We start from the raw sequence: 144179 nt of genomic DNA, 5'->3' as shown, positions 1-144179 counted from the left end.
GAGGGTCCACTTCAGTTCATCCCACCCGGAGGCACAAGTCTGAGATGTACAGAGATCATTAGGAAGAAGGAAGAAGAGCAGGGACTACAAGGATCAGCCATGCAGTGGGCGTGACCATGGTTCCCCATGGCCTGCTCCACGGAGGCCCTCAGCCCCTTTTGCCACTGAAGAAACCAATAGCCAGTATAGCCACTATGGATCCCCTGCAGATCTCATCACTGAGGTATTTCCACTACAGGTTTTCTCATTTGCAGATGCCAGCCCCCTCAGACCTTCCCCACTTCTCCCTGCCTGTTAGAGCCAAGATCCACCCTGGCAACCAGCCCTGGCCTCTATGGCTACATGAGTACAAAACATTAGCTTAAACCCCTGAAGTTGAACCCCACTGCTGTGTGCATAGTCAGGATTAGTCCCTCCAGCTGTGCACCTACATGCCACCAGCCTGACTCCCATCACTGGCCTCCACGGCCATGCATGTGCCTAGGCAAGATCCTGTAGCCATAGGAGGGCATGCTGGCAGCTAGGGCCCCTGCAGCTGCTAGTATGCCCACTGCTGGCTCCAGCCTTTTCTCTGTGCTTGGCTTTCACCACTACATTTGTGTCTGAAACCAGCCTCTGCCACTACACAGGAACATGAAGCTGGCCCCTGCAACAAGAGTGTGCACACCACCAACTCTGGCCACCATGCTGCCTGCCCTGGTCCCTAGTTACTAGACCTGGAAGCACCACTGGGGACCCCAACAGCCCTTGTAAGCACTGAAGAACCCCTGCAGCCCCCTCTAAGGACCTGCAGTTGTCAATGTTGTACACATCAGTGTCCTGAGCCAACAAGACATCACACATCCCTGGACTCAGAGCCACCACATGCCCCTGCACTTGACACTCTGTACCACCAGACTCAGATCATGGCATGTTCCAGCATGCCCCATTCATAGCTGAAGTTCTTTGCTTACCAAAGTCAGTCCACAAAGTTTAAGAGAGGTGACTGTTTCTTCAAATGCATAGACACCTGTGCAAGGCTATTACAATGAATTAGGGAAACAGGACACCAACAAAGGAACACAGTACACTTTCACTAACTGACCCCAAAGAAATGGAGATACAGGTACTACCTGACAAAGAATTCAAAATGCTCTAAATATGTTCAGAGAGCTGCCAAAGAACATAGATAAGTTATTTAACAAAACCAGGAAAACAACACGGGAACAAAATTAGACATTAAACAGAGATAGAAAATATAAAACAAAACAAACAAAAATTTTGGACCTGAAGAATAAACTGATTGAACCAAGAATTCAATAGACAGCTTCAACAACAGACTAGACCAAGCAGGAGAAAAAAATCAGTGAACTTGAAGACAGATCATTTAAATATATCCAGTCAGAAGAGCAAAAGAAAATTAAAAAAGAAAAGGAATGAAAAGTCTATGGGACTTACAGCACACTATTAAAATAAACTATCTTACACATTACTGGAGTCCCAGAAGAAGAATGGGAGAAAAGAGCAAAAGTTTATTTAAGAAATAATGGCCAAGAACTTCTCAAAACTGGAGAGACATTTAGACATCCAGGTTCAAGAAGCTCATAGGACCCAAACAATTCAACTCAAAGAGATCTTGTACAAGACATACTGTATTAAAACTGCCAAAAATCAAAGACAAAGAGGGAATCTTGAAGGTGTCCAGAGAAAAGAAGCCTGTCCCTTAGAAGAGAATCCCCATAAGGCTATGAGTGGATTGCTTGAAAGAAAGAAACCCTGGTTCCTAGCTACTAGACCTGGAGGCAACAAAGAGTGGAATAATATATTCAAGGTGCCACTGTCAACTAAGAAAACTGGCAACCAAGAATAATTTATTGTCCCTCAGAAATTATTCTCCCAGGCAAAAAAATGCTAAGGGAGTTCATCACAACTAGACCTATGTTATAAGAAATGCTGAAAGGAGTTCTTCAAGCTGAAATGAAAGGACACTAATTAGAACATGAAAAAATGTGAAAATATAAAACATACTGGTAAAGATAAGCATATAGTCAATTCATAATACTCTAATATTGCAATATGGTGGTATGTTACTAACTTAACTGTAGTATAAAGGTTAAAAGAGAGAAGTATTAAAAATAGGTATAGGCATGATAAATTGTGAATGGATAAACATTATAAAAATATGTAAATTGTGATATAAAAAACATAAAATATTTTGGGGAAATAAAAGGATGCAATTGAAGTTAAATTGTTATCATCTTAAAATACACTGTTACATCTATAAGATGTTTCATCTAAGTATCAGGTTATCCACAAAGCAAAAACCTGTGGTAGATATACACAAGATAAAGAGAAGTAAGTAAAAGTATACCAGTACAGAAAATCATCAATTTCCAAAGGTAGCCAGTAAGAGAGAAATGCAGGAACTACAAAATGGCCTGTAAACAATGAACAAAATAGCATTAGTAAGTCTTTACCTATCAATAATTACTTTAAATGTAAATGGCTTAAATTCTCCAATGAAAACTCATAGAGTTGCTGAATGGATTTAAAAATAAGACCAATTATAAACAACTTGCTTCAGCTTTAAGAACACAAGCTTAAAGTGAAGGAATGGAAAGGGATATTTTGTGAAAAGGAACAGCAAAAGAGAGTGGGGAATAACTACATTTATATCAGATAATAGACTTTAAGCCAAAAACTGTGATGAGACAATGAAGGTCTTTATAATGATAAGGGGTTCAATTCATCAAGAAGATACTGCAATTTTAGGTATATATGCACACAACATCAGAGTATATAAATATATTAAGCAAATGCTAACAGATATGAAGGGAAAAATAGATAACAACACAATAGTAAGGGACTTCAGTACCTGATGTTCAACAATGGACAGATCATCCAAACAGAAAGTCAAAAAGATGCACTGGACTTGAACTGCACTTTAGACCAAATGGACCTAACAAGCATATACATAGGAATCCGTCCAATGAAGAATACATTCTCTTCTCAAGCATGTACAGAACATTCTCTAGGATAGATCATATGTTAGGTCACAAACAAATCTTAGCAAATTTAAAAAGATTGAAATCATACCAAATATCTTTTCTGACCATAATGTTATGAAACTAGAAATCAATAACTGGATGAAAATTGGTAAATTCACAAATACGTGGAAATTAAACAACACACTTTTGAACAACCAATGGATCAAAGAAGGAATAACAAGGAAAACTAAAAATATCTTGAAATATAGGAAAATAGAAACACCACTAAAAGCCTATGAAATGTGGCAAAAGCAGTTCTAAGAGGGAGGTTTATAATGAGAAAAAGAGATATATAATAAAAAAAGAAAGAAAGATATCAAATAGCAACCTAACTTTATACCTCAAGGAACTAGAAAAAAAAGAAGCTAAGCCCAAAGTTACCAGAAGGAAGGAAATAACAAGAGCAGAAGTAAATGAAATACAGAAATACAAAGGGTTATAAGATATTACTATGAACAATTATGTGCTAACAAGTTGGACATCCTAGAAGAAGTTAATAAATTCCTAGAAACATACAGCCCTACCAGAACAAAATCATGAAGAAATACAAAATCTGAATGACTAATAATGAGCAAGGAAATTGAATCAGTAATCAAAAACCTCCCAGCAAAGAAAAGTCCAAGACCAGATGGCTTTATGGGTTGAAATTCTACGAAACATTTAAAGAACAATTAATGCCAATGCTTCTCAAACTCTTCTAACAAACTGAAGAGGAGGAAGCATTACCCTGATATCAAAACTAGATAAGGACACTACAAGAAAATATCACTATAGGCCAATATCCCTGATGACTACAGATACAAAAATTCTCAACAAAATACTAACAAACTGAATTCTGTAACACATAAGAATCATATACTGTGATCAAGGATTTCTCCTGGAATGAAAATATGGTTTAATATACACAAATCAATAAATGTGATGCATCACATTAATAGAATCACATTAATAAAGTTCACTACATCTTTCCATGATAAAAACTCTCAACAAAGTGGGTATAGAAGGAACTTACTTCCACATAACAAAGGCTATATGTGACAAGTCCACAACTAACATCATACTCAATGGTAAAAAGCTGAATGCTTTCCTTCTAAAACCAGGAACAAGACAAGGGTTTCCCCTCTCACCACTCTTATTCAACACAGTACTAGAAATCATAGAACAATGGGAAAAATAATTTAAAAAAAAAAGAAAGAAAACCATCCAAATTGGAAAGGGAGAAGTAAAAGTGTCTCTGTTTGCAGATGACAATGATCTTATATATAGAAAATCCCAAATCACCACCAAAAGACCTCTTAGAACTAATGAACAAATTCAAAAGTTCCAAGACATAACATCAACATACAAAAATGAGTTGCATTTCTAAACACTGACAATGAACCATCTGAAAAACAAATAAAGAAAACATCCCCATTTAAAATAACATCAAAAAGAATAAAATACTTAGGAATGAATTTAACCAAGAAAGGTGAAAGATCTATATGCTCAAAAGTATAAGACACTGATGAAAGAAACTGAAGAAGATATAAATAAATGGAAAGATATCCTGTGTTCATGGATGGAAGAATTAATGTTAAAATGTCCATACTACCCAAAGCCATCTATGGATTCAATTTGATCCCTATCAAAATTCCAATGATATGTTTTACAGAAATAGGAAAAACAATCCTAAAATTCCTATGGAACCACAACAGATCCACAATAGCCAGAGCAATCTTGAGAAAGAAAAATAAAGCTAGAAGCATCACACTTCCTGATTTCAAATAATACTGCAGAGATATAGAAATCAAACAGTATGGTTTAGCATAAGACAGACACATCAATCAATGAAACAGAATAGAGAGCTCAGAAATAAAGCCACACATAAATGGTCAACTAATCCTCAACAAAAGCATCAAGAATACACAATGAGGAAAGGATAATCTTTTCAATAAATCGTTGCTTGGAAAACTGGATGTCCACATGCAAAAGAATGAAATTGGACCCTTATCTTATACCACTCACAAAAATTAACTCAAAATGGATTAGGGACTTAAAAATAAGACCAGAAACCATAAGTCTCCTAGAAGAAAATGCAGGTGAAAATCTCCTTGATACTGGTCTTGGAAAGGATTTTTTGGATAGGACATTCAAAGCATAAGCAACAAGAGCAAAATCAACAGTTGGGATAATATCAAGCTGCAAAGAAACAATCAACAAAATTAAAATGCAACCTATGGAATGGGAAAGAATATTTGCAAACCATCTATCAAATAAGTGGTTAATATCTAAAATATATAAGGAACTCATGCAATTGAGTAGCCAAAAACCAAGCAATCCAATTAAAAAATGGGCAAAGGACCCAAACAGACCTTTTCCAAAGAAAACACAAATGGTTAACAGATATATGAAAAGGTGCTCAAAATCGCTAATCATCAGGGAAATGCAAATCCAAACCATAATGAGATTTCACCTCAAATCTGTTAGGATGGCTATTACCAAAAAGGCAAGAGATAATATATGCTGGAGAGAGTGTGGAGAAAAGGGAGCCCTGAGGCACTATTGGTGGGAATGCAAACTGGTACAGCCACTATGGGAAAAAGTATGGAGGTTCCTCAAAAAATTAGAAATAGTAGTCCTATTTCTAGGTATATATCTAAAGGAAATGGAAACACTCTCTGCAAGAGATTTCTGCACTCTCATGCTCAGTGCATGATCTCCCATATTCACAATAACCAAGATGTGAAAACAACCAAGTGTCTATCAATGGATGAATAGATAAGGAAAATGTAGTATATATATATATATGGTGGAATATTACTCAGTCATAAAAAGGAAATTCTTCCTTTTCCAACAACATAAATAGACCTTGAATGCATTATGCTAAGTGAAATAAGAGAAAAGCAAACACTGTATGATATCACTTATACATAATCTAAAAAACTCAAACAAATGGAAGCAGAGAGGAGCACAGTGGTTGCCCTGGGTGTAGGTTGGGCAAAATATGAAGTTGTTGGGAAAAGGGTACAAACTTCTATTTATAACAGAGATAAGTTCCAAGGATCTAATGTACAGCATTGTGACCATAGTAATACTCTATTGTACAAGTTGCTATCAGAGTAGATTTTAAATGTTCTCATCATGACAACAAAAAATTGTAATTATGTACAGTGAAGGATGTGCAACTAACCTTATTGTGGTGAATGTATTACAGTATATACATACATCAAGTCATCATATTGTATACCTTAAACATACACAATTTTGTATGTCCCAATAAAGCTGGAAAAAAGAATAAAAGCATTCTCCACCACAGAAGAATTTCCCAGGTCCTGGATCTCTCTCCAATAAATATTATAATGGCTACCATTTCTTAAGTAACTTTTACCTTCCCAGCTAAGGATGTTACTTGCATAACTTCATTCAAACATCACAAAAATCTATAAGAGACATTTTTATTAATGTTTGTTTGCTAGATGATATATCTGAGACTCAAGAGAATTTAAATGACTTGTCTGAGGCATTTGGAAATAGAGCCGGGATCTGCACACAAATCTTTCTAAAGCCAGCACCCAGATTCTCTCCTGCTGTATTATATACCATAGAGTGGTAAGTGCTAAAATGGAGTGCTAGTGCTTTCATGGACAGTGTATTCATTTTCCATTACTGCTGTGGCAAATTACCATAAATTTAGTGGCTTAAACAATGCAAAGTTATCTGACATAGGTCTCAGGGTGTCAGAATCATAATGTTGGCAGAGCTGTGTTCCTTTCTTGAGGCTCTGGGGGAAAATCTGTTTCTTTGCTTTTCCAGTTTTGAGAAGCTTTCCACATTTCATCTTCCAAGCCTGTTATGTCACATCTCTGGCTTTCTTCTGTTGTCATCTCTCTCTCTGACTGTATGGAATGGTTCTCTGCTTTTAAGGATGCATGTGATCTGACTGGACCTACCTGGAAAACTCAGCATTTTACCCCATCTCAGGGTCTTTAACCTTAATTACATCTGTGAAGTCCCTTTGGTCACATAAGATAACATCTTCAAAGGCTCTAGGGATCAGGATGTGAACATCTTTAGGAGATCCCTCTTTTGCCTACCTCAGCCAAGTCCTGTTCTATCAGGGAAGGCTTACATGAAGGCATGAGCTGAATTTTGCAAAGATGAACAAGATGTAGAAGAGCAGACTAAATGTTGTAGAAAAACAAAGACTCTTTCCTGATTTGTAGCCAGTGCTGGACTGAGCCTATTGTGGACACGAAGAAGCCCTGGGAAGAAGATACTGAGACGACCAGGTGAAGAGCAATTCTAGACCAAGACATCAGTCTGAGACCTGGGGACTTGTGTGGGAACGCTTAGCCTCTTACCAGAGGGAGAGCTGATTGAAGGCCTCTTGTATCAGTATGGTGCCATTGCCTGTAGGTAACAGAATATCTGACCAAAGGAAGGCTAAATTTTAAAGGTGCTTCACTATCTCACATTTCAAGAAATCTAAAGGTGAACGTTTCGGAGCTGTTTGTTTTTCAGCAAGGCAATCAAGGACCCAAGGCTCTTGCCATCTTTAGCTGTGCCATCCTCAGTGTGTTAGGCTATGTTTTTCCTCATTGTTCCAGGAGGCTGCCTAAGTGCAAAGTATCACATCTTCATATTACATCAGCCTAGCAGGAAGGGAAGGAGGTTGGTTGTGGGAAAGGCACTTTCTCTTTATGGATGTCTTTCTTATCAGGGAGAAGGGTTTTCCTAGAAGTCCTCAGAGACCTTCTTTTTCATCTCATGTCTGGTCAGATGCCCACAATTAAGTCAATCACTGTTAAAGAGGAGGGAGATTGCCATGACTAGCTTAGATCAATGGTGATCATTCCCCGGGGCTCTATGCACTGCCATTTGAACAAAACCAGAGTTCTGTTGGCAAGGAAGAGGTGAGCAATGACTCTTGTTCCACAACCTAGGGAACCAGCAGTGTCTCCCAGGGCCTGGGAAAGACTAGTGGAGGCCTAGTCTAGCTAGGAATGCGCTACCTCTCAGGGCTTTTCCTTCACTCTGAGCAGAGAGCTCCACTCAACACAGACTCTCCAGTGCGTCCCCACAACCTGCTTCTCACCTTCTTTTCTTCCTTCTTCTCATTTACAACCTGTGTTACTTTGGGTAAGTTACTTAACCTTTATGAACATTGATGTTTTCATTGTAATATCTAGCTTCCAGGATTGTTTTAGGGATGAAGTAATACAACAAATGTGAAAGTTCCTGGTGCATGTGAAATGTGAACTAAATGATGGTTAAATCATGATGATAACAGGGGTTTGTATATGCTGGTGGCTGGGCTCTAAGCGCCCACGGGTAATTACACAATGGCAACATTGCAGGGGCCTTTGTGAAATCTGCATACTGAGCTGGCAATCAACCAACAGATATTTATTATGTGATTTCCCTTTGTCTTTGATACCAGTTAAAATCACTGGGCCAGTTAAGCAGAATCTGCTTGTACTGGCAAGTTTGAGCAGTTTGTTAAGGGAGATATAACTGTAGTTGTCTTTATTTAAAACAGGTCATCAGGGCTGGAAAGTGGCAGTAGGTCAGTCAGGGCTGACAAATGCCAGTGGGCAATGCAAGGGGAGGGGCTTTCTAACCATCTGGGGTGGATGTAAGTCACTACTCTTTCTCAGGGATAATTGGAACCACGACTCGAAGCTGGTCCATGTCAAGCTCACTGTCAGGGGCATCGTCCTGAGGGAGCTCACAGGTTACCCTTCACTTTACCCAGGCTCACTTGTCCATGAGACCACTGCATACCTGGAACCAGATGGCTCTTACTCTCTTTCAGACCTCAACCTCAGTCCTTACTGCTGAGCGGGAATTGGGTGGCTAAATCCAGCTGTAGGGAGGAGAAGGGCAAGAGCATGTCTGCTGGTTCACATGCACTACTGACAAGGGTGGCATTTCAATTCTCCATGCTCTGCCCCCTCCAAAATAACAATCTCACCACACACACACACACACACACACACACACACACACAACTAAACTCTTCACTCTCAGTTATCTCATCTAAATAACCTGTAAAGACCATTGGCTCCTGTCCTCAGTGCCTTCTGTGAGGTAAGCGGAAGCAGAGCTGAAGCAGCTATGTAGGGTCTTCCTACCCAAAGTGAGGCCCTAGCCCAGGAGCAGCAGCCTCAGCAGGAGCTTGTTACAAATGCAGAATTTCAGTTTCCTCTCCATCCACTGCATCTGAATCTGCAATTTCACAATATCCCCAGGTAACAAACATGCCCCTGAAAGTCTGAGAGGTTCTGGCCTCCCTGCCCTGCTGCCTACTTACCTTATCACCGATGATAGTAGAACATTAGAGAATTTTGCAGTTGAGAATGTGACTCCACTGGTAAGCTAGGGTTTTCCAATGTTCTCTCACTAGGTGCCTGCTTTACTTGACAGTTATTGGAATCCTGTGGTCCATAAAGAGCCACCAACACTCTTCGAGTGTTTATTCTACCAATTCTATACACATATATGTATGGCACACTACATTTAAGATCATTCACTATATGCTATTTTGGAATCTGTTATTTTCACTCAGCAATAAAATACAACTACCCATATCATTTTGCATCCTTTTATTATATCAGTTTTAAGCTGTGCATGGCACTCTACTCATATAGATGTACTGTGATTGGTTTAATCAGTTCTCAACTGCTGCACATCAGGATTGTTTACATTTTTATTGAAAATAATGTTACAATGTTGCAGTGAATGTCACCAACACTAAACCTTTGCTACCAGCTTGGAAACAGATCTCTGTACATGTGTCTTGCAATGGGTTTCAGTCCCGGGCAAGTTCACTATGGATTCAGTGAGACTGAGGAATGACAATGGAATGTTCTTGGGGTGAAAGGGTTTGTTACCTGGCTTATTCTCCCACTGATAGTTCGAGCACTAGAATTACATACATCTGCATCCAACAGTCTGCAGGTCTGTAATCCTCCTTTGTCTCTTCCTCCACCCAGAGCCCTGGGCAGAACTCTTTCTATAGTGACTCAGTCAATAATAGCTTATTGCCTACAGGTGTGGAAGCAGTAGCCTAGCCGTAGGCCAGTCATATCATCAAATAGTTCAGGATCAGGTGAGGATCCGGGCCATAGGCACTTCAATTTCTCCCCTTCCCAGTATGGCAACTTAGTATATGATGAAGTGGCAACACAAATTCATAAGAAAAGGAAGATTTGTTAGGTAGATGGTATTGGGAAAACTCAAAAAAAAAGAAAAAATCCTAAGACCTTTCCTATGATGCTCAATGGTAATCTCCAGATGATGTCATGACCTACATGTGACATGTAAAAATCATGCAATAAGATAAAAAGTAGCAGAATATCTTGTGCCTGGGATTGTAGATGGATTTTATGTGCAGAACTGGGAAAATATTTAAACCATGCAGTAAAAAATTGATGTACTTGATTACATCAATTTAAAGCATTTTTCTTTAACAAAAGATACCACAAACAAGGCATAAACTGGGAGAAGGTATTGGCAATGCCTAAAACTCATAAATGATCAATATCTAGATTCTAGAACATTTAGACCCTCCTGCAAATCAAGATAAAAATCAGCAACAGCACTGGGGAAAAGCGAAGGGTAGCAACAGACAGTTAACAAAAGAAAACCCAAAAACCTAGTAAGCATATATAGAAATGCTCAGAGAAACACAAGCTAAACAATAATGGGATATCCTTTTAGCAAGTAATAGACTAGACAAATTAGAAGGTGGTTAATGTCAGTTGTTGGGAAAGACGTGGGGATAACAATCATTCATAACTGTTTATATAGAATGAAGTCCTGGAAGTACGATTTCATCTCGTTCTCAAGTTCCGAGAAAGGTGGAGAAGTAACAGGGCTTCCCGGGGACTGGAAAGGGCTCTTGAACAGAGAATCTTCACCTACCACTTCTGAGCCTGGAGCCTGGGGCTGTTTCCTTTTCCTCTAGAGCAGTGAGGGTGGGGGGCCACCATCCTAGAGTGGATTTCAGCCTCCTGTTCCCTGGCTGGGCCAAGAGATAACAAGGGCAACTAGCAGCTGCTCTGAGATGTGGCTGCTGATAAATGTCAGGAGATTCAGATTATGTGCGTGCAGATTGTCTCATGACAGCATCAGATTAGCCTCCAACGTTAGCATCACAGGACCTTAAACTCAGAGTCAAAGGGGTCTCAGGGTTGACCTCCCACCTATTGCTGGAGCCTCTTTGATAACCTTTCACCCCTGCCTCACCAGGCAAAGAGCTCAGTAGTACTTGTGGCAATTCCCACTTTCCTTCACTTCCCAATCCTGCAGGTCCCTGCTTCCCCAGCCCTTTCTGTACACACAGGGGTCCTGGCCCCTCACCATCCCAATGGATTCCTTCTGGCATATTCAGCCACCCTCTTCTCTGTCATCAAAGCTGGTTACTGTGGAGGTAGCCTGTCTGGAATCTTCTTGTCCTGAAGACCACCCCTCATTGAAGCCCCAGACTGCAGCTCATATATGTTGACTGGAGCTGCTCCCCACCTGGGTGCTTGGGCATGGCCACCTCCCCATCCAGCTGCTGGCGGACAGGGAACAGTACACAGCTGCTCACACCAAATGCAGCCCACCAGCCAACAGCTAGGGATGGTGTTATATGTTAAAGGTTGTAAAAAAAATAAAACAAAAAGAAAAACAAGAACATGCAACAGACTGTATGTGGCCCACAACGCCTAAAATATTCCTGACTGGCTCTTTACAGAAAAGCTTGCTAAGGGCTACCCTAGATCCTTCACAGCTAGGGGCAGCACTGGCGTTGCTTGGCAGTTTCTTAGAAAGGCAAGATCTCTGACGGATCCCAGAGCTCCTGCATGGGAACATGCATTTTGGCAAGAGCCCCTGCTGATCTGTGAACACAGAGAAGTTTGAGCAACCTCTGCCCAGCTCTGCATAGACCTAGGTGTTTCCTGGGTCAGGCTGCTGAGAGGCAGTCCCTGGGGCTAGACTGCGCGGAGTCAAATCCTCGTTGCACCACATCCTTGCTGACTGATTGAGGTAGATGTCTCATCTTTATCATGCCCAGTCTCCTCATCTCTGAAATGGGATAGATAATCAGTTTTCCACCTTAAGGTATTTTCACAGGCTTAACTTAGAGGAACAAGCCGAAGAGTAAAGAGCTCAATAAATGTTAGATTTTCTTTCTGCTATATTGTTTCTAATGGCAGCCCTTGGTTCTCTCTGACTCAGAACAGTGAAACATACTTTGCATAGATTAGCCAGAACTTTTGCACAGATAGACTTGGGTGTTTCCTCAGAATCCCAGCTATGCAAATAGTCTGAGTCAGCAGGTGAGAAGGGCACAGGCAAGCCTCACCTTGTCAGGCTGTTTCTCTGCTACACAGGAGAGGGGAGTGACTGCTTTCTGATTGTGGACAAATTGGTTTGTGTTGTGCCAGAGTTCTAGGCTCTTGTTCCCCTGAGAAACAGTTAGTGCCTGGATCAAACTAAAGCAGGGTTAAAATTGAAACAAATGCTGCCCTCCACCTGGAGCTGCTACAAGCAGGCTGCCTGCCTTCCATGTGACTGTCTCCCCTTTGCCTTCTTGAGAACATAAAATGGCTATATCACTCTCTGATTTGCATTTAGGATCTGCTTTTCCTGCACAGGGTTCGAGATAAACTGGCTTGGCTGCATCCCAGGTGAGGGCAGGTGGGAGCAGAAGGTAGAGGGGGAAGTGGACAGCTATTTAAATGACAAGGGGCTTAGGGAAGCTGTGTGCTTCTAAGAGAGGGCATTGTTTCAATTTAAATTTGCCAACCGTTATTCCAGATGAGGAGTTAAGACAAAGTGAGAACTGTGCTCTGGGAGGGCCCTGTGAAGGACAAGTGTTATTTTACATAGCAACATGGGGCTTGCTTCCTGTTTGACTTCTTTTTGAGGGATGCTTGTTGGGATTAATAAACCCCATCCAGATATTTTCAAGGATACAGTTTCTAGAAAAGGCATTTGTCCCTAAGCACTGTTTACTCTAATAATACAAATGCAGTTCACACCAAGACACCTCAGCACAAAGCAATTCCCTTACTATGTAGACTTCTCAAGTATGAGCTGGATGATTTTTAACTCAGGATCACTTCCCCATGATGTAAATTTCACATAAATTTTATAGGAGATACAACCTTAAAATATATATGTATATGTAGAGAGTTAGATAGCTAGATAAATACAGTGAAAAATATATATGTATATATAGTGAAAAGCTAGCACAAAATTAGGCACATAGCCACTGAGCTTTAAGTCCATTTGGCAAACTGTAGGGAGACTTGGCACGGCAGAGCCCTCACTATGAACTTCTAGCACGGGCTCTCCCATTAACTAGAGGCTCAGCCCTACATAATCCCTTTTGTGCGTCCGTGGGCCCCATTCCCTCATCTGGAACAGTAAAATAGTGAGTATCACGTGTGGTGCACTGAGCTCCAAGACTCACTGCCTGAAGGGAGGGCCGCCACAGCATGTGGGTGGGACAGTAGTGAAGGGGTGACGTGTGTGTATTGGCAAGGGGTGGGGTTTAGCCACCATGGCTTCCTTCAGCCAGAACAGCTTCGTTTTTTTCTGTTTCATGCATCAAGCTTTGGGAGTATATATCTGAAGAGAAGGTCGCTCAGGCTATGTGAAAGCTTGAAAACTACTTTCGATGATCACTAATGCTTGGTGATCATATACAATGTATCATCTGCACCAGGCATTTTGAGTTCGGAGAGGAGGTGCTATTAATAATTACACAGGGGCAAGAGAGTTAAGTGAGAGCATCCCAGGCAAACAGAGATACATGATCATGTGACCAGTGCATCCTATTCCAGCTCAGAGGGCCTTTGCTTCTCTCCCCTAGAATTCTATGGCTTGATGGCTTTGCTCTTTCTCAGCATCAGGCTCAGCTCTGGAAGCCGCCCCAGGGACAGAAGAGATCAGGGTCAGCCTCAGAGAATGAAGTCATTAGAGGACAGCCTCAGGGACAGCAGCCATCAGAGATAGTTCCAGGGACAGAAGCCTGCTAAAGACAGCACCATGCTTAATTACTGGGGCACGCAGATGGAGGAATGCACAAGGCCACCTGCAAATGGCAGATGACACGGGTTCAGCCTGATTCTTGTTCAGAATCATGTGAGAATCACAAGGTTCATGGGGAAAACATCCGTGAATCAACCAGCAATTACCCAGTAAGGAAGCGCCCACAAAGAATTCAGCCCAGGAGGCGAGTACTGGTGGTGAAAAATTAAGCAAACAGCCTGAATCATGGGGCCTCCATGGAGGAAACAGTCAAGGCAGGAGAAGGTCATAAGGCAGAAAGGAGGTTTCATTTCCCAGGCAGGTTGTCAGATGGAGTATTGTGCCAAATTCAGAGAACTCCGGTAGGATTTCTGCAGAGGAAAAAAATGCAAAGGTGTAGAGATCTCTCCCCACACCTCACCAACACATGCATAGCACAGGGTCCGTGAGGGCACCTGATCCTGCCGGGCTTAGGCCTGATTGAGGCCGACTGCCCACTTGCCTCATGAGGTTTCCTGCCCTTCCTTGGCTCGCGCATCCAGCGTTTGCTGCCATGCTGTCCTAGCTAGCTTTTCCACTCGGCAACGTCCCTTGAATCAAAACGACTCTTCCCTCTCTTATGCTCCCAGTTGCACTGATGGTGAAGTTTATAGCAGAACAGCACAGTTTAGGAGAAGGCTGGTGATGAAATGAGTTATAACAAAGTATATAAAAGGTGCTCATTTCCCTTTGACTATTTTTTTCTGGTTGCTTCTTAGCTGGCAAATAATGGTCGGTAACTTTGAATAATGGTTAAGATTAGAGCCTGGTTTTACATTCTGATCTAGACTTCCCTATCTGCTAAGCATGTGACATTGGGCAAGAACCTGTCTGCTTCTTGGTTTTCTCATCTGTCCAATGGGGATATGCTACTGCTGCCCTGCCTTCCTCCCAGGGCTGAGGACTGCATCCCAAGGGCGGCCATTGCTCTGCCTTTCCGTCGCACGCCAAGGAGAGCTCTGTGCTTCCTCTGGGATTATGTTTTCAAGGAAACTGTGGCTTCATTCAAACTCTGTCCCCTCACACCTTGTTCCTAGGGTTGCTTTCCTCTTTTGCTTCCAGTTGTGAAACTCCTCTTTTTCCTTAATTTTTGTACAAAACAACTCACTTCATGAATATGTTAATAAGTCAGACCTCACCGACTTTGGGGTGTCAGAAGGGCTTCACATTATAGCACTGCAGACAACTAAAAGTGAAATATTGGACTTCATTTCTGTGAACCACTTTGGCCATTTCTGCCAACTTGGGCATCTGCCTCCTACCATAATTTATGCTTCGTGTCCCCTCCCTCTTCTGGGCTCTTAGCAAAATAGAAAAATTCATCAGGAATCATTTTGCAGAGCAATTCAGTTCTTGCAGCTTCAATCTCCAAAGCAACTCTGGCTTCTCTTGCCTTCTCCAAAGCCTCATTAATATGCATGGCTAAATAATGTGCCACACTCTATGGGCGGTTTGGGATAAGAACAAGTTTCTCTTCTTTTATGTTAAGAATGAAACCTTATCCAGTTTAGGAACTGAGCTGAGATCCATGAGCTGGGAGGGTCCCATGTACTGATCCCCAGGAGAGCCTCCTGGCCAATGGCAGGTCCCTCAGAGCTACTGGCAAACTGAGAAGGGTCCAGTGCAGGGGGAGAAAGACAGGACGTGAGGGCCAATAAGTCCCTGCTCTGTGCCCCCACGAGACAGGCTGCCGATCCCCAAAGAATAAATTTAAAGCCTCAACTACTGTGAAGCTACAGGACACCTCTTTGTAGGCGACCATTAGAAGCCACATCACCAGTGACACTGAGGCTCTTGCCTTCTGTTCTTCGATAAACTCTTTCCTGACACCAAAGGAGCTGGTGGGGAAGGGTTTTTCCCTCCTTCCACCATCACAACCCAGACCCAGGCCTGTCTGGAGTCTAGTCCAGTGCCCTGCTCTCCAGAAAAATGAGAGGAGCTCTGGATGTGCCATGAGCAGGGATGTATTTGATTTTTCACTGGTCTCCCATTGATTCATTATGCCACTGCAAACCAGGTAATGTGTTTGAAAGCTCTTCAAAAACTGAAAAATGGGATAGGAAGGAAGGTTTAATCAATCATTATCGCTCAGGTGGGCTTGATCCTGGCTTGAAGCTAGACCACAGGAGGGGCCCAGGGAGCTCCTGGCATTCTATCAGGTGTGAAGGGGAGAAATGAAGGCAGTTATTACAGCTTCACTGTAACTAATCAAAATGAGAATACCAGGCCAGTGAGGTGCTGTACATTGGTGCTCTAGCTGGAGGTCTTATATAAATGCTAACAAGGCAAGGATGGGATTTCAGCCTGCCAAGGCGGTGCTGAGCAGGAGCAGCAGCTCATTTCCTCAGACAGCAGTGAGGTCTCACTTTAATTTGCAGATGTGTTAAGCTCTAGATGCGGATTCCTGGAGAATAGAAGGGAAGCAGGTGCTTCCTAATGGATGTAACAGATTAGAGCTGAATCCACATGGATTCCTCGGTTTCAGAAAATACCATTGGCTGTTTTGTGCCCTCCTACTTGTTTCATTCACTCCTTATTTCTTCAGTCTTTGCTGGGAGAGTTTTTATGTCAGGAATGACAAAAGACATCTCAGCCAAATGTAGTATATTCAAGGGTTAGTGAGAATGGGCTTCAGAGCCAGACAGATCAGGTTCGAGTCCCCAGCTGTGTTGCATAAATATAGTTAGTTTCTCTGAGCCTCAGTTTCCTCATCTGTAAAATGGGGCTAATGAGCATGCCAAGGGTATCTTCTGAGATTAACTGAAATACATATGTAAATGTACAGCTGAGGGCTCAGCATATAAAAGGGGCCCAACAAGTTGTAGCTATTACTATAATCATAACTATTTCTTGGTTACCTATTCACATGGTCACATGAATTAGTGCCCTTGTACCAGCACTGAATTACCAGGGAACGTAAGTTATAGTCGGCTGCACCATCATATGTTTTACTTTCTTCTCCTAGGAAACAAAGCATCCTTTGAAAAAGGAATTGCTTTCATTTCCCATGGGAAGTAATTTCTACAACCCACGAGTAAATGCAGTCTAATGACTAGAATGTGACAGTAGCTATCAAGAATGAAATGTTCCATAAACAGTACTGCCTCCTAAAATCACTCAACCCCAGTGCTCTGTGTGAGTCCTCTGCTCACGCTTCTTTGCTGCTGCTTCTCATTCTCCCACCCACCCCCAAATCCCTAAGGAGTGTAGGGCTGTCCTGGGGTTCAAGATAAAGCTCAAAGGCCTAGTTGCCACTCTGCTTATTCCCAGTGGCCTGAGAGATGGGGAAGAGCGGGGAGGCTTGATGTAGCAAAAGGCGGTTTGCCAACAGGCAAGCAATGGACCATGCCTCATACATTTTCAGGGAGACATCATTTAATCTCAGAACATCTGCAACAGTCTGCAACATATTTTCCCCAGGGTTTTACTCTAAGCTGACAAGAGATACCGGGCACCCCCACAGATTCTGTGACATATCTTGGTATTATTGAGCAAACATCAGTTAGGTTCCCATCTTGGAGCAGTGTCAGTCTCAATAGGAAATATGCCAGCACTCTTATCATCACTGACAGACTCTGTAACTCACCTGCTGATAGTGGCAGAAACACAGCTCCCTGTCATGGGCTCTTCTCCTGCTTATTTGAAAGCATTGTTCTCAGGCAGGTAAAATAATTAAGGGGCTTTTGGAGTTTATGTTTACTTTTTCAGAATAAGCAAGAATTCCATGATCAATGCCGTGCACCTTGCAGACACACAATAAATGTCAATGAATTCAATACTTTTTGAAAAACACCCAGGGCTTGTTTTTCCATTGTTTAAACTTTCTGCCCCTTTATAATGGGAACTACAATTCTAAAAGAGCATCAGATTTAATGCCTTCATTTTACAGATACAGAGACTAAGATCTGGAGATGGCAAATTATTTTGTTGGAGCCACAGAGACAATTAGTAGCAAACAGAACCTGGAGCGCTGAATTTAGGACTTTGGTTAGAGCTTTGCCTACCATTTCTCACTTACTAATGCCGTTTATTTTAATATTTTCTCTGAAAATGGATCTTAATCTGTATTTCTCTGTTTTCTAAATTAGAAACCATATAGAGCATGAGACATCTTTTGTTTGATCCCTGAAATTTAAAAATATTTTCTGAATTAGTTAACTTTTTCTTAAAAGGGAGATTTCTCTCAAACATCTGCATCTCTAGCTCCTCTTAAAATGTGGGCTACCTGATAACATTGGGTTTGCATATGTCAAGGCACATATGGCCGGAGCTGGGTGGCAACTCTCCCATTGTGATGGAACCTGTGCTCTTGCCACAGTCCTCACCACTCCCTGCTGCTCACATCCAGCCTGCTGCACTCCTTAATCTGCCTGGCTGCTATATGTATTTCAACATGACCCTGAAGTGAAAACACAATGAACAGCTTTATAGACATTACTGCTACAATCTAGATATCAGCTGGGGCCTCGCTGCTTCTCAAGAGTTGCCTAAAATTGCCTTGAATCCCCAATTTCATGTCTGAGAAAGCTAAGACTTTCCCAGTCATTGTGTGAATGCTCATGGATTAATATTCTCATGGTCTGCTTTGCCTCTAGCAGCTATGATCTTGACTCATGACAACATAAAAGGATCTAGATTCTTCCTTGGTTCCTCCCACTGCCCCAGGCAGTTCAGGAATATAAACGGACTGTCATGATGGGATTTTTTTGGGGGGGGTGGAGAGTTGTATTATGGAGTAAAGATTTTAATAGCACCCCTCACAGCAGATACAATTTTAAAATTTATTTTCCATGGGGATTGTTCTTCATGGAGAGTTTTGTCATTCTGCCTCCTCCCCTAGTCTTCAGTGTCCCCAGCCTGGTTTGTATGTTCCCCCTCTCAGCAGCAGAGCAATTCAGCCTTCTCCCAAATGTGCTGTGGCAAACCCATCAAGCTTCTCCCAAAAGCAAGGCCTTTCCTCCGCTAACTGTCATGTCTCTGAAAGAGAAGTCAGGATTCTAGACAGCAAATGTTTTCCAGTTACACTGCTAAGACCATCCCCAACTGTGCCCTGGTCTCTGAGGAGGTATATTCCTAGGCTATTATTCCCAGTAGGAATCAGCCTGATTCCCTGACTTTAGACACATATAAAGCATTCAGTCCTAAATACCAAAATCCCAGAGGTTTATCTGTTCGCATGTCTGCCTCCCCTACTGGACTGTAAACTTTCTTGAAGTCAGGAGCACCGACTTATTTATCTTCAGATTTTCATTACTTACATGGTAGGGAGGGTAGAGGGCAGGACCAGGGAGCAGGGAACACAGGAGGTATCAATAAATGACAGATGAAGAAGAAAAGGACGGAGAAAAGGAAGGTTGGTTGCCTGATATGGTTGTACCTGTTGTTCACTGCACAAGGGGTGCCGACTGAATGGGACTAATGGGTGCTGAAAGCCAAGCCATGCTCCCACCAAGCCAGGGACCCTGTTCCTGGTGGTGGTCTTCCACTTGCCTATCTTGCCCTCATTCACTGCCCTGTTCCAGAAAAGGCACTTGCTCTAGTTCTCACAAAGGTGCCGTATGGGTTGGGGCCTAAATGTTAAAACATTTTGTCTAGGATATTGTTTTTACTGTTACCTCAATTTGTTCTGAACCCCAAGAAAGCTCCCAAGACTTTGTCAGTATTTGCCACAGTGGATTCTGCTAACAAAGCCAAGAACCCCCAGAAGCTGCCAAATAAGAACTAAGTGGAGCATCTGGGCCTGAAAATGCGTACAATCACTGCTCCCCCAGGGTGCATCAGTGGCCCCCTGTCCTGTGACTGCCCCCTCAAGAAGTGCAGGAGCACAACTCCACACCCTCACTGTCCTCGGGCCTTCTGGGGAGAAGCGTGTTCAGCTGGCAGACGCGCAGCCTCGCGCCCCGGGTGCCGGCGCTCAGCCCATCACCTCCCATTACTGGAGCTCCAGTTGGGAAGAGCATCTGGCCAGGAAATGTCTGCTGGCCCAAGGGGTGAATTTAGGTTGTATTTCAAGGGAAAGGCAGGCGCAGTGGCAATGTGTGAAATGAGCGCGCTGCTGAGTCAGGGAACGCAGGGCGGTGGAGGTGGCGCATAGGGCCGGTCGCTGAGCCCTTGGCCCACTTGCCTGCCCTGGCTCCGAGGTGCGTGGGGGCATCGCCAGGAGCAACTGAGCACAGGCGGCTGATTGGCCCAGATTAGCCTCTTGGTGAGCCGGCATCATCTCCCACCATGGATGCGACGCAGTTTGAGCTTCTGTTTAAGACTCAAGTGCCTTTCCCTTTTCAGCAAGCTAAGGTCAAGGCAGAGGCCTCTCAGAAAACATTACCACAGGAAAGTGTGGCTCAAAGCTACGCTCTTCCATGGAGTGGTGGAGAACTCAGGACCAGGGCTCAGATGCACCTGGGTTGGAAGGCTGGCTTCACCACATGCTGGCTGGTTACTTCCCCTCTCTGGGCCTCAGTTCCCTCCTGCTGTAAAATGAGAATTGTCTTCAGTAATAGCTATTTGGAGGGTTCTTTGAAAATTGAAAAGCTCTAAGTGGTCACATGGTAATGGTGATGTATAATGTTGACTCTCAATCAATGACATGTACCTAATCTCTTTCTCTAAAGACTTAGCTAGTCAAAATGTGGTCTGTGGATCAGCAGCACGGGCATCATTTGGGAGCCTAAGAACAGAATCTTAGGCCTTAATCCAAACTTTCTGAGTCAGAATCTGCATTTTAACAGAACACCCAGGTATTTGTATGCACACTGAATTTTGAGAAGCACTACTCTAGAACATTCCAAGGGCTTCAACCCATTATAATCAACAATCTGCTGGTGTCTGATGAGTCAGAGCGTCACTTCCAGGTGCAGTCAGGCACTGCAGCTCTCCTGGCAATGGCTGTGATGTTTTCTCCCTGCCACCCTCTAGCAGTAAAGCTTCTGTCTAGGGCTTTATCTCCTCCCTCTTCCTCTGGATGCCCTAAGAAGTACGTGTGGGGGAGCAGAGAAATGACCAGATGGGGCAGATGCAAGGAAGGAGAAGTGGAGAAGCTAGAAACCTGCATGATGCACAGTGTGGTTATCAGCCTCCCCGAAGCCTCGAGGTACTCCTTCCACCCCTGTGAAATTAATGGGAACCAACAGAGTAAGGCCCAGAGAGCCTGAGACCCGGAACTAACTTGATTTGTTTCTGCATTGCATGGAGACTCAACCTTAGGGATCCTGGACCCTGAACTACTCGACAGGCCCCTCAGGAGTCTCTGAGCCAGGCCCAAGGCTGACATCATTCATTCAACAAATAGTTACTGAAAGTTTACGGTGTACTAGGTACTGTGCTGGGTAAGACCCAGATCCCTGCTCCTTAGCTAACCTATCATTCCAGGGGGAGTAAGGTGTGATGGTAGCAGGTCCTCGGTAAAGGGCCCCTCATTGTCCAGCTGCTGGAAATGTGGCTGAGAGTTCTCAGCTCAGTCCCTCTCTGGGATGCCCTTGGCCAGTGCCACCCCCTACCTGGGGAGTCCCAGCTTATGTTTGTGGGTAGGGAGGGGGCACTTGCCTCAATTCAGAACAATTCTGAAGGGCCAGGGTGACCAGTGTGATTGACTGAGCCTACGTTGTGACTGGATGACAGAACGGCATTATAACTCCGCCACATCTTGCTTCTGTCGCCCTCACCGGTATTGTTCTTGGCTGAGCACACTCTCCATCAAACATGTGACAAAGAAACCTCAGAGTGTCAGAATTCATTTCCAGCGAATAGACCTACGACAATGATTTATTTCTAAGTACCCTCTGTGCCTAAGAGACTCTGGTTATGGCAACAAACTACAGGTAACCAATTGGCTCAAACTGACATATTTGCATTTTAGGGAAAACATTTTCTCAAAGCCTTTTCAAAACTTCCTAGAGAGGAGAGGTTCTCAGATATGTTTACTTAACAATTTTAATCCATAATATATGAAAACTGTCTCACTTTAAAAGAGGTAAACAATGCAGAAAAATACACAGTGAAAGTCGAAAGACAATTTTGATCTATGTCCTTTCTCCAATCTGGCTCTGTCCCTCAAAACAAACCACCATTGTGAGTATATGCTTCTAGATATACTTCTTTAGCTATGCATTTGCACACATGTAAATGTACACAGACATACTTATTTTTTCCACATAAGTGAGATCAAATTGTTTAAGGTATTTACAGAAGTTTGAATATCTTTTTTATTACTAAATATAAAATCCACCTGGTACTTTTTAATGGCTGTATAGTATTCTACTGTGTGGCTATGTCATTTAGATAATCCCTAGGTCTAAGACTTTTAGGGATCACCCATATCCAGTTCTTTTCTCCTCTGGACACATGAGAGGATTATATTTCCTGCTCCACTTCAGTGATTTAGAGCCACATGACTAGTTTTAGCCAGTGGGTTGAGTTATAAGTACCCTATGTCACTTCTGGGCTGAAGTATTTAATTGCAGTTGTGAGGTCCTCCAGCACTCTTTCCCCTGTCACAGTGCAGAGGGTGGCCTTCTGCTGAGATGGTGGAACCACGAAATCAAAAGAACTTGGGTTGCTGAATTGCAATGTGAAAAAAATTGCCATCAGAGTTGACTGCATCCAGAGCAAATCTGTTTGTTTTTTTAACCAGCACATAGCCTAGTATGCTCTGACTAATGCATTCCCCTATTGCACATTTAGGTTGCTCCTAATTTTTCACTACTAAATAAAATGCTACAGTGAGCATCCTTGATATACATCTCTGAGTACAGGTTGGGTATTTGTATAGAACAGGGGCCCAGAAGAAGCGCTGATGGTATCTTAGTCCATTGGGTGTCTATAACAAAAATACCATAGAGAGGGTGGCTTAGAACAATAGATATTTCTTTCTCGCAGTTCTAGAGGCTGAAAGTCCAGTATCATGGTGCCAGCAGATCCAGTGTCTGGGGAGAACGCACTTCCCCATAGAAAGCTGTCTTTGCTATAACCATATATGGTGGAAGCTAGATAGCTCTCTGGGATCTTCTTTTATGAGAGCATTAATCCCATTCATGAGGGTTAATCACTTCCTCCTAAAGTTAGGGGTTAACTTTCAACAACTGAATTTTGGGAACACAAGCATCAGACTAGAGGAGATTGACAAAAGGTATGAACATTCTTGAAAGAAATATCAAATTATCTTCTATAGTCTTTACCAATTTACATATTCATCAATAGCATCTCCCCATTTTTTTCTTTTTCTTGCTTTCCTAATTTGATAGAGAAAAATGGTATTCTGTTGTCGTAACCTCCAGATTACTGGAGTTTAAACAAATTTTCATATTCTCATTGGCCATTTGTATTCTACAGGATCTCATTTATCCATATTTTTCCATTTACTTTCTTAAGTTTAAAATTTTTTTTTAAAGGTATCTAGAATAGAGTGTCTTCAAGAAGGCTTTGAGTTCTTTATAATAAAAAAAATCTCCCCTCTTGATTTCCCAAAGTTGTCCCTGTACTCTTTTGTTCTTTCAAAAATATTCATTCATTCTTTCTTTACAAGTATTTATGGAATAGTTGTTAGGTGCTAAGCACTGGGGAAGTATTGGTGAGCAAAACAGAGTTACTATCCTTATGAAGCTTTAGATCTATCAAAGAAGAATAACACTGAACAAGTCCATTTTCTTTGTCTCTGGCCTTATGAACAGACAGTGAGGCAGCAGAAGGCCCCTGTGACATGCATGGATGCTAGCAAGAGGGGTGCTATGAAAATGGGGCATTGCTCCTTCCCTTGATTGGTAGCAGTGGTAACAAACATTTCCTGAGCTCCAGATAGGCTCTTGGAACCATGGAATGAATAAGAGATTGTTGGAATCCCCATTTTACGGAGGAAGAAACTGAGGCCTACAGAAGCAAAGTGACTTGTCCCAAGTCTCCTGACTCCTAAAGGTCTGCCATTGTCTGAAGCTGCCTGCCTATTAGGCCTTTTCAGCTGTCCCAAAAGCTCATAAACCCTTCCAGGCACAGAGTGAGGGAAGGGTAAGTACCTTTCCTGAGAGGTATAAAAAAGAATCTCCACCCTCAAAGGGTTTACAGTCTACTGAACTGCAAATTTCTCTCTAAAACGCTATCTGTATCATTTGGTTAAGAGCCTATTTTCCAAAAGACTAAAGGAAACCAACTTATGCTAGACCTTGATTGAACTTATCTAAAATTTGAAATTTTCATTAGGGAGATTATTTTCCAAAGGAAGTTGAAGCTCTCCAGACAGGAAGCAGTCACTGAATTTTAAAAAGTAAGATATGCTTCCCAGTAGCCCACCTTACCTTACTGTCTGCCCCCCTCAACCTTCTCCTTGCTTCTCATTTATTTTAAACACTGAATTCATTTTTTAAATTTAGGCTGGCTCATCTGTTCTAGCTCTGCGAAGAAGCAAAGATTCACAAAATGAACCTTTTTCTCAAGTCTTTGTGTGTAGAAATATAAAAATCCCCCCTGGTGCTCAGGAAGTCAAGAAGGGAGGAATGGGCAGCTAGCTGGTGGGGGGTCAGAAGATTCAGGTTTATTACTAGCTCTCTCATGGGCTCATACTGACCTTAATTTCTTTGGGCCAGTTTTCTCCTCTGGATACAGGACAGGTAGTGTTGACAAAGGATACCTGTTCCTGGTTGACCTTGTAAGGCTGTTGGCAGAATGAATGAGGCCATTGGAGTTTCTCAGAGAAGGGCCCTCTCTCAGTACAGGGCATGATTATGTATCACAGGAACTAGGAGAGCAGTTGTTCCAGCTCTCCAGAGCGCATCTCCTTCTGTCCAGTCATGGACACAGCGGAGACGCTTTGATAATGGAGGCAGAGCACTCACGGGTCTGGAGCTGCAGGTCACAGGCACGGGTTCTGTTTGAGGACCTGTGCAAGCTTTAATAACAGCCTGGGGGCAGGGAGAAAAGCAGAAGCCAGAAATCCTTCTCTCAGCTTTAAGGACTCCCTTCTCCAATCCCCAGCCCTCACCACCATCTGCCCCTAGGGGTAGTAATCCTGAACAGGCCATGGCAAGCATTCACTGAATGCTCACAGTATTGAATGTAAGTGAAATATTGATGAAGTTATCTTCCTCAGAGGATCAGAGGCCATGCTTTTGTCGGTGTCAAATGTTTACTGGCACTTGAAGTGGTTGTAGATTAAGGGGCATCCCCTAACATATTGGGAAGAGGGAAGGGTGGCAGGTGTGAGGCCTCTTGGTCTATGCTTCTTTGCTGTCACTCCTGAGTGAGGTCGTAGGAGGAGAGGACGGACCATCAAGTGGGCACAGTGTATGGCATTGCTGGGAGACGGAATTGTGAAGAGTTGAAGGTGGGAGTGGGTACATCCTTAGAGTAACCTGCTTCTCTAGAGTAACCTGCTTCTCATGAGGGAGAGCAGCTGTGTCCTGGAGGCGTTGCTCACAAGAGGGGCCTGCAGTCAGTGGTCAGAGAATGAATGGATGAGAAGACAAGGATCTCTGGGTGGAGAACTGAGGAAGCTAAGCACTGCCTGATCGGCAGCCTCTTCAGCCCTTCTTTCTTGAAAATGGGCCATTTGACCTCCACCTGCACACAACGCTCCACCCGGGGACCCCCACACAAAACCCTCATATCTTTGGAGTTGAAAAGAATTGTATTTAGATCTCAACTCTGCTTTTTGGATAAATATTTACATTCTCTAAGCCTCCATCTTCATCTGTCAAACAGGGTTAATAATGCCTCCCCTTGAGATCTGGGGAGGACAATGGCTGTCACAGTAAGATTTCCACAAATGAGGATTAACAGCAGTGGTCAGAGGAGAGCGGCAGCAGTTTTTGACATCTGGTCTTACATACAGGGTCATTATGTTATCTGAGGTGTTGTGTACCTGCCTTGGTAACCTGCCTGGCACGCCACAAAGGCAGCGGTTCCATCTCTGACCCCTACTCCTTGCATGCATCTCTGTAGAGCCCACTTCTGTGCTTACTGGCATTCACCCATGCCAGTGAATAGTTTATATGCCAGTGGGAGGAGACAGACAATAAATAAAATAGATCTGTAAAGTATGTAGTATGGTAGATTGTATATAGTACTTATGGGGCGAGGAAATGTCAGGGTAGGTTGCAAATGTAGAGAAAATAGCCTGGAAAGGCCTCACTAAGAAGGGTTATTTGGGTAGAGACCCTAGCCTAGGGTGATTTTTCTAACACTATGTGCCCCACCCAGGACCTCCTGCTTCCTGGGGTTGCATGTCTGGACACACCTCTCACTCTGTATGAGAGCCTGGCCTCAGAGTAGACACACATGCTGCCAACGTGTCATGCACAGCCGATGGAAGGAGCCCCAGAACCGCACAAGAAAGAACTATTGTCTTTGATGGGCCTTCAGTGGGGAAGAAGGTGGAGATACAGCCTGGTTCAAAGGCCTGGAGGGACCTGCAGACTGACAGTCTGGATGCCAGGAGCTCTTCGAAGCCAGGTTTAGGACTCAGACCTTCCCTCCAGAGTGTGGCTGGCCCAGCATGGGCAGCACCGCTTGATAGAAATGCTGAATTTCAGGTCACAGCCCAGAGCCATGGACACAGACTCTGCATTTTAACAAGGCCCCTAGGTGATTTGTGTGCACATGGAATTCATCTTTGCCTCCAGCTTCCTGCCCCATCCCCTTGCTCAGTTTCATAATTGCATGCAAGCACCCAGGGATGAAAAAGAGATTTCCTTGTGGGGTCTCTAGATACATAGCAGGGGAGAAATGTGTGGATTATCAGAGATTACAAGCCTAAAATGCTAAGAACTGAAAAGCATGTGATTACTCAAGTGTAGTAGTTAGGATGTAGGTTTGGCTGGTCTGAAAAAGGCCAGCATAAGACACCAGGAACTGGCCTAGGAATCATTCAAGTAAATGTGCCCTTGAGCAGTGGCTCTGAGAAGGAGATTCAGTATCCTGGGGAACAGAGAATGGAGCCAATGACCATCCTCGTACCCAGAGCTTTTGGAAAATATTGGGTCTGAATAGGTCCTCCCACATTTGTAGATGAAACCTTAAGAGGGGGGTGGGCACATAGGCCTCTGAAAAAGTGTTGCCAAAGAAGAAAATTTTAAGTTGTCCTAAAGACTCAGAGGAATAGCAAACCTTTGAAAATGATTTACAAGAACCAGAGGAACATTTTAGAAACTCACTGAGCCTCCTCAACAGAATGCAAAGGAACTATGAATGGACAGAAAAGTGCTTGGGGAAAACGGGCTAAGAGAGAAGGTGACAACTGCAATGTTAAATAGGCACGACTTATGGAAAATAGTGATTGAGTAACTTTAGTTTCTCCCTATCATTTTCCCTCATTTTATTGTTCAACATGAAATTTTTCAGCTTGTAGAAGTAGACAGAATAGTGTAATAAACTCCTGTGTTCCCATAATCCAGCTTTAAGAATTTCCAGCTCCAGAGCAACCTGGCTCGTGTAAACTTTCACTCATTCTCCTACCCTCCATGGCAATTACTTCAGCCCCTACTGCCCTTGCATCCTCCTATCTAGAAAATATACCAGTATTTGGTCCCCTTCCCACAGATCCTCCCCCTCCACCCAGGTCAAGCCAGCCTTGTCTGTTCCCTGGATAATGTTTCCAGCTAACCTTTGTTTTCACTATTGTTTTCAACTCTTCTATGATAAAAACACAAACACAGAACACTACACAAAACAGATGTAGAAGTTAGTAATTATAATGCAAACACTCTTGCAACTGCCCCGGAGAACAAGAAAGGGAGTTAGCCATCACCCCAGTGTGCCCCTCTGTGCCCCGTCCATCCCCAAGCCTGACACTCTCTGGGCACACTGCTAGGGCTCCACAGCCATAGGCAGACTGGGGCTTAAACAGCACAGATTTATCTGCTCATGGTTCTGGAAGCTAGAGGTACAAGATTAAGGTGTGGGCAGGGCTGGGCTCTTTAGACGCCTCTCTTCCAGGCTTGCAGTTGGCTGCCTGCTCACTTTGTCCTTGCCTGGCCTTGGGGCCCGTGCATGTCTGTGCCCTAATCTTGTTTTATACGGTTGGATTTGGGTCCATCCTAATGACCTCATTTAACCTTAATTATATCTTTAAAGGCGCTATCTCCAACACGGTCACATTCTGAGGTACTGGGGGTCACGACTTTGGCATATGAACATATCCTGATTGATAGTAATCACCCCTTAAGTTTCTTTATGGCCTCATCAACCAAGTCACCAGAGTTAAGTCTTCCCAATTTTTTAAAAAATATGAAATGTCATTACTAAATATCTTTTAATCTACAGACTTTCTTTTGTTATGATTTTTGTTCTCCTCAGTTATTGTCCCTACTGAAACAAAGAACTGAAAGGCAGAGACACAGGAACAAAGCAGAGCAAAAGTTTTATTTGAGTACATTCCAAGCAAGGAGTAGGTCAGAGTCAAGGTAGACAAAAGCCAGGAACTTTTAGGGAAGGGTCTGTTTATCTTGTTCTAGCTTCAGGGGTGGGGTGGGGGTGGGGTGCCTGTTTGATTGACAGGATTATGTCATTTGATTGGCAGTTCTGGTTATACACCCATTCTGCTTGGTGCATGCATCTTTTCCCAAAATGCAAACAGAAAAGCCCTTGGGTGGGGAGGGGAGGGGGACAGGGAGCAAAATCCCTTTTATTTTATTCTATTTTTTATTTTTTTGGCAATACTTTCATCATTTATTACATTCTGCTTGCACAGGGATGACCCCAATCCCCAGCCCTATTTTATTTTAATGAAATTATGATGAGGGGTGATTTGGGCAATTCTTAGTTTTGTTCAAGTGTGCCAGTGTTGTGATCTGGTTGGGACCGGTTTGGCCTGGTCCTCCCAATAAGCAAGGAAGTTATCTCCCTGCAAAGCCTTTGTTGTCTACAAGGGTGACCCCCTAACTGGATGTTTTTCCTTGAACCTTATCTATCTTCTCCTCCCCTGGCTGCTCATGTCTATCTTTCTACCTAACATTCTCCCCTCAAGCAGCTGGGACCCAGTTCTTCGGGCACTGCTCTGGCTCCTTCCTGCTGAGGGAGGGGCAGCGCACATGGACTGGGTCCCAGCGCTTGCTCTCTGTCCGCTGGAGTTGGGGTTTGTGACTGGTTGTTTAAGTCCTGTGGGGCTCAGAATCTGGGAGACCATGTCCAGGTGGTTGATCCAGAGGTGCTGTATAGATGGAGGGCAAGGGTGTCTGAACTGGCTGTTAGCCATCTTGAATCACCATTTGTAGATGCAGAGCCTGAAGCTTGGAAGAGAGAAATCGAATAAAGAGGTTGAGTAAAGGGGACCCAAGCAGCAAGGGCTACAACTAGTAAAACTAGGGGAAATGAAATGCCAAGGGTAGAAGGAGGGACATCAGTCATGGTTTCTGGCGTGAGGCTGCTGTGCCCAAAACCTGAATTTTCTCTGCGGAGTCTAGGATCTCACAGATGTCTTGGACTGACGGATTCACTCAGAACAGCACTCGCCCCTTAAACACAGCCAGGGTTCCCCCTCACTCTCAGTGAGGACGTCTGATGCTCTGCAGTTTTGAAGAGCCACCCCAACAAGTGAGTCTAGTTGGTTCTGAAGCCCTGTCAAGGCAGCAGCCGCTCACCAGAAATTCTCAGCTGCTTCCTGGGATGACTGGGATTGAATCCCTAGGGAAGAACCTCCAGTGGCTGCCCCCACAGTTCCCTGAGAGCCACGAGCCCCACTGCTAGTGGGACAAGGGGTCCTGCCTGTTTGGTGAACTCTGATTGGTGATACACTGGATAAAGGAAGGACGTATTGGCCATAGCCAAGGATATGACTGTTAGTGTAAAACCTAAGAGCAGCGTACAATCCATCTGGGAGGGAGCTTGTAATAGGTTCTATGTCCACGCCCCCAGTATAATGCCAAAGAAGGAGACAGGTGGGAGGTGAAAGGTAATAAGCAGGGGAGTTATGGTGCTGGCACTTCCCTATCCTTCTGGAAATTTCTGCCCTCCAAGTTGAGTAGTCTGGATAGCTAAATTGTCTGCTATGGGGGAAGAAACAGTTGGGTAATGGGTATGGTTTGATTAGGTTGGCCCATGGGTCTGGAAAAGAGGGCGAGTCAGGCTGGGTTCCAGTGTAGCTGGTGGCCTGCTCATGTGAGCAAGATGGAACAGTTAGTGGATGACTGATTTAAGAGCGGACTGACAAAATGTGTGGGCAGTGGGCCTCCCTTTACAAAAATCAGTCTGGTTGGTGGAAACTTAGTAGGATCCTTTAGTTCAGTTTTCACAGGGGAGGCTGTAGTGGCTCTTCTGGGGATGCCTTGGGCTCAGATGTTAGGATTGATAGCATTCTCCCAAGTCTCTGGGCTCTCTCCTGGGTTCTCCTTCTAATTCAGCACAAGCATTTGTAAGGGAGTCTGACGGGAGGGCCATTCACCCAGAGTAATTCAAGTTCCCAGTTTTTGTAGAATATCCTAGGCTAACAATGGGCTGGGACATACAGGTATGACCAGGAAGCAGTGGGAAAAGGTACAGCCTTCCCACAGAGGGCACAAAGGGGAGTAACTGGCAGGGAAGTAGACCTACCAGGAAGTCCTAAGACACTTCAGGCTCATGAGGTGAGGGGTGTGGAGAAGGAAGTCAGAACAGAGTAGGTGACTCCGGTATCCATAAGAAAGTTACTATCCTGCCTGCTATGTGCATTGGTACCAGGTCAGTGACAGTGATATCCTGTGGTGGGGCCAACAGGAGGGGGCTGTATCAGTCCTGGTTGAGGAGTTGCAGGCCCTGAGCTGCCTCAAACCCTAGATCTCTTCAGTTCAAGGGGCAGAGTGCAGTCCAATGCCCTGCTTTTCTGCATTTTAGGCAGGCAGTGACAGGTAGCCTGTCCCTTTGGGGACATCCTTTGGCCCAATGTCCTGCTTGGCAGTAGATGTAGCACCTCACAGAACCATCCTTGGGTGTGTTTTGGGTACCAATGGGCTGCCCTAGACCCTGTAGGGCCACCATCATTCGGGCATACATAGCCCCTCTTTCCTGTTCTTCCTCCTGGTGCCTCACCTTCTTCCTTTCCTTCTCCTGAGCCCTGGCCTCCACGACCCGCTCTTGGTTGTAAAAAACCAAGGGCACTGCAGTAAGCATGTCATCTATCATGGCCTCTGAATCCTGGACTACCTTTTGGAGGTTTCTCCTAATGTCTGGTGCTGACTGGGTCAGAAATCTATCTTTCAGGATGACCCTGCCCTCATATGAGTCTAGGTACAGATTGGTATGTTTAATGAGTGCCTCTTAAGCCTTTCTAGAAAGGTGGCTGGTTTCTCAGAGGGCTGTTGAGTCAAAGCCGACTTTCCTATACTTGATAACCATCTGTCTGCCAGCCTTAAGCCCAGCCTTTATGCAAATCAAATAATGGTTCTGGAAACCAGCATTGGTCAGACTTATTATATAGTTTCATCTGGGATCCAAAGAGGGGATAGCTGTGTCTCCTATGGGATAATTAGGATCTGTTAGGTGTAGGCCATTTGCAAATTTCTTTGCCTCTCAAGTCACTCTCTAGTTTTGTGTCTGTAAGAATCTGAGTCAGAATGACCCAGACATCTCTTCAAGGCAGATCATAGGCAACTGTTGCATGTTGGAAACTCCCTATATAACCATCCAGATTATCAGTGTAGCTTACCAGGTCTGTTTTAAGTTCAGTTCAGTGAGACAGAAGGGCATATGCACCAGCTGGGGGTTGAATTCCCCTTCTGTCTCCACAAAGGGGCAGCCCCTGCAGATTAGGGGGACATCTGGGGGCATCAGGAGGACTTGGAAATGAGAAGATTTGGAAGTAGCAGGGTGTTTGGAGCTGAAGGCCCCAGGTGGTTGCAGTTTGGTGGATGGGGCCCGGATATGGGGACAGAGGTTTCTCTGAGGGCTTGTTTGGACCCCTGCCCTCTGTAGAAGGCTTAGGTTAGAGGGTGTTGCTCCCCTGCCCCCCGTGGAGGGCACTGGCCTATTTGAACCTCTACCCTAGGTTCTGCGGTGTCTCGTGGGGTGTCTCTGGGGTGTCTTTGGATAGTAGATCTTCTCTCTCCCAGAGGAGAAAGAAGGCCTGGACGTAGGGAATCTCCAGCCATTTACCCTGCTGTTTGCAGAATAGATCTAATTGCAGGATGCTGTTATAATTTAGGCTCCCTTCTGGGGGCCAAGTTTCCTCACTGAGGAGTTTGTCTTAGGGCCAGACTGTCATGCAGAAAAATTTGAGCCTTGGTCTCTTCAGGGTCTGGGGATTGGAGCATTCTCAGTGTCAAAGGATGCAACCCAAGGGGCTATTACAGGGAATGGAGTGTTGGTTCCTAGAATGAATGGGAAGGACTAGTGAGTAAAGAGAGCCTGACCCTGAGGTGTCACCCAGGTGTCACTACCTGGTGACCTAGTGTATGGTCTAGCACCAAACAGTGCTCTGGAAGGATGTCTCAGTCCAGCGTGGTCATCACAGCCAGTGATGCTATCAGCTGTAATGGCTATACCTGGCGGCAGGTGCCCTAGCACTGGGTTAGGACAAGACCCGGTGATCAAAGATCGAAGAAGTGCCTCTTGGACATCGTGGGGATGCAGCTGTTAAAAGAATCTGGCATACCTTTCTCCTTGCAATCTGCTGGAGGGACAGCATCCTCAAGGGGCAACACTCCTGGCTCTAGGATTCCCTAGAGACCTCACACATTAAACAGGAGCATTGCATTGAGTGGGTGTTACCTGTGATTGTTTGCTTTTGTTGGGAGGGGCAGGGGTGGAGCCGTTCCAATCATGTGCAGAGGAAATGGGAGAATAGGATTCTAGGGGAGCAATCCTCAAGGTGACTTTGGTCTCAGTACCTACTGGGTCTCCACTGGTCAAGGTTTGACAGCAGCTACAGGTGCCAGGGTAAAGGAGAAAGGAGAGGAGGGAGGCAGCTCTTAGCTGAGCCCCTAGAGTCAGCAAAAGGTGTAAAAAGAGCGTTCTGGCCAGGTGAGCCTCCCAGAGATCCAAAAGCCTCATCGGGGGCTAAGAGGTAGAGCCCTGACTCAAAGTCTGGACACAGAGAGACTGCCAGATTTGTTGGAAAGGATTATCTTGGACTAAGGCATCCATGAATACGTTTCCGTGATGGGGAAGAGGTTTTGGCCATGGGCTGTGTTGCTCCTGCAGATTCCTGCATAGGCAGGGGAAGTGGGTTCATGATGGGAGGTCAGGGTTAAGTCAGACCTGCAGATCCCATCAAGAGTAACATCGCCATTCTCTACTAAATGGAAAATAGAGCAGACTAGACAATAAAAAGAACTCTGAGTGCGAAAGAGACAACAGGTCATAGAATCAAGGAGAATCAGAAGGCTCTTAGCTCCTGTGGTCAAGAAAATATTAAAGAGAGAAATCTTGGACTGCTCTGGGCAACATTCCCAAGGACCGGATCATGACCTGCCTCCTAGGGAGGGGTTCCCCACAAGATAAGCCCAAGTGAGTACTACCTCCGGTCAGATCTGGCAGACATCTCACAGCCAAGGGGATCATGAGATGAGGGTCTCTGGGGGATCACCCTAGGACAGGTCAAACCTGTCACAGAGTCTTAAGATTAGAAGCCATCCTATTGACTTTTAACTGGCCATCCTATGACCGAGCATTTGATAGTGATAATAAGGGTCTGATTAGCTGACCTACAGATAACAGGAAAAGTGAGGAGGAAGAGAAAAGTAGCCAGTAGGAGAAATTCAAGAACACAGAAAAGGAAGTCTCCTGTATGGACATATAAATACTGCTTGGGGATTTGCTGTGGGGTTGGAAGTGGGTGTTTTTACAGTGTACCTCTGTTGCATGGACATTGTCTTGCAGTTGGCAGGGTGCCTAATGCAATCTTCGCTGGATCAGTTTATCCTGTCACAGGAGTCTTCTTGTGGTGAGCACGCTATGAGCATTTAAGTGCTTGACCCATGCCTGCAGGTTACAGCTCTTTGTCCACGAGAGACAGAGAAGGAGGGAAAGGGCCCTGAGAGGATTGGTAAGTAGTGCCTCCAGCCAGGTGGCAAGGCACATGAGGCTTACCGATGTGCACAGGGATAGCAAACCGAGTCAGGGCACCAAATATGTTATTGGTTGGTGGATTATAGATTTCCTCAGTTCTTGTCTTCTTGAAAGAAAAAAATTCAGTCCAGAGACCCAACAGAGAGTTAAAGCTGCAGGGGGTTTTATTTAGCGCACCTTAATGGCTGGAGTAGCAATCCAAGTCAGGGCACTAGATATGTTATGGGTAGAGTTTATTCTTCTCAGTTCTTGTCACTGCAGAAACAAGGAATTGAAAGGCAGAGACACAACAGCAAAGCAGAGTGAAAATTTTATTTGAATACACTCCAAAGGAGGAGTGGGCCAGAGTCAAGGTAGAGGAAGGCAGTGAACTTTTAGGGGAGGGTCTATTTATCATGTCCTAGCTGGGGCAGGCGGCACCTGTTTGATTAACCAGGTGAGGTCATTTGATTGGCAGTTTTAGTTATACACCCATTCCCCTTGGTGTGCATGCCTTTTCCCAAAATGCACACAGAAAGCCCACAGGAGGCAGGGGAGAAGAGCAAAACCACCATTTTACTTTAATGAGGGGTGTTTGGGTGGTTCTTAGTTCTGTTGGATTGTGATCCGGTTGGACCAGTTTGGCCTGGTCCTCCCAGTAGGCAAGGAAGTTACCTCCCTGCAAAGCCTTTGTTGTCTACAAGTGGGTCCCGCTAACCGGTTGTTTTTCCTTGGACTTTTTCTTCCCCCTCCCCAGCTGCTCTTCTCTGTCTTTCTACATAACACTTTCATTACTGTCTTTTCCTTATAAATTACCTGCTGAAGAACCTGGGATGTGTGACCTGTCAAACCCCCAGTCTAGATTTTGCTGACTGCACACTCATGGTACAGCTCAGCCTCTTCTCTCCTCTGTTTCCTAAAAATTGGTAGCTGGTTTCAGAGACCTGAACAGACTTTCATTCGATCCCTCTGGGGAGACTACAAAGAGTAGTATGTCAGATCAGTTTCATTGAAGTACAATATACATACAACAAATTTTACCCTTTAAAAAAGTGTTCAGTTCAATGTACACAGTATACATCATGTTTATATATACAGCATTGCAGCATATATTGTACACAAATATATACATGCACACAGCACCACGATCAAGTTAGAGAACATTTCTATCACCCCAAACCCCCTCGTGCCTCATTGCAGTTACTAATTCCCTTCCTTTCTCTCCTGGCCCCAAACAACTACTGATCTGCTTTCTGTCATTATTGTTTTCCTCTTGTAGAATTTCTTATAAATATCATCATATTCATAGTCTTTTGTGTTCTGGCTTCTTTCACTTAGCAGAATGCTCTGAGATTCAGTCATGTTGTTATGTGTATCAAGTTTATACATTTTTATTTCCAAGCAGTTTGTCATACAGATATATCACAGTTTATTTTCTATTAATCTGATGATTGACATTTAGACGGTTTACAATGGGAACCATTAGGAATAAAGCTACTCTGATGATTTGCATACAAATCTCTCTGTGACATGATATGCTTTTTCATTTCTTTTGAGTAAATACCTCTGAGAGGAGTGGCTGGGTCATTTGGTAGGTGTGTGTTTGACTTTATAAGAAAAGGCCCATTTACTTCATGAAGTAGTTGTATTGTTTTGCATTCTGAGCAGCAATGTATGAGAGTTCCCACTGCTCCTCATCCTTGCCAAACTCAGTATTGCTCATCTTTTTAATTTTAGTCATTCTCTGGATGTGCAGTGTCATCTCATTGTGATTTTAAGTTTCACTTCCAAAAAATGAATGATGTTGAGCATTTTTATGTGTTTATTATATATGTATTTTCTTTAGTGAGGTGTCCAAGGTTTGTCCATTTTTTATTGTTTATTGTTGAGTTGTAAGAGTTCTTTATATATTTTAGATACATACCTTTATCAGATATATATTTTGCAAATAATTTCTCTCAGTCTATGGCCTGCATTTCCATCAGGAAATGTTTTAACTGTTTGGCTTTTTTCTTTTATGTTTTGTAATTTTTGTCTATTCTGTAAGAACTCTGCATGATCTGGGGTGATTTTCCAATTCTATCATTCCATCTGTATTTATTAGTAAGAATGTTTCTAGTAAATAAAATTTTCCCTCATTATCTATTTGTTTATATTAAATTACAGTTTGTATGGGAAAGGCAGTCCCATAGAAATTAGGATTCTTTTATGTCATCAATGTTCAGTATATTAACTCTGTTTTCAGATCAGTATATTTTGAGTGATCACAATCTTCTACACAAACACAAGGGAAATAAACTGTGAGGAACTACAGTGAAATACTGAAGTTTCTTTCTTTCAATATTGGAATTTTTGAGAGATGTTCTTTTTCCCTACTTCCCTGAAGGACATCTGTCAGGCTGTTAACTATAGTTACATGTGGCTGGTGGCACTGTGTCAGATTTGCTTCTCTTCCCATTTTTTCTGTGTGTTCTCAACTTTCTACAATAAATCCCATTATTAACAAAATGAGAAAATACATCTATATCATATACAGTACACATTTATTTATCTGCCTGTCTGTCCATCAATCAAGTCTTGGGTACTCCCTGTCCTTAAATTACTCCTTTCATAACTAAAAAGTCTATATTGTTGGAACGAAGTATTTCCTCTGAACAGTTTCACTCTCACAAAGTCATATTGGTAAATTGTGGCTTTTGTCACCAGAAGTGGTGAGCAAGTCTCTTGTCTGGGCGCCTCTGAGATCCCTCTTCTCTGGGCTGCTCCTGAGTTGTAGCATTAGTGTCACTGGGTGGACGGGGTACATACATGTCCAAGTCAGTAACTGCTAATATTAGTTTGCTGGGCTGCATGACAAAGTCTATGGCCTGCATTTCCATCAGCAAATGTTTTAACTGTTTGACTTTTTTCTTTTATGTTTTACGTACCACAGACTGGGTGGCTTCAACAACAGAAATGTATTTTCTCACAGTCCTGGATTTTCTCTAGTTTCCATGCCACGAAGTTGGTGGGAATGTGCCTGTCTTGGCCTGATGATGTCTGCAGCCAGATTGGTGGTTCTGCTGTGCTCTCCCAGGACATCCTTCCAGCCCTTACCCATCGTCAGCCCCGCCTCCTCACTGGGCCCTGATTCTGCGGCCTTCTTCGAGGCACTTTACCTGAAGAACCCCCCCAGGTCCTGATTCGCTGGCCTCAGAGCAGCGCTGATACTGCTTTCCAATCGTCCTTTTCTTTTCTCCCCTGTTTTCTCTCTGTGTCAAGGAAGACACTCCATTCACAATGGGTTTGCTCTCATGGTTACTTTTAAATTCTACTTTCGAATGATGGAGTCGTTCTTCTGCCATCCTAGGTTGAATGTGATCCCCTTTTATTTGCATGTAAGAAAAACCTGAAGCAATTGTGAAAGAAAATAGGCAAATGAGAAAAGGTTTGTTTCTAGTTGCTGCATGTCTCAATTTATTTTCTACAAAAGGCCAGAATGCAGTTTTTGCTTTTGTGTGTAGATGGTAATCAATGCACAGCTTCTTACATGGTAATCAGGAGGAAGGTTACACATTTAGGGTACCTTCTTTAAGAAAGAGATGTCAAAATATATTACTTCTGTGAACTTTACAAAAACATGTGAGTTTATGCATAAATTCTAGCCACCCCACATGCATAGCCCCTCCAGGATTTAGAAGGGGCCTCTGCAAACCAAAGACTCTGAAGCTTATGTTTCATTAACTTCCTAGTAAATATGCTTGTAATTACAATGAACCACTTAGGAGTTTACTTGTTTATTGTTTTTCTCCCCCAGCTAGGGCTGGAACCACCGTACTGCATGCTCACATGTATCTCACATTCCTAGCACGCTTTGCATTGGAGACCATCAATAAATATTTGCTAAATGAGATTGATGGCTGGAAGGTAGGAAAGAAGAATGAATGAATGATATGTGACAGGCTTAATTACAATTATGCTCTTACTACATAAAGAAAGCTAAGCAGGATTGAGACAGTGAACAAATATCCTTGGACATTACATTTCACGAGAACAAAGGTCATCTTGGCCCGTGACTAGGCTCCTCCCCACCCTACCTCCCAGGACCTTATTCCTTCTGAGACCCCTCCCTTTACCAAGACCTGCAGATGTCCTCCAGGGCACCAGGAGTCCTTGGCCCAAGGCCTACAGCTGTAGGAGCATCAGCTAGATCCGGAGTTGAGTGACCTTTGGAAAGAATTTCAAGGCTTATTCTCTCCTGGAGACTTGTCTGCAGAAGCCACGATAACGAGTGACCTTTTCTTGGACACTATGGAGCTGCCACTGGGAGAAAGTCTGCAGTATTGTGGAGAAAAACCTAACTTCTATCTGAGCTTAAACGGCCTCCTGACAGCCCCAACAGAGATGCTTGCAGGCAAGAGCAATGCAGGAATTTCACAGCAGTGATCTCTGCATAAATTCACAGTGAGAGCACAGCATTCCGTTTCCAAAGAAGGGTCATCAGCAGACCCCATTAGAGAACAGGGTGATGTCTTTGAATGCACCAAACAGCATTTAGTTCTTTGTGGGGGCTCCAAATATATTGCTGGAATGCTAATATTGCACTTTCATTTCTTTTTCTCTGCCTCGGGCAACTGTGTTTGATGCTTCCAGGATTTGAGCATGTGAGCTAGGGTTAGGACCTTAATCATGACATGATACTAGGCATATTTAGAAAAGCCAGAGTTGTATGCAGAAGGAATGCAATAATAGAGATCTGGAGATTAAAGCAATTTAAGAGGGAATGCAAAAAAGTAAGAGAAATAAAATTTGACATGGATCTTGATGAAATACTGTAGAGCAAAACTGCAAGAATACAAGAAGGAGATCCTCCACTGAACTGATAGGGCTGGGTTGGAATAACCCAGAGTTCAGAACAGGGCTTTTACAGTCTGAATCTCTGGTTTTGAACCCCACCTCCGGCTCTTACTAGTTGTGCCCTCTTGGGTCAGTTCTTTTCTTATCTGTGCCTTATTTAATACATTTGAAAAGAAGGGACTAATAAGAGTACCCACCTCACAGGGTCAGTGAGGATTCAATAAGATAATGCATGCACATTATTTAACAGCTCCTGGTCCTTAGCACTCAGCAAAGAGTAGTAGCTAACCATCACTAGGGAACCATGGCCTTCTTAGAAGAATCACTCGATATTACCCATTGAAAAGCAATGTGCTTTATATAGATGGTTTCTGAGCAGTCTGACTTCAATGTATGCTGCAGGCAGGGGTTAAGCGTGAGTGCCAAGTGCTAAATGTGCTTTTCAGATGCAGAGAAAAAGGCACTAGGTAACTGGTGACTTGAGGAAACAGCAAAGAAACCAGTTGTAGTATGGTTAGTAAGAAGAAAAGATGAAGAAAGGAAGGAAGGAAGGAAGAAAGAAAAAGACAGAAAGAAAGAAAGAACGAAAGAGAAAGAAAGAACGAAAGGAAGGAAGGAAGGAAGGAAGGAAGGAAGGAAGGAAGGAAGGAAGGAAGGAAGGAAGGAAGGAAGGAAGGAAGGAAGGAAGGAAGGAAGGAAGGAAGGAAGGAAGGAAGGAAGGAAGGAAGGAAGGAAGGAAGGAAGGAAGGAAGGAAGGAAGGAAGGAAGGAAGGAAGGAAGGAAGGAAGGAAGGAAGGAAGGAAGGAAGGAAGGAAGGAAGGAAGGAAGGAAGGAAGGAAGGAAGGAAGGAAGGAAGGAAGGAAGGAAGGAAGGAAGGAAGGAAGGAAGGAAGGAAGGAAGGAAGGAAGGAAGGAAGGAAGGAAGGAAGGAAGGAAGGAAGGAAGGAAGGAAGGAAGGAAGGAAGGAAGGAAGGAAGGAAGGAAGGAAGGAAGGAAGGAAGGGAAGAAAGAGGTGGGGAGGGAGAGAGCAGTAAACCTGGAAATATCTGCGCGGTAAAACAAGGGTCGACCGCTGGCAAGGGGCATGATGGAGATGAAGAGGAAGGTTCTGAGTGGACTAAGGACAGAGGGCTCAGCCCCCTGGCGCCGGGGCCCCTGACTGGCTGTTCGGCCCTAAGCCGAGTCCCCCTGGGGTGCGGAGGAGCGACGTAAGTGTGTCCAGCTGGGCACCGCCATCACGGCGCCTGTCTCAAACGAACTGTGACTAAAAATACAGGACACCGAGTTAGATTTCAATTTCAGATAAACAGGTAACTTTTTAGCATAAGTATGTCCTGTGAAATATTTGGGACATATTTATACCAAAAAATTATTCATCATTTCCTTGAAATTCAAGTTTAACTGGCTATCTTGCGTATGTTCTGTCAATCTTAATCTCAGGAAGTCTATTAATATCACTGAGAGTGTGATGTAAAATCAGTGTGATGCAAAAAGACAGTAAGAATTCCCTCTTCTTAAAGTCAATAGTAAGCAATGTTCTTGAGCTCCTGCTCTCTGCTGGTGTCTCCCACGGCCCCTCTCATTTGATCCTCACGAGACCCCTGGGGGCAGGTGCTATGGTTACCTCAGTGAAAGGTGAAAGGGGAGAAGACCACGGCTCAGAAAGTACTTTACAAAAGACTAAGAGCTCTGTAATGGCAGAGCAGGGGTCTGGACCAGAGGAGATAGATCCTGGAGTCCATGCCCTTGACAACATTTGGTCTTGCCATGTCAAGTACACCCAAGTTTCTGAGAGGCCCTCCCCCTTCCTGCTCTGTGGGTCCCTGGACGACAGACTCACTGGCCACCTCAGCCCTGGCCAGAACCACTCAGGCAGCAGACAGCAAGGGCACATGTATGGCACAGGCGACTCTTGCCCCTCCCCATAGGGATGTCCTGCTTCCCTCTGGGTCTCCTGTCCTGACGTGTAGGTCTCTCCACTGGCTGGTGGAGGCAGAGGGCTGCACCCATCAAACTCCACTCCAACTTCTGCTCACTTAGTGTCCCTGGAAGTGAGTTCTCTCCCTTCCCTCCTCCATCTTCTCCAGATGGAAGGCACAATGGCTTTGATGAAGTTTGAGCTGCTCTTGCTATTGAGCAGCCTGTCCCACACTATCTCTCTTATGGTACAGCCACCCTCCCCGAAGTTTCCCTCTCACTGTCCTTTGGGACATCCTACCCCTTTGTCTGGTCCTCTGCTTCTTCTGCCTTGCAAATTCTGGTGCTTCTGCCTACAGCCAGATATTAATGGATGTTTTCTACTGCCCAAACTTCTGCAGACTCCCACAGGAGAGCACTAGATTCTGGCACCATGACTGAGGGCAAGTGTGGGTAAAATTATAACATTTACAGAATATCTCACCTGGCTTTAGTACATCTGCATATCAATAGGTGTTCAGTGGTGGAAAGAGGTTTGGCTTTAGTGCATTTGCATCTTTCCTCAGGGGTGGAGAGAAGTTATCTCCATATCAGTGGGTAATTAGCTGGGCAAGGAGGGCTTATCTGTACCTGAGAGGTGAAGTGTGGGGGCCAGTTTTGCTTCTGCTGGAGCAGGAAAGAGAGAAGGGCCCGGACTGCAGTTTGTGAGCAATAAACGGATTTTAAACTTTATTTCTCCCTTTGACTGATTTCAGTTTTTAGAGGTATTTTGCTCTGGGTTATCTTCTCTCCAGACTAACAAGATAGGGATGATCTAATTCCACTCAACTCTACACCCATGAAGGCTGTGGCCCTCATCCCTTTCAGTTCCTTAAGGGCACATATTATTTGTTATAAACAGAGCACAGTTAGATCTCATACAAGGCAAGAATATTACTATCATGGTTTAGGCCCTACTTGTTGAGAGATAGTAACCATGACATTATTTTGCTAAAGCAGCATTTGTCTCCTTCCCACTTCTGCTTTCTGCTTCCTTTACAGGGGACAGTACACTGTTTATGGCTAGATCCTTCTTGCATGCATCTTAGCCCAACTGTTAAAATCTCAGAAAATGTTTCTCTGGTCATCCAATCTATGATAATATTGGACATCAGCAAGATAGGAGGTCCTGCACTCATATACTCCTTGACAACAATAATTTGATGGATGTGCCTTTGTGGGGGTTTCAGGGTACAGATCAGACCACAGATCAGACCACAGATCCTGAAATAGGCTGTAATTTGGCTGCAGCACCTTCTAACAACAGCCTGGGAACATTCCCACTACCCAGGGACCCACTGGGAGACATGCTCCCCTGTGTTCCTGAGGGCACTCTGAACTCAGTTCAGTTGAAGATCCTGAAACGGCCCAGTAACTCACCTGCAGCTCTTCTCAGCTGTAGGCTGGGAACACCCTTCCTACCCAAGGACCTGGAGGGAATTCATGCCTGTCTATGTCCATAGAGGCAGGCCTGCTGAGCTCAGTCCAATTTTAAATATTAAAACAGCCCTACAACTTGGCTCCAGACCCTCTCAGTCATGGTCCAGGAGTGGTCCTGTCCATCCAGGGATCTGGCAGAAGGCACACCTGTCTGTAGCTCTGGAGGCAGGCCTGCAGACCTCTGACCCAGCTGTGGGCCCTGAAGCAGCCCTGTGATTGATTCTAGCCCCCACAACCATGCTCTGGAGCTGATCCTGCCTGCCCAGGGACCTGCCCAGGAATCTGTTAGGAGCCCTCTTAGGGACCCACTAGGAACCATACCCACTTATGTGGTCTTCTGTCTTCTGTCTGTGGATCCTGAAACTGACCCTTGTCCCAGTGCCAGCCCTACTGACCAGGGTCTTTGAGGCAATCTCATCCACCCAGATGACAGAATCCATACCTGCCTGACACCCTGACAGACTCACCAGCTGCAGAGCCCACTGTGGACACAGAAGCAGCCACAGGACCCAGCTCCAATCCTGCTCAACAGCAACCCCAGAGACAGTCCCATTAGCCCAGGGATCTCACAGGAGAAGTACTTCACTTGTTTAAAAGACTGAAAGAGGTGTTTGCCCCTTTAAATGCATAGACACCAATGCAAGGCTACATGGATTATGAAGAATCTGGCAAATCTGACACTTCCAAGGGACACTAAGAAAACTATAATCGTTGACCCCAAAGAAATGGACACCTATGAGTTGCCTGATAAAGAGTTCAAAATAATCATCTTAAAGAAGTTCAATAAGATGGAAGAGAACACAGATAGATAACTAAACAAAATAAGGAAAACTATGCAAGAACAAAATGATAAATTTACTTGAAGAAATAGAAACAATAGAAAAGAACCAAACAAATATTTTGGAGTTAAAGACAGAACTGAAAAATTCAATAGAAAGCTTTAAAATCAGACTCAGTCATACAGAAGGACAAACTCAAAGACAGGTCATTTAAAATAATTGCTAGAGGAATACTAGATCTGACTGTCTACATACCCTCCAAATTCATATGTTGAAATCCTAATGCCCAGTGTAATGGTATTATCAGGTGGGGCCTCCCAGAGGTGATTAGCTCATGAGGGTAGAGCCTTCATGAATGGGATTAGAGCACTTAAGACCCCACAGAACTCCCAGGCACATTCTATCATGTGAGGTCACAAGGAGAAGAGGTCTGTGACCCAGAAGAGGACCCTCATCTGACCATGCTGGCTGGGACCCTGATCTCAGACTTCCAGGCTCCACAACTGTGAGAAATAAATTTTTGTTGTGAATAAGCCACCCAATCTTTGCTGTTTTGTTATAGCAGCCTGAGGGGACTAAGACAAAGAACAAAAAGAAAAAAGAATGAGTAGAGTTATGGGATACCAACAAGTGAACAAACATACATATTATGTGAGTCAGGAAGGAAAGGAGACAGAAAAGATGCTGAAAGCTCATTTTAAAGGAATAATAGCTGAAAACTTCCCAAATCCTTGGAGGGTTATGGCAATCCATATACATGAAACTCAAAGGACCCCAAGCAAGATCAACATAAAGACTACACCAAAACACAATATACTCCAGATGTCTAAAATCAAAGACAAAGGGAAAAATTTTGAAAGCAGCAGGTGGAATGAGACTAGTTGCTTGCAAGAGAATTCCCATAAGATTATCAGAGAATTTCTCAGCAGAAACCTTGCAGGCCAAGAGGGAGTGGCATGGTATAGTCAAAGTGCTGAAAGAAAAAAAAACTGACAAACAAGAATACTATGTGCAGGAAAGCTGTCCTTCAAAGGTGAAGAATAGACAAAGACATTCCTGGACAAACAAAAGCTGAGGAAGTTTATCACCAGTAGACATGCCTTACAAGATATACTAGAGGGAGTTCTTCAAATTGAAATGAAAGAATACTAAGTAATAACATGAAAATATTTGAGTATAAAACTCACCATTAAAGGTGTATATAGTTGTCAAATTTAGAATAATACCGTAATAGTGGTGTATAAATCACTAGTAAGTCCAGTAGGAAAGCTAAAAGACACAAGTTTTAAAAATAATTATAGCTACAATAATTTATTAATGAATACACAATAAAAAAGATATTAAATGTGACATCAATAGCATAAAATGTGGCCAGGGAAAAGTAAAAGTACACAGGGTTTATATGAGATTGCAGTTGAGTTGTTATTAGCTTAAAATAGACTAATATAACTATAAGATATTTTATTTAGATCTCATGGTAACCACAACAAAGAGACCTCTAGTAGACACAAAAGGATAAAGGATCAAAGCATACCACTAAAAAAAAATAAACAAATCACAAAGGAAGACAACAAAGAGAAAGGAACAAAGGTACTACAAAATGGTAAGAAAACAACAAAATGGTGAAAGTAAGTATTTGCCTATCAATACTTTAAATGTAAATGGATTAAATTCTCTAATCAAAAGACATAGAGTAGCTAAATGGATAAAAAAATATGATCCAACAATATGCTGCCTATAAGAGACTTGCTATATAACTTTAAGGACACAAATAGGTTGAAAGTGAGGGGTTGAAAAAGATATTCCATGTAAATGGTAACTAAAAGAAAGTAGGGAGGCTATACTTATTTCAGATAGAATAGATTTGAAGCCAAAATCTGTAACAAGAGACAAGGGTCATTGTACAACAATAGAGGGTTCAATTCATCAAGAAGATAGAACAATTGTAAATATATATGCACCCAACATCAGACCACCTAAATGTATAAAGCAAATATTAACAGAACTGAAAAGAGAAAAGAATAGCACTACAATAACAGTAAGCAACTTCAGTACCCCACTTTCAACAATGGATATATCATCCAGAAAAAATAAATATGGAAAAATTGGATTTGGATAGACCAAAGGAATCTAACAGACATATACAGAACATGCTATCCAACAGTGGCAAGATCCATTCTTCTCAAGCACCCACAGAACATTCTCCATGATAGATCATATGTTGGGCCATAAAACAAGTCTTTACCAATTTAAGAAGATTGAAATCATATCAAGTATCTCCTTCAACCATGATAGTATGAAATCAGAAATCAGTAACAGAAGGAAAATGGAAAATTCACAAATATGTAGAAACCAAACAACACATTCCTGAGCTATCAATGGGTCAAAGAAGTCACAAGGAAAATAAAAAAGTATCTTGGGATAAACAAAAATGAAAACACAGTATACTAAAACTTAGTATGAAAAGACTAAGGAATTAGTAGAAGTTAAGTTGGGAGATAGGAAAAGTAGTCCTAAGAGTGAAGTTTATAGTGATAATGCCTACATTAATAAAAGTGAAGGATCTTAAATAAAGTATTTAACTTCATACCTGAAGGAACTAGAAAAAGATGAACAAACTAAGCCAAAGTTACCAGAAGGAAGGAAATGATAAAGATTGGAGGACAAATGAATAGAGACTAGAAAGACAATAGAAAAGATCAATGAAATTAAGAGTTGCTTTTTTTGAAAAGATAAATCAAAATGAGTAAACCTTTAACTAGACTAAGAAAAAGAGTGAAGACTCCAAATCAGAAATGAAAGGGAAGACATTACAACTGATACCAAAGAAATGCAAAGAATCATAAGAGACTACTATGCACATGCCAAGAAATCTATAAGACATATGTGAATTCCTAGAAACATGCAGCCTACCAAGACTGAATTATGAAGAAATAGCAGATCTGAAGAGACAAATAATGAATAAGATCATTGAATCAGTAATTGGAAACTTCCCAAAAGAGAAAGTGTCACTACCATTTGCCTTCACAGGTAAATTCTACCAAACATTTAAACAAGAGTTAAATCCAATTCTTCTCAAATTCCTTAGAAATATTGAAGAGAGGGAACACATTCACTTATAGGGCCAACATTGCCCTTATACCAAAGACAGATAAGAACACTACAAGAAAAGAAAAATATAGGCTAATATCCCTCATGAATAGAGAAGCAAACTCCTCAACAAAATACTAGCGAACTGAATTCAGCAGCATATTAAAAGGATCACACACCAGAATCAGGTGGTATTTTATGCCTGGGAAGCAAAGATGATTCTTCATACACAATTCAATATATGTGATATATCACATGAACAGAATGAAGGATAAAAATCATATGACCATCTCAATAGATGCAGAAAATGCACTTGACAAAAGTCAACATTCTTTCATGTTAAAAAATGTCAGCAAATTGGGTATAAGAGAATATACCTCAATATAATAAAGCCCATATATGACAAACCCACTGCTAACGTCAGACTTAATGATGAAAAGCTGAAAGCTTTTCCTTTAAGACCAAGAATAAGACAAGAGTGCTCACTCTCACCACTTCTATTCAACATAATATATCAGATCTTAGCCAGTGCAATTAGGCAAAAAAGAAATAAAAATCAAACATAACAGAAAGGAAGAATTAAAATAGTTCCTGTTTGCAGACGACATGATCTTATACATAGAAACTCTAAAGACTATGCCATAAAATTGTAGAAGTAATAAAAGAAATCAGTAAGGATTCAAAATCATTATACAAAAATCAGTTGCATTTCTATAAACTAACAACAAACTTTCCAAAAAAAAAAGAAATTAAGAAAACAATCACGTTTACAATAGCATCAAAAAGAATAAAACATTTAGGAATAAATTTAACCAAGGAGGTTAGAGACCTGTACAATGAAAACTGTAAGGCAGTGATGAAAGAAATCAAAGAAGACACAAATAAATGGAAAGATATCCCTGCTTTCATGATTGGAAGAATTAGTTTTGTTAAAATGTCCATACTAGGCAAGAAGACCTACAGATTCCAATGTAGTTCCCTATCAAAATCCCACTGGCATTTTTCACAGAAATAGAGGGAAAAAATCCTAAAATTTCTAGGGAATCACAAGAACTCAACTAATCAAAGCAATCTTGAGAGAGATAAACAAAGCTGGAGGCATCATACTTCTTGATTTCAAATTATATTACAAAGCCATAGGAAAGAAACAGAATGGTCCTGGAATAAAAACAGACCAGTGGAACAGATTAGAGAGCCCAGAATTATGTCATACACATATGGTCAATTAATTTTCAATAAGGGCACCAAAAATACACAGTTAGGAACAAGATAGTCTCTTCAATAAATCATGCTGGGAAAATCAGATATCCACATACAAAAATGAAATTGGACCCTTGTCTTACACCACTCACAAAAATTAACCAAAAATGGATTAAAGATTTGAATGTAAGATATGAAACCATAAAACTCCTAGAAGAAAACAAGGGAAGTTTCTTAACTGGACTTAGCAAGGATTTTTTGGATATGATACAAAAAGCAGACAAAACAAAAGGAAACACAAATAAGTAAGACTGCATCAAACTAAAAATATTCTACATGGCACAGGAAACAATCAACAAGTGAAAAGGCAAGCCACCAAATGGGAGAAAATATTTGCAAGTCATGTATATGATAAGGAGTCAATATCTAAAATATATAAGAAACTCATACAACTCAATAGCCAAAAAACAGATAACCCAATTAAAAGCAGGCAAAAAATCTCAATAGACATTTTTCCAGGGAAGACATACAAGTGGTCAAAAGGTACATGAAAACATGTTCAACATCACTAATCATCAAATCGAATGCAAATCAAAACCACAATGAGAAATCACCTCATACCTGTTAGGGCAATTATTTTGTCTTTGTTATCAAAAAGACAAGAGAGAACAAGTGTGAGGGTTATGGAGAGAAGAAATTCTTGTACACTACTGATGAGAATGCAAATTGGTATCACCATTATAGAAAATAGTATGAAGTTTTCAAAAAGTTAAAAATAGAACTCCATATTATCCAGCAATTCCACTTCTGGGCATATATCCAAAAGGAATGAAAACGGTGTAGAAGAGGCATCTGCATTCCCATGTTTACTGTAGCATTTTTCACAATAGACAAGATATGGAAACAAGCTAAGTGTCCATCAATGGGTGAATGGATAAAGAAAATGTGTGGTATACATCAATGAAATATTATTGAGCCATAAAAAAGAAGGAAATCCTGCCTTTTGCAATAATATAGATGAACTTTGAGGACATGATGTTAAGTGGAATAAGCCAGACACAGAAAGACAAATAGTGTTAGATCTCACTTACATGTGGAATCTAAAAAATTGCAGTCAGATTCAGAGAGTAGAACAGTGGTTGCCAGGGGCCTGGGACAGTGAAGGGGTGGAAATGGGAAGATATTGGTCAAAGGCTACAAACTTCCTGTAACGGTGAATAATTTTTGGGATCTATTGTACAGCATGGTGATTATACTTAATAATACTATATTATATACTTGAAGTTTACAAAGAGAGTAGATCCTAAGTGTTGTCACTACACACAAAAGAAATAGAAACAAATATTTTTTTTTACTAATGTTCATTTAAGAGAAGAAGAAAACAATAATCCCCACTCCCTTATTATATTGATCTGTTTGGTTTTATTCATAGTGGTAATCATAATAAAACCTGAAATGTCTTTGTTCCCTTGTGTCCTTGTTCTTGACTGGCCCCGCAACATGACTGACCTTTATGACCTTGACCACTTGATTCTCTATTGTATTATATGGCTGGAACAATGTCTGGCACACAGCAGGCTCTCAGTAAATATTTGATAGATGAATGAATGAATGAGTTAGCCATGAACCACCTAAGCCAGATGTCACTTCTCCTAATGTATCTTTGATACACAATTTTATGCCATGTTACAAAGAGGGGGAGGGTTTCACAAACTGCCATGTGAATTTTGTTGAGCAAAACACAGGCAAACTGTAGATGATGGTTGGTTTGAATGACAGCTAAAATAAAGAAGCAATAACCAGGCTGGCAATTATCTCCAGGAGCAGAGGCTTGGGGGTTGGTGTTTTGGGAAGAAATGATCAGCTGTGGATTAGAGAATTAAGTGATGGGACATTTAACCAAGAATAAGAGTGCTTGGTGTGATTTGGTGTGTGTGTGTGTATAAGATGAAAAGATCGTTCAGTAGATTCTAGGTAGGTAGAGTCTTCATAGATTGGCTGTCCTCAGGATGAACACCAATAGGGAGGGGACACTGATCCCCATATTACAATCAAGAGGAGTGTCTGTGTATGGTGTTAAATGTTACACACCCTCCATTACTTAGTGTTCATGATGAGGTCCATACCTGGTTTTCCTCCCAGGCACCAATTTCATCATTCAGTAGTTGCTAAGCAGAGTCATAACACTTGGACTTTGCACTTCCAGTAGTCAGGTTCACTTTATGAGCCTGTGTGCAATCTGGAGACAGCAAAGAATCATTGTAAACACAAATACCATATGGCTCATTTTCTTGGAATGAAGTAGAAGAATAACTGAATACAAGTGGGGAGCCAGGTCTGTTTCAGAGAGCAATTTCACCAGGAGCAAAGACTCACAACAGGAACTACCCGCTCAGAGAGTGGCAGGGAGAGGAAGACATGGCGTGGCCGATGGCCCTCACCTCCACCCTGCACGCTCTCATCACTTCATGCTAGTCACAAGGCCAGAAACCTGGATCCAAGCACCTTGCCCTGCGGCCAGAGGTTCCACAAAAGGCAGAAAATGAAAAAGTAAAAGCAAGACCATTTCATTTAGCCAAAGAGTGACTTATTTCCAAGAGACTATTTTTGTTTTGATTTTTAATCAAAATTATTTTCAGTTTTTACATGTATTTTTTAAGTATCCAGAGGGCAGAAAGTAACAGAAATCTTCTAGAACTCCAAACTTTCTCATTATGAGTTGCTTTTCTGACAGTAGTTGTTAACCTTAGTTATATACGTCACATTTTCCAAAAGGAGCCAAACGAAAGAAATGTGTGCAGTTGGATTGGACATATTATGAAAGACAGGATGACTTGGATTTAAATTTAAGATCTGCAATTAAAATTTTGCATTTATACAAAAATGTATTTTCTTCTATGGATTGTGGATATTTAAATATTACTGAGAAATCAAATATTTAGTTACCCATATATCCTTCTCTTTCGATTTTGGTGGAATGAGTAGGTCTATAAGCCCCAAAGTGAGATGAACACGACAGAGGAATTGAATCTGAAGTGACTACAGGAGGAGTCAGGTCAAAGTCAAAAGATATTGTTGGGCTGAGGGTAACACAGACCAGCATGCTCTAGTCATCCTGTTCTATATTGTCTCAGCCAACCCCTTCCCATCTCATGAAAACAAGATTCAATTCAGTTAACATTAAATTAATGGAAAATAGTACAGCTATATTCACTTACTTAAGATTAAACACACTGGAAAGAAATCACTGTAATCTGGAAATTGTAACAGTGGAAAGAAACAGAGTGGAAGTTTAGGTGCGATTTGGATGGAAAATGCAGTAATCATATAAACAGAAGGCCCGAGTGGAATACTGAGGAAGAAAACATGGAGTGGTTTTAAAGTGATGTATGACCACATTCACCCAGCACTGAGAACGTGAAATACCCAGCTTACCTTGCTTTGCCAAGCAATGTGTACTGCAAGGGAGGGACAGGGCAAGGTGGAGCGACTGGGCTGCTCACAAGCTGCTCTAGGTTGGTGAACGTCTGACTGATGGCTTTGGCTGGCTGATGCACCTTGCGTAACGAAGGAACCCCAAGACCAGGAAGGGAATAGTCTTTCATGGACACAAATACATCAGTTTATGGGACCAGACTCTGTGTAAACTTTACACTTAAGTGTAAAGTTGAGTCTGTTCTTCTTGGCAGGTGATGTTTGGACACCACAAGAAGCTTACAGGAGAAGGACTGCTTTAACTGGGAGATGACCTGGTGGCATTTTCGGTAGTGGGGAGAGCTGAGCTAGACCGGAGCGTGAGCATAATAGAGTTCCAAGAGCAAAGGAGAGGACACAGGACCAGGGTAGACCCGTGACCTGCTCACAGATGCCTGAAAGGTTGAATACTGAAGGGAAAATGAGAGTGAAACCGGCCTTTATCGAATGCCAAGGACCTTGCCTATCTGGTCTCATCTGCTCCTGACAGCCACTCCATGATGTGATATGACTACCATCCCCTTTCACAAAAAGGAAAGTGAGACCCAGACAGAGTGTGATGGTTAATTTTATGCGTCAGCTTCACTGGACCAAGTGCCTAGATATTTGTTCAAACATTATTCTGGCTGTTTCTGTGCTTTTGGATGAGATTAACATTTAAATTGGTAAACTGAGTAAAGCAAGATTGCCTCATCCAATCAGTTAAAGGCCTGAATGAAGCAAAAAGGCTGACCCTTCCCCAAGAGAGGATTTTCTTGCCTGACTGCCTTTGAATATGAGATAGACTTTTTCTCCATTTGCACTCGAACTGAAACATTGGCTCTTCCTGGGTCTTGAGCCTGCTGACCTTGGACCAGAACCATGCCTTTGGCTGTCCTGAGCATGCAGCTTGCGGACTCATCCTGGTAGGTAGTCTCCACAGTTACATGAGCCAATTGCTTGTAATAAGTATCTACATCTATGTCTATACCTACACACACACCCAAGGGGTTCCCTTCCTCGAGAGAGCCCTGACTAATACACAGCATAAACACATGCCTGGAGTGACACAGGTGGTGAGCAGCAGGGTCAGAATCCCAACCCAGGTCTGTCGGCTCACCTTAAATTCATGTTGAAATATAAATTCATGACAGATAGCCAGAGCAATTCTAAACTCGCATGATCCTAGGTTGTGGCACAGCAAAGGTGGAAATATCAGAACCCTGAGATCTTAAGTGAACAAATGAGAACTGTGGAGGAGGCTAAAAGGTGCAACACCTCCCCAGATTTCACCCTTTCTTATATGAGATCTTGAACAATATTGCTAACTGTCACGTCTCAAGCCCCTCCTAAACTCAAACACTTTACACACATCCAATGTTTACACTAACCTTGCGGGATAGATATTTGTGTTGAATTTGTTTACAAGTTCACACAGGTGAAAGTGGCTGAGACGGAATTAAAACACAGGTCTTTCTGGTGCCAGAGGCCACACCCTTCCCACAGAGTCTGGCCTATATTTTTGGGGTCTGGTCCTGAAGGAAGGTGTTCACCAACATTGGCCCACCACCCTTAACATTTCATGGGCACTGATACTCCTTGTAGAATAATGAGTTACCAGACATATATAGAATGTGACATAAATATTATATAATTCCTAAACCAAATCCTGGATTAAATTAGACTTACTATCTAGGCAATCAATGGGTAAGGATTCTGGCTACAGAAAAGAAAGAAAACCAAGAAAGGGATGAAATTCTGTCAAGGCTGAGACATTCACAGAAACTCATGCTAAGCAGGGACTTGCTAATAATAACTTTTCATATGAGCTATAAAGTAAAGAGTCTGAAAATATAAGATGAAACTTATCTATTTAGAAGTACTGAGACTTAATAATCACAAAAGAACCACTGTCATGGAGCCAGTGAGTCAATTGTGTAAAATCTTTCTTTTTCATTGGGCCTTGCTGTATGCTTCATAAAGAACTGAGGGGTGGGGGAGAATGATCCCTGATGGGAAGAGAATAAAAAGTAAAACAATAAAATATATCTCATGTATACCTTATTTCACAGAATATAAGATGATATCAGCTGTGAGATTCAATATTTTTTATGTACTATAAACAAAGAAAAATGCTGACTAGTATAATTGGGAGATACCATTCATTATATAAGACATCTTGATTTCTGAAATGTTGAAATGCAAAAAAAGTGTGTCTTAGAATCAATTAAAAATCACACGCAGCAGAGACAGTGAGGGGGAGAGAAAGTGAGAGAGAGAGAGAGAGAGAGAGAAGGGGAAATTCATTTACATTCTCCTTCAAGGCCAAGACTCAGAACAAGTATGCAGTCTCTGATATTCAAACTTAGTCATGCTCTAATTTTTACACAATTCTTATTTCTTAGGAAAATATGGGCTATATTTTCCCCAAGAAGATATTTTCAACTGTGTGTCAAAAAGGAAGATGTTTCAAACACAAATTAGTTCAAAGTTTGTGTTCGTAGTTTGTATAAGATTTTATAAAGAATTAAAACCAATTTGTATGTGTCTTTTATCTGTCTTCTCTTTTTTAATTCATGATAAATGCATAGTTTAAAAGAAAAAGTCTTTATCCATTAAAAAAATATTTTTACTGCTTCAGAAAACTTCTTTCTCTAGGTCATTCATGTTCACAACCATCATTGTAACACAACTAAGAGTCTGGAAATGTCGACATTATACGTCAAGAACTTCAAAGGCATAGTTTTATTTATTTGACACTGCAGTTCTGTGACAGTGAAATGTGCTTTATGAAGAAATATACTGTATTATAACTCTTGTGCTATGGACATTTGTAACTCTTGTGCTATGGACACCTGTAACATTGAACTGCCTTCTGGGAATCTAACATACTATTCCTCACTCAAACCTCTTCTATGAAAGCTGGGAAATACCCTCCTGTTAAATAAGCTGCCCTCCTTATTTACTAGCATTTTAACAAGAAAATGTTAGAAAGAAGTTTAGTTAAGTTAGGCTGAGGGACAGGAAAACTAATGGCCAGTACTTTTTCAGCAGAAGATACGGTTACTGAATGTTCTCCAGTATGGCAGTTGCTCAAAGCCTTGTCAGGTGTGTTTCCCAAAGGCAACATCTTTCCACTGGGGATCCTCAGGGGTCTGCAGAGCCACACTCCCCCAGTGTGATGTGCTCACCTTCCTGACTGGCTGGGTCATCTGGCCAGCCTGAAGAGGTGATTGCTCCCACCATCCTCCATGTTCAGTGGTTCTCAGCATAATTTTTAGCTCACTACAGGGCAATTGTTGGAATGTTCCCATGAAAGATGTACCCTTCTGTGCATTCATTCAGCACATCACATTCGAGCACCTACTAAAGGTAAGGGGGCCTTTTGTCAGGCACTCTTCCAGGCACTGCGCTTACAGCGCAGCATGGGAAAATCCAAAGTCTCTGCCTTCAGGGAGCTTATTTTAGTAAGAAGAGACAGAAAAGAAGCAAATAAACATAGAGAAATAAGGCAGACAGTAATAAGTGCTATGGAAAAATGGAAAGCTGGGCAAAAGGGCAGGGTAAGCTAGGAGAGTGGCTTACTGTTGGAGGCTTTATTAGGAAGAAGATTTTTGAGCAGAGGCCTGAAGGAAGTGCTATTATGTAGAGGAAGAACATTCCAGACGCTATAGCAAGTACAAAGACACTATCATAACTTCAAGAGTTAGATAGAATGTAAGGGAGAATGGAGGGAATAGAGGCTGAAGTGTAGGGTTTGGACACAGTATTTATTAAAGCTTTTTTAGAAACAATTTAAAGGTATTAAAAATGTCTTTTTACAAGGGAAGATGAATTCAGATGTATGTCCTAAGCTTGGAAAGTTATACTTTAATAAAATGAGTCTTGATTTTTTAGGTCCACTCCTCCAAAAGTAGTATTAATATAGCAAACAGATACATACTATTGAAGAATAAGTAAAATTAAAGCTTATTTCTAGTCCATGCAGGTCTCTAACATGTAAAGAGGAATGGAATATTAGGAATTTCACCTACATCACCACCTCTTTGATATAGTCATGATAATTATATTTTTACTAACATGTTTATAGAAGAAATTGACAAACTATAGCTTGTGGGCCAAATCTGGTCTGCCATCTGTTTTTGTATGGCCTGCTAGCTAAAAATCGTTTTTACATTTTTAAATGGTTAGAGGGGAAAACAGTCAGAGGAAGAATAGTATTTCATAGCATGTGGAAATTATGTGAAATTAAAATTTTAGTGTCCATAAGTAAAGTTTTATTGGAATCCAGCCATACCCATTCACCTATTAACTATACCCACTTTAGTGCTACTAAGACAGAGTTGAGTAGTTGTGATAGAAACTGTATGGCCTGTGAAGCTAAGATATTTTCGATTTGGTTCTTTATGGAAAACATTTGCTGACCCCTAGTTCATAACATCCTTCTTCTGTTCAAACAGTAAAGATGGAGATGTCTTGTGTTTTGGAGACAGCTTATTGAGATAGAATTACATATGATAAAACATACCTGTTACAGATCTACAATTTGATGTTTTGACAAATGTGACAGTCATGTAACTACCAATAAAACAGACACAGAATGTTTCCATGACTCCAAACATTGACTTGTGGCAAATTTCTTCCCAACCCACTGATTTCTAGCAACAATTGATCTCCTTCTATTACTAGGATTTTGCTTTTTCTAGAACACTATATAAATAGAATCATACAACCTGTAGTCTTTTGTGCCTCTTTAATTTAGCATAATGCAATATTAGCAAAGTATCATTTGTTCAGTCCTTTTTACTGTGGAATACTATTTCCTTGGGTGGGTACACCCAATTTGTTTATCCATTCACCTGTTGGTGGACATTGAGATCATTTCCTTTTCAGGGATCTTCTTGATAAAGCCGAAAAGAACAACCACACATAAGTCTTTGTGTGGATAGGTGTTTTCATTTCTCTTGGGCAAATACCCAGGAAGGCATTTGTTAGGTCAGATGGTGATGATATAGTTTTGAGAAGCTGCCACCCTCTTTTTCCAAATGGCTGTATATTTTGCAACAATGAATGAGAGTTACAGTTATTTTACACTCTTGTCAACACTTGGTATTATCAGCCTTTTGAATTTTAGCCATTCTAGTGAGTATATAGATGGCTTGGTTTTGAGTTTTATTTCCCTAACAACTGATGATTTTGTGCATCTTTTCATGTATTGTTTGCCATCAATATATCTTCTTTGATGAAGTGTCTCTTCACATATTTTTGCCAGTTTTTCACTGGGTTGTCTTAAGCTTGTTGAGCTGAAAGAATTTTTTCAGATATTCTGAATACAAGTCCCAGATGTGATTTTGCAAATATTTTCTCCCAAGCTGTCTTGCCTTTTCATTTCTTGTGGTGTTTTTTTAAAGAGTAAACACCTTTCATTTAGTGAAATGCAGCTTACTAGTTTGTCATTTATGCTTTGTGCTTTTCAAGTCTTATTTTTAAGATTATTTGCCTTGCCCCAGATCACTAAGCTTTTTCTCCTATGATTTCTTTCTGGAATTTTATATTGTATGATTTACATGGAGATTTGTCATCTATTTGAGTTAATTTCTGTATATAATGTTAGATAACTACTGAGATTCCAGTTTGCTTTTTCACATATGGATATCCTAAGTTCCAGCACTATTTGTTGAAGATATTATTCTTTGTCCCTGAATTGTCTTGACACCTTTGTAAACAAATTAATTAGCCATATAGATTCAGGTATATTAACAGAATCTTTACTTTGTACCTTTGATCTATATTTCTCTCTTTATGTTAATACTACACAATCTTTATTAATGTAGGTTTATAACAGATCTTGAGTCAGGTGGTATAAGCACTCCAATTTTGTTCTTTTTTTGCAAAATTGTTTTGGCTATTATAGGTTTTTTGTGTGTCCATATAAATTTTAGAACTGGCTTGTCAAGTTCTATTTTACGAAGCCTGTTGGATTTTGATTAGGATGCCCAGCTATAGACAAACTTGGAGAGATTTGACATCTTGACAAATTTTAGTCTTCTGATCATTAATCTAGTATATTTCTTCTTTTATTTAGGTCTTTTTCAGATACAGGTCTTACTCATATTTTGTTAAATTTATCCCTAAGAATTTCATATTTTTGAAGCTATTTTAAATAGTACTACTTATAAATTACCATTTATGATTATTCATTGCTAGTATATAAACACATACCAAAATCTGTGTATTTTTATCCTGTTACCCTACTAAAGTTACTTATTAGTTCTACTAGGTTTTTTTCTTTGGTGGGTTTCTTTTAATTTTCTACCTAGAAGATTATATTGTCTGTCTTTATATACAGACAGTATAATCTTTATATACAGACAGTATAATCTTCTAGGCAGAAAATTAAAAGAAACCCACCAAAGAAAAATTTTTGTTTCCATGCTTTTTACTTGTAGTTTTTCCAACATGGCCCTGGCTAGGACCTACACAGTATAGTATTTAATAGAAGTGATAGTGGACGTTTCACCTTTTTCCCAGCCCCAGAAGGAGTAGGACTGGCTTAATGCACAGGAAAACAAAAAATTTAGGAACATAAAGAATGTCATTTGGTCTGAGGCTTGTCTTTCTTGGCTTTGCCTCCCTGTATACTGGCATCACCACTAGGCAAATTCTCTAGGCAAATGAAATTCCCTGGTGGTTCCAGGTGTACAGCTTACAGTTTCAGTCTCATGTAGAGGTTCTCAGTCATGGGCAATTTTGCTTCCTCTTGGCCCCAGAGACATGTGGTAGTGTTAGGGAAACATTTTGGGTTGTCACAACTATAGATGGGGGAGTTGCTACCAGAATTAGTGCACTAAGGCCAAGGATGCTGTTAGACATCTTATAATGTACAGGACATCCCCCCACAAGAAAGAATTGTCTGTACTAGGATGTCAGTGATGTCATGCTTGAGCAATGGCATAGAGGAGAATGGGAAATGGAAAGAGCTGCTATTAACCAGCAGTTTTAACTTAAGTCCCAAGATCGATTCTCATGGGATCAGCTTTTGTCATGTGCTCATCTCTGAGCCAATTACCACGGCCAAAGCATTAAATACAGCAATCAGCCAGAGCTGAGCCATGTGTTAACTGCTCAGGCTGGGCTGACCTAAACCACGTGAAGGAAGAACATGGCAATTAGCTTTCCAGAATTTAAATTAATGTCTGACACCACAGGAAGGAGCAGAGGATGCTGGGAAGGCAAGAAAATCAGATGTTCAAGAGATCACCCTTACCAGTGGGAGAGAACACGATAAGAACCTGAGTCAGGTGGATAGGGGTTAAGGTTCTACCAGGGACCGGAGTACCAGACAGGCCAGTTGGGGGGGCCTCTGGGGCATTCTGATATTCAGGAGGCACATAGGAGCACTCCAGCCACTGAACCTGTTCACAGCAGGAACTCATTCCCAGCCTCACTGCCAGAATTTGGAACTCTGGGAATTACTTCAGAAATTAGAATAGGTTGGGGTGGTCTGTGGAGGGCTTCAGGGACTCCATGTGTAAACATACAGGGAGAGAGAAGGGGGATACTGCACGGATCTGACCCACACCAACTGTCCTGGAGCATTTCTTGCTCATATTCTAAGGGAGGGAGAATGTTCACTGATGAACCAGATTATAACGGTTATTGTTCAGATAACTGCAAAAATGGTGGTGCTGCAATATGTGGTGAGTATGTTCCAAACTTCTTTTCTCTTTCTCCTCTAGAAAGAAAGCGGCAGAATTGCGATTCCCGACAGGCTCAATTTAAGCATAACACTTATTTAAACGACGGCTCCGTGGAAAGCTGCACTTTTCTCTCATTCGGTATTTTCCAACAAAGACATTCTTTGGGGGAAAGCTTGTCTCAAAGGCCCATAAGGTAATAATATCACCTCCATTCAACATGTCTCCATGCAAAAAATTAATAAACCTTTAGAAAACACTATAAAGAAGTGTCACCACAGGAGGGAAAAAGGTAATAAAATTCTTGGGTGCAGGAGGAGAAAGTGCTTTTTTCTTTTTTGTCATTAAGGGTTGGACAACTCCATGACTTTGGGATCTATCTAGATGAAAAATATGGCAGAAATGTGATATTAATACTGATTCAGAGTGAGTATCTCTGATTTAAAAGGCACCAAAGGACAAACACATTTGCGTAATGAAGGTTTTGATCTTAATACTAGTAAAATTGGCTTTTACCACTATTAATTTCCTTTCCAGTTTCCAAGGGGATTGGGTTTTTGAATAAGGGAGCAGTTTGGAATCAGTTTACAAGGTTCACGCGAGGATACAGCAAGGTGGGTACTGCCCAAGACTGTTATTGTACAAAAGAAATCTCAAAAGCAATTTTCCATTTACCTTTCTCTGTGATAGAAAATCAGAGGCTTTGGGAACATTCGAAGAGTTAAAATAGGGTAAGTGAAGTAGTAGTAATGCCCTGATGGTTTTTAAAGTTTTATGCAGAACAGTTTTTGAAAAGTATCTATTAGCAAACCTCAGAAACCTGGAAGCATCACAGTCTGAAGGCAGCTTTAGGTTCTATTGGGCTTTGTTTACCCACATTTTTATTTCTACAGCTCCCAAGAAGTGTGTCTTTACTTTTCAACCCATACCCACCCCACTCCACCCCCAGCAGCCAGGTTGTAGAAAAAGGGTCAGATTTGCATTGTCAACAGAAGGGAAGTCAGGCAAGAAAATCACACTGTTGTTCTTTTTTGCCTTTTCTTTGGGTCTGCTTGCTCTCCTCCATAACCTCTCCCCACCCCACCCCATCACCACCAGAGGTGTTTCAGTTTTCTTTTTCTTTAAGAAATTGGTTTCACTGTTAAAAAATAGCACAACTCTATGTTCTTGATAAAGTAACAGGCAAGCAAGCAGGGTTCACATGTCCTTGGTAGTGGAAGACAGTGGCTGCAAGCAGGGGCACCCGTCACTCCTGTGTACTGTCTTCATATCAGAGTGGGCTCAGAGGGAATAAACCTAGAGCAGAGGGAGAGATTCTGCCTGGGTACTTGCTCTCCTGGCATCTTTGAAAAGAAGATTCCTGCAGCAAGGAAAGAAAACCCACCCTAGGTTTAGCTTAGCAAAGGGGGGATTTACTGCACCCGGTCTCAGGGACAAATGCATTCAAAGAGCTTAACTCTGCTGACAGCCTCTTTCACCTCTGTCTCAGCTGCTTTTCCTAAGAGCAGCTTATTTGCTCCAACCAGATTTCTCTACCAGGCTGGCACGTTGGTGGCCCAGTGCCCTAGGACTCTCTCTGGCATGTAAGCGCCCAGCACAGTCCACTGCTCTCCCCAGCTAGTTTTCAGGCTCAAGTTCTATGGCCAAAGGAGCACAAAACATGATTGGCAACTCACAGTAGGACCAGAAGGTTGGAGGGAAGAAAGCAACACATCCTCAAACCTGTTTCTTGAAGAAAAGAGGGAGTTCTGAATCTGGCAGACAAATAATATACCATATTTTAGGGATTGTAAAATTTTTTCTTCACATTTAACATCTTTGGAGTCATGATCAATGTTGTGTCCTATTTAATTATCAGTATTTCTTCTTTTTTAGCACTACATATGACAGTAGTTCATCTTGTAACTGATGGGGTCTTAGGTTCAGTGAAACATGGTATGTCTGAAGGCATGTGATGGTCATGAGGAAGAGCCATAATAGCAGACAAAGGTAACAGTAGATGTGACTGCCTGCATCAAGGAAGAAAATACCAAGGATCTAAACCTCCATACTCAGGGCGGGATACAGAGGTTAAGGCTGCGCAGCACTGTCATATTTTTTGTAGGTGAAGAACCTGAGCTTCTGTCACTAACTCGGACAGGTAGCCTGAGGGAGACTGTTCAACTCCCGGAGCCTTTGTTTCTGGCTTAGGAACTGACAGCTCAGTAGCTTGCCTCCTTCCCAGACTGCTGTCAGGTAGACGGCTGACAAGCTGCTGACAACCTCTTACTCACCCTTCGGTAGTATTCAGCCCAGTTACTGAGGCAATAGAGATCTTTTCAACGCCCGTGGGTGCCCAAAGAAGCCCTTCTCAGGAGTGAAGGATTCCACATACAGAGGCTCTATAATGTTCAGGGGTTGCGTTAGGAACACTTTATCTCCTGGCATCCGTTTTAATTGATCAGAAAAGAGCAAAGGGGCACTGTGGAAACTCCAGCTCAAATGACTCATCAGGGCCTCCTGCTGTGCCTTCCCAGTCTGTTTTCAAGATTTATCTCCACTCAGAATTAACTATAAGGAGAAGGAGGGGAAGGAAATTCTAAACAGATGCATCACGTCACAACAAAATTAAGCTCAGTTTCTACAGTGGCAAAATACACTGGGTGCATATTAACCAGGCAGTTTATTGCAGCCTCTCTTCTGAGGGTTGTTTTTGTCTCTCAGAATGTTTCCACATTCAATGTCCTTACAGCCTTAGTTGGAGAAATCCAAGTTTGGCTAGACAAGTTGAGCACACTGTCCTTCTTATTAATGTAAAAAGTCCTGTTGTGCCAATGTGCCAGGGAAAATCAAATGGTGCTCATGAAAGTGGGAGTTAATTTTGGAAGGTTGAGGTACATGTTCTCCCCAAAATACACTTTGGGGCATTGGCTAGCCTGTTGATGAGAGAGGATGTGAGACCTAATTAACAGCAGTTGAGGAATTACTCTGGAATGGCACCTCCCAGGCTCCCACCACACCAGGGCCATGAATTGCAAGTGAGTGGGTATCACCATGCTGGTTTTCCACTTTGCAGTGGAGATGTGGCCAAGGCAGAATGCATGGGGCACATCTATCTTGTAGACTCAGGGGCACATTACCTTTCATTCCAGGAGGATTGTGAACAGTCCTTCCTGGGGGCTGGCATTGCAGGGCTCTATTTAACTCTGACTGGCGGGCAGTGAAAGGCCCCATTGCAATCATTCAATAACACATGACTCATCTAAAGGACAAGAGGATCTGCTCCCTACACTCTGCCCTAAGTCCCATGAGCCCCTCATCCCTTTCACGGCATCAGGGCCTCTAAGGGTATTCATTCATTCACTAAGTACTTATTGAGTGGGCCTACGGTGTGGTCAGCCCTGCTGGAAGCCCAGGGGTTACAGTGATAAACAAAGCAAATTAAAAATGAAATATAAATCAACCCCCTGTCCTCATGATCTACATTCTGGGGACTATCAGTGGATCTGCCTCTCTACCATCCCTTCCTATGGTGCCAACACCTCAGTGCTCCTCTGGGGGGCCATTCTCAGGCTCTGTGACAGAGACGAAGCTGACCAAATCCTGGGGTCAGAGGCAGGCATGAGCTCAGTGCCTCCACAAGCTGCAGCCCTTTGGTCGCAAGGTTCGTTCAGCGTCACAGCCATTGATGAAAAGGCCTGCTGTCCCCGCCGGCAGGGTGGGACCATTCGCTGGGGAGGTGTTAGTCTAGAATGGCTGCAGGCCCCCTCTGCCAGCATGCAGGACAGGCTGTGGGGGAATGAAGCGGACACAGAGAAGGCCACGCTGAGAGGCGGAGAGAGAGACTCAGAGCACTCCTGGCATGGTTTCCAGGCCCATGAACCAACAATCGCTATTTCCAGTTAGGCCAGTTTGAGTTGGGTTTCCATTATTTGCACAAAACATGCCTGACAAATCCAGGGTGCTAGCTGAAGTCATAAAACAGAAGCTGGTTTTCGGTGGCTTTCTCTCTACCTCATTACCGCACACCCTCTCCCATGGACACCCAGCACCTTTATGCCAAAGCAATCGTGGGACTTCACCAAAAAGTATGCCATTCCTCAAACCCATTAGATTAAAGTGCAATTTTCCCTACCTTGTGGCACTCAAGGCCTCTCCTTTCATGGAGAGACAGCAGAGTGTAGGGGCAGCTGTCAGGCTGCAGAGGCCACGACAGGTAATTCTGAAACCTGTCTTTGCAGCAGACCAGTTGTGTGGGGCCTTGGGCAAGTCACACCACCCTGAACTTCAGTTGTGGCATCTGTTAAATGGGAATTTGAGCCCCATCTGCATGGTGTCACACAAAGGAGGAGCAACACAAAAAAAATCTTTTCTTTCCATTCTATCATTTCTCTCCCACCAAAACACTTACCATGTCAGACATGTGACAAATTGATCGGGCCACTGAGAATACATGTGTAAAAAAATCTGGGCAGATTGGCTACACATCTTCACAAAGGATTTATATTTGGCCAGGCCCCTGCCACACTTCTGAGCCAGCTTCTAATGCCCATCCCTGAAAATTAATAAATTGAAGGTAATAGTGATAGCAAAATGAAGTGTGTTTCTTTCCAGGGACATTTACATTTTCAACTGGAATAGTCTCTTAATGTAAACAGATGACTCTTAATTACAGGCATTAAGTTGGGGTTTAATTGGAGGAGACAGTCTGCAGGTAGTGAGGGATCTCTCAGTGGTGAAGCCGGCCCTGTGGGTCAACTCTGGGCACTGTCTGCTCTGACTTCATCACTCTGCTCTCTGAAATAAACATGTGTGGCTTGAACCACCTTCCCTACTGTAGTCTTCTTGTGAGAAGCAAAGCCCCTCCCTGCTATAGAGGTTCCAAAACTCCTCTCTTGCTGCTCAGTAGGTAATGACCTATGTCCTGTCCATTAGATCCAGTGCCTGGAGCTCTGTGACACAGAAAGCAGGGAGAGTGGAGGATTACTCCTGGTGGGAGAGGAGGTGACAGTGTCAGCCGGTGCACAGGGGCAGCAGTGCTAGGGTGCTGATGGGGATGCCGAATGCCCCATACCCACAAGATTAGGGATCTCAGTGGTAGCTGTCAGCACCAGACACAGAGGGCTTTCTGCTGGCTGGTTCAGGGGACTGCATAACCTCTGCCTGGTGTTCCAAACTCCCCTGTGACTCTTGAATTAGGAACTATCATTTCAGTTAATTAATTTCTAGATAAATCAGCTAGAGTAAGTTGGTGTTGCCTGCCAATCAAAATCCTGACTGATACCTACCTGTCCACAAAAGCCTTCCAACTCTGCCTCCCAGTCCCATCATCACATATCTTCTGAACCCCACTTCTCCACAGGTATCTGTCACTTCCAAATTTACCCAAAATAATTTATTTCTTTCCTGGATGTCCACTCTTCAGTTTCACATAATCATCGATGGTTTCTCTGGTGTCCTGGTCCCTCTGTTGTAATTAGTGACCTGTGAATCTACTCCTTGACCCCTTTTCCTTTAACATCCTGTATTCATTCTGTCCCTCAATAAGCCTGGCTAGGCCACAGATATGTATGCTCTGCTCAGTGAGCTGGGGCCCTGGGAGTGCTGTGGTGAGCCTGACAGACACCACCCAGCCTTCTTGGGCCCTGATCCAGGGGGAGTTCTTCCTCTTGATCAGGCCCCCAAACCATCACAGATTCTTCCTCTCCAGGAGCAGGTCTCTCTTGTCCCTGATCAGCCACACATTCCTTGCCCTGGGGTGTTTTCTTTACAGTCCTTGCTAGTGTGTCCTCCTCCGATGTATTTTGAATCACATCGTGACTCTTGTCAGACACCCACAGTGCTTCATTATAGGGTTGCAAACCCAATTAGGCCCTTGGATAATATGTCCTCATACGCTCCTGGCAAGTGCCTTTCTCACCTCTTGCCTTTTACTAAGCACCAGCCCTGACGTGTGTTCTTACATAGGCAACCTGCCCTCTCAGCTCCAACCCTGGGTCCCCCTGAAATGCAGCAGGCTGCATCCCACTGGAATGCTTCTCACCCTCATCAGACAGCAGAATATACTCCTCAGAGGGTTGTGTTTTTTTTTTTTAATTCTCGGCTCTGCTCAGAGACAGTCCTGGCTCAGTCCACCGGGTGATTTCCATGGAGCCCACTCCATCCCGGTGATTTCCTGGGAAGGGGCTGTGTCAGGTTGGGGGTAAAGAATCTCTGCTCAGCCACTGACAGCTTCCTGTGACCTTAGGGGCTTCCTAGTCTGAGTACCTTACCAGCTTCTGAACACCTAAACCCTGAAGAATGGAACTTATTGAAATTTACTTTCCTTTAAAATCTGACATATAACTTTCATATGTAAAAGATAGAAATCTTAAACATACAACTCAATGAATTTTTAGCACTTGTACACCCTTGGGTCATGACCCAGCCACCGCAGAACATCCCCACCACCCTAGAAGACCTCCCCCTGCCCACTGCGGTCAGTACTCCTCCCCTCCCAGAGAGAACCACTCTTTGGCTTCTGTCACCTCAGATTTGGTTTGCTTATTCTCCAAGAACTTGTTTTCAAAAGATAGAGAAATAAAAACACTTCATGTTTTTGAATGACCTGCCACCATTACCAGGAGCAATTTCATTTTAGCCTTAGGTTCTTCCGAGACTGGAGAAAGAAATGGGAAGGAAATAAACCAGACTGCTGAGGAAAGTAGGGGTCAAGAGAGGCAGGGCTGTGGGAAGGGGTCCTGTAACCTGAGAAAAAGTTCTGGGACCAGAGGGAAAACCGCTCCTGTAACAGAGGGGGCGTTCACAGACTGGAGGGTTCATAAATGCCCCTAAGTCCTGAGTTCTTGGGCTCTCTGTTCATTAGCTGCACAAAGACACTCAAAGATCATCTAAACTGACAGAAGGGATGTATTAAAGAGCCTTCTCGGGAGAAGGTCTGTTTTGCCAATTGCCTGTAGAGATGAGCACCTGCTGTCATCAGACCTGAAAATAAGACTCGTGTGGGGACAGGCCTGACTCCTGGGAAGGTGAGGTGCTCACACTCCTCAGAGACAGGGGAAAGAGGAGGGAGAAAAAAGATAATTCCAGTCGGCGTGCCTGTAGTTGTCCTTGAGCTTCCAGGTAATCTTCCCTTATTAAACTGAGGGAATTACATCAACGATTCATGTGTCCTCTGTTGGCATCTGGAGTGTTTGTACTGACAGAAGGGAAAGACAGGACAGCTTCTTAGCCTATGTGGCAGGAGAAGAATTATGGCCACGGACCATACTGAGCTGGGCTAGGACAATAGAGGGTTAGGGTCACCCCAGCCAGCTCAGAGAACCATTGTGGGAGCCCATCAGGAAACAGCTTCTCTCTCTCCTTCTGAAGCCCAGCCTCCACTGAGAAAGAGCCGGGCAGAATCAATTCATGGGATTCCCCCCGGCCAAACTTTAGGACCTCTGGCCACTGGGGAGGGACCTAAGGTCTTGGGTTCTAATCTGATGGCTAAACACAATTAGATTCAATGTATAAAGTGGCCTTAGCCTTAATGTAATAAAGTTAGAAGACCACTGGGTTGACTGAGGCTCTTCGATGCTTTCACTTTCTTTCCATTGACTGCAGTTCTCAAAGCTGTAGGGTATATCACAGCAGGCTCCAAATAACAGTTTTTGGCTGTGTATCTCTAAGGAAAGAAATTTTAAGCATGTCCCAATATATGCATATCAGTTTATAAATTACATAATTGTCAAATCACTGTGTTGTGCATCTGAAACTAATGTAATACTGTATATCAACTATACTTCAATTAAAAAAAAAGTTCCCTCATGAAAGGAAGGACTCAAGACCACAGAAGAAATGCACCCTTGGCTGGAATTAATAAGTCATGATAATTTGTTTTTCAGTTTGATTTGTAAATTATGCAAATTTAGTTGAAATAATAAGTCATATTTCATAAAAATTCTTATTCTCCTTGATGTCTGTCTGTTGTTTTTACAAAATGATCTTGCACTCTTCTTATACTATCAGTAACAAATGGGTTCAAAACCCACTGAAACTCTGAAAGATCTTTAAACAGATTAGAAAATATCCAACTTTTAAAGAGTGCTGACATATGGCACATTTATACTGTTTATACCAACAGATAAAATATTTAAACCATTTCCAAAATGCTCTTTTCATATATGTTTCTTTAGAAAGACTTTTTTACTTGTTAAAATGTTACCTTTACCTTGAGGGGACATATCAAGTGTGTTTACAGTTGCAGAAATATCTGCTTGGTAACGTTTGTCATGAGAGTAAATGTCTGCAAACACAAAACACTACGTCCTTGTAAAAGAGAAGTGTGGAATTCATCTTTAAGTCCGACAAATCTATTCAGCACTTTTCCAAAAGATAGCCAGTGAAACTTGGGGTAGTTCAAAATATTTCCATGAGCCCTTTCCATCTGAACAGAAAGTACTACTAATTCTGCTCAGATACCATAGCAACTAGGCAGCTCTCAATATCTGAAGAGAATGGAGGGTGAAGGCCCTGTGGGCAACCCTCTGCCTTGAAGATCTACTCTCTACCCACACGGTGTCTCCCATGCTGGGTGTGACGAGTAATCATTTGACATTCAGACTAAAAGTGCCAGTGCTGATCCACATAATATATTTTTTATTTTGCTTTTGGATGAAAAATAAATGTATAGAGAAGCTTCTTCCACTTTGGAGATTCGTGCTGCTCTTGAGTTAGCCTGACTTTGACTCCACGTGCTTCATCACTCCGGATGTGAGACTCTGGTTACGTTATATAACCTCAGCACAGGTTTCCTCTTCCCCAAACTCAGGATGATGGCAGTACTGACCTCACAGGACTCTTATGAGAATTAGATGAGGTACTGCATGAAATCCTTAGCATGGAGCCTGGTATGATGAAAATACTATAATAATGCTTACTTCAGTTTCCATTAATCAAGAAGCTCACTTCAGATTTGGTCAAAAATGGTCTACCTGGGACCAGCTGCCATTCCTCCCTACCCCATTCCCACCCTCTGTCCTGCTCTGACTTTGGCATGGCAAATACATTTCACTGATCTTACAGAGAGGGGAGAGTAGCTACTTAGAGCACTGGGTTGAAATGGACTGTGATGTTAGGTATAAGTTCAATGGGGAAAAAAGTGCTGTGATTGATTATCAATGTCTGCCATGGGCAGGAGGAGGGAATAGTAGCACTCCTGATCCTTATTTAATCTCTGAGTACCTTCAGGACCAGGAGAGTGCTTTGATCATCCTTATATAACCAGTCCCTAGCACAGTTTCTATAATATATCAGGGAGTCAGATAAGGTTTGTTGAATAAAATGAACACATAAACAAATGGCTCTATCTTGCTCATCGCTCTCATCACCTCCATTAGTTTTTCTAAAAAGTGTTGCTTCTCTAAAAAAAGTTCGGTCATAGAGAGCTGCCCAGAGGGTTGCAGAGATTGACCAGCAGTCTGACCAGGTACCTCAGGTTGAAGGAGATGCTGAAGGAGGGCTGTGGAGAAGGGCGAGCCCAAGGAGGGCACAGGAGGAGGGCATGGGGAACATTCATGAAAATCTGCAGACATGAACTGAAGTCTGGCAAACTGTAAGTCACATTATAACCAAAGTGATGGTATTTAATTTTTTGAATTCAATAAAGGATATTGCATATGCTCTTAAACAAGCATTAAAAAAAAAAGTTTTTGGGTAACAGATATAAAAATGTTTCCACAACTGTAAAGGGTTTAAAAATTATAAGGTAGCTGTTGAGTGTTCTGTTTTGCTACCTAAAAAGGTGTGAGTCTGTGCTATATGAAAGTGGCTGCTTTGGCCAAAGAGACAACTGTGAAGTTTAGGGATTTGTAGAAATATGGAAGGAAGGGATCTTGAAAATCAGATCAAGGAGTCATATTTTGAAGTTAGAAAATACTTCCCTTTGGTTTTTGGAACAATCTCCATTTTTCTAGTCATCTCACCCTCCCATCATCAACGTGACATGTGGACTATCTCGTCTTTTTCAAATTGAAATGAACTGACATTAACTGAGCTTTAGAAATTAGAACATTGGTCATGGCCTCTTGAGCTAGGCCAAGATTCCTTGGGTGTTATAAAACTTGAGTTACGAATGACTGTAAGCTCTGTGTACACATATAAAACAAATATGTATTTATACATGTACATTATAATTAATGTATAATTACAATTTAATGTTCTCCATTAACTGTTGAGTAATGTTCACCACTCAGTGAAAAAGGCAACAGAAAATAACCATTCAAGTTTTTAAGCATGCCTTTGATTTCCTGACTCTTTTATGCTCAGTAAATTAAATCATTTAGTGTTATCCTCCAGAGGAAAGAGATTTTCTTACCATTTGTTTTATAATGAACATTTGTCAACTCTTAACTAATGTGGATATGAAGTTACACAGCAGTCATGTATTCAATACCATCTTCTGTGTGTACAGAATGTAGTTTTACAAAGTAAGCTTCATTTGGCATTCAAGAGAGACTAGTAAACAGCACTATTCTTCCAGGATCAAGTTCTGAGCCAATTGAGAAATCAGACAAAAGAATAAGGCAGCCAGGAAACTAAATCACCTTTTTTTCACTGATAAAGCTGATATTGGAGAATGTGGTTTATACAGTGAGTATGGATTTTTTGAGACTAGACTCCAGAATCAGGCAAACCAGCCTACCCAGTCATAGACAGGCCTGGGTGACCACAAATGCAGCCCCCCCCAAAAAATGACAGCATGAGGAACACAGAAGCATGTATGCACCTCCAGAAGAGAAGAGCTGGGACCCCAGCAGCAGTATCGTCTTCCAGTCTAACTGATCAGATAGAGTTGCTCCCTGTGTCTCTTTTCCAGTGTATCTTGGGTGGTTGTGAAGTTGTGACAAGGGACAGTGCCCAGATCCAGATTCAGGAGAAGGACAGAGGAAGGTCATCAAAACACTGAATAAGATCAGAACATACAGGAAATATGATGTCATTCGTTTCATATATGCCCCATGAGGACAGGAATCTTTCTTGTTCACTGCTGTAGTCCCAGCGCTTAGGGAAATTGCTTAGCTCATCTAAGGTATTCAACAAACACTGAGTGAACAAATAAGGAGGAGTAAATGAGCAGGCAGAGAGAGGCAACAGGAATATCACACACGCGGCACTTCCTCCTTGTGGAGAGAAATGTCCTGCCCATGTGTCCAGGAGAGATTTCTAAAATAATAATAAAAATAATAGCTCTCCTGGGAACAATTTATTGATTTGACAACTTTGCCATCACATGATATCCCTGAGTTATTTGTAGTTATGGAAAAAGAATGGTATTAATTAACTAATATTTATTGAACATATATTAGGTCCCAGGCACTGTCCTAAGCTCCTGACAAGTAGTAAGTCCTCTAAACTTCATAATAATAGAGGTAGTTACCCTCATTGTGCCAGTTTATCCATGTACAAAAGGATAGCACCAAGTGCAACAAATTCAAATGCAGGCAATTCAGTTCCTGAGCTCGTATTAACCCCTACATTGTACTTTACTTTTGGATTACATAGATTTCTCTCTCTCTCTCTCTCTCTTGTCTCTTGGCCAAGTTTTCTTCATCTCTGTGTGATTTAGTTTCCATATATATAAAATGGTGATAACAATACTTATCTGATGCAATGGGGCTAAATAAGATGATAAATATTAAGCACTTAGCACAATGCTTAGTATCTAATAAATGGTTCATACATGGCAGGTATCTTCTACATCTTTAATACTGACATTGTCCCTACTGCAAAGTCCTTGTGCCAGACCTCATATATGTCTGCAGACTGGCTACTCTTGGGTCAGGCTTGCTCCAGATCCAAGCAGCCATTGCAGGAGTGATGCCTTCCCATGTCCATTGTCTGCCCAACACACCTGTGGGCTCAGTGGGTTCTGAGCTCTGCTTCTTCCTGAATACAAGGTCTAGGCTTTCATCTCATGGTAGACTCTGACAGTTGGTGTGCTTTACTATAAGAGAGGCCAATACCTGCCGAGCCTCTATTCTCAACGAGGTCATAAAGGTGCGCACAATGTTTTCCATGATGGAGAAAACAGTGCCGCAAACCTACAGGGCTGTGGTGGGTACAGAATGCAGCTGTATAAAATAAACTCCCTTTGGGGTCTGGGGGCGCCCAACAACCAACACTTCTCTTCTCTGACCAAGGTTTGAACCAATTGAGATATAAGACAAAAAGAGTAAGGCAGCCTGTAAACCAAAATATCACCTTTATTTACTGAGAAAGCTGATATGGATAATGTGGCTTACCTATGCAGGCATCTTGAGACTGAATTCCAGAATTAGGTAAACTAGCCTACCCAGTCAAAGAGAGTGCTGGAACTGTGAGTCCCCATGGAGAGCAAGGTTTTTTTTTTCAAGTTAAAAGAGATGATGCTTGTAAGGGCATAGATCTGAGCCTCAACTAATGTGAGCTACTATTGTTATTAAGAAATATAACTTGCCAAATTAAAATGAGGGAACTTGCTGTCATGAGTAACATGCAATCTGTATGGCCTGCCGTTATTTTCCAGGCTAAGGAATAGTTTCTTTGAGGCTGAGAGGCCTTGAAGGCCTTGAACCTCCATGTCCATTAACCTTGGAGGAAGGGGGAGAAACTGCAGGTTATAATGGTGAAGAAAGCTTAAACCTCTTCTCTAATGTGTCAGTGACCCAAGCACTTCCTCTAAATCTCTACAGGAAGCAAAAGTCCCAGAAAACGTACTAGAAACCTCTGGGGACATGTGATCCTAAAGAACCCACTTAAAGTCCATCATTCAGGCTGGTGTAGTCCATTTTGTAGCAAGCTTTTGAGGTAGCATTTTAATATTTTTCCTTCCTTCCTCACTTTTTCCTCCCCTCCCTCCCCCCTTCTTTCTCTCCCCCCTTTCTTCCTTTCCTTCTTTAGCTAAGGAGCTGTGAGCAGGAGTAGGTGGCTTGGAGCCAGATAGATGTCAAGGTAAGTTAACACTGATTCCCCTGAGGGAAAATGTAAAACTGCTAATAACTTGTTGGCAAAGGTAGGAGGGTGGAAGCGTAAGCCTAACGTTTCCTGCAGGCTGCAGCTTGCTCTTCTGGGAGGAGAGGTTCTCAAGAGCCTCCAAATACGCTGCACCTGCTGACTGCCCGCTGGCTGAGTTCACTGGTTCTCACTGTCATTACCACACTTTTGGAAAGAAACCGCAAGACTGTGGCTGGCCTCCTGCACGGGGCGGCTGGGACTTGTTAGCGCCTGAGTATCTTCTCTAGCTGTAGGGACCCCACAGTCTGAAGGGACAGAACCTGCCTGGAGGAGATGTCACAGGCAGGTGGGTAGCAGAATGCAGAATACAGGACATTAAGAACCTTGGCTATCCTAATTTCAAAGAATTACTTGCCACCTATAGTCATTTCATTATTCAATTCATGTCACAGCTCTTGTGTCTATCATATATGATCTTGCTTACTTACTCAATGATTGATTATCTGTCTTCAATGCAAGAATATAAGGTTCATAAAGGACAGGGGTCTCATCTCTCTTGTTCACCCCTGCAGCATCCATGTTTAGGGCTGGTCCTGGATCATAGCATTCAGGATATTTGCTGAATGAACGATTGAAGAAGTGAATCCTATCCCTAGTGGGGGCAGGTGGTGGAGGTGTCTGGGGTCCACAGAGCCTGAGGGAGGTGTCTTGTATCCCGTGTTGTGCCTCCACAGGCAGCGGCTCTCTTCCTGTGGCTCAGCTGACTCACAGAGGAATCGAATGAGGTTGCAAGCCAGCACTGGTGGGCAGAGCTCTGGGTATCACGCAGCGTACAGGCCCACGAAGCTCCCCCAGCTTGCCCTTTCAGTGGGCATTTCACCTGGTCACATGGCAGGATAGACCTCCCAACTGCAAGACAGGAGGCAGCCTGTCCTCCACTTGGAATAAGTGCAGAGAGGTTCTTGTGGCCTCACTCACTTTCTCAGAAGACCTCCTGCTGACCTACATGCTTTTGCAAATGCTACCGAACAGAGCGGGAAGATTCCAACGAGGCGCACTTTTCCTCTCACCATGATTAACACGTTGACTTCTGCCCTCAGAGTAAAGTGTGTGTCATGCGGTCCCAGCCCAGGCAGAGTGAAGGGGCAGCAGATGCCTTTTCACTGGTGCCCCACCAGGCTCTCCATGGCTCATCATTTCTACCTGCTCAGCACTCATTTCAAGGGGCTTCCACATGTTCCTTGAGTCTGAGATCAGGAGACCCTATCTGGATCTTCACGAGGCAGATTAAGACAAGGGATAAATCATGTTTACTGAGAACCTACTGTGTGCCAGACACATGCTAAGGGGTCTATAGAAATTACATCATTTGATGGTTGTGTAATCCTATTACATATATGGGAGACCTGAGACTCAGGAGAACACAAGTTTAGTGTTAACTTCTACCTGCCATTCACTGGACTTGCAACCATCATGTGGAAGCTGTGTCCTACTGCATACCTAAATACTGAGGACCATAATCCTGCTCATTCATTCCTCAGCAGCAAATATTTATTCTTTACTCTGTGTTGGGTATTGTGCTCAGTGCTGGGGTTACAACAGTGCACACAACAGGCAAAATTCCTGCTCTCTTGCAGCCTATGTTCTGCAGAGAGCGACACACAATGAACAGGGTAAGACATGTAGAGTCATGGTAGCACTCTCAGGCTGGGGGAGTGGAGACAGAGCTGGGTAGGGAATGTGAAACACTGGCTGGGTGGAGGGTGTGCTGTTTCCCTTGGGGTGGCCAAGACAGGGCTCCAGAGATGGCAGATTTCATTAAAGGCCTGAGGAAGGTAATGAAGGAGAAGGTGCTGGGATCAGAAGTGGGTTCTAGGGCAGGTCCAGCCTCACCTGTGCAACAGCAGGCAAGTCACCCTGTTGCTTTGTGTGCTCTTCTGTAAAATGAGCACAGAGGACAGGACTCTTTTCTTCAATTGTTCATTTAACAAATATCTATTTCCTGGTTACTGTGAGCCAAGCACTGTCCTCAACATTGCAGAGGTGAACACGACAGAGGAGCCTCCTGTCCTGAAGGGACTTTATGATCTCTTGGGAAAGACAGACGATCAGTCAATGAGGAGGCAAGATCATCTTTGACAGACCTAAGAGCTGTGATGTGAATCAAATACATAAATGACTATAGGTGGTAAGGTAAGGTACTTCTCATGGGATAGTCAGGGATCCTAATGTTCCGCACTCAGGTCCTATGTCCACCTGCCTGTGACAGTCTCCCAGTAGACCAGGACCATAAAGGAGCCATACTGAGCTAGACCTGGGCCAGTCTCCAGCTGAGAAACCCCCAGCGCCAAGGAGTGGGGAGAACTATGAAGGTGTAACAGTGAGCAGAGCCTACCTCCTTCCTGGGGTCTCAGGACTTCCCTGGTCCTTTCATATCTCAATGGCATTTATAGCCTGCAGTGTCATAAGAGGTGTGAAGTCATCAGTGAACTGCTTTCTTTCAGCCTTACATTTATTTCCAGGTTCTTTCCAGGCATTTGTTTCTTTTCATGTTTTCTCTACTCCCTACCATCAGAAAGCTGCACTTCTGATCATTTTTCCTTTGACAGTTACAATATTCCTTCCCTGCTGACTCATTCCTTTGATTTTTCTTCCTAGTGTCCTAACCTTGTTATATTGGCTCAGTTTGCATTCTCCTCTTTCCAGCCACAGTGCCTCCCACTGCAGGCCTGCCTGCCACTTCATTAGCAAGCTGTTTACACCACTTCCCGGTCATTAATAAAGATAGTAAATGAGAAATGGCCCAACACCAGCCCCTCACACCCCTGCAGACACCTCCCTGGTGGGTAATTGCTATTTATTGTACTGCTCTGTTTATTGTCTTTTAGCCGATTGTGACTCTGTTATTCTCTAAACTGCCTTTAACAGATTTTTCAAGGGGATTTCTTATGAGGCAAATATTTACTCTGAAGCTTAATAATGCCAAGGTCTAGGGAAACTCTCTTTGTCAGTGGAATCATGTCCAGGGCTGGACAAGTTAAAACCCTCCCAGATAATACCTGACCCCGTGGCTGTGACCACCCTGAGCCTGCCTCTAGTGACTTCCTGTCTCATGCTAACTTGAGCCACCTAGGAACCTACTTTTTCTATTCTTCAAGTTCTCTGCAACTTTATGCCCTTGGAAGTCTAATTATTATTTAAAAAATCAATATGGACTAATGAGAACAAACTTCCTGCCTTCCTTTCCTTTAACATATTTGATCATTTTAGTGATGCCCCTCTGTGTCAATTGCCCAACACAAAAAGTTCCCTGAGGGCCCACACAATGTGTCAGATGTTGTTTATTGTTTACACACAGAAGTACAAACACCACGCAGTGCTTCTGCTTCTGGTGGGATGTGTAATCTATCAGACCGATTCTCTCACAGATAGCAACTATAAACTCTGGATAATAAACAAAAAAAAACACAACTGGAAGGAACTGGAGAGTGAACAAGAGCAGGAAGATTCTGGAAAGGAATTAACACTTGGAAAAAAGAGGAGGAAGATTCTGTTCTTTGATTTTTTCCTTTTGGAAAAGAGGAAACAGCATTAGGTGTTGCCTATTTTTATAGCTTTTGAACTTAGGGTGTTATCTTTTTAGGGTGTTATGAGGAGCAGAGTGGATAAAATCCTATAAAAAATTCAGTGATGAGTGAGAGGAGAATCACAGAACAGAAAAAGTCAGAGGAGAGAACCCAGATTCTGTGTATAAACTCTGTCTGAGTCTCTATCTCCCTCTCGAACAATGAACGTTTCAGGTAGATTGCAGGCAGACCAGCTGAGGATGAACCAAGATTTGAGTTGCTGCCTAAAAGACAGAGTTTGCATTTTGAATCCAAATAAGGAAATTACCTGCTAAAACAAATAAAGTAAATGATCTTCAGAGGAATATAACACAATCCAAAGTCATCACATTACATTCACAATGTCCAGGACATGATCCAGCGAAATTACTCAGCATATGAAGAAACAGGAAAATGTGATCCATTCTCAGAACAAAGGGACAATCTATAGGGAATAACCTCAAAGGTTCCCAAAGACAATGAAATGAGCTAAATAAATTATTAAAATACAACACAAACTGGCTTTCTTTTCCTCCCTGCCTGTTTGAAGATCCACTGCCATCATGAATGACACAGTAACTACCCAGAATGGGAAGTTCATGACCAACAGACTACTTTAGTGGAAACAAATGGTCACTGACATCCTTCACCCTGGGAAAGCAATGGTACCTAAGACAGAAATTCAGTAAAAACTAGCCAGAATGTCCAAGGCTACACCAGATGTCATCTTTGTATTTGGATTCAGAACCCATTTTGATGGTGGCAGGACAATTGGCTTTGGCAAGATTTACAATTCTTTGGATTATGCAAAGAAAAATGAACCCAAACATAGACTCACAAGACATAGATTGTATGAGAAGAAAAGACCTAAAAAAAACCAGCAGAAGAACCACAAGAACAGAATGAAGAAAGGCAGGGGGACTGCAAACACCCACATTGGTGCTGGCAAAAAGTGAGCTGGAGGCTGGGCAACAGAAGGAGCAAAGATTCTGCAGTGACTTTATCTGTGGTGATTGTGCAGAGTTTTTATGAGAGGATTAATAAACTGAGAACTTTAAAAAAAAAGAATACAACACAAACTATGCTTTAAGTACAGTCCAAATATGATGCACCCAGCACAGAGGTGGCACACTAGACCGAACAATCTGGAAAAAAAAATTTTGGATCTTTAAAGATCAAAGCAATTTTGAAAATCTCTGTGGTCCAAGAATAAAAACATTCAGTTTGTAATTTTACTACACTTAGATTTTTTGCAGACTCTTTGTAAATAGAACATAGTGACTGTGTTTGCACTACTAAGAACACTTTACATTTCTTTTTGGAATGGAAAGGATCTATCTGAGCAATTCAAATAAAGGCAATACTTGGAGATTGAAATAAAGTAAAAATTTAAATTTAAAAAAAGGGACAAGAAAAGCTTCTCATAGAATTTAGCATTGGAGCGGGAGTCTAAGGACTTGAAGAATGAAAAGAGAGGGAGAGAGGAAAAAGAACTGGGGCAAATACATGTTAGGAGTGAGGGAGGGTATTTAAGACAGAGAAAACAGAGGCAGCGCCTTGGGAAAATCACAAGAACAGTTGAAGTCCTCCCGTTCTACATTAGTTGGTTTGTCAAAAATATTAGTTAAAGATCTATAGAAAGTTATTTTTATATGCCTTAGACATTTTTCTTGAATTTAAAGCATATCAATGGATAGTCTTTCACCAACCATTTGATTTCAGACCCAGATCTTTTCTTGGGGTATGCTCTGATGATTAGTGTTCCATGTTTAATTTCTAGTATAAACAAATCTGTATTGCACTGTACATTACTTTCAGTTTCAATTTTTAAGTGAAATGTGAACTTAAAAACTCTTACAAAGTCACCTTAGACAGAAGCTATGCTTTTGTAACATCTTTGCACCCAGTCTTTATAGTTGTTTTATTCACACCCAGTCCAATAGTATTTTGGGACAACTCATCTTAGTGAGTTTTTCAAAAGCATTCAGCCTAGTTTTCATAGAAACACTGTTTTCTCCCTGATATGGTATCTCATTGTCAAATATTTATATATAAATTAAATTACATAATGGTAATTAACAAGCACAAGCACAATGGACTCTTGGTAAACATACAACCTTAGTTGTGGGAAGAGAAGTGTATGGGCCCATGAGAGAGCCATCAAATATCTCAAATGCTTACTGTTCTGTGAGCATCAGTGTGTTCACAGAGGGAATGGAGAGTTTAAGTCAATAGGGTGAAGAGGGAATGTCCTTATTTTGTATGCCTGGTGCATAGCCCAGAACACCTCTCCAGTATTGTCTAATCCAGAACAACTTTTCTAACATTGTAAATTTCCAGCTAGGAAAAGGAAGTATCAATAGGGAAGACATATAAAAGTAGTCAGATCTAAAAGAACACCACAGTCACTTCACACAGATTGATGCTTACCTAAAATTCTTTCCAAACTCGTCACTTCCAGGTCATCTCTGTCCTCTCTGACTTCTTCCATCAGAGACAACTCCAAAAACTGCAGTTCTGCTCTCTGATTTCCTGTCCTTAGAGAATAACATTGTGTTGCTATTGCAAGTATAAGATGAGTTCAAGAACTTTAGTAAACATCAAATGACCTGAGTTAAGCATTTCCTAAAAAACAATTTGGAAAAGTCATTTAAATTCAGCTGAAATGGTTCATTAAAAATTTGGATTGGCAATCATATGTCAACAGCCTTCGACAGCTACCTAAATTAAGCTCAGCTGAAAATAATCTTTGTACATGTTTTCTTGAGTGAGGCCTAATTTAGAAGTCAGAGGTATTTATTGGTTAGGACAGGGAATAAAATGGGAAAAAATATCATTTTTAAATTAAAGATCCAAATAAAACATATAAGAAATAAGATAACATTTATAGCAAAAATAAGTTCTGAAGGATGGCTAAGGTAAAGGAAGGATTTATTTATGTGCATATTTTTGGCTGACTAGTTGAAATTAATTTGGGTAATCAAATGAAAAATGAATAAGAACTAATGAAGAATTAGTGGACTCCTTCTAAATGGACAAATGTGTCATCAACAAATAATTCACTGAACACCTACTCTGTGTCACATGCTGGATGAGGATGTTAATGAAGATTATTATTACACACATAATTCTTTTGTAATCATTAGATCATTTAAAGAAAAATGAAGAGTTCTACAATGTTCTCAGTGTCTCAAGTAAACATATTCTAAATATATTGTTTGATCACAAACGGAGGCTAATGCTGACTCGCACATCAACAAGACTTCCAGTTGTAATAGAATTGCCCTGCCAGATTCCATTTCCTAGCTGCCATGTCATGCAGAGGACCCGACAAACACTTTATTTAGGCTCCTTACTCGAGAACAAGGAAGAAGCAAGTCATGTGGATCTTCTCACAATTATGAAGATATTTTAAAATACAGGTCAATATTTTTCAGCATATTATCCAGTATTTGGACTTATTTTTGCATTACATATCTGCTTAAACTTCTCAATTTGTTAGTGACCATCAGTCCTTATTTTTCTGAATTTACCAACATTCAGCACACATGACTATTTCTTCCTTCTTGGAAGAGTTTCACCTTTCCCTTCACGCCACACTCTCATGGGTTTTGTTGTTGATTAACAGTGCTTTTAAACACTGCTAAAAATAAAATCCACCTATTTCAAGTGTCCAATTTAATGCTTTTTAGTAACTTTACCAAATGGTGGAGCCATCACCAAAAATCAGTTTTAGAACATTTTCATCCCCCCAGTAGGATCCCTCTAGCCCATTTACAATTAATCCCCTATCTCACCCCCAGCCTCACCTTTCTTGGTTTTCCTCCTATCTCCCTGACTACTCCCTCAATCTTGCAGGCTGATTCTCCTTTCCTGAGTCTTTAAATATTAAATTTCTCAAGGCAGTGCTTGGACCTCTCCTGTCTCACCCTGTACTCCACCTGAGGAGGACCTCATAGGACCACAGCCTCAGTTACCACCTAGAGGCAGGGAGCTCTGACCTCTCCAGGTTGCTCCAAAGCTGTATGTCCAAAGGCTCTAGTAGACACCTCCAGTACAGGTGTTCAAAAGGTACTTTAACTCCACATACCTGAATCCAAACTCATGGCTCTGTCCAGTTTTGGTTCTCAATCTTAGTAAACTGAACACTTATCAATCTCCAAAGCCAAAAACCTTGGGGCCATCCTTGACAAGACCCCCTTCCTTGCCATTCCTATATTTAATGTATCACCAAGTCTCTTCAATTTTATATACTAAACATCTCTTAAATGCATTTTTTTCTCATCCTCATCACTTCTGCCATTAGCCTCATCCAGGATTCTACTTTCTCTCATCTGGAATATGCAATAATAGCTTCTAACTTGTGTCCTTATCTTCTCTCTTCCCCTTCCAATCAGTTCTTTATACTAAAGCCAAAGTGAAATTTAAAAAAAAAATTACACCTGATCTAATAGCTCTCTGTTCCTTTTAGACTAATATAAATTTATTAGTACAACTCTCACAGTGCCACTACCTCTGCACCTCATTCTCCAGCCTGACAGCCCATCTTTAATCTTTTTTTAGTACACATGTTCCTATACTTCAAGGACTTTTGCACATTTGTTCTCTCTGATTAAATCTCCTCCATCACTCACTTCCATTCACCTGGTTAAACTGCTACCAATCTGTCAGATCTCAGTTCAATCCACTCTTTCTCAAAAACCTCCCACACCCATTCTCAGTCTAAATCAAGTCATCAGGTTATATATTTTCTTTGCATTTTATACCTTCTCTTTATAAAACCTACTGTAGTTTGTAATTATACACTTATTTATGGCTGTTTGATTTTCTGTTTTTTCTACTAGCCTGTAAGTGCCATGAGGACAGTAGCCATGTCTGTCTGTGTTCCTCCAAGAACTAACACAGCACACAGGAGGAACTCAATAAATACTGTGAAATGATAAGTAAGTGAATAAAATGAATGAAACCAATAAAACTGAGCAGAACACCTTGAGTAAGCTGGCAGTTGCTTACATTGTACACTCCCCACCAGATATCTAGTGTGGCTTTATTTCACATACCCAGAGGGAAGAGCTCAGTTTAAATGCAGAGGCTATTTCTTGACTCAGGCATGTCATGGAGTCAAACTCTTATTACTTTTCTCTGAACATGTCTCCAACTGTGACAGGTCTTTATAGCTGACATGATATAACCTCCCCAACTTCTTGGGAATGAAATTAAGAACGGGTCTTCCTCATCCAGCAGTGTGCTGGTAAACATTTAACACTTGGCTCTCTAAGAGGAAAAGTCCTGATTGGTAACACAGTAAGCATTCTGACCATAGTCAATTTAAAGCCACCAACCTGATTTCCCTGAAAACAGAGTTGGGAAGAGAGACACAAACTGCTCTTAAGAGCCAGGCCAGCCAGCTCCAGCCCACCACTAGGTGTGAGGGACGCTTACCTCCAAAGTTTTCTTTTCCTTCCATAACTCAAAATATGGACTGCCCTTGCCTCAGTCCACCTTTCTACAACTTCATGTCTTCCTATTTTTAATTCTTTCAACTAATATGATTGCCATGTAGAATATAGAGACTTTAGGAGAAGATTTTCCTATCTATTGCCAAGGCTAAATGCCTGTCATGAACTCTAATCTGCCACAAGAATCAGTCAGAGGGGTTCAATTTGTACCTGCAGTTGCACAAAGATTTGCACCAGTGAACCCCCATCAAAAAGAAGATCAGGCTCAAGCATCTGACCATGAGTAAATGTTATTCACAAGGACTATTTACCAACAGTTCCACGTGCCTTTTCACATACTTTATTAACAGGTTTAAGGCTGTGTTTATGCAAAGGATTAGTGGAAGGGCAAAAGTTTCAAAGGAGAGGCCTCAACAAAGCACCTCTCCCTCCAAGCATTAAATTGTCAACAGAATTAAACCTGTGCTCCTCTCTAAAGTCCAACTTCTCAGACAGCATTAGACACCCACGTGTGTTGGTGAAAATAAAGTCAACAGAAGCACACTTGTCACACCCCCCACAGAACAACATGACCACTGCTGCTCAGATGTGGCAACCCATGCCTGCTGGAAATCCTCCCAGTAAACACACCGCCGAGTCCATCTCTTGCTGTGTGGCTGACAGCAGGGTACAGAATATTGCTTCTGAGAGCAATGACAGCAAAGCTAGCATGGGCCCCAACTGCCTGTTAAATGCCTAATGATTAACAGAAGTCCCAGCCCCAGGCTTTGGGCTGCCACTCAGGATAGTCTGTTTAGTAAACAGTCAACTACCAATATCTTGAGCAGGTTGAACAGATGGCTCCAGGGTTCAGGCCAACTGTGTTTCCCTCAATTTCACACAGCTTTGAGTAATGAAGGCCATAAAATTCAAGGAAAGTATAAACATAAACATTTCTTTCTCCTCCCTCTCTCACAAATGCTCAGGGGCTCCAATCTCTAGGTGATGAAATCTGACAAAGATTGAAGATTGGAGGAAGGGGGAGGGTCTGAGTGGAATGGATTTGAAGTCATTAGAAGCCATCTGTATGTGATTGAAGACTGAAGAGAGACAAATGAAATCTCCATAGTTTTTCTGTACAGAGCATATGAAGGAACCCATACCATGAGAGAGTGCTATGAAGCTCAGCCAGTGGCTCAGAGAGTTGTAGGCAGAAATCACCGACTCTAAAGCACAAAGGCTCTTGGATTCAGTTGTAAAAGAAACATTGGGCCTACCTACCCCAGAACTTCTCCATCATATCCCAGATTCCAAATGTTGTAAGCAAGAAAATGTTAGAGACTGAGCTATGAACATCACAGGTTTGATATGCTTATGAATATCATGTGCTTACAACAGATTCAGGAAGCCTGCTTACCAATACGAGTCCTGGCTGATCATCTGTTATGCTCTCTTTGCATTTGTAAAATTGGTACATAAAGCCTGAATTTTGTGTATCTCATAGAGATGTTGCTAAGATAAATATATCTTCTGGGCCAAAGGGGATTATAAATTCATGCTTTTAGGCCCTGATTTACCCCAAATAAATATTTAGCAAAGCTTTAAAAGAGAAAAATTAAACAGACACAACACTTATTCCAAAACAAAATAAACTTCTGCATGACTCAGCAGCAAAAAGCAGGAAACAAAGGAGAGGTGCATTTCCCTTGACCTGGAAAATATATATGGAACTAATATAAAGCTATATACCTAGGGCAGAGGGAGAGGGCAGTCTGAGTACCTGCTGCTGCCTGCTAAAGTAGGTGACTGGATGGATGTACTCTATCCTCAACCTCATCAGAATACAGGGGTACTGAGTTTCCAACAGACGTCAGAGTTCTGGTTTAAATTCCAGAGGGTCTAATGGAGATATCCACAAAATACAGGGAAGGATGATATTACAGAGACAAAGAAAACAAAACAGAACAAAACAAAAACCTTTCTGCTCAAGATGCATCTATAAATCAAATTCTAAATTACAGAAGGAACTTAATCAAAGGAAGTTAGCCAACAATTTGAAAATAGAGAGATCAATTCACTCCTGAAAAGTAGGCTTATTATTTCACAGGCAGCCTATTATTCAAATGGGCCTATCTGGCATATTTAAACTACAGAAAACCAAAGACATAGAGAAAACCTTGAAGGAAGTCAGAAGAAAATGCCACCATACCAACAAAGGAAAAAGGATAGAAATTACAGCAAATTTCTCATCATAAGCCATGTAAAGAAAAAAGAGAAGAGTGAACAATTTAAAGCATTTGAAAGAAAGCAAAAACTCACCAACTTACAATTTTATATCCAGTGAAATTATCCTTTAAAACTGAAGAGGAAAGACTTTCTCAGATGAAAAAAAAAAAAACCTGAGGGAATTCATCACCAGCAGACCTGCCCTGTAAGAAATATTAGAAGTTCTTTGGGAAGAAGGAAAATTATATAGATTAGAAACTTAACATCTACATGAAGAAATGAAAATACCAGAGAAAGGAAAGATGAAAATAAAACAAAATATTTGATTTTTCCTATTCTTAATTAACCTAAAGGATAATTTTATTGAAATTAATAGTAAACATGCACTGGATGATTATGGCATATGAATTAAGTGAAATGAATTACAGGAATATGCTAAAGACTGGGAAGGAAGAATTGGAAGTACTGTATTATAAGGCACATATACTACACAGTGTTATTTGAAGATAGACATATTAATTTAAGAATTTTATTGCAAACTCTAGAGCAACCACTAAAAATGTTTTAAAAGAAATATAATTGATATGCTAAGAGAGGAGATAAAAATTGAATCATACAAACTGTTCAATTAAAATCAGAGCGGGCATAAAAAGAGGAGAAAAAAAAGAACAAATGCAAGAAATAGAAAAGAGTTACAAACATGGTTGGTATTAATCTAAATGTATCAATAATCACTTTTAATTTGAATGCACTAATTACAAGACAGATTATCTGAGTGGATAAAAACACCACCATCAAAAAAAAAAAACAAACAAACAAGAAGAGCAAGACTAAACGACCTGTCCACAGAAACCCTAGGGCAAAAAAATGCAGTGAAAAAATTCAAAGGATGGAATAAACTTCAGCTTGTTCACAATCTAAGAGGGTATTTAAAAGATAAAGAACAGCATGCAATGCAGATGGTTAAAAGTGCAGTTGAGATATATGACGTCTTGATTAAGAGGCTCCAACATATATATATATATATATATATATATATATATATATATATGTTCGTGTTAGAAATCAGAATAGTGGTTATTCTTTTTTTTTTCATTTTATTATCATTAATCTACAATTACATGAAGAACATTATGGTTACTAGACTCCCCCCTTCACCAAGTCCCCCCCCACAAACCCCATTACAGTCACTGTCCATCAGCGTAGTAAGATGCTGTAGACTCACTACTTGTCTTCTCTGTGTTGCACAGCCCTCCCTGTGCCCCCCCCCACATTATACATGCTAATTGTAAGGCCACCTTTCTTTTTCCCTGCCCTTATCCCTCCCTTCCCACCCCTCCTGCCCAGTCCCTTTCCCTTTGGTAACTGTTAGTCCATTCTTGGGTTCTGTGATTCTGCTGCTGTTTTGTTCCTTCAGTTTTTCTTTGTTCTTATACTCCACATATAAGTGAAATCATTTGATATTTGTCTTTCCCACGTGGCTTATTTCACTGAGCATAATACCCTCTAGCTCTATCCATGTTGTTGCAAATGGTAGGATTTGTTTTCTTCTTATGGCTGAATAATATTCCATTGTGTATATGTACCACATCTTCTTTATCCATTCATCTATTGATGGACACTTAGGTTGCTTCCATTTCTTGGCTATTGTAAATAGTGCTCTGATAAACATAGGGGTACATCTGTCTTTTTCAAACTGGAGTGCTGCATTCTTAGGGTAAATTCCTAGAAGTGGAATTCCTGGGTCAAATGGTATTTCTATTTTGAGCATTCTGAGGAACCTCCATACTGCTTTCCACAATGGTTGAACTAATTTATATTCCCACCAGCAGTGTAGGAGGGTTCCCCTTTCTCCGCAACCTCGCCAATATTTGTTGTTGTTTGTCTTTTGGATGGTGGCAATCCTTACTGGTGTGAGGTGACATCTCATTGTGGTTTTAATTTATATTTCTCTGATGACAAGCAATGTGGAGCATCTTTTCATGTGTCTGTTGGCCATCTGAATTTCTTCTTTGGAGAACTACCTGTTTAGCTCCTCTGCCCATTTTTTAATTGGATTATTTGCTTTTTGTTTGTTGAGATGCATGAGCTCTTTATATATTTTGGATGTCAAGCCTTTATCGGATCTGTCATTTATGAAAATATTCTCCCATACTGTAGGGTACCTTTTTGTTCTATTGATGGTGTCCTTTGCTGTACAGAGCTTTTCAGCTTGATATAGTCCCACTTGTTCATTTTTGCTTTTGTTTCCCTTGTCCAGGGAGATATGTTCATGAAGAAGTCACTCATGTTTATGTCCAAGAGATTTTTGCCTATGTTTTTTTCTAGGAGATTTATGGTTTCATGACTTACATTCAGGTATTTGATCCATTTTGAATTTACTTTTGTGTATGGGATTAGACAGTGATCCAGTTTCATTCTCTTACATGTAGCTGTCCAGTTTTGCCAGCACCATCTGTTGAAGAGACTGTCATTTCCCCATTGAATGTCCATGGCTCCTTTATCATATATTAATTGACCATATATATTTGGGTTAATGTCTGGAGTCTCTACTCTGTTCCACTGGTCTGTGGCTCTGTTCTTGTTCCAGTACCAAAGTATCTTGATTACTGTGGCTTTGTAGTAGAGCTTGAAGTTGGGGAGTGAGATGCCCCCCCACTTTATTCTTCCTTCTCAGGATTGCTTTGGCTATTCGGGGTCTTCGGTGTTTCCATATGAATTTTTGAACTATTGGTTCTAGTTCATTGAAGAATGTTGTTGGTAATTTGATAGTGATTGCATCAAATCTGTATATTGCTTTGGGCAGGATGGCCATTTTGACAATATTAATTCTTCCTAGCCAAGAGCATGGGATGAGTTTCCATTTGTTAGTGTCCTCTTTAATTCCTCTTAAGAGTGTCTTACAGTTTTCAGGGTATAGGTCTTTCACTTCCTTAGTAAGGTTTATTCATAAGTATTTTATTCTTTTTGATGCAATTGTGAATGGAATTGTTTTCCTGATTTCTCTTTCTATTGGCTCATTGTTAGTGTATAGGAAGGCCACAGATTTCTGTGCGTTAATTTTATATCCTGCAACTTTGCTGTATTCTGATATCAGTTCTAGTAGTTTTGGGGTGGAGTCTTTAGGGTATTTTATGTACAATACCATGTAATCTGCAAATAGATACAGTTTGACTTCTTCTTTACCAATTTGGATTCCTTGTATTTCTTTGTTTTGTCTAATTTCCATGCCTAGGACCTCCATTACTATGTTGAATAACAGTGGGGAGAGTGGGCATTCCTGTCTTGTTGCCAATCTCAGAGGAAAAGCTTTCAGCTTTTCACTGTTCAGTATGATGTTGGCTGTGGGTTTATCATATATGGCCTTTATTATGTTGAGGTATTTGCCCTCTATGCCCATTTTGTTGAGAGTTTTTATCATGAATGGATGTTGAATTTTGTCGAATGCTTTTCAGCATCTGTGGAGATGATCATGTGGTTTTTGTCCTTGTTTTTGTTGATGTGGTGGATGATGTTGAAGGATTTTCAGATGTTGTACCATCCTTGCATCCCTGGGATGAATCCCACTTGTTCATGGTGTATGATCCTTTTGATGTATTTTTGAATTCGGTTTGCTAATATTTTGTTGGGTATTTTTGCATCTACGTTCATCAGGGATATTGGTATGTAATTTTCTTTTTTGGTGGGGTCTTTGCCTGGTTTTGGTATTAGGGTGATGTTGGCTTCATAGAATGAGTTTGGGAGTATTCCCTCCTCTTCTATTTTTTGGAAAACTTTAAGGAGAATGGGTATTATATCTTCTCTGTATGTCTGATAAAATTCCGAGGTAAATCCATCTGGCCCAGGGGTTTTGTTCTTTGGTAGTTTTTTTATTACCACTTCAATTTCTTTGCTGGTAATTGGTTTGTTTAGATTTTGTGTTTCTTCCTTGGTCAGTCTTGGAAGGTTGTATTTTTCTAGGAAGTTGTCCATTTCTTCTAGGTTTTCCAGCTTCTTAGCATATAGGTTTTCATAGTAGTCTCTAATAATTCTTTGTATTTCTGTTGGGTCTGTTGTGATGTTTTCTTTCTCGTTTCTGATTCTGTTGATGTGTGTTAATTCTCTTTATCTTAATAAGTCTGGCTAGAGGCTTATCTATTTTGTTTATTTTCTCAAAGAACCAGCTCTTGGTTTCATTGATTTTTGCTATTGTTTTATTCTTCTCAATTTTATTTATTTCTTCTCTGATCTTTATTATGTCCCTCCTTCTGCTGACTTTAGGCCTCATTTGTTCTTCTTTTTTCAGTTTTGATAGTTGTGATGTTTGACTATTCATTTGATTTTGTACTTCCTTCTTTAAATATGCCTGGATTGCTATATACTTTCCTCTGAAGACTGCTTTTGCAGCGTCCCACAGAAGTTGGGGCTTTGTGTTGTTGTTGTCATTTATTTCCATATATTGCTGGATCTCCATTTTAATTTGGTCATTGATCCATAGACTATTTAGGAACGTGTTGTTAAGCCTCCATGTGTTTGTGAGCCTTTTTGCTTTCTTTGTACAATTTATTTCTACTTTTATACCTTTGTGGTCTGAAAGTTGGTTGGTAGAATTTCAATCTTTTTGAATTTACTGAGGCTCTTTTTGTGGCCTAGTATATGGTCTATTCTGGAGAATGTTCCATGTGCACTTGAGAAGAATGTGTATCCTGTTGCTTTTGGATGTAGAGTTCTATAGATGTCTATTAGGTCCATCTGTTCTAGTTGTTGTTCAGTGCCTCTGTGTCCTTGTTTATTTTATGTCTGGTGGATCTGTCCTTTGGAGTGAGTGTTGTGTTGACATCTTCTAAAATGAATGCATTGCATTCTATTTCCTCCTTTAGTTCTGTTAGTATTTGTTTCACATATGCTGGTGGTCCTGTGTTGGGTGCATATATATTTATAATGTTTATATCCTCTTGTTGGACTGATCCCTTTATCATTATGTAATGTCCTTCTTTATCTCTTGTTACTTTCTTTATTTTGAAGTCTATTTTGTCTGATACTACTACTGCAACACCTGCTTTTTTCTCCCTATTCTTTGCATAAAATATCTTTTTGCATCCCTTGACTTTTAGTCTGTGCATGTCTTTGGGTTTGAGGTGAGTCTCTTGTAAGCATCATATAGATGGGTCTTGCTTTTTATCCATTCCGTGAGTCTATGTGTTTTGATTGATGATTTCAGTCCATTTACATTTAGGGTGATTATCTATAGGTATGTACTTATTGCCATATCAGGCTTTAGATTCGTGGTTACCAAAGGTTCCAGGTTACTTTCCTTACTATCTAAGACTCTAACTTAACTCACTTAGTATGCTGTTACAAACACAATCTAAAGGTTCTTTTCTGTTTCTCCTCCTTTTTCTTCCTCCTTCATTCTTTATATATTAGGTATCAAATTCTGTAGTTTTTGTCTCTCCCTTGATTGACTTGGGGGATACTTAATTTAATTTTGCATTTGCTTCATAATTAGCTGTTCCACTTTCTTTACTGTGGTTTTATTACCTCTGGTGACAGCTTTTCAATCTTAGGAACGCTTCCATCTATAGCAGTCCCTCCAATATAGACTGTAGAGATGGTTTGTGGGAGGTAAATTCTCTCTGCTTTTGCTTATCTGGAAATTGTTTAATCCCTCCTTCAAATTTAAATCATAATCTTGCCGGATAAAGTAATCTTGGTTCCAGGCCCTTCTGCTTCATGGCATTAAATACATCATGCCACTCCCTTCTGCCCTGTAAGGTTTCTGCTGAGAAGTCTGATGTTAGTCTGATGGGCTTTCCTTTGTATGTGATCTTATTTCTGCCTCTGGCTGCTTTTAATAGTCTGTCCTTATCCTTGATCTTTCCCGTTTTAATTACTATGTGTCTTGCTGTTGTCTTCCTTGGGTCCCTTGTGTTATGGGATCTGTGGATCTCCATGGCCTGAGAGACTATCTCCGTCTCCAGATTGGACAAGTTTTCAGAAACTACCTCCTCAAAGACACTTTCTATCCCTTTCTCTCTCTCTTTTTCTTCTGGTATCTGTATAATGCGAATATTGTTCCACTTGGATTGGTCACACAGTTCTCTCAATATTCTTTCATTCTTAGAGATCCTTTTTTCTCTCTGTGCCTCAGCTTCTTTGTATTCCTCTTCTCTAGTTTCTGTTTCATTTATTGTCTCCTCCACCATATCCAACCTGCTTTTAGTACCCTCCATCGTGTTCTTCAACGACTGGATCTCTGACCTGAATTCACTCCTGAGATCTTGGATGTCTTTCCGTACCTTCATTAGAATGTTGATGATTTTTATTTTGAATCCCCTTTCAGGAAGAGTCATGAGGTCCATATCATTTAAATCTTTCTCGGGAGTTGTATTAATAATTTTACTCTGGACAAGGTTCCTTTGGCGTTTCATGTTTGTATATGGCGCCCTCTAGTCCAGAAGCTCTATTCTGGAGCTGCTCAGCCCCTGAAGCAATGTTGGGGGTTGCAGGGAAGCAGTAATGGTGCCCCGTTTGGTGAGGTCTGCTCTTTTCTCCAGGTGTGTGCTGTCTGACGCCATCCTCTTTCCTGTTGCTCTCTCAGGATTAGTTGCACCAATTAAATTTTCTAATTGTATCCAATTTTAGGAGGAAGCCTCTGTCTCTCCTCTCACACTGCCATCTTTAATCCGTCTCCAGAATGGTGGTTATTCTTAAGTGAATAGTGACTGGGAGGAGACATGAGGGATCACTTCTGGGGTGTTAGTAATATGATTTTTTAAATTTTAATTTAATTTTTTGCAGCTTTATTGAGGTAGTTGGCAATTAATGTTAATAATGTTTCTTTTTTTGTCTTTTTTTATTATTAAGGTATCATTAATATACAATCTTATGAAGGTTTCACATGAGAAACATTGTGGTTACTCTTTTCACCCATGTTATTGAGTTCCCCCCTGAGACTCCAACATATTTTGAATAGGACTTTCAGGAGAGGTTAGAGGAAATGTGGAGGCACAATATTCAAGGTGGTAATGGTTGAGATTATCTCAGAACTGAGAAAGGATAAGAGACCTAAGGCACACCAAGGGCATAAAAGGATAGATGAAAACAAATTCATACCTATACACACTGGAAAGAAATTGCACAACAGAAAGGGGTCATCTTAAAAGTTACTGGAAGAAGAAGACAGATTATTCTTCTCATTAGTGGGGGACACCAGGAGGCCAGGGAATAACAGCTTCAAAATTCTAGGGATTGTATCTGTAAATGAGAATTCGGGTTAGCTACAAGTAATAGAAAAACCCCAAATAGCAACCACTTAAACAAAAGGAAAGTTTATTTCACTCTTATGTCCAAGTCCAGAAGGTATTATTCAGGGCTACTATGGTAGCTATCCTGTCTGTGCCTTCCATCTTTCAAATCTGTGGTCCCCAGGATATGTCATGAGTCTCATAGACCAAGAAGGCATTTCACCATCAGGCCATGTTCCTCGCAGCTGGATGGAAGAAGAGGTAAAAGAGAAATAAAGGGCACACTTGAGTTGTCTACTTAGGAGGGATCTGGAAGTGGATTTACAACAAGTCCATATACATCCATTAGCTAGAACTTAGTGACATGGCAACATTTAGAGAGGATGGAAAAATGTGTCTTCATTTTGTTGTGCCCAGTTACAAATTCTATTTCTGTATAAGAAGCAGACAATAGGTATTGGAGGACAAGTAGCAACTCCTTTCCTACTATGTAGGAAAGGAGTTTGAAGTATTTTTTAAGGTATTATTGATATACACTCTTACAAAGGTTTCACAAGAAAAACAATCTGGTTACTATGATCACCCATATTATCAAGTCCCCCCCATACCCCATTGTAGTCACTGTCCATCAGTGTAGTAAGATGCCACAGATTCACTATTTGCCTTCTCTGTGCTATACTTGCTTCCCCATGCCCCCCCATATTATGTGTGCTAATCATAATATCCCTCAATCCCCTTCTCCCTCCCTCCCCAGCAACCCTCCCCTTTGGTAACCGCAAGTCCCTTCTTGGAGTCTGTGAGTCTGCTGCTGTTTTTTTTTCTTCAGTTTGGCTTCATTGTTATACTACATAGATGAGGGAAATCATTTGGTACTTGTCCTTCTCCACCTGGATTATTTCACAGGGCATAATATCCTCCAGCTCCATCCATGTTGTTGCAAATGGTAGGATTTGTTTCTTTCTTATGGCTGAATAGTATCCCATTGTGTATATGTACCACCTCTTCTTTATCCATTCATCTACTGATGGACACTAGGTTGCTCCCATATCTTGGCTCTTCTAAAAAGTGCAATAAACATAGGGGTGCATATGTCTTTTTGAATCTGAGAATTTGTATTCTTAAGGTAAATTCCTAGGAGTGGGATTCCTGGGTCAAATGGTATATTTATTTTTAGTTTCTTGAGGAACCTCCATATTGCTTTCCAGAATGGTTGAACTAATTTACATTCCCACCAACAGTGTAGGAAGGTTCCCCTTTCTGCACATCCTCACCAGCATTTGTTGTGATTAGTCTTTTTGATGCTGACCATCCTTACTGGTGTGAGGTGATATCTCCTTGTGGGTTTAATTTGCATTTCCCTGATGATTAGTGATGTGGAGCATCTTTTCATGTGCCTGTTGGCCATCTGAATTTCTTCTTTGGAGAATTGTCTGTTCATATCATCTGCCCATTTTTTAATCTGGTTATTTGCTTTTTGGTTGTTGAGGCATGTGAGTTCATTATATATTTTGGATGTTAACCCCTTGTCAGATATGTCATTTACAAATATATTCTCCCATACCTTTTGTTCTGCTGATGGTGCCCTTTGCTGTACAGAAGCTTTTCACTTTGATGCACCCCCACTTGTTCATTTCTGCTTTTGTTTCCCTTGCCTGGGGAGATGCATTTAGGAAAAAGTTGCTCATGTTTATATTCAGGATATTTTTGCCTGTGATTTCTTCTAAGAGTTTTATGGTTTCACAACTTACATTCAGGTCTTTGATCCATTTCAAGTATACTTTTGTGTATGGGGTTAGACAATAATCCAATTTCATTCTCTTGCATGTAGCTGTCCAGTTTTACCAACACCAGTTGTGGAAGAGACTGTCATTTCCCCATTGTATGTCCATGGCTCCTTTACCATATATTAATTGTCCATATATGCTTGGGTTTATATCTGGGCTCTCTAGTCTGTTCCATTGATCTATGGGTCTGTTCTTGTGCCCATACCAAATTGTCTTGATTACTGTGACTTTTTGGTAGAGCTTCAAGTCAGGGAGCATAATCCCCCCAGCTTTATTCTTCCTTCTCAGGATTGCTTTGGCTATTTGGGGTTTTTTGTTGTTACAAATGAATTTTAGAACTATTTTTTCTTGTTCGTTGAAAAATGCTGTTGTTAATTTAATAAGAATTGCATTGAATCTGTAGATTGCTTTAGGCAGGATGGTCACTTAAAAATATTAATTCTTCCTTTCCATGAGCATGGGATGTGTTTCCATTTACTGGTATCTTCTTTAATTTCTCTCATGAGTGTCTTGTAGTTTTCAGAGTATAGGTCTTTCACTTCCTTGGTTAGGTTTATTCCTAGGCATTTTATTCTTTTTGATGCAATTGTGAATGGAATTGTTTTCCTGATTTCTCTTTCTGCTACTTCATTGTTAGTGTATAGGAATGCAACAGATTTCTGTGTATTAATTTTGTATCCTGCAATTTTGCTGAATTCAGATATTAGATATAGTAGTTTTGGAGTGGATTCTTTAGGGTTTTTATGTACAATGTCATGTCATCTGCAAACAGAGAAATTTTAACTTCTTCTTTACCAATATGGATGTCTTTTATTTCTTTGTGTTGTCTGAGTGCCATGGTGAGGACCTCCAGAACTATGTTGAATAAACATGGAGAGAGTGGGCATCCTTGACTTGTTCCTGATCTTAAAGGAAAGGCTTTCAGCTTCTCACTGTTAAGTGTAATGTTGGCTGTGGATTTGTCATATATGGCCTTTTTTATGTTGAGGTACTTGCCCTCTATACCCATTTTGTTGAGAGTTTTTATCATGAATGGATGTTGAATTTTGTCAAATGCTTTTTCAGCATCTATGGAGATGATCATGTCATTTCTGTCCTTTTTGTTAATATTGTGGATGATCTTGATGGATTTTCCAATATTGCATCATCCTTGCATCCCTGGAATAAATCCTACTTGATCATGGTGAATGATATTTTTGATATATTTTTGAATTTGGTTTACTAATATTTTGTTGAGTATTTTTGTTTCTATGTTCCTCAGGGATATTGGTCTGTAATTTTCTTCTTTTTTTTTTTTTTGTGGAGTCTTTGCCTGGTTTTGGTATTAGAGTGATGCTGGCCTCATAGAATGAGTTTGGAAGTAGTCCCTCTTCTTCCACTTTTTGGAAAACTTTAAGGAGGATGGATATTAGTTCTTCATTAAATATTTGATAAAATTGCACTGCTGCATGGCAGTGAAGCCATGTGGTCCAGGAGTTTTGTTCTTAGATAGCTTTTTGATTACCAATTAGACTTTGTTCCTGGTAATTGGTCTGTTCAGATTTTCTGTTTCCTTTTGGGTCATCCTTGGAAGGTTCTATTTTTCTGGAAAGTTGTCCATTTCTTTTAGGTTATCCAGTTTGTTACCATATAATTTTTCATAGTATTCTCTTATGATTCTTTGTATTTCTGTGGTGTCCATAGTGATTTTTCCTCTCTCATTTCTGATTCTCTTTATGTGTGTAGATTCTCTTTTTTTCTTGATAGGTCTGGCTAGAGGTTTATCTATTTTGTTTATTTTCTCGAAGAACCAGCTCTTGCTTTCATTGATTCTTTCTATTGTTTTATTCTTCACGATTTTATTTATTTCTGCTCTAATCTTTATTATGTCCCTCCTACTAACTTTGGGCCTCATTTGTTGTTCTTTTTATAGTTTCATTAATTGTGAGTTTAGACTGTTCCTTTGGGGTTGTTCTTCTTTCCTGAGGTAGGCCTGTATTGCAATATACTTCCCTTTTAGCACAGCCTTCACTGCATCCCACAGATTTTGTGGTGTTTAATTATTGTGGTCTTTTGTCTCCATGTATTGCTTCATCTCTGTTTTATTTTTTCATTGATCCATTGGGTATTTAGGAGCATGTTGTGAAGCCTCCATGTATTTGTGGGATTTTTTGTTTTCTTTGCATAATTTATTTCTACTTTCACACCTTTGTGGTCTGAGAAGCTGGTTGGTACAATTTCAACCTTGTCAAATTTACTGAGGCTCTTTTTCTGGCCTAGTATGTAATCTATTGAAAATGTTCCATGTGCACTTGAGAAGAACGTGTGTTCTGCTGCTTTTGGGGGTAGAGATCTGTAGATATCTGTTAGGTCCATCTGTTCTAATGTGTTATTCAGTGCCTTTCTCTCCTTACTTATTTTCTGTCTGACTGATCTGTCCTTTGGAGTGAGTGGAGTATTGAAGTCTCCTAGAATGAATGCATCGCATTCTATTTGCCCTTTAATTCAGTTAGTATTTGTTTCACATATGTAGGTGCTCCTGTGTGTTGGGAGCATAGATATTTATAATGGTTATATCCTCTTGTTGGATTGACCCCTTTATCACTATGTAATGTCCTTCTTTGTCTCTTGTGACTTTCTTTGTTTTGAAGTCTATTTTGTCTGACACAAGTACTGCAACTCCTGCTTTTTTCTCCCTATTAGCTGCATGAAATATCTTTTTCCATCCCTTCATTTTTAGCCTGTGTATGTCTTTTGGTTTGAAGTGAGTCTCTTGTAGGCAGCATATAGACAGGTCTTCTTTTTTTATCTATTCAGTGACTCTATGTCTTTTCATTGTGCATTTAGACCATTTACATTTAGGGTGATTATCGATAGGTATGTACTTATTGCCATTGCAGGCTTTAGATTTGTGGTTACCAAAGGTTCAAGGATAACTTCCTTACTATCTAAGAGGCTTACCTAACTCACTTAGTATGCTATTACAAACACAATCTGAGGGTTCTTTTTTTCTCCTCCTTTTCTTCCTCTTCCATTCTTTATACATTAGGTATCATATTCTGTACTCTTTGTCTATCCCTTGACTGACTTTGGTGGTAGCTGATTTAATTTTGCTTTTGCTTAGTAATTAACTGTTCTACTTTCTTTACTGTGGTTTTATTACTTCTGATGACAGCTATTAAACCTTAGGAACACTTCCATCTGTAGCAGTCCCTCCAAAATACACTGTATAATTGGTTTGTGGGAGGTAAATTCTCTCAGATTTTGCTTATCTGGAAATTGTTTAATCCCTCCTTCAAATTTAAATGATAATCTTGCCGAGTAGAGTATTGTTCGTTCACGGCCCTTCTGCTTCATTGCATTAAATACATCATGCTGCTCCCTTCTGGCCTGTAAGGTTTCTGCTGAGAAGTCTGATTATAGCCTGGTGGGTTTTCCTTTATATGAGATCTTTTTTCTCTCTCTCGCTATACTTTTAATAGTCAGCCCTTATCCTTGATCTTAGCCATTTTAATTATTATATGTCCTGGTGTTGTCTTCCTTGGGTCCCTTGTGTTGGGAGATCTGTGCACCTCCATGGCCTGAGAGACAATCTCATTCCCCAGATTGGGGAGGTTTTCAGCAATTACCTTCTCGATGACACTTTCTATCCCTTTTTCTCTCTCTTCTTCTTCTCATACCCCTATAATAAGAATATCATTCCATTTCGATTGGTCACACAGTTCTCTCAATATTCTTTCACTCTTAGAATTTCTTTTTTTCTCTCTGTGCCTCAGCTTCTTTGTATTACTCTTCTCTAGTTTCTATTTCATTTATTGTCTCCCCCACCATATCTAATCTGCTTTTAAAACCTTCTATTGTATGTTTCATTTCTGATACTGTGTTCCATAATGATTGCATCTCTGACCAGAATTCATTCCTGAGTTCTTGAATATTTTTCTGTACCTCCATGAGCATGTTTATGACTTTTGTTTTGAAATCTCTTTCAGGAAGATTCATGAGATCTGTTTCATTTCACTCTTTCTCTGGTGTATGTAGGATTTTGCTTTGCATCAGTTTCCTTTGATGTTTCATATTTGTATGTGGTGTCCTCTAGTGCCCAGGAGGTCTACTCTCTGGAGCTGCTCAGCCCCTGGGGCAATGTTGGGGCTGGCAGGGGAGTGGTGTTGGTGGCTGGGGCTAGGATAGAGCTGTTTCCTGCTTCCCAGCTGCTATGCCTTTCTCCACTGCCAGAACTGGTGGGCTGAGTACACAGGTATCAGCCTCTATGCTTTGCATTTGTAGCTGCTGTAGGTGGGGCTTCCCTCTGGCTGGTCTGATTCCAGGGCAGGGTTTTCTGGTTTGTGAGCCAGGTGCGGGCTGGCCAGGAGGAAGGTGCAGCAGGCTGCCTATCATGGTGTGGAGCCTTGGAGCCGCATAGCCAGCCAAGGGGCTGGAGCACTTGAAGATCGTGAAAGTTCCCAACCTGTTGGGCAGAGTGCACCCAGACAATTTTGTCTACCTGTCCTTTCTCCTGAGCAGTAAGCTCTGTGCAATCCTTGCCCCTTTAGCAGTCCTCTTGCTGTTAGGAAGTCTCTCTGACTGACTGGCTTTCTTTTGTCCCAGAGAAGCTGGATATGAATCCCTGTTTTCCACAAGTGGATGGAGTCTCAGTCTTTCCAGGTATTCTGCCTGTCTTAGCTTTTCAAGCCACCTAATTACCAGAGCACCATGCAATGTAGATTTGTGTTCCCAGAGCAAATTTCCAGAGCTAGGTGTTCAGCAGTCCCAGGCCTCCACTCCCTCCCCGTTCCATTTCTCTTCCTTCCCCCAGTGAGCTGGGGTGGGGGAAGGGTTTGGTTCTCACCAGGTCACAGCTTTTTTATGTTACCCTGTTCCGTGAGGTCTGTTCTTTTCTCCAGGCATATGCAGTCTGGCACAGCCTTCTTTCCTGTTGCTCTTTCAGGGTTAGTTGTATTAATTATATTTTTGTATTATATGTGGTTTTGGGAGGAGGCCTCTGTTTCACTTCTTACGCCACCATCTTTAATCTGGGTATAATGATTTAAAGCTCACATTCTGGAGTCAGGCAAAGCTGCATAAAATGTCAGATCTACAAGTATGAACTCAGGTAGACTATTTAAACATGACTGAGTGAATCATTTAAGCCCTCTGAGCTATCTCTCATCTGCAGAGCCTCCATCCAGGCACCTCTCTTGCAGGATGGTTGTGTGGATTGTGAGTAGCTTCACAGAATGTCTGGCACAAAGTACATCCTCAATTCACACAAAGAGAGACATGGAGATGTAAATGGGAGATCTAATTCCTTCCCCTTTATTTTCCAATCGCATTTTGCCATTAAAGAAAATATGGCTAGAGAGAATTGCTGAATCAAAAGCAATTTGACTTTTGTCATGAGGGAAGACAGGGAGTAGGAAAATGCTGGATTCTATAATCCAGCTTTGGCACATGGGACTTCCTGTTTAATACCCTCACGCAGTGCATGAGAACAAGCTGCACTGAGCTCTAAGCAGCCTTCCAAATGCAGCCAGCCATTGAAAATGTTCAGATCTAATTCTGATGTGGCTCAAAATATTCCATGAAAAAACCTGAGTGCAGGGAGATGAAAATGACCTACACAGGTGACTGCCTGTGCCATGTGAAGGAGGCCAAGAGGGAAAGTTCAAATTGCTTGTCTCAAACGAATAGGGAGGGAGGTAGATCAGTAATCGTGACTATTGTCTAATTCACTGGGACAACAAAGCTCAAAGCCAGTAAAGAATATTTAGGAGTGGAAAATTAAATGAAACTTTGCACCTTAGATTTCATTAGTGACACTTAAGACAAACTTAAGAAGATGCAAGTGTCAAAGGTTAAATATTTCCTAATAATAAATGTGTTGATTGTAGAATACAAAACAATTCAAGGAGAGCATTCCAGATAAGGCATAGTAGTTTCAGACATATTTTAGAAAGAAGGTGTTAAAAATTTGCAAGAAGTAAAAGAGTACAATAAATATGAGATCACTCCAGAGGTCTTTGTTCATCATTTTAGAGAAAGAAAATAGGCCTGGTAGTAGAAAATTCCACTGGGTGCTTTCAAATTTCCATTCCCCCTTCTTCCCTGGAGCCTAGAAAGGTTCATGCATTCATCCACTAGGTTTGGATTGTTAAAGGTTCACTGCAAAACAGCATGGAGTAATTAATATGGCAGAAACTCATCAAGTTGTCTCTGGGAGGTCAAATGCATGATGCACAGAATACAATTAGGAGGTTAAACTGGCCTGTCAACGTTTACATTATTAGCTGTTTGTAGGGGTCAATACCTTTCAAGGATATGGGCTGAGGAGTGAAATTTCTAGGGAGCTGGCAGAACTGGTCAACCTTTTGCTTTTGCTTTAATCACTTAAGGCAGACTCATTTTTAAATCCCTTAAAAATAATAAAAAATACATGACATCTTTAAACAGTCATGAATAGACTAAGGAGAGTTCTCTAGTCAATAATAAGTGAAACAGGCAAATATAGCCTCTAAACTTAAATCTTCAGTTCAATTCTGGCCAAATTAAAGTGCAACAAACAAAATTTTCTGGCCTCTGTACTCCTGTCCCATCAGGCCTTTGGAAAAAAACTGTCACTTCCACAATAAACCGATTTTGGAGATGAGAAGAGGGTATAGAAGGGAAATGGGACATCTGAGACTTTGTTCTGACACCCCAAGTTCTGAAAGCGTTTCAATTAAATTAGTAACTGTATATTAATTTTTCAATCAGAATTTTCTAAAGAAAACAATTTGAAAGTGGAAAAATGGGTATATGTGCATCAGGATACAGGATCAGGAAGAATGAGGACATAGCTGGAAAGAGAGAGCTAGCTTAAATGTATGTTTTTGGAGGGGTTGTACAGAAAGAGAAAGAAGGAGAAGCCACCTGTCACACTGCTTTCTCATGGCCAAAGGGCCCAGTGACCGACTGTCACCAATTCCACCCATCATTAAGACTAGGTTTCTAGTTAGAAATAGATATGCATATATGTACCTATATATATGAGAAAGTTTATAGATACATATACACTATTTACTGAATATCAATTATGTGCTACATACTGTTTCAAGCATTTTAAATATATGATCTCATTTAATTCACAAAACTCTAACAGAGGTAGGTGGTGTTGCTTTTCACTAAGTGGGAAACTGAGGCATCTACAGGTATCTAGCTTGTTCAAGGGAACCCAGCTAAGAGCTGGACTCCAAAGCCTTTGCTTCTAATGCTGCATCATGCTCTTACCCAAGCAGCACGTGGCCCTCTGTCTGAGGGGCCTTCACCGAGTGATGGGGAACCAAGTTCACCATGATTTCTTTATATCCTAACTGACTTTGGAAATCCTTGATACCTCTAAAGGGTCCCAGGATGCCTCCTTGGATTTACCCATCTCTCCTCTTTCTGGTTGGCCTTTTGCCAAGACTGCTAAAGGAAACCAGACAAAACAATGTAGGAAGAAAACAACAATAGCAGCAAAAAACAGGCTTTATTTATTCCATTAAAATATCGGCCTCTCAATGCAATAGGTGCCTCCAGAGATTTCACGCCAATAACTTGAAGGCCCCATGACCCTTTTTCTTAAACTAAAACCCTATGTTCCTGTACAATTTTGACTGTGACCCTTTTCCTGGCAGGAACAAATCTCCACTGGCTCTCCTTTGCTGGTTATGAGAAGGCCTGTTTTAAAGTTCATATTCCTGAGACCCTTGGGTGTATCCAGTTCTGACTCATAAAACACAGTGAGGAATTTACAGCACTGATTTCTGCCATAGGCATAAAATTAGCCTCCTAATTCCATGTATACAAGGGTTTTTTTTTCCTAGTTACTTCTTTATTAAGCCCCTCATGTCACAGCAGGAGGGCATGCTGATGTTTTTGTACCTCAGAAACTTAATGAGATGGTGAGCTGGTAGCTTCCCTCTGCCTTTCTTCCTGAACTGGGCCGCGGCAGGTGCCACCTTGTGCCCTGCCCTCTGGTTGGGTTTCGCTGCCAGACGGGAGGAGAGCTGCAGCAGGAGCACGTCTGCTCCTGTCCTCCTGTGCGGGCTTCTGCCTCCCTCTGAGAACCCGCGGCCCCTGGCGGCAGCTCTCTCCAGTTCCCTTCGCTCTCCTCTCTAAGCCCAGGGCTGATGGCTCCCTGCCGGCACTAGGCACTAGTCCCACCTCTTGCGTGTCTCCCTAAATCCTGTCCCCAGCTTTGTGCATCATCCTTTATTAACCCTCCTAAATGCCCATGCGGTGGGGACCATCTCTCCTTCACTCTGAAGGGTTGTGATGGGCATTCATGTGATTCAAGATGTCCCTGGTGTGAAGATGACTGCCCACTTAATCCAGTGATGCTATTAGAGTTGGAGCCCGACCTCGGCCCTGGACTGCCCATGGTTTCACCACAAGTGACTGTTCCCCTCGCGTGGGGAGAAAACACTCCAGGAAGTGAATGAGGCTGTCATACAGGTGCAATGATGTCTAGATATCTTCAGAACGAAGTTGATCTGTGTGTCACAAAAACTACGTGTGCCCTCAGTATAACTCCATTAAAAAACCAAAATGAAGCAAGCAGAAATGTAACAGTGACACTAGAGAAGTAAATATGATCATCCTACCAGGAGTCTTGGAGGAAACCAGAACATTCTTCTGGAGTTCATCCAGGGTCTCTGGCTTCTCAGATTGTGTGCTCAGTCCCTCATATACACCCTAAAGATGGAAGTGCTTCCCAGTATTTATTATTAATCTGTCTAAAGATGAAACTAAACCATCTCAAAACCTTCAGTGCAGGTGGGAGGCCAATCAAACCATGTATTTGCCTTCCAGGAAAAAAGCCACAACTGCTTCAGAAAGAACCTGGACCTGGAGTGGGGTTTGCTCTGCTCAGTGATCCAGGCCAACCAAGCCTTCTGCCCTTCCTGTGACCCAGGAGGACAACTCATAGAAAGAAGGAAAGCATCACGTTTGGGGTTTTTACATGAAGAGCAAGAAGAAGAGGATACACAGCTGGAAAGAAGGGAAAGTTGGACTAAAGGTGAAGGGAACTCTCTTGTATATGACCCTCAGCATCCATGTGACTTTGCTTCCTCTTCTGTAGAACTGGATGACTGAATGGCCCTGCCACATGCTAGCGCAAATGAGATGGAGACAATTGAACGGGGTGCATCCCTCCAGCGGCACAGCACAGCGACTAGGAGGCTGACTCAGCCAGGCCACCTGGGTTTGGCTCTGGCCTCACCCCCTTGGGAAGTCAGCCAGTTGCAAGTCCTCCAACCATGTCAATTTCCTGACCTGGAAATTGGGGGTAATATCAGCATCTCTCCTCAGAGTCACTGAAAGGATTAAGTGAGTCAATATGTGTGAAATGCTTAGGAGGGCGCCTGGTACAGGGAAATGCTAATGGTACCTGGTATTGCCAATGCCAAGGCAGTGGGGGCTGCAGGGGTGGGGTGGGACTCCCTCACATTACTTCTACCAGGAATTCCTGTTCCATCCAGGTGTAAAACTGTGGGAACCCAGCCTTGCAAAGTTAGTCTAGTTTTTTGCACAGCAAGTTGTCTGTGGGGTCCATTAACAGCTCTGACACAGGACAGTTTGGTGAGAGTGAAACTGTCTGCTGTTGATTTTTTCCCCCTCATTATCTGAAACGAACAGTTTGCAATACATGATAATACCACCAGAGTCTGTTTCTGGAGGTTTCCACTCACGGGAACCAAAAAACACCCATGAACAACAGGCTTTTCTTTCCGCTGTACTGGAGTCTTTCCAAACAGCTTCTACTGGGAGATTAATTATAGAAGCCACAGTATTTCCTGAAAATGGTAAAACATTTTAAAGGAATACTAAGACACTGCTTGATAAATGACTTGACTCTTTATTGCCTAACAATCCCAAAGAAAAATGCATGTTTGAAACAGAACAGGATGTAATGGAAATCTAAGTAGATGGACTATAAAAGGGATTTTATTAACTATTTACAGTGGCTATGTACATTGTTTTCATCTATGCTTGAGAAAGTTCTCTGTCAGGGTTTCTGGGCTTTTCCTGGTGCTTTTCTTTTTGATTCGTAATATAAAGAGGAGCGGTTCCGACTGTGAGGCTTGTTAGCTTACCTCCAGATAAGCCTCACCGGGGGCTGCTAACCCTGCCTTAGAGCTGGACTGCATCCTTCAGATGGAACAGCCTCCATTAAAGGAAGGGTAGAGCCACCAGAACAAGTGCCTTTGCATGCTGGTGAATGTCTCCTGGCACCGCGGTGGCTGGCGATCCGTTTCTCCTGCAGTAGAGTCAGAGGGGACAGTTCAGTACTGAAGTCATCTCTAAGGACAAGGCATATAACTGACTCTGCTACTTGCTAATCTAAATAGCTCCTCTCCTTTGTCCAACCTGTGAAAAGTCCACCCCAGAGAAAGACATTCCATATGTTTGGAAAGCATTTCAATTTGCTTTTTGAAAAGGTGATTGACTTTGTCTCAAAATGTACAGTGACCCTTCCCTTCCTGGTGGGACCTGTCAAATCGTTTGTGAAGTAGCCAGACCCCTGGCCTCTCTGCTCGGGGCCTGCCTTTGGATCCACCCACTGGACATTAGGAGAGCCTTGGGGCAGTGCTGTGTTACGCTATAAACAGGCTGATTACCTACAAAATGAGGACACCCAGAAACATCTTTTTGAAAAGAATCAGAAAACTGATGCTTCAAAAGGCTCCAAGACTGCCATCACAGTGGGGAAAATATCAGAACATTGTTCTGCCTCTTTACCCTTAATTATGGTTGAGTAGTGTTTTTATTTTTAATTATATGAAGAACACCATAGTCTTCCTAGTGCTGAGGCCCTCTAAAAGCTGAATCCAGTGCTGTTATGACTCTGAGCTTAGATGTTCGGGAAGGGCCTCCCGCGTGCCAGCCGCTGTTGCCACTTCTGTGCTGTGAGCTCCGTGAGACCAGGGGCTGTGCACTTTCCTGCGCTTCCGTCCTGGGACCTATCCAGCGCCAGGCACATGGCAAGTACACAACAGAGATCTCTGTCATTAGAGGCGCTGGTTCTGCAGCCCAGGGAGGAGAGAGACGGATTTGAAGCAGTCAGCATGTACCAAGCAGTGTGCTGGGTCCTTCACATGGATTAGTGCTCTCTTTGATCCTTGCATTAAATCCTGCAGTTGGGATTCATTCCATTTTACACATATGGAACCTGAAGTTTAGAGGTTAAACAACTTGACAAATGTCGTTCCACAGTAAATGAAATAGCGGAACGTCAGACCAAGGTCAGCCTGACTCTCCAATGAGTGCTCTTTTCATTACACATGTTGTCAGACCTCCTAAAGTTTCATGGACTGACTGCTGGTGTACAAAATTAACACAGATGCATGTCGAAAATAGCTCAGCAAGTCACTACCTATCAAGTCATGCTCAGCATTAGAAAAAAGTTTACTAATGACCTACATGTGAGATTGCAGGTGGGAGTGAGGCAAGAGGAATTAATTCCTGCAAGTGTTAGGTCTCCAGGCAACCATCCCTGGGTCTGAATAAATACTAGACCAGACTCAGGACCCAGACCTTCCCTTAGAGTGAGGACAGCTGGATTTGTCGTGGAGCCAGGCACAAAGCTGGGACAGTTGGACAGGTCTTCAGTTTTGTCCCACCTTCTCTGAGCTGTGAAGCCAGGGTGGGGTGAGGATGCAGTCAGCACCAAGGGACGGGGTGAGGACGCTGGCAAAGAAGGCAAGAGAACAAGAAGGAAACTTTCCTCATCTTTCTCAAACACTGGTTGTTCAAGACTATTTTCAGGAAATCTTGGTGTTTCCCCGATTACTCACACTGGGGCAGTGTGCAAGAAGCTGGAGAGCAAACGCCACAGGTCACGGGCCCAAGAGGAAGCTGGGGGTGAAGCAGCTTGCCTTTCCACCTGCGGGACATCTGTATTTCTAGGTGACAGGAAAACTATCTACTCTACTTCCTAAAGTGGAAAGAAAAGAGGCTGAACTGCAAGCGGGAAAGGTATTAAGCTGCGTAAATGAAGAACTTTCTTAAATGGAGGGCAGAGGCATGGTGTCCTGTGGATTCTTTTGAAATAGGAGCCAAAGTACCTGCTGGATTGGTGTGGGGCAGGGCTCAAATGCAGGGAGGTGGACAGCCCTTCAAAGTTCTTCCAGCCAGAAATTTTTATAACGCATGGCTCCTTTGGATAATTCCCCATTCCATCTCACTCTCTTTTTGTCTGGCTTTTCATTGGCTCCATTTATGAAAGAAAAGAGAAAGTTATTCCCCAGTTGCATGAGGCCAAGTCCAGGTCATATAGAATAATGAAACGGGAAAGCTCACAGACCCCAATGTTAGACAATGAAAGAGAAATTTACAGACCTCGGCTCATGAAATGAAATGGGAAGATGTGCATTTCACATCGTAGGTGGCACATGGGCTTTTGAAGATGAAGGAGAGAGAGGATGATGGGTTATCATTGGTAATACTCCATATCTGGTTTACCTTTTGCCTAATTTGCTCTTTGTTTTCTATGATATTTGGATACAACCTGAATTATAAAATATAACACCGAAGTTAATAGTGTGACTTGAGTGCTAGGCATGGTTAGTCACGAAAAGGAGATGGTTCATGAGTACACTGGAAGGAAACTGAAGAACTCAGACACAAAGCAATAATGAATCATGTCAACTAAGAGACATAGGGAAGAAAGGAGAAGCAGATTTGAAAAACAGATAGTCCATGTGGCAGGGAGCTAATTATCTTGACATCTAATCTTGCAGGAGGGTAACAGCTAGTTCACTTGCTAAAAGCCATCTAGGAGTGAGTCTCAGAGATATTTTTAAACATACTATTTTATAGTCCAGCATATGATAGACAAACCCTTAAGGATCAACTGTTAGAGCAGAGTATGAGATACTCTGTTCAGCTCTGTGCTTTAACACTGAAAAGTTATTAGCCATAATAAGTCCTTTACCACCATTCCGACGAGTTTCTGAAACTTGCTGCTAGTACTTGGAGGGGCTGCAGGGCATCTAAGTGAACTGCCCAATACTTTATATTGTGTCGCTGTTTTTGCCTGATTATATTTAATGGTTTTGGAATGGCTTTGGTCTAGGAAGAGAGGCTGAGGGATATTGTAGGAATAAAAATAAAAAGCAAGACCTAAATAGGATTCTAGTTCCAGAACTCTCCTAATTGGCTTTGTTACCTTGGTCATTTAGATAAATTAATAGTTGTTTTGGGCACTTTACATGAATTAGTTCATTAATCTCTGCAACAACCCTATGAAATAGATTCTATTGTTAGTTCTACCTCACAGATTTGGAAACAGAGGATCAGAGAGGCTAGCTGACCTATCCAGGTCACACAGGAAGTAAACCAGAGAGGTCAAGTTTGTACCCAGATTTTCCTCCCTGCAGAGTGCATGCTTTCACCTTCTTTGCTATATGGCATCTCTGAGCTTGTCAGCAATGACCATGTGTAGATAATGTACTAGACACTGTGCTGGATGCTGAGCCATACTGGCTGAGGGTACTGAATGGACCAAACAGACATGGCCTCTGTCCTCATGGGCCTTACAGTCCAGAAACAAAGGCAGAAACTAAATAAATCATTTAAAATTCTTAAATAATCTGAAGTGTACAAAGATCTCTGAAAAAAGGAGCATTAGGTTTTTTCCTCAATAAAATGAGGAAACTAAATTATATGATTTCCCTTCCAACTCTATCATTCCATTCTCTTTGGAAATTTACAACCCCAATTAGAATGTAAACCAATGGTACAAAGCATTAGATGTACAAAAACTCTGTTCAGCCCTTAAAGCTTATACTGATTAATAAAAGCCCCATGCTATCTAATTACAGCCGCCTTCTTTCTTCCCTTTAGGCCTAAAAGAGGGTTCTGCTAGGGTTGTTATAATCCATAACACTTACAGGGTGTCTTAGAGTTGACCAACATTTTCCCATATGTCATCTCATTGAGACCTCCCAACAGTCTTGAGAGGTGGATGCGGGTCCCTCCATTCTGTAAGTAATATATTTACTGAACACTTCGTTACATGCTAGCTCAGCACTTAACGTACTTCATTCAATCAATTTTCATAACAATTCCACCAAGTAAATATGATATACATTGAGAAAGTTGAAGCTTGGAGAAGTATTTTGTCTAAAGTACAACAGCTGGGAGGTGGAGGAATAGGGATTGTCTGCCTCATAGCCTAAGCTCATGGCACCTTAATGGTATGACTTTCCCAAGACCATGCAGCCAGTGAAGGGCAATGTTAGGACTTGAACTTGAGTCCTTTCCTCTGTTCTTTCCTTCATAACGCAGAAAACTCCTATACTTAGGCCTGCTTTTGGCATTTGGACCCATAGGCTAGTAGAAAGATACAGAAAATAACTCAAATGTAGATAAATAGATGAATATGTTTTACTTCATTTTAAAATGGCACATGGCTATTATCAACTTGTTTTCTCTAGAAACCAAGAAGGGTTGCATTTATAAGGCAGAATCATTAGGGAAAGCATTTCCCGTGTGTATGTGACAGGAGTTGATCCCTGCTGTAGCCTCATTCAGTTTTGACATGTTTATTATTGTGATAGTAAAAGTCAAGAACTACAGAAGCTTGGAATGCAGACATGCCAAAATTAACTTCTAAGGTAGTCAGCTAAAAGAAACAGACTTCCAAGCCCCAATTGTCAAATGTGGATATTGCCCAGGAAAGTAGACTTTGAAACCTTTAATGCCCTTACATGTCTCAATGGATTTTCCTATGACCCAGTCTTGCTTCTTTAAAGGTCTTATGAGTGAAAAACCTTTGGAGTCCTTTGATAACATAAAATTGATCAGTGAGTAACTTTATTTACATCAAACACAGTTCAATCTATAAATGTCATGTAATGTCTATTCAAGAGAGATGGTTGCCCTCATATTAAAATTCAACCTTAAGTGGGGAAATCTGGCTAATTTTAAGCAATATTAATTTTTTAAAGACTGGATTTGTTATTAAGAAAAAAATTGCTTGGTATGTAAAGTCATCTACTCTTAGAAATAAAAGTATAGGGAAATTTAACAAAGAGAAACCAAAACATAAGGGCTTCTCTAAGCTTCAACTTCCTCCATGTATATAGAAGAATTTTCAAAAATCAGATTAAAGATATGGGATAATTACAGAGCAGGTTTTTGGACAGCAATTTACTTCCCTGTCACTAGATGGGGCTCACTAGTTGAGGTTATTTCCCTTCCAAAATTGCATTTTGTAGTAGACACCATAAAGAAGCCAATGAGGATTTGGGTTCAGCATTTTAAAAGATAAATTATTGGAAGGTATTCAATGGGAATCCTAATAAGATTGACTTTTTTGTTGACCACAGTAGTCTTATTGAGCAGAGCTAGCTTTATCCCAATTTAACATGAAATAGGTCACTATTAGAAAAGACAGCTTTATTGTGTTTGTATTTGGGATTAACGGATAAAATAAATAGTTCTTTTCTTCCCACAGGGGTTGACGAGCCAGCTTTATTCTAAATGACTGAAGACTTCTGTTCTTTTCAACAAACACAGTCCTCCAATTAGGAGCCGCAAATAAGATGATATGCCCTGAATAAGTCTGAAAAGGTCCTTTTATAATTAGAAAGTTTGTGTGTGGGAAGTGGAAGCAGCATTAAGTGCTCACTGTGGCTTTATTAGGAGAGGGACATGAAGAGTCCCCAGATCCTCATTTGAGAGCTCTAAAATGAAAAAATAAAAATTGTAGAAAACAGTAAGCTTACACCATTTCTTCTTTTTTTTTTTTTCCTGGAAGTCTTCATATTTAAACTATAGAAAACAGTTTGGTGTTTTTATTTTATCAGGCGTATTTTGGAAACTGTCATTTAATAGCACAAATATTGTTAAAATACAAGTGAAAATAATTTCAGTGAAAGGATACAGTTAAAATAGCCTTGTTAATACAGGACATTCTGTATATTTTCACTCAAATACTTTTATGATTGTCACTCTATCACTACTGTCACATAATATTTTTAAAAATACGGCTGAGTTTGACATGTTAAGCTTCCTGACCTGTGGATACACAGTTAGTAATTGTACTCATCTAACCTTCCAGATCAACCAGATTTTAGTATGTAAATGGGTATTTCCTGGAAGGATAAATGCCCTCCCCACAAGGCACTCAAGGACTCAGCTGATGTGGCCCTTGCAGCCTCAGAATGCAATGTAGCCCCCCCAGCCCGCCCCCGGAACCTGCCTTGCTTGGGGGTAGGGGACACAGTTTCCTCTGAACTAAGAGGAGGAAGGCAAAGTTGGTAAGGAAGAGGGAGTGCTGAGCATCTCTAGATAGGCGGGAAAACAGCAGTTCCAGGCACGGCTGACAGAACCACATCCAATCTAAAACACAGCCTCTTCCACAAATACATTCAGGTGATTCCAGTATGCCTGACACTGTCCTGGGGCTGGAGGTAGAGCAGTGGGCAGCAAAGATCCCTGCCGTGATGGAAGTGACATCCTAGCCACTTCTTAACTGTGTGAGCCTTTTGTACCTTTCTTTGCCACACTTCATTTATAAAATGGATATAATAATACCTACCTTTCAGGGATATTTTTTTTTTTTTGTAGATAATTATTTTTTATTGAACGGTAGTTGACACACAGTATTACATTAGTTTCAGGTGTACAACACAGTGATTCAACATTTATATACATGATAATTCTAGGTACCAGTTATCACCATACCAAGTTGTTACAATATTTTGACTATATTCCTTATGCTATACATTACATCCCGGTTACTTATTTATTTTACAATTGGAAGAGTGTACTTTTTTTTTTTTTTTTTTTTGTGAGGGCATCTCTCATATTCATTGATCAAATGATTGTTAACAACAATAAAATTCTGTATAGGGGAGTCAATGTTCAATGCACAATCATTAATCCACCCCAAGCCTAATTTTTGTCAGTCTCCAATCTTCTGAAGCGTAACGAACAAGTTCTTACATGGAGAACAAATTCCTACATAGTGAATAAGTTACATGGTGAACAGTACAAGGGCAGTCATCACAGAAACTTTCGGTTTTGCTCATGCATTATGAACTATAAACAGTCAGTTCAAATATGAATACTCATTTGATTTTTATACTTGATTTATATGTGGATACCACATTTCTCTCTTTATTATTATTATTTTTAATAAAATGCTGAAGTGGTAGGTAGATACAAGATAAAGTAGAAAACATAGTTTAGTGTTGTAAGAGAGCAAATGTAGATGATCAGGTGTGTGCCTGTAGACTATGTGTTAATCCAAGCTAGACAAGGGCAATAAAACATCCACATATGCAGAAGATATCTCTCAGAACAGGGGGGGTGAGGTTCTAAGCCTCACCTCTGTTGATCCCCAATTTCTCACCTGATGGCGCCCCTGCGACTGTGCCTGTCTTAGGTTGTTCCTCCCTTGAGGAATCTTACCCGTCTCTGGCTAACCAGTCATCTTCCAGAGCCATACAGGGAAATGTAAAGTTGGTAACTGAGAGAGAAGCCTTATTATTTGAAAAGGTTAGCTTTTCACTTCTTTGCATATTAATGCCCTGTGGCTTCTATACCCAGCATTTGTCTTGAGGTATCTTTACCACTTGGAAGAATTATGATACTCGGTATATTTGATATGAGGCACGGATTCTATTTAAGGGTTGTAATTAGGAAGGAAGAAGAAAAGCTATAAAAGTAGCAGGTGGAAGAAAAGATGGGAAGATTGATTATTTCTTTGACATATCTTCTTGTAGAGTAACTTCAGCATGTATAGGTTTGAAACTACTAATTAAATTGCACACACACATTAACATAATAGGAGTATAGTTACATAACCAAAGCATACCTGTAATTACCATCCATCTCCAGTGAAACCAAGAAAACCAGTTAGGCACCTTAGGCATTTGTGAAAACTTATCTATGATATGGTGGATATTGTCCAACTGAACTTGAACAGTCTGAGAGAAATCAGACCAATTAAAACAACCCATTCCTGGGGACTGTTCACATCCCATATGTTCTTTCAACAGTAAATAGTCTGTAGTTGTAAGATTTTGGAGCGCTACAATTTGCACTTCTCCTAATTCTTGGTTGAGTTCCAACAGTATAGATCCAGTCAAATTTGTTGTTTTACTGTATGCACAGGCCAGCTTAAATATCTCCTTCTTCATTCCCATGGGAAGTCCAAGAACTGGTGGGATGAGTGCATCTACACCTGTAGCAGTGCATGGATCTTTGTTGGGGTTTTTTGATGATCATCTTCTGGCATGAGTCTTCCAGAGAGTGCTGATGTTGGAAGTTCTTTTTCATATCATATCTTAGTTGATTTTCGGGGTAGCCAAATTAGGCTTTAATCTTCTGTATAAACACAAACAGGTCCTTTGCTTACACTTTTATATGCCCTTTATACCCTTGTGTAGAACTCATTGGAGGTCACCACACAGGAACTGCCTTTTTTTTTTTTTTGGTATCATTAATCTACACTTACATGACGAATATTATGTTTACTAGGCTCTCCCCTATGCCAGGTCCCCCCTATAAAACCCTTTACAGTCACTGTCCATCAGCATAGCAAATGTTGTAGAATCACTACTTGCCTTCTCTGTGTTGTACAGCCCTCCCCTTTCTCCCACCCCCCATGTATGCTAATCTTAATACCCCTCTTCTTCTTCCCCCCCTTATCCCTCCCTACCCACCCATCCTCCCCAGTCCCTTTCCCTTTGGTACCTGTTAGTCCATTCCTGAGTTCTGTGATTCTGGTGCTCTTTTGTTCCTTCAGTTTTTCCTTTGTACTTATATTCCACAGATGAGTGAAATCATTTGGTATTTCTCTTTCCCTGCTTGGCTTGTTTCACTGAGCATAATACCCTCCAGCTCCAACCATGTTGCTGCAAATGGTAGGATTTGCCCTTTTCTTATGGCTGAGTAGTATTCCATTGTGTATATGTACCACCTCTTCTTTATCCATTCATCTATCAATGGACATTTAGGTTGCGTCCAATTCTTGGCTATTGTAAATAGTGCTGCAATAAACATAGGGGTACATCTGTCTTTCTCAAACTTGATTGCTGCATTCTTAGGGTAAATTCCTAGGAGTGCAATTACTGGGTCAAATGGTAAGTCTGTTTTGAGCATTTTGATGTACCTACATACTGCTTTCCACAATGGTTGAACTAATTTACATTCCCACCAGCAGTGTAGGAGGGTTCCCCTTTCTCCACAGTCTCACCAACATTTGTTGTTGTTTGTCTTTTGGATGGCAGCCATCCTTACTGGTGTGAGGTGATACCTCATTGTAGTTTTAATTTGCATTTCTCTGATAATTAGCGATGTGGAGCATCTTTTCATGTGTCTGTTGGCCATCTGTATTTCTTTTTTGGAGAACTGTCTGTTCAGTTCCTCTGCCCATTTTTTAATTGGGTTATTTGTTTTTTGTTTGTTGAGGCGTGTGAGCTCTTTATATATTCTGGACGTCAAGCCTTTATCGGATCTGTCATTTTCAAATATATTCTCCCATACTGTAGGGATCCTTCTTGTTCTATTGATGGTGTCTTTTGCTGTACAGAAGCTTTTCAGCTTAATATAGTCCCACTTACTCATTTTTGCTGTTGTTTTCCTTTCCTGGGGAGATATGTTCAAGAAGAGGTCACTCATGTTTATGTCTAAGAGGTTTTTGCCTATGTTTTCTTCCAAGAGTTTAATGGTTTCGTGACTTACATTCAGGTCTTTGATCCATTTTGAGTTTACTTTTGTATATGGGGTTAGACAATGGTCCAGTTTCATTCTCCTACATGTAGCTGTCCAGTTTTGCCAGCTCCATCTGTTGAAAAGACTGTCATTTCGCCATTGTATGTCCATGGCTCCTTTATCAAATATTAATTGACCATATATGTCTGGATTAATGTCTGGATTCTCTAGTCTGTTCCGTTGGTCTGTGGCTCTGTTCTTGTGCCAGTACCAAATTGTCTTGATTACTATGGCTTTATAGTAGAGCTTGAAGTTGGGGAGTGAGATCCCCCCTACTTTATTCTTCTTTCTCAGGATTGCTTTGGCTATTCGGGGTCTTTGGTGGTTCCATATGAATTTTTGAATTATTTGTTCCAGTCCATTGAAGAATGTTGCTGGTAGTTTCATAGGGATTGCATCAAATCTGTATATTGCTTTGGGCAGGATGGCCATTTTGATGATATTAATTCTTCCTAGCCACGAGCATGGGATGAGTTTCCATCTGTTAGTGTCCCCTTTAATTTCTCTTAAGAGTGACTTGTAGTTTTCAGAGTATAAGTCTTTCACTTCTTTGGTTAGGTTTATTCCTAGGTATTTTATTTTTTTTGATGCAGTTGGGAATGGAGTTGTTTTCCTGATTTCTCTTTCTGTTGGTTAATTGTTAGTGTATAGGAAAGCCACAGATTTCTGTGTGTTGATTTTGTATCCTGCAACTTTGCTGTATTCTGATATCAGTTCTAGTAGTTTTGGGGTGGAGTCTTTAGGGTTTTTTATGTACAGTATCATGTCATCTGCAAATAGTGACAGTTTAACTTCTTCTTTACCAATCTGGATTCCTTGTATTTTTTTGTTTTGTCTGATTGCCATGGCTAGGACATCCAGTACTATGTTAAATAACAGTGGGGAGTGTGGGCATCCCTGTCTAGTTCCCGATCTCAGAGGAAAAGCTTTCAGCTTCTCACTGTTCAATATAATGTTGGCTGTGGGTTTATCATAGATGGCCTTTATTATGTTGAGGTACTTGCCCTCTATTCCCATTTTGCTGAGAGTTTTTATCATGAATGGATGTTGAACTTTGTCAAATGCTTTTTCAGCATCTATGGAGATGATTATGTGGTTTTTGTCCTTCTTTTTGTTGATGTGGTGGATGATGTTGATGGACTTTCGAATGTTGTACCATCTTTGCATCCCTGGAATGAATCCCACTTGTTCATGGTGTATGATCCTTTTGATGTTTTTTTGAATTCAGTTTGCTAATATTTTGTTGAGTATTTTTGCATATACGTTCATCAGGGATATTGGTCTGTAGTTTTCTTTTTTGGTGGGTTCTTTGCCTGGTTTTGGTATTAGGGTGATGTTAGCTTCATAGAATGAGTTTGGGAGTATCCCCTCCTCCTCTACTTTTTGGAAAACTTTAAGGAGAATGGGTATTATGTCTTCCCTGTATGTCTGATAAAATTCCGAGGTAAATCCATCTGGCCCGGGGGTTTTGTTCTTTGGTAGTTTTTTGATTACCGCTTCAATTTCATTGCTGGTAATTGGTCTGTTTAGATTTTCTGTTTCTTTCTGGGTCAGTCTTGGAAGGTTGTATTTTTCTAGGAAGTTGTCCATTTCTCCTAGGTTTCCCAGCTTGTTAGCATATAGGTTTTCATAGTATTCTCTAATAATTCTTTGTATTTCTGTGGGGTCTGTCATGATTTTTCCTTTCTCATTTCTGATACTGTTGATTTGTGTTGACTCTCTTTTCCTCTTAATAAGTCTGGCTAGAGGCTTATCTATTTTGTTTATTTTCTCAAAGAACCAGCTCTTGGTTTCATTGATTTTTGCTATTGTTTTATTCTTCTCAATTTTATTTATTTCTTCTCTGATCTTTATTATGTCCCTCCTTCTGCTGACCTTAGGCCTCATTTGTTCTTCTTTTTCCAATTTTGGTAATTGTGACATTAGGCCATTCATTTGGGATTGTTCTTCCTTTTTTAAATATGCTTGGATTGCTATATACTTTCCTCTTAAGACTGCTTTTGCTGTGTCCCACAGAAGTTGGGGCTTAGTGTTGTTGTTGTCATTTGTTTCCATATATTGCTGGATCTCCATTTTGATTTGGTCATTGATCCATTGATTATTTAGGAGCGTGTTGTTAAGCCTCCATGTGTTTGTGAGCCTCTTTGCTTTCTTTGTACAGTTTATTTCTAGTTTTATGCCTTTGTGGTCTGAAAAGTTGGTTGGTAGGATTTCAATCTTTTGGAATTTACTGAGGCTCTTTTTGTGGCCTAGTATGTGGTCTATTCTGGAGAATGTTCCATGTGCACTTGAGAAGAATGTGTATCCTGTTGCTTTTGGATGTAGAGTTCTGTAGATGTCTATTAGGTCCATCTGCTCTACTGTGTTGTTCAGTGCTTCCATGTCCTTACTTATTTTCTGCCCGGTGATTCTATCCTTTGGGGTGAGTGGTGTGTTGAAGTCTCCTAGAATGAATGCATTGCAGTCTATTTCCCCCTTATTTCTGTTAGTATTTGTTTCACATATGCTGGTGCTCCTGTGTTGGGTGCATATATATTTAGAATGGCTATAACCTCTTGTTGGTCTGAGCCGTTTTTCATTATGTAGTGTCCTTCTTTATCTCTTGTTACTTTCTTTGTTTTGAAGTCTATTTTGTCTGATATTAGTACTGCAACCCCTGCTTTCTTCTTGCTGTTGTTTGCCTGAAATGTTTTTCCGTCCCTTAACTTTTAGTCTGTACATGTCTTTGGGTTTGAGGTGAGTTTCTTGTAAGCAGCATATAGATGGGTCTTGCTTTTTTATCCATTCTATTATTCTGTGTCTTTTGATTGGTGCATTCAGTCCGTTAACATTTAGGGTGACTATTGAAAGATATGTACTTATTGCCATTGCAGGCTTTTAATTCGTGGTTACCAAAGGTTCAAGGTTAGCCTCTTACTATCTTACTGCCTAACTTAGCTCGCTTATTGAGCTGTTATGTACACTGTCTGGAGATTCTTTTCTTCTCTCCCTTCTTATTCCTCCTCTTCCATTCTTCATATGTTGGGTGCTTTGTTCTGTGCTCTTTCTAGGAGTGCTCCCATCTAGAGCAGTCCCTGTAAGATGTCCTGTAGAGGTGGTTTGTGGGAAGCAAATTCCCTAAGCTTTTGTTTGTCTGGGAATTGTTTAATCCCACCATCATATTTGAATGATAGTCGTGCTGGATACAGTATCCTTGGTTCAAGGCCCTTCTGTTTCATTCTGTTAAATATATCATGCCATTCTCTTCTGGCCTGTAGGGTTTCTGTTGAGAAGTCTGATGTTAGCCTGATGGGTTTTCCTTTATAGGTGACCTTTCTCTCTCTAGCTGCCTTTAAAACTCTTTCCTTTTCCTTGATCTTTGACATTTTAATTATTACATGTCTTGGTGTTGTCCTCCTTGGATCCTTTCTATTGAGGGTTCTGTGTATTTCTGTGGTCTGTTTGATTATTTCCTCCCCCAGTTTGGGGAAGTTTTCAGCAATTATTTCTTCCAAGATACTTGCCATCCCTTTTCCTCTCTCTTCTTCTTCTGGTATCCCTATAATACGGATGTTGTTCCTTTTGGATTGGTCACACAGTTCTCTTAATATTGTTTCATTCCTCTAGATCCTTTTATCTCTCTCTATGTCAGCTTCTATGCGTTCCTGTTCTCTGGTTTCAATTCCATCAATGGCCTCATGCATCCTATCCATTCTGCGTATAAACCCTTCCAGAGTTTGTTTCATTTCTGTAATCTCCTTTCTGGCATCTGTGATCTCCCTCCAGACTTCATCCCATATCTCTTGCGTATTTCTCTGCATCTCTGTCAGCATGTTTATGATTTTTATTTTGAATTCTTTGTCAGGAAGACTGGTTAGGTCTGTCTCCTTCTCTGTTGTTGTCTCTGTGATCTTTGTCTGCCTGTAGCTTTGCCTTTTCATGGTGATAGGAATAGTCTGCAGAACTGGGACGAGTGACGGCTGGAAGGACTTCCCTTCTTGTTGGTTTGTGGCCCTCCTCTCCTGGAAGAACAGCGACCTCTAGTGGCTTGTGCTGCGCAGCTGCGCGCAGACAGGGCTTCTGCTTCCTGCCCGGCTGCTATGGAGTTTATCTCCGCTGTTGCTGTGGGCGTGGCCTGGCTCCGGCTGCTGCTCCAAAGTTGTGGAGTCCCGTTGGAGGGGGAGCGGCCGGGAGGCTATTTATCTCCGTAAGGGGCCTCCGTGCTCCCTGCAGCCCAGGGGATTAGGGTGCCGAGAGATCCCTGGATTTCCTACCTCTGGATTAAGTGTCCTGCCCTGCCCCTTTAAGACTTCCAGAAAGCACCCGCCAAAACAAAACGACCACAAAAAAAAAAAAAATTTTTTTAAATTAAGAAAAATAAGTAAATAAATAAAAAATGGCCACTCGTTTCTCTTTATTCTCCGGCACCAGCCTCAGGCATCTGCTCACTGGTCTTGCTGCCCTGTTTCCCTAGTATTGGGGTCCCTATCCCTTTAAGACTTCCAAAAAGCGCTCACCAAAACAAAACAGAAAAAAAAAATGGCCGCTTGCTTTTCTTATGTCCTCCAGCACCAGGCCTCTGGTACCCGCTCACCGGTCTTGCTGCCCTGTTTCCTTAGTATCCAGGGCCCTGTGCATGCACTGCGTCTGCGCTCTGGTCCTGTTGGCTCGGGCTGGGTGTTCAACAGTCCTGGGCTCCGTCTCCCTCCCGCTCTGCCTATTCTTCTCCCGCCGTGAGCTGGGGGGAGGGGCGCTCGGGTCCCGCCAGGCCGGGGCTTGTATCTTACCCCCTTTACGAGGCACTGGGTTCTCGCAGGTGTGGATATGGTCTGGATGTTGTCCTGTGTCCTCTGGTCTTTATTCTAGGAAGAGTTGTCTTTGTTATATTTTCACAGATATATGTGGTTTTGGGAGGAGATTTCCACTGCTCTTCTCACACCACCATCTTGGCTCCACCTACCTTTCAGGGATATTATAGTGGAAACAATATTGCTAGTGGATCCAGCAAAGACAATGACACCTAGGAGACGCTCAATAACTATTTCATGAATGAATGAATATGTCCACCAATTAAAAAACTAGCTCCCACACCCAGTTTCCTACACTTTAAAACCCACCTAAAAAAAAAAGATGAAATTGCAGATACCATCTCCTAAGATTTTAATTTTGTGTGCATATAATACACACACACACACACACACACACACACACACACACACACACACAAGCACCCATTAGAATAATTGAATATCTCAGGAGTAAAAATTTTGTTGAGCTTTACTTTTTCTAATTTAAATTATGAAAAAAAACTTACTTTTCCAAAATAAAATTCATTAAAATATTGCATGAGATCTTTCAAACTTTCCCTACTTCACCCTTTTGCGATCCAGAAATTTAGACATACTCTTCCCTCTACGGATCACCAGACCAAATAGACAATAAATGTGGTTAACTGCTGGACTGTTTAACCCAAACTTTCATGTCCAAGTGGAACCATTGGCTTTATGTCATGGCAAGGTGTCGCGCGCCCCGTTCTCGCCGGCAAGAACAGCACACAACAACAGCAGGATTCTTCTGCAGAAAGCTTTTAATCTTCAGCTCTTTGTGAACAAATATGTCGGGCAGGACTCAGAGAGGAAGAAAGGGCTTGCTTATATAGCTCTCATGCTCCGAGCTGATTGGTGCTGCCATGCAAGCCTAATTAGCATGACAATTTAGTAGAGTCTGATTGGTACATTTGTTAGGGTGTGATTTACATGTGGTTTTATGACGTAGGGTTTTTTTTCCAGCTGGGCTGTACGGGACTTTCTAGCTGCCCTACGTTGGGCGCCACTTTCTGAGTGCGGCTGCCAACAGCAAGGTATAATTTAAACTAGTGGTTTTTCTGGCTGTACATTAGTCACCTGGAGGAGCTTTAGAAAAACACCTAATGCCTATGATTTCTTGGCTTTGACACCAAAAGCACAGGCAACAAGAGCAAAATAAATAATAGGACTATGTGAAACTAAAAAGCTTCTGTACAGCAAAGGAAACAATCAACAAAATAAAAAGGAAACCAACAGAATGGGAGGAAATATTTGCAACTCATATATCTGATAAGAGGATAATATCCAAGATATATAAGAACCCCTACAACTTAATAGGAAAAAAAAACAAGTAACTCAAACAAGACTTGAATAGGTAGTTCTCCAAAGAAAACAACAAATGGCCAACAGTTACATGGAAACATGCTCTACATTGCTAATCATCAGGAAAATGCAAATCAGAACCACAGTGAGATATCACCTCACACACATTAGGATGGCCATTATAAAAAATAAAATAAAAAACCAAAGCAAGAAAATAATAAGTATTGGAAAGGATCTGGAAGAATTGGAAATGTGTACACTGTTGGTGGGAATGTGAACTGCAGCAGCCACTGTGGAAAGCAGTATGAAGGTTCCTCAAAAAGTTAACAATAGAACTACCAAAAAAGGATCCAGCAGTCCCACTTCTGGGTATTTATTCAAAATACATAAGGATCTCAAAGATATATTTGCACTCCAAAGTTCACTATAGCATCATTCACAAATGGCCAAGATATGGGAACAACCTAAATGCTCATTGAAGGAAGAATGGATACAGAAGATGTGGCATATACATACCACAGAATATTATTCAGCTTTGAAAAAGAAAGAAATCCTGTCTTATGCTACAACATAGTTGAAACTTGAGAATATTATGCTAAGTAAAATAAGCCAGTCACAGACGGACAGATACTGCATGATTCCATTTATCTGAGGTATTAGAGTAGTCAAACTCAAAGGAGCAGAAAGTAGAACAGTGGTTACCAGGGGCAGTGGGAGGGGCAAAGGGAAGTAGCTATTCAATGAGATTAGACTTTCAGTCATGCAAGATGAGAAGTCTTAGAGATCTGCAGTACAACAAAAATATCCATATAGTTAAGAACATTGGACTGTGCCCTTAAAAATCTGTCTAGAGGATAGACTTCTTCTTGTGTTAAATTTTAAGTCACAATAAATGTAAAAAACAACAATGCCTGGTCCCATCCTAATGAATTGAATTGGAATCTCTGGAGGCATGGGAGGTGGACATCCTTTGTCATATTTGAGCTGATGCTGTTTTTCCTTTTTCAGCTGCAAACATTAGAGAGTTACATGCTTCAGGAAAATCTCTATAAAGTTACATCTTCTTTCACATCTTCTTCTTTTAAGACTCCATCTCCTCACCTATATTTTTTCCCTAATAGTAACTATAATACTTAATAATGCTTTTTCTGATCAGTGTCACTATCATCCTTCAAATCACCTGCCCTAGAAACATGGGCATCAGCCTAAACTCACCTCCTTTGCCAGGTCCTCAAAGACTGTTACTTCTCTGTCTTAAAGGTCTATCTATCCCTTCTCTTCTCTCTCTTTCTCCACTACCACATCTTTAGGGTGGTTTTTGCCTTTTCTAAAATTAAATTATTTTAATTCTGTTTAATTAAGTACTTAATTATGTTGCTCTCATTTTTGCAAAAAATTCAACAAATAGCCTTGCCCTTCAGAATACAGTTTAAACCAAAGCCAATATACCTCTTCTGCCTATTCTACCTAGGAGGAGGGACAGATGAGAAGTGGTAAGCTTTACATGGTACAGTGTATATCCCTATACTTAACATTTCTTTCTGAGTACTATTCAAATTGGGGTTTGGGTTTTGAGTGGGCCTTGGACCTGGCAGCCTATGCCATGCCCAGCTTTCACCCTGGCCTGGGGCTCCAGCCTCATCTTGACATATAAGCAACGATCCATCCTTTCCAACCTCCTCTCAGCTCCCCAAACATGCCATCTCGCTCTGCCCTTTGAACACTGCACAGGTTGTTCACGCTCTCTGGAACACCTTCCCCATCCCTGCCCTTCTCCATCAGACTAAATTCTCTTCAGACTTTAAGATCAACTCACCCCTTCCATTAGCTTAGGGATGGGACAGGGATGGTCACAGCAGTAGATAAAATAGCAAATATGGCAGGCAGCCCCCAAGGACTTTTGAACCTGTGTACCTTCACTTCCAAAGCTGCCATTTGAAGCCAACCTGGCTAGCTTAACAGAGTTTATGAGGATCCACTCATTCCCCCCATCTTTGCAGGTTACTCAAAAGGGAATGCTCTAGAGGAAATGGCACAAAGCCATAGAATTTTAATTGCAGTTTAGATTTATAACTGTATGCCAAAGTTTGCAAAATTTGCAAAACTGAGAAATCACTATGAATTTTGCTATGATGCCAGGAATGGTTGTGAGTAGGTCCACAAAACACATACATGCAAGTTACATAAATATAGAAAGCTTTTTTCACCCATCCCCAACCACTAAAATCAAGGCCAATATGCTGTTTTTGCCTACTACCCACTAAAATGGAAGGGGAAGGGGTCAACTGAGAAGAGGTCAGCTTTTATAGCAAAGTTTATATCCCTATAATTAATATTTCTTTCTAAGTATTAATGAAATAGGGGTTTGGGTTTTGAGTGAGCCTTGTATTCTAAATGTTGCAACTGATTTGGATATGGCTATTGATTTGTTTTTGAAACTATTACCCATTTGACAACCAGGGAAAATTATCTTCTCTGGATCTGACCTGCCAGATTTGATTCCCAAGAAACAATAAATATCCATCAGAGGGTCCATATATATTAATGAGCAAGAGAGTTTTGAACTGCGTACTCTGTAATTATATTCCACAATTGCTTCTACATTTAAAACAAATTCTGATATTGTATTTGCATGCATCATTGAAAACCAATTATTTATACATGTTGCAATTTTAACTCACAAAAAATGAACATTTGCTTTATACTCTTTGAGGAGGGATAAATGCAATGAATAGAATATAATGGGCTCTCTGATTATCAGTTACCAAAAATACTTCTTTTTCATCCAAAAAGGCCTGTTAAATGCAAATGTTTGCATTTTTTTATTTAGTTTATTTACTTGCTTGTAGTTATTCTTGTTAAAATTTACAAGTCCAGTTATTTGACTGTGACATTGGAATCATGTCCAAATAATTAGAGAAACATTTACCCATTGGCAATTAAAATTTCTGGGGTGAAAAGAATTTAAAATGTTATATAAGAAATAAATAATATTATCTTCTATTGCATAACTGTTCCTTTAGTTCTTTGGGAAAGGAATGGATTAATGGTTTTTTATTACTATGCAAGTAAGACTTGGAGGGTCTAACGAACACCAGCTACATGTCAGACACCATCCTGGGATCTGAGAGCACAATGACAAATACCAAAATACCCTCTCTTAAGAAATTTACACTTTAAAGGGTCACAGTGTCTGGAAGTTATTTACTACCTGATATCCTCCCCATCAACACTGAGGGAAGCCAAGGCACTCCAAGCTTTTGCATTAACTGTAGTAAGGATCATGAATATTTCAAAAGCTACAAAAATGTCTGCAGACTCATAAAGTTTTGGAACTTATACGAGGCAACTTTAAATTTGATGACTTAACATTGATGAAACTATGCTTGCTCACTTCTGCACCCCCTTCACAGGTGGGGAGACACTGTAGCATAGAGGTTGCTGGCTCTGGAGTTAGGCTGTAAGTAGTCTTTGCTGTTTATTAGCCCATGATTTGAAGTAACTGATGCATCAACACCTTGCCTCAGTATACACTTCTATGAAATGGAACAACTATATTCACCTGTAGGCCTATTGTGAGGATTAAGTGAATCAATGCTTACAACAGGGTGAAGCCATGGAAGAAGGGCTTAATAAATATTGCTTGTTTCCATAAGGATCTCATGCCCTTCTCTCTCAGCCCAAATCCCCCTATGTCTTTAGAATTCTGCTCTAAACCCATTTCCAATAGGTCATTTTAATATTAACTCGAGATATATCCTGGAACCGACTTGACGAGGAGAAGGGCAAGGAGCACAACTGTCCTCTCTGCCTGCCATCAGGTTTGAAATGACCTCATTAGTGCCTCACTTTGGGGACATACTGCAGGCTTCAGGAGCTTTGAAGAATTTCATCTTAAAATGCAGGTTCCCCTGGGAGAGGCCTTTTCTAGTCTCAAGGAGAACAGAGGTGGCAAGTGTACAGCTCCGTGTGGAGGGGAAGTGAGCACTTCGCAGCTGCATTTGTAAATACTGCATTTGGAAGGAAAAAATCCTGGCCTGATGCCGCCTTTTTCCCTGATGCTCCGAGAACTGTTGCAGGTCCTTCCCCAAAGCTACATCTGTGAAAGGCAGAACTGGCAGGAACAATTCTCCAGGCGCATGTGTCTGAATGCCGGGCAGATGCAGAGCTCAGGGGAGCCGAGAGGAGAGCAGCAAATCCTGCCCCCACCAGCAGGAGCGTCACAGGAGCAGATATTGAAGCCTGAGTTTGTGACGGGCCACACATTTTTTCACTCTGTCTTCGATTGTTGAGGTGAGGAGAATGCAGCACATTAAAATAAATACAGAGTCAGGTGGTACTTCTCTTCCACAAATGATCTTCTAAACGATGCTGATGTGGCACATAAAGTTGCGATTTATGGGAGAAGAGATGAAATGCAGAAGCTGATGTTCTGACTAGACCAATGCAGTCCAGCAAGAACCCAGTGTGAGGTGCAAATGTGAACAGGTAATTTTAAACTTTCTAGTAACCACATTTAAGAAAATGAAAGAGGAGAAACTAATTTTAATAAGTTTAGTAAATCTAAGCCAGTATATCTAAGACATCATCATTTCACCAAGTAATCAGTAAAAGAATTATTGATATTTTACATGCTTTTTTTCATACTAAGTCTTGCAATCCAGTGTGTATTTTATACCTCTAGCACATCACAATTTGGACTGGCCACAGTTTAAATGCCCAGTAGCCACTTGTACCTAGTGGCTGCCATTTTGGACAGAGCAGGACTCACTTCTTTGAAAAGTAAGATTTCCCGTTGCCAGACCAATGAAATGTCTTCCGCCTCAGTGCACTGGGACAATCTGAGATTCATCTTTATAAGTTATAGGCTTTTCAGCCCCAAACTCTGAACGGTCACCTGCTCTTTTCTGGCAGCAGAAGGCAGGAGCCACTCTCTCCAAAACCCGTGTCCCCAGCATCGCAGAGAGTCATCTTTTTTATTCTTCCGTGGAAAAGTGAAGGTTCCTGTGGCTGGGATTCTCACCTGGCCCTGTTCAGTTGGCTCACTACACACGTGTGGGCAATGCATCGTTACTGACTCTATATAAAGAGCCCTGCCCAGTGCTCTGGGCAACACGGTGGCATGGCTGCAGGAGAGCAGAGCACAGAGACTGAGATGGCTGTGTGGGCAGTGAGGCCCAGAGGACGGCTGCTTGGGTAGAAAGGCCCAGAGGCAGAGACCAGCTTGCTGCACGCACACTCGCTCTGAGTGGATGGGATTCTAGTGACTGACCTGCCACCGTGGAAATAAAGCTGGGTATAACCCTTTCACCCCAAGAACGTTCTACTGTCATTTCTTTGGTCACATTGAATCCATAATGAACTTGCCCAGGGCTGAAACCCATTAGCAAGGCACTTCCCATTTGCAAAGTTCCCAAGGAGTTCAATGTTAAGGCTCCTCCGATCTTTCAGAGCTACTTTTGAGGGTTTCTACTTCTTCCTGACAAAAGGTCAGGATGACTAAGGTTCAAGAGCTGAAAATCCCAGCCCAACTTTGGAACAACTCAGCGAGTATAGAGAATGGTTGCTTGCCCATTGCTTGTAAGGGAAGGGGGCAGGGAGAGAATGGAGGCCTTGATCCAGCCTCCCCTGATTTCCTTCCCTTCCAAAAGTTCCCACCCAGTCCTTGGGAAGCCACTGCCCATGACAAAACCTTCCGTTGTCACTCTCGTCACAGATCATCTGTCTACAGCTGTCTCCCGAGGGCTCTACTACCTCTACAGCTCAGAGACATTTTTCATTCTGCCGTATCTCAGGAGATGTACCCAGAGGTCTCCATCTTGAGGAAATATTTTACTGGCCCACAGCTACAACAGTGGTGCATGAGATACATGCACATTCTTTTGGCTTCCTGCAGTTTTCTCTCACTCATGGTGCTTCTCCTATTTTATAATTATCAATTCTGGGTGATTGTAAGATTACTATCTATTCCCCCCATATGTTTCATGTTGGCAGAAATGGATCCGTTTTGTCCCCACTTTTAATGGAGAAAATATGGAGTGTTAACCCCCACTGCTAGTAACCCAACAACTAACTGTACAGGGTCATTAAGAATTTAATACTGCCCCAAGGGTAGGTTAACTCAGTCTTACCCCTCCACAAATCTTCATTCAGTATTTTGCTTCTCCTTGCTTCATTTTGCCTTTAAACACAGACTTTTCTTCGGCTCCTGTTTACAAACCCTGCCTGAATGTGCCCGGCCCCCTGCATTGCTCCCTCTGCACCCAGTTCCCTTCTCCTCCCCCAGCGCTCAGGCCCTCTGCTGCTAAATCCCTGCCTCCCAGCTCTTCCCAGAGGCCTTTAGAATGTGTTCTCTGTGCTGTGGATAGACTGAGAACTCTCTGTGTTTCTGTTCCGAATCCTGGAAGGGAAAGAAGCCATACTCTGAAATTCCTACCTTTTATTGTGAACAACAACTGTAAAATCACATCAAAATGCTTAGGGGAAAATACTGGCAAATCAAAAAGACAGACTATAGGGAAGCTTGATGCCAAGGCAACTGCAGGCTCACATATTTCCTAAATCAACTTGGGGTTCATTTTCCACTCCCTCTGCCCTTAGCTATGACTTGGAGATCCTGCCAGGTGAATTAAGAATTTACAAAGCTTTGTGCAGGCTTCCCATTTTCCACAGTTGACAATAAACTAAAGGTTCTTCAGAGACATTTTGGTGAATGGAATATTATTGCTAGAGAGTGATTCATCCCAAGGCAGCAAAGAGCTCTTGTTGGAAAGACTTAGTGCCTAAGACCATAGCTTTGGATGGTCTCTTCGGCTTCAGTGAGCATCATAATTCACTGAAAATAATTCTCTCGGCAGCTTAGAGTCTCTGGTTGCATGTAGGTCCGCATCTGTGAATGCCACAAAAGTAGGATGAGCCATTTTGTTTTCTAGGTTATATGTGCTAGAGTGAGTTATGGTGAGCAGGACCTGTTCTTGGAAAAAAAGAGCTGAAAATTCTTCTTTGTGGTTTGTGGAGGGACAAAAGCAAATTAACAACCCTGCATAAAACTATGGATACAGCCAGTCCTTTTAGAGCATTTCACATCAGTCCTCTGAGACAGACAAGGTAAAAATATTTTGGCCATTGCACAGCTGGGAAAATTGGGTCTAAAACCTATTGGAGACTAAAGTCAAGTCAGACCTTGAATACATATTTCCCTACTTCATTCCCTATTCAATACTATCTTCTCTCTCAATTTTATCTTTCAATTTAAGGTCCTAACTTATTGTCTTAGAGTGACTATCTATAGAGGACTGATTCTACAAACACAAAGTGCTATCTTTTTATTGCATTTTGCAAGTGATTGGGAAATTATCTTAACCTACCAATATGCTTTAGAATGTTTGCTGAAAGAGGGCACAATCACGTATTTCTGAAGAATATAGTGCTTTTTTTTTTATAATTGACATAGGGCAGGAAATATAATTACTCATAACCAAGGGTATTTTTTATTGACTAGAGATTTTTTTCAGCAGGTTGTCCTAGAGAGTAGGTATCAAAGGAAAGAAAAAGAACATGTACAAAGAAAATATCTTCTTCCATGGAGCAAAAAAGGACAACATTGTAAGAAAGAACTATACACACACATCCCCTCTTCTCCTCTGGGTCTTAATAAAAACCCAAAAACAGCTTCTACAAAAAACAGATGCCAAGAGCACTTTGACTCAATCAATCAAACCCTGGACCTAAGAGCACAACTGAGCCATTTTCTTTTTATTACAACAATTCATAAAATTGGGGGAAATAAAATAAAATAAAACCCATCCATAATCCTATCAGCCCAATGTGACTATTTTCATGTTTGTAAATTCTCCTTTATTTTTTCTTAACATGCATATTTTCCCTAAATTCCCTAGATGTAGTTATTTTCTTTGAATTCCATCAAATATTCCAGAAGAAAAGTTTACATTTAAATATCATCGCATTCTTGTTTCTGTGATGGTCAATTTATAATTACTTTTGGAATTATCTCCTGGGCAAAATTTTTTTGCTTTACAAGTTGTAGTCAAGTTAAAGAGAACCTATTAATATTGTCCTTGGCTGCCACACAGAACCCAGTGTTTGGTCAAATGCAAATTTATGTGACAACATATATTTCATAACAATTTCCTTCTCTCACTCCCAAATTACTTTAACAAATAAGGCCCATCATTTGTATTAACTAATTGAAATTTATTATCATTACTTCAGGGCAAAGCATCATCCAGGCAACATTAATAGATGCAGTGTGGTCCATGACTGACAGTTTGTACCACTGGATCATACTGTCTGATGTTTAAATAATGCCAGGGTTCAAGTGATTAAATTCCACTACAGAATTGGTCATTTTAAACAAAGTAATTTACAGCATCTGATTTGCATAATTACTCAGCCCCTCTCAGGTAGTATTATTGAGAGAGAGATGAGGGAATTGATCCTGTTTTCCTAGATATAGGGTTTCCGAGTAGATTTTTGATACTTTGATCTCACAGGTGGATTTTTAAAAAAATATTTGTCAATTGGATATTTTGCTCCCTAAAATATATTTCTATTCTGGTGGAGTTTCCCATCAGAGTAACAGTCATGGACAGGAGGAAAGAAGATATTTGCATCTGTCCTTGAAAAAAGAGAAAAGTATAGCAACTCTACTTAAAAAATACAACCAAGATCCAACTCAGCTGTTGCCAGCAAACTAAATTCTCTGTTATCAATGTGCAGGTCACATCTGGGATGTTCTTGGAAAATCAAGAGAGAATTACTTTTCTAATGACTTTGAGGATCATCTTGCTCAGCAAATAGCATAGGAGGCAGATGTACAACTCATATATTCCAAACATGTTTGGGAGGTAGACTAGTTTTCACAACTGAAAACTTCAGAAAGAAGCAATATATGGTGTTAGTCCTATAACTTAAAAAAGAAAGTGTTGGCAACATTTAATGGTTTGTTATGTCTTCACTTTCCTAAGGAATCTGCATACATTCTGTCTCAGCTGCTGTTTTAATCTATAGTGATTATCTTTGAGGTCCCTCATGCTCCTTTGAGCTTCTTAAATTTTTGAGCTTTTTATATATGTCAAGTTTAACTCTCATGCATCCTTCTCATCCATCCCTGGTTCTATCCACTTACCCATTTACTCACTCAGTTGTCCTTAACTCATAACACCTTAAGGACTAGAAATATAATGTCATGTAAGACGCAGGCCTTGGCCTCAAGAAACTTAGAATCAATCCTTAAATAAAATTTATATGCCAGGAATTACATATTGCTAGAGAGACAGGTTCTCCCAGCATAAGTCACTTGCTGTATGTAAGTTGAGAGGTACACATAATTTCAAGTACACTTAGAAATTATATAGGGGGAAAAGGAGAACTAGGTAATAATGAAAAAGTAAAGAGTAGAGAACTGAAGAAGCTACTGATTCACAAATACATACTGTATAGTTGATTTACCATTATAGAAGAGTCATTGAAATAGCAGTATTCAATTCCATTATTAACTGGTTAATTAATAGTGATTAAATCCTGGTTCTGGTTGGCTTGAGATTAAATCCACTCCTAATGTGCAGGTCTATTAGCTCTACTGGAGGAAAACTTGAAAGCCTGGAGAATAGAAGGAGGATGAAAGGAGTTTAGGGTGGGATGGAGGTGAATTTACCATTTTTTACCAATATTTTGACTTGGTATCTTTTATAGAGGTACTTAACTGAACTTCCAGTCACCCTCTTGCTCATAATACTCTCAGGTAGGTGAGAGAACAACAAAAGCCATGAGAAGATCCTGATGTGTACTTACACTAGTCCAAATCCTGCAGGCCCAGGGAAATCAGGCTTACAAAGAAAACTGACAACAGTCTGGGGGCACAGAGGCTTTCTTTGGGCTTCTGGCACTTTTGTTTGTTTGTTTTTGTTTTATTGAATGGGCACAGGTATTTAGAAGAAATGCCTAAGGGTAGGCATTATAAACAGATCCTTCTGTTCTTAGTTTCATGCCTGGACACATAAGAATGTGGGGATGGCCGTGGAAATGTGAGCTGTTTCTTGAAATTCTAGATGAGTATGTAGATTTTATGTTTTCCTCTACATAATTTTGGAAATTATTTATCAAAGCTAGAGCAGAGGATGTTGGCTGCCCTTATGAACTATCCCAATGGGGTGGTCACAAGAGGGGGATTTTCTGAGGAGGTGCACGGAGGAAGAGTCCGACCTCATGTTCCATTTCATCTCAGAGTTCCCTGGTCAGTCCTTCCATGAACTGGTCACAGAATAACTTAGAAACAATAAAGAGGATCTCAAGGAGCCATGTCGGAGTTTGGGTGCTGTGCTTCCTCCACCTTTAATGCTCTCTTTTTTTCTCTCTGCAATCCTTTTCTATTGCTTTTGCTTTTGTTACTGTTGATCACATATTATTGCAGGTGTCACTCCTTGTCAGAAAATTCAATATATTCATAGTTTGCAAATTTACAGCATCGATAGAGTAGGAAACATTCATTTCTCATAATATGAAGCCTTAAATTTCATCTGTTAACACTGGATTGTATCATGTCACCAACTTGCTGTACAAAATGGGAACGTGAATCAGGAAAGAAGATGCACTTTTCATTATTTACTCTTTTGCTCCATTTGAAAACTTTACCATAAACATGTATTACCTATTTTTTAAATTCTATATAATAATTAATTAATAAAAATCTCCTCTGAAGTGTTTTTTCACTAAAGGTTCATTGTGATGTCTCCATGAAAGGGTGTCTGAGGTCCAGGGCTGCTCTCATTCAGATTTAGAATGATCAACAGTAGTAAGGAATACATACTACTCAGTCTTACTCTCCTTAACTTTTCTCTCTAGCACTTACCCCTATTGACCGTATTCTTCTTAAAATTCCCTCCCGTGTCACTGAGACTTCTCAGAAGGCAAGGCTATATCTAATAATAGTAATAATATTAATAATTACTGCCAATTATGAAACACCTTCCATGTACCTGGAAAAACATAAGAGTTGAAATATTCAGGAGAAGGAAGATTTTGTTTATGGAATTTAAATTCACCTCAAAATAACAAAGACCAAAACAAGTACTGAAATTTGCTGGAGCAATTGTCTCTGCAAAATGGAGCAGCATTTTATTGTCTATCTACTGTTAACAAGCTAAAAAATGAAGCTAATGACAACTACAGTTGATCAAGTGACAGAGGAGACGGTTCTCATCAGTTCAGTCTCTTTGTATAGCCTTCAGGACACCTTAACTTTTTAGTGTCTTCTACTCACTCTTGAATCCCAAGGCTACAGTTGGAGATAGATTTCCTGGGAACAGAATCAGCTTCCCTGGGCAGAAGAGACCATGGCGGGCAGCTTCCACAGAACCACATGAAGGGAGCAATGGATCCGGGTCTACCCCAGCAACATACAAGTAGACACAGGACCACAGGGAGGTAGCCATAGGGAGGTGAAGCTTGGGAAATCAGTGTTAGCGTGGCCCCAAGGTCATACTGGTGAAAAACAGGATACGATGCAAGATCTTGGCTAGTGCATTGCATGCACAGGGCAGAAGTGTATGAATTTCCAGTTAGTTCCTCACACCCAGCCTCATGACCTACTTGAGTTCCTTTTCCAATAACTCCGTGGTAGCAAAGGAATACATACTACTCAGTCTTACTCTCCTTAACTTTTCTCTCTGGCACTTACCCCTGTTGACCGTATTCTTCTTAAAATTCCCTCCCGTGTCACTGAGACTTCTCAGAGGGCAAGGCTATGTCTAATAATAGTAATAATATTAATAATTACTGCCAATTATGAAACACCTTCCATGTACCTGGTACTTTACATAAGCCTCTTATAACTACCCTTTGATACCTCATAAATATGATTACTCCCAGGAAAATGAAGCTTGGAGAGATGAAGGGATTAATTTACATATATGACATCACGTTTCTAGTGTCCCTGACCCTGTTACTTCCTAGCAATGGGACATGAAAGTGAGCCACCCACAGAACATCTACCGTGCTGCAGCACTGTGGCAGTTACAAGGAAGTGGGGGCCCATCAGAGAGAGTGGGGGAGTTATAAACAGACCCTTGGTTCTCATAAATAAAAGATGCTCAGTAGCTGATAGCACCACCATCTCCGTTGTCACCACTCCATTCCTGCCATCATCACCATCCCCGTCGTCATGAAACTGGAGCGTTCTTCCCTAGGAACTCTCGCACATTCCAGTAAGTCGCACCTGCCTGGGGTCAGGAGCACGGCCAGTCCCCTCTCACTGTTCCTCAAATACTTACTGATGGATTAATGGATTATTTGTCTTTCCAGATACAGTAATATTGATCAAAGGACAAACTGGCATTCTGTTCTACAAGTTAGGCTATAACATTTTGGCCATAAAACTTGCCATTTCCCAAGTTTTAGCATCCCAGGACCCCCAGAAGCCCAGCCTTTAGGGAGAGCCTTTAGGCTCCCCTTCAGCCACCATTTCCAGCTACAAGTCCCCCCCAGAGAGTCACTAGACAGCCTGAACCAAGGAGATCAGAACAGTCTTTAAGAAGCAAGAAAAACCCCAAGGCAGTTAAGTGTAATCCCAGCTAAATGGTTTGTTAGACTGAAAGGAACATGGCCTTGAATGTTTTCATCTTTTGACATTGTTAATGGCAGGCATGGAGTCAAATTGTGTTTACCTGAATTTTACTACAGCAGAGCTAGAGGAAATCAGCTCACATCGGAAGTTAGCATAAATGTCTTAAAAACTTCATCTTGTGAAGCCAGCCGTAACATTGCCATTCAAATGAAAATGCCAAAAAAATAAAAGTTACTTCCAAGAGCTAAAAGAGATTTCTATCTCCCCATTATTTCAATGGCAACCACTATAAAATATGTTCTAAAATAAACACAGAGCACTAAAAATTCCACTGTTTAAGCTAAAAGTCAAACATTTGTGCCCCTGTCTTCTCGTTTCACCTTGATTCCTGACAGTTGCAACTTAAACTGCAGAAATTTGGAGTTTTCATCCTTGCATGCATTTTGAAGAGTTAGTTCTGAGATCTTCAATCATCCTCATTAGTTAATCGTGACTTCTCTTTCAGCTTAAATAGACTTGGAAAGAAGGACTATCTATGGAGTGGAATCAGCCTCCTGATTCCAAAGGATGTAGGGAGAGAGTGTAGGGTGGTGGTGAGAAGCTGGACACAACTGGGTTCGAACCTGCCTCTGCATCTTACTTCCCAAAGGACCTTGGTATGTCACTTAACCTTACCAAGCCTGTTTCTGTTTATGAGAAATGGTATCAGTAATACCTGGATTATAGGGGTTTTAGGAAGATATTTTAAAAAGTGTTCATAAAGTTTTTGCCTGGTACCTAATAAGGAATAGAAACCATATTATGCCATTATTGTCCTTCACATGTATGAAAACTAGTAACAACTACCACTCATTGAGCACCAATTCAATTCTTCTTTATAGGCATCTAATTCTTAAAACCATGTTGCAAAAGCAGTTTCATTACCCTCATTTTACAGATGAGCCCCACAGCTACCACACGGGGGAGGTTTCAAATCCAGGTTTGTTTCCCTTTAAAGCTTGGGTCCTTTCTGCTATCCTCCACTGCCTCCTCAAACCCAAGAAACAGATTCAACTAGTTACTGAAACATTGGTAATTTTTAATAGGGAATTTCCTCTTCAAGAGCTTTTCCTAGCTGCCAACCCCTTGAAAGAAAAAACTGCAATGTTATCATAACTGATTGTGAGCCAGGGACCCTATCTGCCCATGCATCAACATCTTTGTATTGAGACCCGCAAGCCTAAGACTTGTTCGGGTCATTCTATACATCTGGTCTTGGGTGGCACAGGTTGTGAAGCTGTTTGGGTCTGAGAAACCATCACCTGTCAATTCTAGCAAAAAGTTGCTTCCTAAGTATCTTAGTCTGCTCAGGCTGCTATAACAAAAGTAACACAGACTGTGACTTAAATAACAAATATTTATTTCTCATTGTTCTGGAGAATGAAAGTCCAAGATTAAAGGACCAGCAGATTCAGTGTCTGGTGAGGGCCTGCTTCCTAGTTCAGATGACCTCTTCTTGCTGTGTCTTCACAGGGCAGAAGAAGAGAAGGATCTCTTTGGGGTCACTAATCCCATTCATGAGGGCTCCACCCTCATGACCTAATCACCCCTCAAAGCCCCACTTCCACACATACCATCACTTTTGAGATTAGGATTCAACATATGAATTTTACTAAGGTTGTGCATTTTATGTACCTGAATAAAAAATATGAATTTCATGGGGACACAAACATTCAGTTCATAGCACTAAGTCAATGTTTGCAATAAAATCAGCATGTTATCTATCTACCTGCGGAGTTGTTCATTATTCCCCTCTGCTCATCTCCTTCCCATTGGTTTGGTTTCTGGTGAAGCTCTCAGCATCACATGTTACATGAACAGTGGAGAATACACCATAGCTTCACATCACCCATACTCCCCATCCATAGCTCCTGTAGGCAGCCTGATATTTTGCCTTTATACTGTATTCTGGAAAGAGGATAAGGGGCTAGGAAAAGACTCACTGGGGATAATTATGTATAAGATATGCCAAGTGCCATCTAAGGCTCAACAATTCTGAAATTTTCTTTGTATATAAGGTTAGAAAGGTGAACAAATCACTTAACTTTTATGAGCCAAGTCATAACCTGTGTAAAATGAAGGACTTGGATTATGTTGAGTTCTTTCCAGACCTACAATAACTATACTTGTATAATTCTACATCACCACCCAACCCACTGGTCTTCCCAAAAGTAGAAGACAGTCTTAGAATACATGATGACATTATGTCTGTTTTTAGGGCATATTGATACAAATTATCTTTAAAAAGCCTTTATGAATTCTTTTAGATTGAACAGATTATAGTCACTTAGATTATAAAAAGAATCTAACCCTAAACAAAATTTGAATGATGCATGTGTATGCCATTCTGTGATTATAAATATTGGTGATAATGTAACTATGTATCACTAAATAGTGAGTTTTCTTGTTATAGGTATTCACTTTTTTCATATAAATAAATTAATAATACATAAAGACATGTGATAACATGTGAAAGAAAAAAAAAACACTTAAATGCACCAGTACAGCAAAACCACTTTTTAAAAAATTTGATCTCTCTACAGTTTACACAATTTCAGATTAATGAAAAATACCCTTAATGATTCAAATCTTATTTTAAATGCATTCAGAAATGTTTTGTTTTTTTAGCTATAACAGATTATCTTAAACTTACCTACTAACCATTTCTCAAGAAAGGGCTTATGCATTCATTAAAATACCTTTGCAGGACCATTTTGTGAGGCAAAGGATTGGAGAAGCACGTTCTATCTACTATTTTAATGGAATCTGAAGGATTTTCATTAAAAGCTCAAATACTTCGAACCCAAGTATTTAAGCTTCAAATCAAACTTTAAGCACTAGAGAAAATGTAAGTCAAATTTTGATTCAAGTCAACCTAAGATCCTTAGCTGAAAAAGTACTTATGGTCTTAAAAATACATACTAGATTAGATTCTAGTAAGCATTTTGGTATGCATACAAACACATGTACATCTCTCCTGTGAATTCTGATAAACCAAATGACCACTTATTCTGAGGCATTTAAAAAAATATGATTTTTTCTAGTCTTTTAGTGATATTTCTTATTGGATACCTATCTGTAACAAATGCAAATCCCAAGGCAACTCAAAGTAAAGCATCAGGAGACACAAATGAAAACCAAGCTATTAAGGAATCGGAGAGAGAAATCTGTAAGAAGCGGGTAAAGCCCAATTGTGCTACTGCAAATAAGTCATCAAAGAGCCAAAATATTGAATCCTTCCCCTGGGGTACAGAGAAACACATCAAACGATTGCAGAATAGGTCCTCCTTGATAACAGAGAGTGGGTCTTATTTGTCTATGGCTCTCCAGCACTCAGCATCCTGCCCAGCACACAGAAGGTACCCAGATAAATTTGCCTTCTTTCAGGGTCATAAGCCACAGTAGAACAATTAAATATATTTGAGACATATGTGAAATCACTGCTTACCAACCCTGTTATCAATAGGACACAGGATATTTGGGGTTGTTTTAATTCAAAATTATCAGTCTGTCTAACTGATAGAGATTTGCTGGTGCCAAGGGGTGGCTCTGAAGAACTTTGCCCTGTGTTCCATTCTCTTCCCTTCGACATAGATACACACAATTCTTGAACATGGACAATCAATATTTTATCTACTTATTGATAGAGCCTCTGTAAAAGAACAAGGCTCACACTGCCACCCTCAGTACCACTTTGTCACTCTCTCTTCACTACTGGCTGGGGTGAGCACTCATTTTTAGGGATGGTCTCTTGTTAAATAACTGGGAGCCCCTGGAAACGGAAAGATCAATGAGCACATGGCCCCAGGATCTTGCTGTGATAACCAACAGAACAAACTAGGCTAGTCAAGACAATCACAAGTTTCCTGTTACAAAAACAAACTCACCTTTAATGATCAAATGAAAATGCAAATTTAGGGAAAACAAATCGGGTTATTTGGAGGACAATATGCACTCAGAGGATATTCATGTCATTGTGGTTTCCTGAGGACAGGGCCTCTACTTTGCTTGCAAGCAGAATGTCAATTCTAATTATTCAAGCTGACATCCCACAGGACCTTTTATGAAAATTAAGGTAGATCCAGAAGAATGGGCAGGAACCAGGGTTTTCATTTTGGAAAATTGAAGGGGTCAGCAACCTGTACATTGTTCTGATAAAGACAATTTTTGAGTGGCTGAATCAAACTCTCCTGGTAAGAGAACCTGGCTGAGTAATCTTGGTCAGGATTATTTCCACGGCCATCTCATCTTCTACTAAAGCAATAAGCCCTTTCATAAATAAAATGCCTTTTGTAGAACCCAGAGCAGTGTAAAATATACAGATGAAAAGCGTTTCTAGAGATTACTAAGTGAGATGGCATTTGAAAATTTGGTATATATTTTATTGTAACAATTATTATTAGTAGATGTAGTATTCATGACTATGCTTTCCTAATAGGTATCAATTATCTGCTGCTACTATAATGTTCCAAAACAAACAACTACAAAACCCCCATTGAATACAAAAATAAACAGGTATTTAATTCATCCTTAGATGTGTTGACCAATTCAGGCTGAGATTGGCTGGGCAGATCTGGTCCTCTCTGGGCTCACTCATAGTGCAGTGGTTGGTTGGCTGTCACCAGGTCTCGGTGGCCTTGGCTGGGAGACTGGGGCAATCCTACTGTTCTCCAAGTGATTCTCATCCTCCAACTGACTAGCCTGGACTTGTTCTCATGGTGACAGTAAACTGCAAGAGCAAAAGAAAGCCTAGTTTCCCAAGCTCTTTTCATGCCTCTGCTTGCATTTGCTAATCTTGCTGATTTTATATGCTAATATCTCACTGGCCACATCAAGTCACATGACTAAGTGCAGGGTCAGAATGGGCATGCATAGCAAGTTTCATGGCAAAGAATGTAAATACAGAAGAATGAAGAATTGGGGCCAATAAGACAATCTATCTACTACATAAGATATGCTCTATTTGTCTACTCGGTAGTATTCATCTATGTTACTTTCTTTTTAAAGACTTAAAAAGGAATTTTGATTATATGACAACCTTTTAAGCCGTATGTCTCAAGCTTTTTTGACTGCAATTCACAGTAAGGAATACATTGTATACACAATGTGACTCATTTCATACAAAAGTTTCACAAAATATTGTTTCCTCTTGCCATAAACATTCTTTCTATTATACTATTTAATTTTTCAAACTGTTACTTATCCACCAAGTTAATTTCAAGATTCTCTAATGAGTCACAAACAGCAGTTTGAAAATACTGATGTATAGGCCTTTCACCTTCCTTGATCCCATTCATGTTTTCCAGAAGAGCCCAGAAATGTCTAGAAGGGCCAGAGAAGCCAAATAGAATATCTGAATTAGGAATGTTACAATACAACTACAAATGGCCGTGAAACTCAAGTGTGGGCATGAGTACTCAGGCACCTAGCTTCACCTGGCCATCCCCAGAGCCAGGTGACCTCCAGCATCTAGAGGCTGAAAGATGGCAGAAGGAAAGAAAGGAGAGTCTTAACATCCATTGAGACACTTGGTAATTTCTTTACTACAACAATATTTTCACAAGGAAATTGAAGCTTCAAGAAAGGAAGTTAGCCAAGGCCACACAATAGTTCACAGAGCAGGAATTTAAACATCTCAAGTGTCTATATTCCACCAAAGTCTCCATTTCCATGGTGCAACACGAAGAGAGAAATTTGAGTCAAATTATTTGCACTAACAATAATTCACACTAATGTGTGACACAAACATACATTTAATAAGGACTAAGAGTAAGACATTGCTTTGTAGCATATTAAGAAAGACATATAAGGAGATATCCTTGATGAAACACTGATTCTTAGTAGAAAATATCTGGGTGCAGCAGATGGAAAAGCTGCAATTTAAAAAGTAGCAGCTTTTACATTTTAAGTGTGTGTATGGGGGAAGGAGGACCCAGGTGGAAATTTGAATTTTCTTTTGAGACAGAATGTTTTTGTTCATTTACTTGTTTGCTGTTTTTTTCTGGAGCAACCACCACTTTGGGGAATAGTAGTTATGCAAAATAAGGCATATTCCACCCATTGTTCATGGGAAAGCCCAAATGCAGGGGAGTATAACCTGAATTTTAAAATGTAATTTTCCCTTCAGTCAGGTAAGTTTGGAAGTTATTGTAAAGAAAGTCCCATCTCGGCAGACTGTTTATCCCTTAGAGAGCAGTTATTCTTCCAAATACAACTTTAGACTGCTTGGAACCTCTTTAGTATTATGTGTCTTTGGAGAAATTTGCATATGTCTCATCTAAGTCATTGTCCACAGGGCATCAGAAAAAGAAATGGACTACTCAATGCAGTCTAAACTAAAGAAGGCTGCTGACATGGTGTTTTATGAGACTACAAGATCCAGATGTTAAAAAATGCATTAATATCAGATTTGTGTTGCAGTGTCTTGGAAGTGGGGAGATCATAAAATAAGGCCCTATCTCCCTAGGATTTTCTGGGGGAAAAAAATTTCCTCCTTCCAATGACTATGGGAGGCAGTCATTCCTGGAAAAGAAAATAGAGCCTGGGAAGATGGGGTCTGGCCTAGGAAGAAGAGGATAAAAATTCCTCTCTCCAGGCCTCTATAGATTTTAGCCTGGAATCCAAACCCCATCCAGGACCCTGGGTGTTGTAAGGTAAATTAGTTATTGTCACCTGGCAACAAGGAAGGAGAGATGGAGAGGTAGGTGAACTAGAGGTTCCGAGGACGGGTCTGGCACTGGGCAGTTCTTATAAGCAGATCTACTTTCTCTCATATCTTCTGTGCTCTAGAGAATTGAGAACAAGATGTCAATACAATGTTTGGAATAAAATAAGAAAGGGAAGGAGAAGAAAGGGAAAAGGTCTCATGCCAAGACCAAAATAGTAGTAACAATGGTGGTCAATAGTGAAGAACAGCTCAGCTTCACTGAGAAGATTGAGGAACTCATGAGCATTGTCCACAGCAGAAATGTGATGTTCAGATGAGGAGGGAGGAGAGTGTAGAGTGTAAAGGACCTAACGTAGGAGCCCCTCAAACAGCCCCTTTAATAGGAAGGTCTCAGGGGCAGCTGGGAAACACTTTGAAGAAGGCTACTTTCTGGCAGGCAACCGGATGGGCTTAAGGCTTAATTTGGATGCCTCTTTCTGGAAGTATGGTGATGTATTAGATATCCTGAGAAATCATCTAGTATAGAATACCTTAACATGGTGGATAAAATAGTTAACAAGACCCTTTTAATGCAGCTGAGTTAAGAAATGGAAGAAATACTTTTAGGGTAAAAAATAGCAAAAATGCATGAATCCAAAGCAGTAATTGGGCATTAACACTAGATCTTATCTTCAGGAAATCTGCCAATACATAGATGTGAAAACTTTTTTCATTTTAAGAGGGTGTGAGCATGTTCTGGGGACAGAAGATAATGCCTGAGGCTTATGCAAGCTAGGAAGGCAAAGTGAGACCCTTGCACAGAGTCCTATGAAAGTCAGCCTCAGTGAAGGAAAACTGGAGAGGCGGTGTCACAGCAAGAGCACAGTAAGAACTTGAGCCTCTGTGTGCTGTAGCTCTGGGTGAAGAATGAAAATAAACCATCCTCTGAGAATTACTAACTACAAGGTGACCATCACATAGGTTTAGCATCAACATTCACATGACCTGAGTGGCCCAAAACACCCAACCTGAGAACCAAATGTAATGATTACAGGTTGGTGATGACCCAGGATGCCTGGAAGAAGCAATCATAAATCTCTGGGAAATGAACCTTCACCCAAGTCTCAAAGAATTCCCACACAAGTTTCAATGACCATAAAGTCAAAATAAAATAAAATAAATAAACAAAAAACAAACACAGACACTTGAGGAAGCTAACCACCATGAGCAAAAGGGAGCAGAAATAACACTATCAGACCCACAGGAATACACAGACTGGAAAAATTAGATGTAAAATTTAAATGTATTTAATACGTTCAAAGAAATTAAAGAGGATATTTAAAGTATAACCAAGGAGCCAGAAAGTATTTTTTAAAAGACTAGGAATGTTTTATATTAAGGAATTCAATGGGTTTTTAAGGGGGTAAGAAAATGTCATTGTTTTTAAAAGATAATCCTTGTCTATTAGAGATACCTATTGAATTATACAGGTAAAATGGTATAATGTCTGGGATTTGCTTCAGAATTATCTGGAGTGGGAGAGGAAGTAGACAAGATCTAGAGGAAACAAAATTAGTTATGAATTGCTCATTGTTGAAGTCAGATAACTGGTACCCAGGGGCTTGCTATACTATTCTTTTACTTTGATATATTTGCAGTTTTTCATATGAAAACATTTTTTAATGAGGAGGCAAGTACGAAGGAAAGCCAAATAGAACTTCTAAAAATAAAAAAGTATAGTAAATAAAACTAGAGACTCAGTAGACATATCATATATTATGTTAGATACAGCTGACAAGAGTATTAGTGAACCAGAAGGTAGATCTGATGTACTTGCCAAGAATGCAGTGGAGAGACTATATGAACTACATGATGGTTTGAAATACTTGGAAAGTAGACTCAGAAGGTTAAAATACATCTAGTAAGATATCAGAGGGGAAATAATAAAGAAAATGAGGAGGATGTAATATTAAAGAGATGGTAACCAGGAATTCTTCAAAATTAAAAGACACAAAAGCTCACATTCAGGAAGCACAGCAAATCACAAGCAAAGTAAACCAAGCCTGATACACTGTGATGAAACTACAGATCGTAACAACAAAGAAGAGATCCTTTAAGAGAGAAACGATACATTATGTTGAAAAGAATGGTTAGACTGAAAATTGACTTCTCAACAGCAGCACTGAAAATTGTAAGAAAACAGAGAAATATTTTTTTTAAATGGAGTAGGACTATTTGACTCTCTGTGAATCAAAAAATTTTTTAAACTTTTAAAAGAAAATGATAGAGACTATCATAAGGACTTCAAAATAGGGAAGACTTTCTTAAGACACCAGAAGCACAAACTATAAAGAAAATTTCTGATATATTTAACAAAATTACAATTAAAATCTCTTTATTCAAAAGACCACAAAGAGGGTTTAAACATAAGTTACAAACTAGGACAAAATCCTTGCCATATATATAATCAACAAGTGATTACTATCCAGAATTTAAATATTTTAAAACTCCTAAAATTTGATAGGAAAATGATAGGCAACCCAACAGAAAAATAGATATGCTATGCAAAAGTATTTTACAGAAGAGGAAACATAAGCAACAAATAAACATTACCAAAAATGTCTATACAGTTGAGTGAAAGAAAGTCACAGAAGTATTCATTCAATCTAATTACATTTATATAAATTCAAAAAATATGCAAAACTAAAAAGATATTGTTCAGAAATATGTTTTTGGTAATAAGGAAAAGAGAATAATAAATATAAAATTCTGGACAGTGGTTATGTCCAGGGAAAGGTGAGTGATGTGATTAGGAAGGAAAATTGAAATTTTAAAACATTCTCTATCTCAAATTGTGTGATGAGTGAGGCAGTGTTTTTTTAATGGGTATTTGTTTTATGCTTGGGAGAGAGAAAAAGAGAGATCTAACACATAATATGATCTAAAATGAATACATACTGTATGCGAATATGTTCTATATACGTGCTATACCTTAGATCATATTGTTAGATCTTGCTATAATATTATATATATTACACTTATAAAAGATATATAATGTTTACATATAGAATAAATACACAGGCATTATTTATTATATCTTGCTGGGGTGGATTGGTTGCAAAATGGATCCAATTTTTCACCCTTCTGCCCTTTTTAGAGGAGGAAATAAGGGGAAAATATCCTTCTTTTCATAGGCTATATAAAAAGATTTTCTTAAAACAAGAAAATTCCATGCAGACAGTTCTCTGAACAGGGCTGCTAACTTCCAAGTCTTGTCTGATTGCTCACTTCCATGTAAATCATTTTTGTTAGACATGAAATTTTATAAAAATTGATGTGTTTTTCCATGCTTCCCTTTTCCTGTAAAGGCCAAGGATCTTAAAATAACACAACTGAGCTCCAAGCTGAAACCTAAACATAGCAAAATATGTAAATCCTCGGGCTGTATCTGATAGAGGGCTAATCAGGGCTTTCCTGCACCAGAGCACTGGGCTCTATCTACCTGCCCCAGCGATTGGCAAGGGGGTGGCAGCGATGCTGAATTGCAATGAAAAATTCTATTAAATGTGAGATATCTCCTGAAGCAATCCTTTTTCCTTTCCTTATGTAGAGCACTCATGTATTTGAGGCTCAGTGTTTCAAGTGCCACTTTTTCAATTAGCTTTTAATTTTATAAGTATTATATTTATAGAAAGACTGTGAGTATAGAGAGAATTCCTGTATATACCCCCCCACACCCATCTCTTTCATACTCGCACATACACAGATTACCTTATTATTTTTCTTATATTTCTTATATTTCTGTGGTACATTTGTCACAATTAATGAACTAATATTAATACATTATTATTAACAATTCATGTTTTATTCAGATTTTTTTCAGTTTTCCCCTGATGTCCTTTTTTCTGTTGAAGGATCCCATCCAGGTTCCCCCATATCATTAAGTTATCATGTCTCCTTAGCCCTTAGCTGTTCTCACATGTGATACTTTATCAAACTTTCCTTCTTTTTCATGATCTTGAAAGTTTTCAGGATTATTAATCAGGTATTTTGCAGACTGTCCCTCACAAAAAAACAACAACCTGATGATTCTATCATGATTAGATTAATGTTATGCTCTTTTGGAAGTCAAGTCACAGACATAAAATACCATTCTCATAAAATGCTGTTTTTTGAGATTCCATTTTTCTTTTTTAAGGTGCATGTGAACAGTGAATATGTGCAGAAAAATAAATTGCAAAGGACTAAATCAAAATATTTTCAGAAGTTATCTCCAGATAAAGTTACGCGATTGTCTAGTTTTTGCTTATCTATGTTTTCTAACTGTTCTGCAGTGGACATGTACTTTTAACTTAGGGAAAAACCATGTAACATCTGTTTTTGGAGCTGTCTACACCTATCTGAAAGTGTTTAACTTCTGGAGATGTACAAGTTCTTACCAGAGTTGGTAAAAGTAAGTGCGTATTTGTAGATATCCCACGTCACAGGGCTGCGGTCCTTCCTGAGCCGTCGGAATAAGCCTCCCTCTGCAGCTGCTTCTCAGTCAGTCCCCACACCGGAAAGAGAGCCGGGGAGGAAGTCTGCAGGGGAAGGAGAAGGGTGGGGCATTAGTCCAAAAGAACCACTCTTCAGGCACGGTGGCTCCAACAGAGACTGGGGTTCTCTCTCCTCCCTTCTCTGTCTGCATATCTCTGTCTCTCTCTTTCTTCTTCCTGTTTCTTTCATTCATTTATTGGTTTATTCTCTCAACCAGTATTTATTTATTTACTTACTTACCTATTTATTTTTTAAAACTTTACTGAGATATAACACATACAATAATCAACAAACATTCAAAGAATACAATTTGATAAGTTTTGTCATATATATACAACTATGAACCATCATCCACAATCAAAATAGTGAGTACATCCAGCAACACGAAGAGTTTCTTCCTCCCTCTTCACCCACAGCCCCCAAACACTGTTCTGCTTTCTGTTACTACAGATTAATTTTCATTTTCTAGAGATTTATTTATTTATTTATTTGTTTTTGGTATCATTAACATACACTTACATGAACAACATTGTGGTTACTAGAATCCCCCCATTATCAAGTCTCCCCCACATACCCCATTACAGTCCCTTTCCATCAGCATAGTAAGATGCTGTAGAATCACTACTTGTCTTCTCTGTGCTATACTGACTTCCCCATGCCCACCCCCTACATTGTGTGTGCTAATCATAATGCCCATTTTTCTCCTTATCCCTCCCTTCCCACCCATCCTCCCCAGTCCCTTTCCCTTTGGTAACTGTTAGTCCATTCTTGGGTTCTGTGAGTCTGCTGCTCTTCTGTTCCTGCAGTTTTTTCTTTGTTCTTATACTCCACAGATAAGTGAAATCATTTGATACTTGTCTTTCTCCACTGGGCTTATTTCACTGAGCATAATACCCTCTAGCTCCATCCATGTTGTTGCAAATGGTAGGATTTGTTTTCTTCTTATGGCTGAATAATATTCCATTGTGTATATGTACCACATCTTCTTTACCCATTCATCTACTGATGGACACTTAGGTTGCTTCCATTTCTTGGCTATTGTAAATAGTGCTGTAATAAACATAGGGGTGCATATGTCTTTTTCAAACTGGGCTCCTGCATTCTTAGGGTAAATTCCTAGTAGTGGAATTTCTGGATCAAATGGTATTTCTATTTTTAGTTTTTTGAGGAACCTCCATACTGCTTTCCACAATGGTTGAACTAATTTACATTCCCACCAGCAGTGTAGGAGGGTTCCCCTTTCTCCATATCTTCACCAACATTTGTTGTTGTCTGTCTTTTGGATGTTGGCCATACTGACTGGTGTGAAGTGATATCTCATTGTGGTTTTAACTTGCATTTCTCTGATGATTAGCGACACGGAGCATCTTTTAATATGCCTGTTGAATTTCTTCATGTGAATTTCTTCTTTGGAGAACTGCCTGTTCAGCTCCTCTGCCCATTTTTTAATTGGATTATTTGCTTTTTGTTTGTTGAGGTGCATGAGCTCTTTGTATATTTTGGATGTCAACCCTTTATCAGATATGTCGTTGATGAATATATTCTCCCATACTGTAGGATGTCTTTTTGTTCTATTGATGGTGTCCTTTGCTGTACAGAAGGTTTTTAGTTTGATATAGTCCCAGTTCATTTTTGCTTTTGTTTCCCTTGCCTGGGGAGATATGTTCATGAAGAAGTTTCTTATGTTTATACTCAAGAGAGTTTTGCCTGTATTTTCTTCTGTTTTATGGTTTCATGACTTACATTCAGATCTTTGAGCCATTTCTATTTTACTTTCATGTATGAAGTTAGACAGTAATCCAGTTTCATTCTCTTACATGTAGCTGTCCAGTTTTGCCAACACCAGCTGTTGAAGAGGCTGTCATTTCCCCATTGTATATTCATGGCTCCTTTATTGTATATTAATTGACCATATATGCTTGGGTTAATATCTGGACTCTATTCAGTTCCACTGGTCTATGTGTCTGTTCTTGTGCCAGTACCAAATTGTCTTGATTATTGTGGCTTTGTAGCAGAGCTTGAAGTTGGGAAGGAAGATCCCCCCTGCTTTATTCTTCCTCCTCAGGATTGCTTTGGCTATTCGGGGTCTTTTGTGGTTCCATATGAATTTTAGATCTATTTGTTCTAGTTCGTTGAAGAATGCTGTCAGTATTTTGATAGGGATTGCATCGAATCTGTAGATTGCTTTAGGCAGGATGGCCATTTTAACAATATTAATTCTTCCTACCCAAGAGCATGGGATGAATTTCCATTTATTAGTATCCTCTTTAATTTCTCTTAGGAGTGTCTTGTAGTTTTCAGGGTTCAACCAGTATTATTAAGTGCACTGAAAATGGAGGACATCAAATGACATTCCTATCCTCAAGGCATTTATTTTCTGGTGGGTTAGGGGCATCTGGCAACAAATAAATTCTGTTGGGTGGTGATAAATGGCATAAAGAAAAATAAAACAGGGGCAAAACTGGAAGGAAGAAAGGGTATTTACTATTTTAGTGAGGATGGCGAGGGAAGGCCTCTTAGATGCCCTTGAGCAGTTAGTGTTCCAGGCCAAGCAAGTGGCAAGGGTAAAGGCTCTAAGATAGGACTGGAGGTCGTAGGTGTGCTGGTGGGGAGGCAGCAGTGCCAAGTCATGTACAGCCCTGCTGATGTATACAGGCCTTTATCCTGTAAGGTGAGAAACCATTGCCAGGTTTGCAGGTGAACAGTGATAGGATCTGAACAAGGCATTTAAAAGATCACCCTGGCTTCTCTTTGGAGATGTGAATGGAGGTGGGAGAACAGGGGTGGGGTGTGGCAAGGCAGGGAGACTTATTTGGAGACCATTGCATTCATCATGGCAAGAAAAGA

The 144179-nt window shown here is 41.0% G+C and overlaps 1 long non-coding RNA gene and 1 pseudogene across 1 annotated transcript; both read left to right on the top strand.

Annotated features, from left to right (window-relative positions):
- Nucleotides 1-33821: 33821 nt before the first annotated feature.
- LOC118917392 (uncharacterized) lies at nt 33822-100719 on the top strand. The gene is made up of 3 exons (XR_008997737.1): nt 33822-34008; nt 58503-58656; nt 100502-100719. It is a non-coding gene; the product is annotated as an uncharacterized LOC118917392 (long non-coding RNA).
- LOC118917422 (40S ribosomal protein S24-like) lies at nt 75583-76078 on the top strand (annotated as a pseudogene).
- Nucleotides 100720-144179: the final 43460 nt, after the last annotated feature.

The sequence above is a fragment of the Manis pentadactyla genome, chromosome 5 (genome assembly GCF_030020395.1).
Source record: "Manis pentadactyla isolate mManPen7 chromosome 5, mManPen7.hap1, whole genome shotgun sequence".
NCBI lineage: Eukaryota > Metazoa > Chordata > Mammalia > Pholidota > Manidae > Manis > Manis pentadactyla.
The sequence above is the reverse complement of the archived record's forward strand: the minus strand, read 5'-3'. Positions and strand labels throughout refer to the sequence as shown.